The 134,702-nt window shown below is 43.4% G+C and overlaps 5 protein-coding genes and 1 long non-coding RNA gene across 10 annotated transcripts; 2 read left to right on the top strand and 4 right to left on the bottom strand.

Annotated features, from left to right (window-relative positions):
* The first annotated feature begins 14,919 nt into the window (after window positions 1-14,919).
* Window positions 14,920-19,245, top strand: CCR4 (C-C motif chemokine receptor 4). Of its 2 annotated transcripts, XM_081930956.1 has the most exons (3): window positions 14,920-15,058; window positions 16,561-16,657; window positions 17,466-19,245. In XM_081930956.1, the coding sequence occupies exons 2-3, from the start codon at window positions 16,636-16,638 to the stop codon at window positions 18,551-18,553; spliced, it is 1,110 nt and encodes a 369-aa protein (XP_081787082.1). In that variant the 5' UTR covers window positions 14,920-15,058; window positions 16,561-16,635; the 3' UTR covers window positions 18,554-19,245. The 2 variants fall into 2 exon arrangements, with proteins under 2 accessions (XP_081787082.1, XP_081787083.1); XM_081930957.1 differs by lacking the exon at window positions 16,561-16,657.
* A 10,828-nt stretch (window positions 19,246-30,073) lies between these two features.
* GLB1 (galactosidase beta 1) lies at window positions 30,074-65,478 on the bottom strand. Of its 2 annotated transcripts, XM_081931105.1 has the most exons (17): window positions 65,357-65,469; window positions 58,340-58,510; window positions 57,040-57,209; window positions 54,506-54,656; window positions 52,217-52,277; window positions 51,524-51,618; window positions 49,445-49,625; window positions 47,997-48,055; window positions 45,114-45,235; window positions 44,991-45,031; window positions 44,160-44,272; window positions 41,940-42,014; window positions 40,732-40,821; window positions 38,972-39,082; window positions 37,140-37,271; window positions 32,693-32,917; window positions 30,074-30,574 (listed from the first exon to the last, which is right to left on the bottom strand). In XM_081931105.1, the coding sequence occupies exons 3-17, from the start codon at window positions 57,069-57,071 to the stop codon at window positions 30,314-30,316; spliced, it is 1,749 nt and encodes a 582-aa protein (XP_081787231.1). In that variant the 5' UTR covers window positions 57,072-57,209; window positions 58,340-58,510; window positions 65,357-65,469; the 3' UTR covers window positions 30,074-30,313. The 2 variants fall into 2 exon arrangements, with proteins under 2 accessions (XP_081787231.1, XP_081787230.1); XM_081931104.1 differs by lacking the exon at window positions 58,340-58,510 and having other exon boundaries at window positions 65,357-65,478.
* Window positions 59,096-65,487, bottom strand: TMPPE (transmembrane protein with metallophosphoesterase domain). Its single transcript, XM_081931135.1, has 2 exons — window positions 65,357-65,487; window positions 59,096-61,070 (listed from the first exon to the last, which is right to left on the bottom strand). The coding sequence occupies exon 2, from the start codon at window positions 60,933-60,935 to the stop codon at window positions 59,607-59,609; it is 1,329 nt and encodes a 442-aa protein (XP_081787261.1). The 5' UTR covers window positions 60,936-61,070; window positions 65,357-65,487; the 3' UTR covers window positions 59,096-59,606.
* Window positions 65,488-68,014: 2,527 nt separating this feature from the next.
* On the top strand, window positions 68,015-87,516 carry CRTAP (cartilage associated protein). Its single transcript, XM_081931138.1, has 8 exons — window positions 68,015-68,678; window positions 70,365-70,514; window positions 72,431-72,602; window positions 74,989-75,117; window positions 75,631-75,776; window positions 77,149-77,232; window positions 82,584-84,587; window positions 85,772-87,516. The coding sequence occupies exons 1-7, from the start codon at window positions 68,154-68,156 to the stop codon at window positions 82,638-82,640; spliced, it is 1,263 nt and encodes a 420-aa protein (XP_081787264.1). The 5' UTR covers window positions 68,015-68,153; the 3' UTR covers window positions 82,641-84,587; window positions 85,772-87,516.
* Window positions 85,164-85,873, bottom strand: LOC309380967. Its single transcript, XR_014173237.1, has 2 exons — window positions 85,744-85,873; window positions 85,164-85,378 (listed from the first exon to the last, which is right to left on the bottom strand). It is a non-coding gene; the product is annotated as an uncharacterized lncRNA (long non-coding RNA).
* Window positions 87,517-94,601: 7,085 nt separating the features above from the next.
* SUSD5 (sushi domain containing 5) lies at window positions 94,602-122,593 on the bottom strand. 3 transcript variants are annotated; one of them, XM_081931126.1, is made up of 6 exons: window positions 122,306-122,593; window positions 121,725-122,069; window positions 115,299-115,476; window positions 112,616-112,734; window positions 109,529-109,717; window positions 94,602-96,616 (listed from the first exon to the last, which is right to left on the bottom strand). In XM_081931126.1, the coding sequence occupies exons 2-6, from the start codon at window positions 121,822-121,824 to the stop codon at window positions 95,559-95,561; spliced, it is 1,644 nt and encodes a 547-aa protein (XP_081787252.1). In that variant the 5' UTR covers window positions 121,825-122,069; window positions 122,306-122,593; the 3' UTR covers window positions 94,602-95,558. The 3 variants fall into 3 exon arrangements, with proteins under 3 accessions (XP_081787252.1, XP_081787251.1, XP_081787253.1); XM_081931125.1 differs by having other exon boundaries at window positions 121,725-122,593; XM_081931127.1 differs by lacking the exons at window positions 121,725-122,069; window positions 122,306-122,593 and adding an exon at window positions 120,963-121,130.
* Window positions 122,594-134,702: the final 12,109 nt, after the last annotated feature.

The raw sequence follows: 134,702 nt of genomic DNA, 5'->3' as shown, positions 1-134,702 counted from the left end.
TGGTACTTACTAGAAAGAACTGCAAAGATCTGGGAATCATGCCAGATTCGTTAATCAGCCCCCCGGAACCCCAAAGGAGACAGAGCAAAATCACACATTATTTTCTCCAAAAGGAGGAGAGTAAGAGGGAGCTGAATGAGTTAATTCTAGATGAGGGCATTCCTCCTCCTTCCACTGTTCTGGACTGGTCAACTCATCTTAAAGGGCTCCGGCAAGATTTCGGAAATATTAACTACCCAACAAGCCTGGCTCAAGAACTGGCCTTAGCTGAGAAATCCTATAAGGCAAAAATAACTGATATAATGACCCAGAGGCCACCTTCTGAGCTTGGAAAAAAAATTCAAAGTCAACAGGTTACTTCCAAATGTACTCAAACAGAGGAGAGAGACGGCTATCTTCAGAACCAGTTCCACTTGATATGCACGGACCTCTCCAGCATGAAAAAAATTTCTAACGATAACAAATGGGCTACTTCTGACTCTAGTGGAAAATTTTACACCTCAAGAAAGAGGCACAGAGCCAAATGACACTGACCAAATGAACAACTGACCCGAACCAGCACTGTGTCTCATTTCCAAAGGAAACACAACCCATGGGTAAGACACAGGCAGCCCTGGGATGTCACACAGCTGTAGAAATCAGGGTGCCATGTAACTATCTAGATCTATCTATCTATCTATCTACATACATACCTACCTACACACACGTGTGTGTGCGCGCACACACACACACACACACACACACGTAGTTGCTTTTATAAAATGAAAGAGGAAGACAAAGGCAGAAGTCCCATCCATGCCACAACCAAGGAAGTCAGCAAAAGGAGAAACAAAATAAACTTCTTAGGCAAGCATTGAGCCCCTACCATGTGCTTGAGGTTTTGGCAACTGCTGAACAAAGCGGGTAGACAAGACAAAAGGCAACCACTTCTGGTTTTGTCCCGTAGCAGACTAATAATGATCTTCCGCTTTGAAACCACTGCACGCAGGAACCTGGCTTCAGAAAACGAAGAAAGCATATGTTGTGTAAGGCCACGCAACCTCTCTTTCTCTCTCTTCATCTCTTTCCTCTTTTCTGGCCTCGCCAACAAACTGGGGTCAAGCTCTTGAAAGAGAAAATTATGCTGTAAATAAGGGATAGGCAACCTAAGGCCCAGGAGCTGGATGCGGCCCAATTACTTTCTAAATCTGGCCCGCGGACGGTCCAGGAATCAGTGTGTTTTTTACATGAGTAGAATGTGTGCTTTTCTTTAAAATGCATCTCTGGGTTATTTGTGGGGCATAGGAATTTGTTCATTATTTTTTTCAAAATATAGTCCGGCCCACCACATGGTCTGAGGGACGGTGGACCGGCCCATGGCTGAAAAAAGTTGCTGGCCCCTGCTGTAAAGGTATGCCTCAAGTTTCACTGTGGTGTGCTCAAAGCAAGCATTGTATTCATGACAGGGCACTTTGTAGCTTTCTTCCCCCTTTGAAAATGCATTTGTAGGGGCATGGATCTGAGGCAGAGGGGTTTGGCTTACTGGCAGACTGCTCCTTGTTTTTTGTATAAGAGTTCTCCCCAATTGAATTACCATGGGCTTGTACCAGACAGGGTGAGCTTCTACTCACAACCTTGGACCAGGCTGTTCAGCTGTTTCTGAAATTTCTGAGCCCAACTGCCTGGTACTCCTCTCTTTCACCCACCTCTACAGAAAGCAAACAAAGAAGCTTTGTACAGTACAGTGGTACCTCGGGTTAAGAACTTAATTCATTCTGGAGGTCCGTTCTTAACCTGAAACTGTTCTTAATCTGAAGCACCACTTTAGCTAACGGGGCCTCCTGCTGCCACTGCGCCGCCAGAGCACGATTTCTGTTCTCTTCCTAAAGCAAAGTTCTTAACCTGAGGTACTATTTATAGGTTAGCAGAGTCTGTAACCTGAAGCGTATGTAACCTGAAGCATATGTAACCCAAGGTACCACTGTACCCCCCACGCTACGCCACTGCCTTTGCAAGACCCTTTGAAACAACCTTAGGATGCAATGAGCAGCTTTTACTCTTAGCTGTGTGGTTTTAGCACATGGGGAAGATCTGAATGAGAAATTCCTTTTGAAACCAGTGAAGCCAAATGTCCAAATATAAATGGAAGCTTATTTGGAGAAATCAGAGGGAAATGAAGGGAAAGGGAAGTCAACACATACACACACACAAACACATACACACAAACTTAAAATGAAGCCTATTGTAGTAGTTAGTTGCCTGCTTGAGCATAGACTAGGATTTCAGGGCATTTGCAGAGTTCCTTGCAGAAGGGAGGTTCTGGAAGAGGGCATATTTAAACTACTGTTTTCCCAGACAAGAACCGAGGGTAATGCTCCCGGACAGAAACAAAACAAAAAGTGTACAGGTGCTTTAATGCAACCCCAGTCATTTCAATCGTGGTTGCTCATTCTAAGATGTGCTCATTGTTTCTTAGTATTCATCTTCTACCTGTATAATTCAATGCAACATGAAAGTATCATGTAAGAAAATTAGCACATCAAAGGGTTCTTGTTTCAAAGGCAACTGAAGGCAGGAAGTTGTGTCTGTGTGTAAATGGTTAGCACAATCCACAATTAAGCATTACAGTGGAACCTTGGTTCTCGAATGGCTTTGTTGACGAACAAATCGGATCCCAAATGCCAAAAACCCGGAAGTATGTGTTCCAATTTTTGAACTTTTTTGGAAGCCGAAGGTCGGATGTGGTTGTCAGCTATTGTTTCTGGGGCATCTGTGCCAATTGGAAGTAGCACCTTGGTTTTCAAACGTTTCAGGAGTTGAACGGACTTCTGGAATGGATTAGGTTCAAGAACCAAGGTTCCACTGTGCTGACAAGTGTGTTGGTAGGTCATTAACATTAACCAGAATTACAACACTACAACCACAGCATGTAGAGTCAATCATATGGACCAAGTGTCTAATAATAATAATAATGATAATAATAATAATTTTTTATTTATACCCCGCCCATCTGGCCCACTCTGGGCAGCTTCCAACAGAATATTAAAATACAATAATCTATTAAACATTAAAAGTTTCCCTAAACAGGGCTGCCGTCAGATGTCTTCTAAAAGTCTGGTAGTTGTTTTTCTCTTTGACATCTGGTGGGAGGGTGTTCCACAGGGCAGCTGCCACTACCGAGAAGGCCCTCTGCCTGGTCCCCTGTAACTTGGCTTCTCGCAGGGAGGGAACCGTCAGAAGACCCTCGGCACTAAACCTCAGTGTCCGGGCAGAACAATGGGGGTGGAGACGCTCCTTCAGGTATACTGGACCGAGGCCGTTTGGGGCTTTAAAGATCAGCACCAACACTTTGAATTGTGCTCGGAAACGTACTGGGAGCCAGTGTAGGTTTTTCAAGACCGGTGTTATGTGGTCTCGGCAGCCGCTCCCTGTCACCAGTCTAGTTGCTGCATTCTGGATTAGTTGTAGTTTCCAGGTCACCTTCAAAGGTAGCCCCACATAGAGCGCATTGCTGTAGTCCAAGCGAGAGATAACTAGAGCATGCACCACTCTGGCGAGACAGTCTGCAGGCAGGGAGGGTCTCAGCCTGCGTACAGATGGAGCTGATAAACAGCTGCCCTGGGCACAGAATTGACCTGCGCCTCCATGGACAGCTGTGAATCCAGAATGACTCCCAGGCTGTGCACCTGGTCCTTCAGGGGCACAGTTACCCCATTCAGGACCAGGGAGTCCTCCACACCTGCCTGCCTCCTGTCTCCCCAAAACAGTACTTCTGTCTTGTCAGGATTCAACCTCAATCTGTTAACCACCATCCATCCTCCAACCATCTCCTGACACTCACACAGGACCTTCACTGCCTTCACTGGTTCTGATTTAAAAGAGAGGTAGAGCTGGGTATCATCCGCATACTGATGAACACCCAGCCCAAACCCCCTGATGATCTCTCCCAGTGGCTGCATGTAGATGTTGAAAAGCATGGGGGAGAGGACAGAACCCTGAGGCACCCCACAAGAGAGAGCACAGGGGTCTGAACACTCATCTCCCACCACCACTTTCTGAACATGGCCCAGGAGGAAGGAGCGGAACCACTGTATAACAGTGCCCCCAGACCCTCTAGATGGTCCAGAAGGATGTTATAGTCAATGGTGTCAAAAGCCGCTGAGAGATCCAGCAGAACTAGGAAACAGCTTGCTGATACTTTCAGAAATGTTCTCCTTGTTTCTTCATGCAGATCTGTCAGCAGTCTTATAAGCAGAAGTGTCAACATCAAGATGCAGATATTGGCACTGCTTTCACACATACAACACCCAGTGCCACCAGCTCGTAGTTATTTATAAACCCAGCTTCAGCTTTGAGGTTTCCAATGAAGGCCCACCCAAGCAAGACTTGCTGAATGAGTTCTGCAAAGTGTGATGGCCAAAGACTTCTCATCAGCCATGGGTGTGGTGTGTGTGTTTTAACTTCTTTGTTGTGAATCCACTAACATTTCCAGAAAAAACAAAAAAAAAATTCTTCCAGTAGCACCTTAAAGACCAACTAAGTTAGTTCTTGGTATGAGCTTTCGTGTGCATGCACACTTCAGATATATCTTCAGATATATATATCAGGTATCTGAAGTGTGCATGCACACGAAAGCTCATACCAAGAACTAACTTAGTTGGTCTTTAAGGTGCTACTGGAAGAATTTTTTTTTGTTTTGACTATGGCAGACCAACACGGCTACCTGTCTGTAATTTCCAGAAAATGCAGCTTATTCAAGGGCTTCCACTTCCCCAGGCAGAAGGAAGTACCGAGGCTATTGAAGTCGACAAGCAGCAAGTGCAATTTTCATTCTTCTACATTCTGTTTATTTACAGGCATTTAAGCTGAGCACAAGGAAGGAGTGAGATCCAGACACTCTGTTTGCCTTGAAAACAGCATCAGTTGCACGCTCAAGCCACTGCCTGGTGCCTCACCCCTGCATACACAGTACAAGGTTCTTGAATCGAAACAGGCCACAACTTTATTGATTACAGGAGCATGAGGTTTGGCTCAGGCTTTGGGTGATTTCTCGCTCATTCAGCCCATCTGACAGGAGTGAGCCAGCAGTAAATCACACCCTGCAAGTTAACTCTTTATTAGCAAGAACATGATCTGCACAGACGTGGCCAAGTGTCAGGCCTAAGGAGCATAGCAGCCCATCCCACAGCAGGTCTTGCCCCATGGATCAGTTGCTGACCTAATTTCTTTTAACAAAAGAAAAAAATCTCTATGGAAAACCATACTTTAAAATTCCTGCTCTCTGGCACCATCTGGTGTTGCATGTTTATAGAGCATTCAAATTGCAGTTTCTTTACTAATGTAGCTGAGTCCTAAGTCCCCTCGTCTCCAGCATTTCCCCCAAGCAATCAGAGACTGTGCTTGCGTGAAGCTAACTTCTCCTCTGCTCTCTTCATACCTCTTCTGGTTCTGAGAGACCAGGGGGAAGGGAGCTGTTCTCAGCAGCAGGGGGGGACACCTGCGACTTTTCACCAGCCTGGCATATCTCTGCCTCTTGGTCTGTCTCCTCCCACTCTCCTGCTTCAACTTCTGCCTCTGATTCTGAACTTGTCTCTGTTTTCTCTCAGACCACTAAATGTCCATGACACCGGCTGCCGGCTGCTTCCCAGAGGGCTCACCATCGCTTCTAGTGTCGCCTTTGTATAATGCACTTAAAACGTTATATTCGCAGCGGCATTCTGGAGAAGTGAAAAGTTTGCTCGCTATTTTGTTTTTCCTAATCAAATGTATTGCTCAGCTTGGGCATCCTTTATGTTTCAAATACGTAATTTACTTGCAACAATCACTGGCAGATTGCATCTGATTAAAATTTCCAGTGACATTTCTGCAGCATTCCATATTATGTAATTAAAATGTACATTTAATATATTTTATGTACTTGAGCATTGATATATTTATCATGGCTATATTCACATTTCTGTTTACTCCAGCTCCTGTGCACTCCCACCTAGTGTTTGAAGCTGTGTACACATGACTTAGGGACGCGGGTGGCGCTGTGGGTAAAAGCCTCAGGGCCTAGGGCTTGCTGATCGAAAGGTCGGCGGTTCGAATCCCCGCGGCGGGGTGCGCTCCCGTTGTTCGGTACCAGCACCTGCCAACCTAGCAGTTCGAAAGCACCCCCGGGTGCAAGTAGATAAATAGGGACCGCTTACTAGCGGGAAGGTAAACGGTGTTTCCGTGTGCTGCTCTGGCTCGCCAGAGCAGCGATGTCACGCTGGCCACGTGACCCGGAAGTGTCTCCGGACAGCGCTGGCCCCTGGCCTCTTAAGTGAGATGGGCGCACAACCCCAGAGTCTGTCAAGACTGGCCCCTACGGGCAGGGGTACCTTTACCTTTACCTTTACACATGACTTTAGACCACAGTCTATATCTACTCTGTTAGTTTCTAGAGAAATACTGCTGTTACATGCATTCCCCCCCCCCCATCAGCTTCCATATGCTTTGAAAATGTAAACCACAATCACTTTGTGTCCTGTCTTGGATGTACACACCTCAACTGAGTTGCGTACATCTAAAACAGCCATTGCACATGTGCAGATGGCAGCTTCATTGATAGGAATAGAGGAGATCAGTGTTGCAGCAGGTATATGAACCGTCTGGAATTTGGCCATCAGAAATAGCATCCGGGCAGAAAATTGGTAAAAATGCCTGGGAAAACCTGTGCATATGGCAACCCATTTTGGAAGTGTTGGTTTTTGGGCGAATTTCCTAAAAAGTAGCTAAAAACTTAAAATTTTAGGAGATTTGGGGAGAGAGAGAGAGAGAGAGAGAGAGAGAGAGAGAGAGAGAGAGAGAGAGAGAGAGAGAGATTCCTTCTCTCTCTTTGGTGTGCATAAAGGTAAAGGGACCCCTGACCATTAGGTCCAGTCTTGGCCGACTCTGGGGTTGCGGCGCTCATCTCACTTTATTGGCCGAGGGAGCTGGCGTACAGCTTCCGGGTCATGTGGCCAGCATGACTAAGCCGCTTCTGACGAACCAGAGCGGCACACAGAAACGCCGTTTACCTTCCCGCCAGAGCGGTACCTATTTATCTACTTGCAGTTTGATGTGCTTTTGAACTGCTAGGTTGGCAGGAGCTGAGACCGAGCAACAGGAGCTCACCCCGTCGCGGGGATTTGAACCTCCGACCATGTGATTGGCAAGCCCTAGGCTCTGTGGTTTAACCCACAGCGCCACCCGCGTCCCTTGGTGTGCATAGCAATGTGCTAATGCAGCTTAAAACACAACAGGGGGGAATGAGCTCACTGTGTATTAAGCAACTAATATGTACATGGCCTAAATATAGAACTGTAATGGTTTGGAAGTAAATGAAAGAAAAGAACTGGGGGTAGCTTGAGCTTCAGGTGTGATGCAAGCCTCCCATCTAGTGGACACAGCTCAAAGAGCTGCATTTGCTGTGTTACGACTTTTGCTGCTAAGAGGAAGCCACAATAACAGGAAGGACACCATCCTGCTCTTCTGCTGCTTGAAAACACCTTGTGGTTTTGTGGGTCTTTTGTGGGCCTCAGGATTTGTACAGCTTTGCAGAATGGGGATCGTGTTTTTCACAAAGTTTCTCCAGCTAAGGGGGCAGAAGAAGGCATTCTGGAGCCTACGTATGAATTGGCAGATTAGATCAGTATTTCTCACTTTAAGCTCCTCAGAGGAAAGGTGGGGTTGTTGTAGCGACACTACAAATTGCGTGTTTCTCTCCTGTAAGCTGCCCTGAAATCTCTGGATGAAGGGCAATCTATAAATTTAGTTAATAAGTAATAATCATAATCATAAATAAAAATAACTCCAAAGCATTGTCAACTACTTTTCTCCAATGCAGATGAACACTATTTGATGGCACATTAGTATTTATTGGATTGCAAGTACATGCAAAGAGATAGGTTACAATTAACATCTATTTAGTGCTCAGCTATGGATGTTGTGTCCTAAAAGCCCAATTCTGGACAAACATACCCTCCAACATCCCACTGATCAAAATCGGGATGCTCGTTTTTCCTCTCTAGCTCTCATTGGAACCACGTGACTCGCATAAGAGCACGAGACAAAAAAAGGGGTGTCTTTTGGTCTAGCCAGTTGACTTGTGCCAGAGGGATGGATCAAAAAATGGGACATTCCAGGATCCAATCAGAAGCTGAGATGGCTTCTGTAATTCCAGGCTGTTTCACTCAATTTGGGATGGTTGAGGGGTATGGCTAATTAATAATAAAAATTACAACAACAAAAAATCCTGATCAAGCCTGAAAAAAGGAGTTCAAACTTACTGCACAGCACCTTGCCCTGCGACCACGCTTCATTTTTTTCCTATTAAAAAAAAATATTCTGAGGCAAAGTTGAAAGAAAAGCTAACCTCATCTTGCAAATTGTATTAAAAACATTCACATGAGTAGGAGATTTTTAACACAACAGAAACATGTCCTGTAAAAGAAATGTCATCATTAGGACAGAAAATGCCATCTAATTGTATAATGTACAAACAATGCACAGGTAGATCTCTTTAAGGAGGGAAAAAATGGACATCTTAATTACAGGAGAAATAATTATAGCTTCCTTTTTTTTCTTCTGCACTGGCAAACCACCAAAAAAAAAATTGGGATGTTACTAAGTTATCTGCAGCACCGCTTCTAATTTCTGTTCCGTTCTAGGGATGAGTGCACTTCCGCTGCTGTCGCTTTTTGATGCATGCTTTCCTCCAAAGCATTGAAACAGCAGAGAATGGAGCCAGCTATGGTCCATAGTGAGTCATTGCCTCCTCAATCAGCGGCGGAGCAAGCCATTTGGGCACGTGGGGCAGCTCCCGTGCCCTGCACCCAGGGGCGGAGCCAGCCACCTGCAAGGGCGGAGCCAGCCACCTGTGGGGTGGGGTGAGCCAGGACAGCACGCTCAGCAGGGCCTCCAAGGAGTCTGCCTGCCTTCTCCCTCTCAGCCGCCCTACACCTGAGGGGGAGGTGGCGGGTGGACCGTTTGGGGCAGTGCGGAGCCTGTGGGCGCCCTAGCCACCACGTCACTCCCAGGAGAGACACGTGGCTCGGGCGCACTGCAGGCCCCGCAGTGAGTGCTGCCCAGCATTTTGTCACCCCCCTCAGTGGTGACACCCAGGACAGACCACACCCACCGCACCCCCCTTCCTCCGCCCCGTCCTCAATGGCCCGCAGTGGCAATTGAATCATTTTTGTTGTGGTTCTCAAAAATGCAGTACAATTTATCCGAACATCAGAGGTGCACTGCTTGAACGCTTGAGCCATTGCTACCCAACCTCAGTTCATACCACACATTACCCAGCATAATCAAAGCAAGAGATGCTTACATTCTTGGCTTTTACACCTCTTGTGTTGAAGGAGGTACTCCAGGAATCCAACTCTGGTTCTCATCACTGCACAAATTTCCGGCCTGAATGGTAATGGTGCGCGTCAGGGAACTGCCATCGGAGCCAGAGGCGGAGGCAAGGCTCCAGAGCGATGCTGGAGAGGGGCCCAGCAGGCAGAGAGGCAGCCCATCTGCTGGGGAAGGAAATCAGCGTAACACCAGGGGTGAAGGGGGGCAGATGGGGGAATCGGCGAGGGGGCTCCAGGACTCTTCCCTGGAGACCAGTGGGGAGAGCACGGGTACTCCGCTGCCCACACCCTCCCTGCGCAGAAGACTTCCACGCAGGGAGAGTAGGAGGAGACTTGGCGTCAAAGAACTTCTTTGCTGGAAGAAGTTCAAGAAACGCCCACTGACGGATTCTGCCAGCGACTGAAACAGCCACGAAGTGAAGGGCTGTCCAGACAGAAAGGGTTCAACCAGGTAACCTAGCCAGGAGTGGCGGCAACTTACGCACGAGCAACCCCTATAACCATTACAGTGCGTGATGCCAAAGCCACTGCAGTTCTGGCCTCCTGGATCCTGCAAAGGGAGAGAACATTCAACCCTTTCTTCGACACATCACAATCTGCAAATATCTAGCAGCTCAGCTGGTAAAGCATGAGACACTGAATCTCAAGGTTGTGGGTTTGAGCCCCACGTTGAGCAAAAAGACCCTAGAAGACCCTCATGGTCCCTTCCAACTCAGCAGTTGTATGATTCCATGAGCTAATCCGGCATCACAGAGTTTTTTTATTTTTTATTTTTAAAATAAATTTTATTAGTACTTTCCACACAACAGCAACATGAAAAATATCGAAAAATACCAATATACAACACACAAAAACCAACATTCGAAAATGAAAGAAAGCAACAACAACTAAAAAAACAACAAAAACAAAACAAATCCATATCCATATCTTACAAGTTAATCCTATAAACACTAAAACAACAAGAAGAAGACATTGACTTCCACCAATCCCACAGCACCTCCTTTATCTCTCATTGTGTCTTCCTGTTTTCCTTATCATCTCTATCCTAACACCTAGATATGTTTGCTGATACCCTCAAAGTGTAGTGGTTAAGAGCGGTGGACTTGTAATCTGGGGAACCAGGTTCGCGTCTCAGCTCCTCCACATGCAGCTGCTGGGTGACCTTGGGCCAGTCACACTTCTCTGAAGTCTCTCAGCCCCACTCACCTCACAGAGTGTTTGTTGTGGGGGAGGAAGGGAAAGGAGAATGTTAGCCCCTTTGAGACTCCTTAAAAAGGTAAAGGTACCCCTGCCGTACGGGCCAGTCTTGACAGACTCTAGGGTTGTATGCCCATCTCACTCAAGAGGCTGGGGGCCAGCGCTGTCCGGAGACACTTCCGGGTCACGTGGCCAGCGTGACATCGCTGCTCTGGCGAGCCAGAGCCGCACACGGAAACGCCGTTTACCTTCCCGCTAGTAAGCGGTCCCTATTTATCTACTTGCACCCGGGGGTGCTTTCGAACTGCTAGGTTGGCAGGCGCTGGGATCGAACGACGGGAGCGCACCCCGCCGCGGGGATTCGAACCACCAACCTTTCGATCGGCAAGCCCTAGGTGCTGAGGCTTTTACCCACAGCGCTACCCGCGTCCCCTGAGACTCCTTAGGGTAGTGATAAAGTGGGATATCAAACCCAAACTACTACTACTACTACTACTACTCCTCCTCCTCCTCCTCCTCCTCCTCTTCTTCTTCTTCTTCTTCTTCTTCTTCTTCTTCTTCTTCTTCTCCTTTCACTTCACAAGGTTATTCCAAACTCAGCCAGATTTCTGTCCTCGAACCTTGACTTTTGAGGTATTCCTTTAGGCACTCCCATTCTTTTTTTACTTCACTTTTTGGTTTAGCCAAATTGACAGACATAATAAGACAAAAACCAAAAAGTGAGACATCGCAGAGTTTTTAAAAGAATCCATTCACATAGCATTTCAGTGTTCTATAGTTTTGTACGTGTGAATTTTCTTGTCTTCTAACAAAAATAACTCACCTCTCAGATCAGCCTCTATACCTGAGGAATGGAAAGCAGCCAATGTAACACCATTTTTAAAGAGGGGGGGTCAGGGGATCCTGGAAATAGCAGGCCAGTTGGTTGAACATCTGTCCCAAGAAAACTAGTGGAAAATATTCTTAACAAAGCAAGCCCAAGACGTTTTGGCACCTGAGGCAAAACACAGAAGTGTGTTTCCCTCCAGCAAAGAAGAGGAAAGTAAAGATCTCCATCATGGTGTGTTTGTGTGGAATAAAGACCAACAGGGGGTCTGATCTGGCTACCATGGAGCAGGAGCAGTAGTGGCCAGGGTGTTCGTTGGAGGCTGGATCTGCTGTCCCCATGCCTCCTGCTGCCTGAGGCAGTTGCCTCGTCTTGCCTCATGGGTATGCAGACCCTGGTTATTAAAGATAAAATAACTATGCATATTGAAGAACCACCTTTAATGAGGCAGGGGCAGCTTGGCTTCTGCAAGGGCTATTAGCGTTCTTTGAGGGTATCAGCAAACATACAGATACAAGAGATTGGTTTGGCACATAGTACTTGGTACCTCATCAAAGATTCCTGAGTAAGCTTAGCAACCGAGGAATAAGAGGAGAGGTCTTCTTGTGGATCAGGATTTGGTTAAGTTTCAGCAAGCAATGGGTAGCAATAAATGGACAGTTCTCCAAATGGAGAAGGCAGGAAGGGAATGTGTTGAAATTTCGAGCTCTTCTGTACCATTAAACTAAGTCCTTGGGGACAATCCATTGAAATTGATGAACCTATGAGAATCATAGAGTTGCAGAGTTGGAAGGGATCCTGAGAGTCATCTAGTCTCCTGCAATGCAGGAATCTCAACCGGATCATACATGATAGGTGGCCATCCAAGCTCTGTTTAAAAACCTCCAATGAAGGAGAGTCCCAAGAAAGTCCATTCCACTGTCAAACAGTTCTTACTGCCATCAAATTCTTCCTGATGGTTAGAATCTTCTTTTTTGTAACTTGAATTCATTGTTCAGGTCCTACCCTCCAGAGCAGGGGAAAACAAGCTTGCTCCATCTTCCATGTGACAGCCCTTCAGATATTTGAAGATGGCTATCATATGTCCTCTTGGTCTCCTCTTTTCCAGGCTAAACATACCCAGATCCTTCAACCATACCTCATAAGGCTTGGTTTCCAAACCCTAAATCACTTTGCTTGCCCTCCTCTACATACCGTATTTTTTGCCCTATAGGACGCACTTTTTCCCCTCCAAAAATGAAGGGGAAATGTGTGTGCATCCTATGGGGCGAATGCAGGCTTTCGCTGAAGCCTGGAGAGCGAGAGGGGTCGGTGCGCTTCAAGAGAGCCACAGTGCCAGCCCCACAAGGTCGGGGGACAGCGGGGAGGCGGAACACTGCCATCCCGCTGTCTCCTGATGTGGTTTGGAGGCTGACGGCAGGGAGACGCGTGCTTCTCCCCGCCGCCAGCCCTGCAAGCTCCAGGGACAGCGGGGAGGCGCAGCGCTTCTCCCCGCTGCCGCCCCACAAGCGCCTGGGGGGGAAATAATTTTTTTTCTTTATTTCCCCCCCAAAAAAACTTGGTGCGTCCTATGGGCCGGTGCGTCCTATGGGGCGAAAAATACGGTACATTCCAGCTTGCCAACATACTTCTTAAACTGTGGTGCCCAGAATTGGACACAGTATTCCAGGTGTGGTCTGACCAAGGCAGAACAGAGAGGAACTATATTTTTCCTTGATCGGGATGCCATACTTCTTGGCTATTAACGTCCAGTGACATAGCGTGTGTTGCCAGCTCCCGGGCTGCATAGAGAGCTGTGCATGAGGGACGGTATCGGACCGAGTACACATGCGTATTCAGCTGCTTAATGGTGTCCATGTCGCCCAGGAGATCGCAGCTACAGAAATAAGAAAAGAAGAGTCGTTCTGTTGCCTGGAAAGGTCACTTCCTGGTTCGTATGTTGAAATTGTTTTGAATGGAGCCCAGCAACGGAATCGCTCAGCTGTATTGAGGTAGCACCGGCTGTTGAAGTTTTGTGCCCCTAACAATTTCGCGCCCAGGACAACCTTACCTGTGGGTTCCCCCACACTACACCACTGTTGACATCAAAGGATCTACTCTGAGTAGAAGTAGCACTGAATACCACCCACTTATGTCAGAATACTTGTGGTGGGAGGAGAGATAATTTTGGAGGCTTCTGCTGAAATGAGAGGGTGGTTGTGCCTTGCTCAGGGCTTCTGTTGCTCTCTGATACTAGTTGCACAATTCCCTGCTTAGTTTGAAAGAGATTCTTTAACAACATCATCATCCAGTTACAGATAGGTAGCCGTGTTGGTCTGCCATAGTCAAAACAAAAAAAATTCCTTCCAGTAGCACCTTAAAGACCAACTAAGTCAGTTCTTGGTATGAGCTTTCGTGTGCATGTATCTGAAGAAGTGTGCATGCACACGAAAGCTCATACCAAGAACTGACTTAGTTGGTCTTTAAGGTGCTACTGGAAGGAATTTTTTTTGTTTTAACATCATCATCATCATTGTAGTGGTAGGGTTAGAATTGCAGCCTCTGTGTGTGTGTGTGTTTCTCAGTTCCCTGTTTACTCTGGAGATGTTTCACCAATATCATAATCAATAATCATTGTAGTACTGCGGTCTGTGTGCTTTTGTTGTTCCATCATTATCATCATCGGACAATAAAACACAGTGGTGTTGAATGAATGTTTTGTCATCCTCTTCATGGTTATTATTTTGATGATCACAGCACATAAAGGTGACCAATGGAAATTAACGGCTCTAACTAGTCATTCATTAGTCAAACAAACTAACAAACCAACCCTCAGAGAGAATTAAAGAATGAAATCATCAGTAAAAATTGTTTTTAAAAAAACACCCAATTTTAAAAAAAAATTCTTTGAAAGATAAACTCATCCATAAACTAAAAACAGATTGGTTGCATAATTAATTGGGGTCGTTAGAGGAAGCATTGATTTGAGCTCTGTGTCTGTTATGCGGTTTTTATTAGTTTTTACTAGTTTTATCAGCTTTTTATTAGCTTTTAACAGTTCTAGTATTTTATTGCTTGGTATCTTTTTCTTATAATCACAAGTTTAAGCTAAAAGTTTTAGAGAAAGCCCTGGAAAGTCTCAAAGAAAGCCTTAATTAGTTCCAGCTCGACTCAATCTACCAATTTTTAAAAAACCAATTCTTCGAAAGATAAAATCATCCATAAACAAAAAACGGATTGAAACATGCTACATGTCTGGATAGGATTGTCTAAACCAAAATGTTTTCAGTAGGCACCCAAAGGAGTACAGTGAAGGCTGTGAACTATAAGGCATTTTCATTTTTTCAATTCAACTATTTCTGAATATATGATAGAAGAAAATGTTAGGCAACAGGACTCATGGCATTGATCCCCTGTTTTCATTCCACCTCCTGCCAATTTCAGAAAAGCAGTGCCTCCTCAGTGCTAAAGGGCTTGAAGAAGAAAGCTCAGAGGTGGGCGATGGTGCTTGCTATGACGACTAATTTTAAAAGGTCAGATTATAATTTTATCTTCACAAGAACCAGAAGCAATTACGTGGATCATTCCATGCCACTATACTTCCTCATTCGCTGACTTCTGTTTATCTCACGAAGTACACCACTTCCTTAGAGGACAGAAGGTACATCACCCTCAGGCAAGACACTTCTCAGCATCTAAGAAAGGCAAAAAGGTATGTGTAAAATATGCCTCATATGTACTTTGACCATTGCTGTCATAAGATGATCGCACAATTTTTATGCTGCTGCATTACTTAATTACTTAAAAAAATGACACACACGAAATTGTACATAATAATGTGTGATGGAGCAAGGGAAGCTAGCAAATGCAAATATACTTACAGTAAGGGATATTTACGCTGTAATTGTATTAACTGAAATGTATGTAAATGGATCTTAGTTTTTTGTTTGTGGCCTGATCCTATGCATGTTCCTTTGGAAATATAAGGGTTTTCGGTGCCATCTAATGCATGTTGACTGAGAAATAAATCCTACTGAGATCAGTCAGACTTATTTCTCAAGGTAGGCATGTCAAGGTATACAGCTAGGGATAGCATATAAATTTGATTTGTGATGCGTTTAAAGTCAAATCTGCCAAATCTGCGCTTTCCAAGACAATATGCCAACTGAAAGAAGAGCTATCCCTCGAAAGTCACACTTATCCGAATTTTACAATGCAATTCTTGGAGCAAACAAGGTTTACAAAAATGGCTATATGTGGGGCAGGTATGTATAAAAATGTGTTAGATTAGCAAAAACGGCTTGCAAAAATGTGCACATGAGTCAAAACTGCATATAAAAATGTTTATTAGGAGAAATTCAAACCCATAAATGGGTGAATTTTCATGGCAATTTTTTTTTTAAAAAAATAAAAGCTACGGTAATTGATTTAAACTGTAGAGAAATGAAAAACTGAGAGTGGCAGATCTTTCTATCCCTAACTGCAGCCTTATTCATATGTAAGTCTGCACAAGGGTAAGGGGACAAAACCTGAGAATTCGGTAGATACACAGTTCAGCAAAGCAAAGCTCCTTTACAGAGCCACTTCCTCGAGGTTAACAACTGTGGCCACAGCATGAAGCACAAAAATCATACATCCACTGTTTCATTCAGAATATTTTTTTCCTGTTTTCCTCCTCTAAAAACTATGTGCATGTTATGGTCAGGTGCGTGTTATAGAGCGAAAAATACGGTAATTTCTATGTACATTGGTTCTCTTTGTTCATAAAATAAAAGTGTGCATGCAAGGAAAAAGACAGTTAAGTCTACTCACTTGATAAGTGGGTGATTTGTGAGTATCCACACAAAAAAAGCATGTGGAAAAATCTGCACATGGTAGCCGTAACCTCTGATGAACCATTTGTACTCACCTGGTCATGTGCATAAACTGTCATGCGTAGCAGTTGATTTTTAGCTTCTGAAAAAAACCAGCGTTTTCCAAACACCCACGAACCCTGCATTTGGCAGTGGGTGCACATGACATCCTTTTCACAAGGAGGGGATTATCAGGCACAGATTTCCCCCATGCAGCGAGTAGACAGCTTCTGCTTCTTGTTTCTACTGCACCTGTGGTAGCAGGTTGACATGCTTATAATATTAGTATGTGACAATATCGATTTCCGTGCCATTAAAAGTTTTGATCTGTAGAGTTCTGCATGTCAACCTTCTGCTACAGGATCTGGAGAAATCCTTTATCCGACCCGTTGACATCCTTACCATATGGTAATATGAAGAGGTCACTGCTGTGACCATGCCCTTACTGGTTTCATTGGGTATTTCCGTCTGTTTATTTCTTTATTTCATAGAATGGATATACTGCTGGGTGGTAAAAACTATGAGTACAGCAAGGTGAATTAATGACAGACATCAGACTGTTTCTCTGTCCAGCAGAACCCTTCAAAACAAAATTGCGAGCCCTGAAACGAGCTTGTTTGTAGGAGCAGTTGGAAGAAGTCTGTGTGGGTTAGCCATTGCATATGCTCTATCTCTCAGTAAGATTCAGCACTAGAAATAGTTATGCTCTAGATATTTATGAAAGAGGTGAAAAGTTCCTGAAAATAATTGCCAAACCTATAAAGCAACGAGAAGCATAAGATTAAGAAAGATAAGCCAAAAGTTTCTTAGCCTCTCGTTGGTCAAAAACTGGCCATTGCGAAAAAAGTCATTTATCTATTGCCAAGTTTCTATTGTTTTATTTAAAAGAAATGTTTTAAAAATCTAAATTCTTTTTTAGAAATCCTTAGGAATCCCTGGCAATCAGCTCTCTGTGGAGCTGTAGGCTTCTCACTCCTGCATTCTCATTCTGTTTTTTAAATCTTTGCTCAAAATAATCATTAATAGTGCAATCTTTAGAAGTTTATCCAGAAGTAAATTCCACTTTCCATGGGATTACCTCTTAGATAGGTGTGCACAGGATTGCAATTTATGGCTGTAGCCACAGCCCCATTTATCTAGCAGTAAGCCCCATTGCATTCAATAAGGTTATATTTCTGAACAGACAAGGATTGTGCTGTACGTTACCCTGGGTAGGGGGGTGGAGAGAAACCTTTCAATTTTGACTCACTTCATCCTTCTATTTAGGTTCCAAAAAGAAAATGACCTCTACTGACGAAGCATTGGCTGCCACAGGGTGGGACGCATCATCCACCTATTTTAGCTACGAGGATGATCCTGAACCATGCAGAAATGATGAAGTGAGGCATTTTGGGTCCTGGTTCCTTCCCACGTTTTTCTCACTCGTGTTCCTGCTTGGCTTGGCAGGGAACGCCCTCGTTGTCTTGGTCCTGTTCAAATACAAGAGGCTCAGGAGCATGACGGACATCTACCTGCTCAACCTGGCCATCTCTGACCTTCTTTTCGTCTTTGCTCTTCCCTTCTGGTCGTATTACATGGCCGACAAGTGGGTGTTTGGAGACGGCTTGTGTAAATTTGTCTCTTGGGTGTACAAGATTGGATTTTTCAGCGGGATCTTCTTCATCATGCTCATGAGCATTGACCGGTATCTCGCCGTTGTTCACGTCGTGTTTGCCTTGAAAGCAAGAACCGTCAGCTATGGCAGCCTTGCCAGTGTTGTTGTGTGGCTAGTGGCCGTCATGGCGTCTGTCCCAGAGCTGATATTTAGCAAGTCTGTTAGCTACTATAACTACACCATGTGCAGGGCAGAATATCCTAGGAATGACACAACTTGGAACCTTTTCACCTCCTTGGAGATCAACATTTTAGGCCTTCTGGTGCCATTCATTGTCATGTTATTTTGCTACACAAGGATAGTCATGACCTTGCTCCACTGCAGAAATGAAAAGAAGAAGAAAGCTGTCAAGATGATCTTTGCTGTTATGATTGTGTTTTTTGTGTTTTGGACCCCTTATAGCATTGTACAATTCCTACAATGTTTGGCTGAAGTGGGCATTTTGGAAGGATGCCTGACTAGCAAAAACTTGGACTACGCAGCTCAGGTGACTCAAACTCTAGCATTTTTCCATTGCTGTCTCAATCCTGTTATCTACTTCTTCATGGGACAGAAGTTCAAGAAGTACATCAGATTGTTCTTTAAGAAGTGTGTCTTCTCGAAAATATTTTGCAAATCTTGCGGACGCCCCGATACATTCACCTCCGAGTCATCAGGCTCAATCTACACTCAGTCCACAAGTGACGAAGAGCCCCTCTGAAAAGCCTGAGGTTGTCTTGTGTGAGATTAGGCCAAAATGTGATGCTATCTCAGGTATCAGAACAATTGTGAGTTTGTTTTGCTGGAAACCAGAGGCTGTGTGATGACAAATAAGCACAGCCTGATCGTAAAGCTTTGGACATGGAAAAGGAAAAGGAGGAAGCCATCTTGGGAACAAGAATTCTCATTTTACTCCATTTCAGTTCTGCAGACAACTTAAGCACCTGAGCATTAGGGATAGGCAAATTTCTCAATATCTGTTTATTGTTTTTCTATCTTAAGTCTACTTCTCCAGGTTTCCACAATGTTCTGATAAATGCCTTGGAAGAAAGTACTCATGAAAATTCATCAGGATTTTGGCATGAATTTCCCCCAGTGCCCAATTGTTGAATTCAATTTTTATACACATACTTAGCTGGGGAACCGTGTTGCAAAATTCAGAAAAGGGCAAATTTCAAGAGATGGTAGTGTTTCAGTTGACATATTGTTTCATAAAATTCAAATCCTTCAAACTCGCCTTTAAATGCAGACTGAATCAAATTTCTATGCCATCACTCTTCATAATCTTATAAGTTTCTTTTCAAGTCACCACATGAGATCTACTTCCCAAGTCCTTTTTGGGCTTCCACCCACCTCCTTTCAGTGAGAGGATCGCTTTAAACCACCTCATAGTTTATTCTTTTTCTAAAAGAAACACACATTGTACATCTCAGAATTGCCTTACAGCTTAACATGACTCTAACAGGTTGTGGTTTTTTATTATTACTATGTTATTAGCTATAATACTTCTAAATGTGATCTGAACTGCTCTGTATTTCAGGTCTGGCTGTGTAATCTAAAGTTATTTTATTTGCCCATGTTGGCTCTGTAAACTGTCAACTTATTCATACCTCTCAACTGCCCAAAATATGAACTGCATTCTTTTGCATAGGTATGTGATTAAATGCAAGTCCATGGGAACATAGGACTCACTAGGTATTCCAGGTTAGACTGTCTCCCTATTAATATAGGGCCATCTACATGATGTACTCCCCTGTTGTCCCTGAGCTGCCCCCCTTAGTGTGGGTGGGTGTGTTGGCCATTTTGGACTTTTATTGAAGTTATTTCGGTTAAAAGAAATAAAGTGCTACAGAGAAAAAAGAAGGAAAAATGAGAGGGAAAGCAACAACAACAACAAAGATACATATAAAAGTGAAAATGTGTGTGCGCTCTCTCTATGAGAGATATTCCCATACATTCTTGCATAAATTGGTATAGTGTTATTGTCCCAGTGCTTGTGTAAATGTTAAGAGCCTACTACATTTTGTATAAGCTCTTCCCAAATATCCATTCATGAATTGCAAGTGATGTCATATCGTCAGTTCATTGACTGAAGGGTATCATACCTTTATTTGTTTCCCAAATCCTCAGTATCAATCTCTTGGCCACCATTAGGGCATGGAAAATCCATTTCCGTTGTCCCATTGATAATTTCCACACTGCAGGCATATACTGTATTTTTCTGTGTATAAGATGCTCCCATGTATAAGACGCCCCCTTTTTGGGGGGACTCGCCAAAGCCAACAGCAGCCGGCAATTGCATGCCCAATTGACACAGCGGCAGCCAATCCAAGGCAGCCCTTGCCGCAGCAACCAATCACCCACCAAATCGCCACTGACGAGCTCCTGCTCATGGCTGCAACCAATCACCAGTCCCCCCTATGCACTATCCGTGTATAAGACGACCCCCTCTAAAACATTATTTTAGAGTAAAAAACCCTTGTCTTATACATGGAAAAGTATGGTAGTTCAATAAGATATTCTTCAATAAAATATTTAACTTTTTCTGCATAGTCATAGCTACACAGTCCAGGACTTTCTTCCAAAACTTGAAGAAGAAGAAGAAGAAGAAGAAGAAGAAGAAGAAGAAGAAGAAGAAGAAGAAGAAGAAGAAGAAGAAGAAGGAGGAGGAGGAGGAAGAAGAAGAAGAAGAAGAAGAAGAAGAAGAAGAAGAGGAGGAGGAGGAGGAGGAGGAGGAGGAGGAGGAGGAGTAGTAGTTTGGATTTGATATCCCCCTTTATCACTACCTGAAGGAGTCTCAAAGCGGCTAACATTCTCCTTTCCCTTCCTCCCCCACAACAAACACTCTGTGAGGTGAGTGGGGCTGAGAGACTTCAGAGAAGTGTGACTGGCCCAAGGTCACCCAGCAGCTGCATGTGGAGGAGCGGAGACGCGAACCCAGTTCCCCAGATTATGAGACTTCCGCTCTTAACCACTGCACCACACATAGAACACTGTGCGAACATATGTTTCAAAGAGGCATTGTCCTTGCCAAGGATTAGGAAACCCTCCATTTAAAGGGGACAAGGTCTGGGATAACACTGGAATGGGGGTGATGTCATGTGGACACCCCTATATTAATGAGGAGATAGGCCAGTGGAAATCCACATTTTGCTCTGGTGTGGACAAGTCCATAGAAATATCCTTAGAACTGGTACAAGATCCTCTCTCTATGGACGCAGTTTGGCTCTACACACAAAGACTTTCTTGCATGCATAGTTGATCTTTCTCTTCCTCCACCACCACCCAGATTGCCTTTTCAGAAACCGAAATAAGAAATGTTGATTGTTTGTGTTCACTTAAAAACAAATACTATTAATAAACAGCTAAGCATATTTAGTGATTTCCTCATAGCCAGCATTCCTGTCATTCAACAGAAATGTTTATTTTAACCTATGAACTAAATAAATATGAACTAAATAAAATGTTTATTTAACCTATTTTAACCTATGAACATAAGAAAAGTATAAGTTGAATGAACATCTGTTCACAAACGTTTGTGCTTCTGCCTACTTATATTGCCATCTTTCTTAAGTAAACGCCTTGAAAAAATTAGATTTATGGATGAATTTGTCCAGACTTGGTGCAAGAATAATGGGAAATGAATTACAAGCACCTTGAACTAAGTGACTGGCATAGTTTTTTGTTTCATGAGTGGAATGAGAGCAACTGGTGTTGATGAAAAGCTGAAGTTAAGGAGGTATGAGCCTAGCTGAACTCTTGTATAAGAAACCCCTGTGAACCCCATGTAGGATGTGTGGGGAACTTTTGGTCTTCCAGATGTTGTTGGACTCCCACCAACTCATGCTTGCTGGGGCAGATGGGAAGTGTAGTTTAGCAACATCTGGAGGGCCAACAGTTCCTAACATCTGGTGTAAAAATAAGCTACAAGTTTAAGCTTTTTAAAAAACAAAATTATAAATAACTGACTTGTACTAAAACTTTGAACTAAAATATACTGACTTTCAACTAACTTGTACAAAAAATAAAGAACACTGACTGCAACTTCTCTCTTTTTAAATTTTTTTATTCAAAATTAAAACAAAACATATTATCCAAAAACATATCATCCTTATTCCCCCCCCCATTTTTCCTCCCTCCCTCTGCCCACCCTCCCACACAAAACCCACCCACCCCCACCCCCTGGCTTCCCTCAGTTCCAGTTTTTGGTTTCTCTGAGAATGCTGTTTTCTGCATATTACAAAGTTGTATAGATCCTCAAACTATCTAGGTGATCATTATCAATAAAAGGTTTGTGAATGTTTATTCAAAGCCAGCCAAGGAGTCCAGTTCGCTTTGTTGCATCTTCAAACACTTTGTAAAGGGTTCCCATTCATGTTTAAAGTCACAGTTATCCTTGTCTCGTAGCTTTTATGTCAGTTTTTCCAGTTCTGCATAGTCCATCAATTTTTCTTGCCATGATTCTTTATGCAACTTCTCATACATAGACATCCTGAAGAAGTGTGCATGCACACAAAAGCTTATACCAAGAACAAACTTAGTTGGTCTTTAAGGTGCTACTGGACAATTTTATTTTATTTTGTATATTTCAACTGTGTCAGACCAACACAGCTACCTACCTGAATCTATAGGCATCCTATGTTTACCTTCTTTGCTTTCTCCAAACCCTAATGTTTGTAGCTTCTTGATGGGTATAACATTCAATACCCTTGGACGTGGGTGGCACTGTGGTATAAACCACTGAGCCTCTTGGGCTTGCCAATCAGAAGGTCGGTGGTTCGAATCCAGTCAAAGGCGACTATGGGATTGCGGTGCTCATCTTGCTTTTTAGGCCAAGGGAGCCAGGGTTTGTTCACACGACTTTCCAGGTCATGTGGCCAAGCATAACTAAACCACTTCTTGCACAATGGAGGACCATGATGGAAACCAGAGCGCATGGAAACACCTTTTACCTTCCTGCGGCAGCGGTACCTACTTGTACTGGCATGCTTTTGAACTGCTAGGTTGGCAGGAGCTAGGACAGAGCAATGGGAGCTCACTCCGTTGTGGGGATTCAAACCTCCGACCTTCTGATCAGCAAGCCCAAGAGGCTCGGTGGTTTAGACCACAGCGCCACCCGCATACTAGTTATATTAGTACCATGCGATGCAAAGGAAAATCAGTTAAGGAAATAAATATGAAGGGCTATAATAGTTGTGCTATCCCATGTATTAAATCTTTTAAGCAAGAGTATCTGTCGGGGACTGGGCAGAGGAGAAGGACACTGGCGAGGCGGGGTGTCAGGGACTGCACAGAGGAGGAGGAATGGTGAAGACCACTTCCCCATCCTGGAGGAAGAGGAAAACAGTGTAGATTTACAACAGGGGTTTGTGGGAAGTGACAGCTCAGAGACAGAGGGGGAAAGTTGAGAAATCATGGGAGATTGGGAGCAGCAGCTGGCACCTCATTCCAGACCCACCCGCTCCCAGAACCCAGCAAGCCTTAAAAGTAGGAAAGCAAAGAGCTTGAAGACAAAGGGCAGTTAGTGGCACCCGTAGAAGAAGTGATGAGAATGAGGAAGTGGGAGAGACAGCGGGTGGAAATCCACTCAGGACAACACTATTATCCAAGAGGCTGGCTTCTATAGTCTCTCTCTGTTAGTTTGAAATAAGAAAAAAAAAAAACAGTAAGGAACTTTTCCTTGTCTTTATACTTTCCTGGGCAACCAGCCGGGAACCGCCGACAGCATCCTGACAGTATCTCAACCGACATCGCTTGTGGTCTTACCCATGTAAGATAGATAGAACTAGACACACTAACATTATTCGAGAAACACATCAGCATAATTATACTAACAACCAGTGGCGTTTATTTGGTTTCTTCGAGAGCAGGCAACGCCTTGCTAGTGAAAGACGTGTTTTGAGTCAGAGAAGCAACAGCCACCAAACATTTACTGTAAAAGCGGGCTGGCTGAGTAATTCAGGTTACAATTTAGGAAGGAGTGGAGGTTGTCTGGTTTGTCTAGACTAGTGGAAGAGAGAAGGAATGACTTCTCTAGTGGGGCATCCTCTTTTGGGACAGCATTTCAATCTTGCTGGAATGTTGGGTTTATAATCTAAGCATTTTGTATGTTATACAATCTGGAGTTTATTTTCATCAGGCATAGGCAAACTCTGGCCCTCCAAATGTTTGGGACTACAATTCCCATCATCCCTGACCACTGGGCCTGTTAGCTAGGGATGGTGGAAATTGTATTCCCAAACATCTGGAGGGCTGGAGTTTGCCTATGCCTCATTTTCATTATTTGAAATTTGGATACAGATGGGCTAGAAAGCTAAATTAAAACTATGTACTTTCAGTTGCCATGAATCAACGTATACTTTTTCAGTAAAACTTCATTGTAATGTCTGTGTACTGGGGAAAGTCAATGAACGCTATTCAAAGCTTGTTTATTTAAAATAACACATAGGGCCAGTTTTGCTGTAGGATTTGCTGTATGCTCACATCATTAACAATGATAAACAGATATTGGCAACACTAAACCATTACAAGCAGCTTTCAGAGAAACCTTCCTGTTATCGAATTAACATATAGCTAGTTTGGGAGGAAGCAACATTTTGTACCTTACCAACAAATTATTTCCATGGTGGTGTCAGGAGTAGGATTCCTTGTACACGTCTCATGAACCTAGTGGAAACAAGTTTTTTAATGACTAGTTCTTGGGCAAAGTTCTTGAGTGCATGGTCATAGGTCAGCTCCAGTCTTTCTTGGATGAAACTGATTTTCTAGATCCATTTCACGCTTTAGGCTTGGCTTTGACATGGAAACTGCCTATATGATGACCTTCTTGAGAGAGACAGGAGATGTGTGTCCCTATTAATTTTCCTTGTTCTCCCAATAGCTTCCAATACTATTGACCATTGTAGGTAGGTGCTGACAGTACAGCTTAGCCATAGTTCCAGTCCAACTTGGATGATCGTCTTCAGAGGAACTGCGCCTGAGGAGTGTTATTCGGCCCTCAAGAGCCCTCAAAACCATTTCTCCATACTGAACAATAAATCTTTCCATCTTTGTCCACAGAATAGTCTCTCTGTCATGATCCTATGTCGAGACACTATTCCATAGTTCTTTTCTTGTTATGCATTCATTAATTTGCCCTAGTTCCGTATCTTCTGACCCCATTTCCTGTTGTATTTGCCATGGCTTTCCATCTTGATTTTGTGGGGGAAATCCCGACCATTTACACTTCTTCCATTCTTTTTTCTGAGAAAAGAGCCAGAGGTTTGATAACCTTCCCCTCTAAATTCACTCCAAATTGTACACAGAGTCCTTGCTCTCTCAACTCTATCTCTGCCAGCTCAGGATGCCACATCATCGCTCCATCAATGGCTTCATTCCACTCCATCACAAGTCCATTTCTCCAATACTCCACCCTGTCCAATTTACTTCCACACCTCCTCTCACCAACCAGCTCCTAACTCTCACTCTATTGCTCTCCAAAGGTCTCTCCCAGACAGTTAACTGACCAACTGATAGGAACTTCCAGCCTATCAGATTCAAATTTGCCAGATCCAAGCCCCGCCTATTAAATCTTAAAGCAGTCCTGCTCTCTCTTTCCCTTCCAGAACCTGCCACCTAAACAGACCTGTAACTGTTGTAACAATACAGGTAGATCTCATCTTATGCTAGGATAACGCTTGGAAAGGTCCCACGTGACCCCCACACACACACCTGTCCAAAGCTAGTGTTTAGCGGGCTTCCCCCCCTCCCCCATGCAAGGTGGAGAGCTTTTAAAGGCCCTTGCTTTGTTTGCCAGCCTCCGGGAATATCACACAAGGGTTTCTCACAAGATCTCAGACAGTCCTTCTTGTGGGTTTCCCCTGCCCCTTTTCATTTTTAAATTTTCCTGCGATCCACATAAAGCTGTGATCACGTGTATAAAACCCGCGTAAAATGAAATCTACCTGGGCTTTTTTCCCCAGTTGGAACTCGCTGGAACTCAGTTCTGGCACCTCTCAGGTGGGTGCCACTGGCATTACAGAACAAGGAAGGCGTTCACGGTGAGTTTTTCTAGAAAAATAGCACTGGTGAAGTTACCAATGTCCCTCTATCCCACTGATTTCTTTTCTTTTCTGCAGTTTCACAAAGAATGGTGCAACACAGAATGGTTGTACATAAAACTCTTTGTAGCCAGATTTTTATTATTATTATTTTTTAAAAGGTACCACATGGGAGTATTTCTGGCATGTACCGCTCCAATGCTGAGAACTACTCTAATGCTGACAAAGAGAATGGATTTCTGTAGCAAATTTGCCTTCAGACAAATAAGGTTATTCTAGGGTTATTGTGAACCCACCCAGCTTCACTGAAAATGGAACTTTTCCCTGTGCAGTATTCAAATACAGGGGTGGGGATGTACGCAGGAGTTGGCAGCCTCACAAGCTTGTCCACAGCTGCTACAATAACCGAGGAACCTGATTAGGACTTGCAATCCTATTCCGCACTTATCTAGGAGTAAACCACACTGAATTAAAAAGGATTTACTTCTGAGTAGAAAGGGTTAGGTTCACACTGTTATGTCTCTAGTTTAGCTTGGAAAGACCACGCAGGCAATATTCTGGCCAGTTGCTCGGTTCATTAAAAGTGATTCTGTCCATCAGGATTCTGGACACACAGTGAGAATCAAAGGCAGCAATGATACTCAGTTTTCCTTCCATTGTATATCCAGGGAAGGAGGAGGGGAAAAAACGTCTGTAGTTGTTTCCTTTGTCAATTATAGCAGTTGTCTAGGGTTGATAACATTATCCTAGCTGTTGGGGAAGGTACATGTGCATTCTTAACTGATTTAAGCAACCACTTTTCTGGGACTTGGTATATCCATCTCTGTTATTGGAAAATAAGCATCGTAGGGAATAACAGAAATCACTTTAGGCTTCTTAAAAGTGCAGTGGGTCATTCCCTGTGTCCTCACTTTATGCAGCCTGGTTCTAAGATATATATATATATAACTCCACAACATTATTACTATGGGGTGGTTGGAAATCATTCTGTCAAAAGCCACCACATTTTATGTTGCCGTTTTGGATAAATTCAAACCAGAAGACTAGAAACTCTTACGAAAATATTTTATTGTCGCAGTGTTGATCTACTATTATTATGCAAAGACTCACCTTATAAAAGCCAGAAAAGCCAACAGCTGTTACAGTAATTTAAAAACACAACAGTACAAAAGATAGACAGTTTCCATGATTATGGACAATACAAATTCCTGCAGCAATGATGATTAGGCACTTTGATATTATCCGGACAGAAACAGAGGTTGTTTCCATACCAGAGCCCTTAGCACTGCAAAAATGGAGCCATCTTTACCGTCCAGCAAGGAGCTAAGCAAATGCATAGGCTGGCAAGAAAGGGAATGTCCCCCTCTCTCGGAAATCCTGGTATGAATTGGAAAAAGCATCTTCCAGGAATGTGCAGTTATCATAACAACCACTCAAGTTTCCCTATGAATCCACCTGGGTAGTTACACAAACAACAATATGTTGGCCATGCAATGCTTGTCTGCTAAGGGCCATGGTTCACATTATGACTTCAGCAGATTATGCTATGCCAAGTCCTCTAATGTCTAAAAAGAAAAGGAAAAAAAATATATTGTCTAAATGGTAAATGAGGCACACAATCAGCTTCAGAATAAGATCCAAGAACTGGACCCTATACTGGAGTTGGTTTCATGTGTACTTTTTTTGGGGGGGGGGGATTTGAACTTGAAAGGCCACAGAGGAGCACTGCTGTGTGGAACAGTAACTAATACCTCAGTTGCAGCACATGACAGATAGATAGATAACATACGGAGCGACATTCTGGAAACAGGGAAACAGGTGTCTAGATAAGGGTATTATTTCACAGTCAGGCAATAAGGCAGTCTGGAACCACCTAAAATAAACCCCAATTTACATATGACTGTATCCAATATGCTTACTGGATGCGCAGTCACATATACTACTCACTTAAATACTAATGAATACTAAACTTTCAAAACAAAGTTCAAAACTTCAAATTGGCACAGCATTGTACTCTGAAACTAGATGAGGGGCCATCAATCTTTTTGGATCAGTGCGCTCTGGGCGCCAGTCAAAAAATGGCTCCCACGCAACATGGCCACTGTGGGAGGCATGACATAATACAGCATAAGGCAATACAGTCATGGCAAAGTTTCCCCCATAATTCTACTTCCATATTGGAAAATGTGTAGCCTGGCTTTATTTATTTATTAAAGTTATACCCCTGAGGATCGCAGGGCGGTTTACAATGTAAAAACACAAAAATGCCTACCACTGTAACAAACAAAAACGACAACCCCCTCACAGTTCAAAAGGCTGTAGATTTAATTAGCCAAAGGCCTGGGAGAAGAGACATGCTTTTGCTAGCACTTAGAGACATGTAACGAAGGTGCCAGGCGAGCTTCCCTCTGTTTTCACCCAATGCCAACCCTAAACCAAATCGACACGAGATAATATCACCAAGGCAACTATCCGTAAACAAACAATAAACATCCATAAAAAATGGCGAAAGTAGTTTCTTTCCCTAATCAGTTTTCTCTTAAACAACAGCAAACACAGTAGACGGACTCTTTATTACTGTGTTTGCAATTGTTCATGATAAAATCTATTTCGGAAAGAGAAGAAATGAGCACTGAAGCACTGACATATTACAAGTGAACTCTTTATTTACAGCGATTGCTATTGTTTCAGATAAAACTGATTTGGGAAAGAAACCACTTTCACCATTTTTATGGACCTTTATTGTTTGTTTACAGATGCCTTGGTGATATTATATTGCATCGCTTGCCGTAGTCATTGTATCACCACCCTGTTCATTGCTTTATTGTTAAACCCTAAACCCATTAAATATTCAGCTACTTTTGCATAGGCATGGATACCACTGTAGTGTAAGTTAACTATACAGTGAATCCCTAAGGACTGCCTGCTCTTTAGCTCCTGCAGAGCAAGTGACACGAAAAGTCTTCACATTCACATTTTGGGGCGAGGGGGATCATTTAACATCCACCCACATTTATTCAGTGGTGATATTTGCAGAAAATAACTTCTAGGGACTGATCTCAGACAAATCCACCATAGGAATGATGCATCAGGAAAACAGGAGGGGAAATGGCAGAGATGCTAAGCACGAGAAAATAAAGACATAAGCAGGAAAAGTACATCAAAGCAGAGGAGGAAACAGCAGCTCTTTAGGACTCTGGAGATTCCTATAACCTGGTATCCAAACAACTCATTATCACAGCTCTGACTTCACTCAGTGGCAGTGAGGCAGGCTCATTTCACAGAAGGGGGACCATCACATTTTGCTTCATGAGTTTTGTTCTAGGAGGGCTACAGACTTATTTTTTATAAAAAAACCAAAAGCTTGAAGTCTGGGGTGCCAATGAAAGCTATTCCAAGTGCAATAGTTTCTAAGTTCTGCCCGGACACTGAGGTCCAGCGCTGAGGGCCTTCTGGCGGTTCCCTCACTGCGAGAAGCCAAGTTACAGGGAACCAGGCAGAGGGCCTTCTCGGCAGTGGCACCCAACCTGTGGAACGCCCTCCCACCAGATGTCAAAGAGAAAAATAACTACCAAACTTTCAGAAGACATCTGAAGGCAGCCCTGTTTAGGGAAGCTTTTAATGTTTAATAGGTTATTGTATTTTAGTGTTTTATTGGAAGCCGCCCAGAGTGGCTGGGGAAACCCAGCCAGATGGGCAGGGTATAAATAATAAATTATTATTATTATTATTATTATTATTATTATTATTATTATTATTATTATTATTATTATTATTACCATGTTGGCATTCCCCATTTTATAACTCTTTATAATATTTTCAGTTTTGGAACTGGGGCCCAAACTTTGTGGCAGGATTAAAAAAAAAAAGATGCTGAAATTTGGGTGATTAAAACCAGCTTCTGCCCAAATGTTGAAGGCTCACCACCCATAGCCCGACTCCTATGAAATGCCAAGTGTTTCTTATGCATATTCTTTCAAATGTGGAAAAACTGGTAAAAAATATTAATTGTAACCCTAAACAAAATGGTGGTCAAATGAGCCCTTTAAATATTTTGTTCACTTTCATGTAGTAAAAGTCGTTCAGCCTTTCACAACTTCCATCAAGTTATGAATCTAAGCATTAGTGGTCTGACTGCAAAGGCAATAGGTAAAATTGCAGCACCCCAAAATTCATAAGGAAAAAAGATCTGATTCTGATACTGTTCAACAATTTATTAAACAAACTGATCGCCTGTTTGTTTGTTGAAAACCTCTGGCATGCATAGGAATGATTTTTTTTGGTTGCAGATAAAAAAGGCATCATTTTCACTTTCAAAATAATGAATTAAATTTGACACTTTCCACTGATTTTAAAAACACTGATTTCCACCCCCCACAACCAACAGCATTGGAAATGAAGGATCTATAGAATAAACTAAGTAAAGAGGCATTCTAATACAATCATATATGGTTTGGCCATAAATCTTTAGTGAACAGTTTCTCGGTACTGCTTTCATAGTGAAGAGTTGCATTGAGAATGGGTTTGTCTACAAACTCTACAAAACACTTCTGAGCGCCACATGGAGACTTCTCCAACTCCAGAACTGTAATGTTGTTTAGAAAGGATGAAACAAGGATGTTGCTTGGAACAAACAGTGTAAGTTGAGGTCCACGGGTTGGCCAATAGCGTCCTAAGTTAAAGCCATTGATCCAGATTTGTCCCTGCAAAGAAACAAACCATTAGAAGAAACTGACTCCAGAAATCTGGCAAACCTGACATCCTTAACTGAGAATTCAGTGCTCTCTTTAAAAATTCATTTTGCACTGCACTGACACAAGTGTGGCATTAAAAGGGCTCTGCTATAATGAATGCTAGCAGAATAGCTTTGTCCATTCCATCTTTAGGCATCAGTATTCAAGCCTGCAGCATAACCGCCTCAAGCCAAAAATCAGGTAAAATGAGAAGTGGGGAGGAAATATGGAGTCATGCTTGGCATGGTCTAAAAATGTATCCCACTGATGAACTTATGCTACACATCTACCTCTGCAAAATGCACTCACTTTTATTTTCCAAAACCACTCTGCCCAAACATTTAATTTGTACATTTTAAGAGCCGAGTTGTTAGGTGTGTAGCTCTGGGCTGAGATAATTATCAGTTACTTTCCACAAGGTGTGAATGGGTTTTAGCCTCAGAAACATCCTTATCAAAAGCATCTCTGGCTGTGGTTTGCTTTGCCAAGGCTTAAAATGAACCACTCTCTCTTCTGCAGGAAGAGGTTTTCTGAGGAAAATATTTAGCAGCGCCAGTTTTTTATTTCTGTATTCAAGGCTAAAGTATGCTGCATTCTGTGCTATGCATTCAGCACACAAAGCTACCGAAAAAGCAAAAATAAAAACCACAGCTACACAAGTCATAAGAATAGCCAGTCTGTCTGTAAAAGAAAAACAACACAGCCATTTAAAAGCCAATCTACCTGCAGGAGAAAAATTATTTAAAGCTCAAGTTTTTTACCAGTAATGGCAGTAACGGAAGCTGCCATCCCTTGTCAGGACTGCACTTTATAGCGTTGGTACAGCATTTTACACGGCGGACCCAAAATTTTGTGGCCCTCACCTCTGTATGGAAAAGCGGCAGCCCAGGACCTCTCCCACAAATCTAAGGGGCCCTGGGAGGTACATTGAGGAGGAGGACATCTCTAATAAGAATTTGTTCTCGTTTATAGGAATTAATAAGTTAAGCCCTGTGAACCTTTTGTAAATTGTTGGTTTCAGATAATTACACTGGCAGGGATCAATTGCGGGAATGAGATTACAGGGAACCAAGCAAAGGGTCTTCTCAGTAGAAACATTCTCCCATCAGATGTCAAGGAAATAAACAACTCTCTGAGTTTTAAAAGACATCTGAAAGCAGCCCTGTACAGGGAAGTTTTTTATGTTTGATGTCTTATGGTGCTTTAATTTGTTGGAAGCTGCCCTGAGTGGCTGGGGCAACCCAGCCAGATGTCCAGCATATGAATAAAGTTGTTGTTGTTGTTAAAAAACAAGTTTTCCCAACTGGAGGAAAAGGCCTCTTGCCTTAGATGTTCATTTTGTGTTGCTTTTATATCTAGCTGCAGGGAGTGGGGGGGTGAAGGTTGGCACTGCTTTTAATAATGACAATGCCTAAAATTAGGGGGCAGGGAGTGTGGAATTTCAATACAGTGGCACCTTGGTTCTCAAACTTAATTCATTCCAGTTCGACTCCTGAGACATCGAAAACCAAGGTGTGGCTTCCGATTGGCTGCAGGAGCTTCCTGAACTAAAGCAGAAGCCGCGTCAGATGTCCAGCTTCTGAAAAGCATTTGAAAACCAGAACACTTACTTCCAGGTTTTCAGCGTTTGGGAGCTGATTTCTTCATCAACTAAGCCATTCCCAAACCAAGGTATGACTGTAACTTTAAATAATCCCCTTTGCCCAATTTTAGGCATCATTAGCTGCGGCCAACTACAACCACGGCACAGGCACTTCTGCAGATATCCCACCCTGAATGTCTGGTTTTGGGGACCCCCTTGGCAAGGGGGGAGGAGGTGGGGAGTCTCACTTCAAGGCAGATAGGAAGAAGGGCCAAAGAAAGCCAGACAAGGCAATTGGAGAGCCGGGAGGGATGCCCCTTTGCCACACCTGAAGCAGTCACTCCAGTTTGCCCAATGGAAGGTCTGACCCCGATCAACTCTGTCAACAAACTCTGACTCAAAGCCTCTCGCTGTATCTTTTAAGAACTTTTCGTTAAGTAACAGGGCCTTGAAGTTAGCAACCATATCTACTGAACTTTTCGTGAAAGAAAGGGAGGGGAAAGTACCTTTGTCCACCCAGGAAATGCAATATACGTATCCTGAGGTAAGTCAGGGATTCCACTAGGAATAGAAAAACTGCCGGTATAAAAAGAAGGTTCTTCATTGCTTGATCCGTTTCCACCAGACCTCTCGTTCTTAAGACCCTGGCTCACGGCTGTGTCTATGTCCAGGGGGTATATCTCCCAGTCGGCAAGTGTCTCATTGCCCAGAGTTAAATTCGAAACCAAGCCCTGCAAACAGATTGGTCATAAATACAATCAGAGAGAGGAAAGCAGAAATGAGCCTTTAAAAAGATTCTCACTGTTGTTAGTGTTGGCTATAAAATAACATTTAAAAAAGGAGAAATCACTTCATTCAATAAAAGGTTGTCTTGTTTTAATTGGCCTTACGTTGTGCTGTTTCTGTGTTGTTGTTGTTTTGTACTTCATGAGGGGTTTCTAAACTGGGAACTCAAATTATACACTAAAAAGCAGAAACAATCATCCTAGGGAACCTTTAGAACAAACTACAAGTTACTTCAATTTTGCAGTGTGCTTACAAAGTTATTTTCCAGCTAATTATTGCTATTCTTCAGAACTTTACAGGTCTGAATGCTGTCATCAGCTAAAAGCACTATGCAACCAGTGAAAGTCTATACATGTTTACTGAAAAGCTAGTCCCAGCAATGAATTCCTGGGTTTGCTCCAGGAAAAAGATGTAGAATCTAAGAAGTAACACTGTCTATCCAAAAGCTGTGTCAGACCAAACACTCTCTTGCTGGACCCAAAGGATCTAGGAGTCTTGGTTGACCACAAACTTGACATGAGCCAACAGTGTGACGCGGCGGCTAAAAAAGCCAATGCAATTCTGGGTTGCCTCAATAGGAGTATAGCATCTAGATCAAGGGAAGTAATAGTGCCTCTGCTCTGGTCAGACCTCACCTGGAGTACTGTGTCCAGTTCTGGGCACCACAGTTCAAGAAGGACACTGACAAACTGGAACGTGTCCAGAGGAGGGCAAACAAAATGGTCAAAGGCCTGGAAACGATGCCTTATGAGGAACGGCTAAGGGAGCTGGGCATGTTTAGCCTGGAGAAGAGGAAGTTAAGGGGTGATATGATAGCCATGTTCAAATATATAAAAGGATGTCATATAGAGGAGGGAGAAAGGTTGTTTTCTGCTGCGCCAGAGAAGCGGACACGGAGCAATGGATCCAAACTACAAGAAAGAAGATTCCACCTAAACATTAGGAAGAACTTCCTGACCGTAAGAGCTGTTCGACAGTGGAATTTGCTGCCAAGGAGTGTGGTGGAGTCTCCTTCTTTGGAGGTCTTTAAGCAGAGGCTTGACAACCATATGTCAGGAGTGCTCTGATGGTGTTTCCTGCTTGGCAGGGGGTTGGACTCGATGGCCCTTGTGGTCTCTTCCAACTCTATGATTCTATGAAATGGCATGCTAATACATGTTTGTCACATAAGCAGATCTTCCTCTTTTTTGCTATTCAACAAGAATTGCAACAAAACACCTCTTTTTGCCATTCAACAAAACACCAGGGCTATATTTCATCAACCTTTCTCAAATTTGTGGCAACCTCATTTCACTTTTAAGAGCAAATTAAACCAGAAGTCAGTATCACAAACTCGGAAGCTGCTTTATTTGAATAGCAAATACAGGTGTCAAGATGAACGTTCAAAAGTGACCTGCTCAAAGATCTACCAAGAGAAGAACCAAGTTCTAAAGCTCTCAGCTCTGCACCTGAGAGCTTCCTTTCTAAAGCTCCATTTTTAGAGATGTTTTGCAAGATAAAATTTATCTAGGATTTGATCTCACCTTTAAACATGATGATACATAATTCTTCACATGCACAAGTTTCCACATCCTGTATGCAAGTTTTAGACACTAAAGTACTTCTATTTAAACCTCTTTAAAAAACTATAATAGATTGAAAAGGTTTTTTCCACTGCAACACACTGTAACATCATAGGGGGGTTTCTCAAATGAAACACCACAGGTAACTTCAAGATGCAAAAGAATTCACCTTTGATGGGACGTAGAAGAGGGAATGTATCAGGCGCAGGAAACCTGTCCGTTTTTGCATTTGACTGCCCCACTTCCCTTCATTGAACTAAAGACCAGTTCAGATCTTTTGATTTTCTGCATCAGACCCCTCTGGCATATGGGTTATTAAAGAGAAACCACAGTGCGAGACAGGCTTTACACAAGGCTGTGGTCTAAACCACTGAGCCTCTTGCACTTGCCGGTCAGAAGGTTGGCGGTTCGAAACCCCACGATGGGGTGAGCTCCTGTTGCTCTGTCTCAGCTCCTGCCAACCTAGCAGTTCGAAAGCACACCAGTGCAAGTAGTTAAAGAGGTATCGCTGTGGCGGGAAGGTAAACAGTGTTTCTGTGTGCTCTGGTTTCCGTCACGGTGTCCCATTGCACCAGAAGCGGTTTAGTCATGCTGGCCACATGACCCGGAAAGCTGTCTGTGGACAAACACCGGCTCCCTTGGCCTGAAAGAAGAGATGAGCACCGCAATCCCATAGTCGCCTTTGGCTGGACTTGACCGTTCAGGGGTCCTCTACCTTTTTACCTTCCACAAGGGAAGTGGAATCTGTGGTGGCTTCAAATGACCATCGGTAATGCTGGCTGGGGATGTTCGACTGCAACATCACCTGGAGGGCCACAGGTTCCCATCCCTGCTTTACACCAGGGTTTCCCAAACTTGGGTCTCCAGCTGTTTTTGGACTGCAACTCCCATCATTCCTAGCTAGCAGCACCAGTGGTTGGGGAGGATGGGAATTTTGGTCCAAAAGCAGCTGGAGACCCAAATTTGGGAAACCCTGCTCTATAGAATTAAACTGGTGATGATGTTGTTGTTGTTGTTTAGTCGTTTAGTTGTGTCCAACTCTTCGTGACCCCATGGACCAGAGCACGCCAGGCCCTCCTGTCTTCCACTGCCTTCTGCAGTTTGGTCAAACTCATGCTGGTAGCTTCGAGAACACTGTCCCACCATCTCGTCCTCTGTCGTCCCCTTCTCCTTGTGCCCTCCACCTTTCCCAATATCAGGGTCTTTTCCAGGGAATCTTCTCTTCTCATGAGGTGGCCAAAGTATTGGTGCCTCAGCTTCAGGATCTGTCCTTCCAGTGAGCACTCAGGGCTGATTTCCTTAAGAATGGAGAGGTTTGATCGTCTTGCAGTCCATGGGACTCTCAAGAGTCTCCTCCAGCACCATAATTCAAAAGCATCAATTCTTCAGCGATCAGCCTTCTTTATGGTCCAGCTCTCATTTCCATACATCACTACTGGGAAAACCATAGCTTTAACTACATAGGCCTTTGTTGGCAAGGTGATGTCTCTGCTTTTTAAGATGCTGTCTAGGTTTGTCATTGCTTTTTTGGGAGAAATGCTGCCACAATTACAGATTGGGCTAATGGCCACTGCAGGCTACATACATGTACAGTCAATCCACACAGAGGTTTTGTGGTTTCATGTTTTGATTATAATGTAACCTGGGTTTTTTATTGTGGTATTTTTCTAACCTGCCCTGGAACCGTTGGATAAAGGGTGGACTATAGGTGTAAGTAATAAACCACAAAACAAACAAAGGCAGCCTTCACACACATTTACAGCTCTCACATGTCTCAATAACCCATAAACTGTTCCTCAGCATGAATGAGCAGCACTTCTTCTGTGCTCCCATTGCTGAGCTGGAAGCAGCACACTATGAACCCTGGGCTTAATGTGGCAAGCCAACCAGCATTTGTGCTTCCTTTCTTCCAAATAAGCCATGATTTACCAATCAGACCTTGGCTCAAAGAAGGGATGAACAAAATGAGGACCATTCAGCAGTATGCACCAGCAGGCTACTTGCTCGTGGCAAAGCAGACAATGTCACATATGCGAGAGATCGCGTGTGGAAAATAAGCACGTGTGAGCTGACACTAAGAAGAATCCTTGAGGCAGCTCGCTCTTAGGCGGTCTTCAAATCAACATGGGTTCATAATGTTCCCTAAAGAGTGGCATTAAGGAGCCCAGAGGTAGAAAATTATTCTGCAGCGAGTCAGTAACAACAGTGGGAAGAGCAGAACCTCCCATTTTACAATCATTAGAGTGGGGAGGAAGGGCAAAGGTCCATACTGTGCCTTGTGGCTGATCTCAATATATATAAGTGTGTATTTCTACAGGAAGCTTTTTGAACCACGCCAGGAAGTCCACAGAGAAGCCCAAACTACCCAAGCAGCACTCCCACTTTCTAAAGGGAGGCCCTTTTCAAAAGGATCTTTCCTTTCAATACCCCCGAGACCTGTGGGTATAGGACAGTATATAAATTGTATTAATTAATTAATTGATTATAATACACTGCATGTAAAGGTTTTGCTTGCATTAGCACAAAGTCACCTATTCTGCCCTCGAAAAGCGATTAATGGGCTATGTTACATTTTGCTGTATAATTAAGGAACACGGAGATGTACCTTGAAGTCATTGTTGTATCTTCCAAAATTTACTCGGCCCATGTTTTCCACCAGCAAATCCAAATGCGCTCCAGCGCTCCCAGTTATATTTAGCTCTACGATACGGCTTCTTTCAAGAACTCCCTGAGGAACCTGCACAAATAATACCAATACTTAAAATCTAAACCTGAAACAGGGTATGGAAAACACAAACAACTTTAATGCATTTTACAAAGTCCCTATTTTTAGATTTTTTTCTGTATTTTTGCAGGAGGATTTAGTAAGAATTCAATTTCCCCCAACTGTGCTAGCTCATAATTTGAATCAGCTGAACTTCACAATTCTCATTCAAAGTGATTCAAGACATTTCAGGGTTTTTTCCTCCCTGATGACAGAACAACCAGTTCCCGTGAAGTTTAAAATTTCCCCACCCTCTGTGGTCAGGAAGTCTAAATGGCTGATTTAAAGCTTGTAAGATTTGTAATGTAGTCAAGTAAGTGTTGAAACAATTCATTGTTTTCTTGTTGGTGTTTTTTCCCCGTCTGCAAAAAAAGTTAAACACGCAGGTGAAATGTAGCATGAGAGTCAACCCCTTAGATGGAATCACGTCAAAATGAATCACAAGCTAGAGAGTTGTTTCACCCAGCCCTTTTAGATACTATCCCTAGTGTACATCATACAATTATCTGCTTAAATTCCCCCAATATCTTCTCCCACTCCACTACTGTACATGGTCTTCCAAGGCCCAGTGCAGACATAACTTTTTCAACCATTCTTAGAATATGTGGAGGAGGAGCACTTCCCAGGCTTCCATGTGCCTTCCTCTCCCTTCCGTCTGAACTTCATTTCCATTTTCAGAGCCAACCATGGTGCCACACTAAATTGGCAGTGATGCCAACGTTATCGATGGCTAGGCTCAACTAGCTTGAAAACTCACTTCTAGCTATGACGGCAAACCACAGATTATCTGCTTTGTGTGCCTTTGATGTGCAAGGCTACAACTTTGCCATCAGCTCAATTCGCAGGTGACAATAAACCATGGTTTGTACTGAATGTACAGCTTCATGCTGTTCTGTTCTGTTCTTCCCCAAAGGAAGCAAAGCACGATCCCTGTCCTTCTGCTACGTCAAATGCAGGAATTGTGCTTTGTTCCACGCAAGCAAATCACAACTGGTAAGCAAAGAACAAACCTTGGCTAACCATTGTGGTTTTTCTGGAGTCAACCAAAACATGGATTCTGGTTTCAGACGCAATTATAAGCCAGTGATTGTGTGCCCCCCAACCACCCACATTTCAGGAGGAGAAGCAAAGCAGGAAAGTCGTGACGTTAGAACATTGCCACTGAAGAGCACGGCTTTACCCCATGGCAGTGAAGAAACAACCTCTGATAAAATATTCTTTAAATGCACCCCTCCAAGCTTTGAGGAGCAGGTGCAAAATTTATCTGTTCATGAGGGTATCTGCTTACAACAGAAGTCAGGCATGTGTCTCTGCCAGGGTCCTACTTGAGTGTAGGCCAAGCTCCTGACAGAGACATAGGCTTGTTCTTTCGGCATATCCTGCTCATCAAGATGGGCTGGTGTGGGATACTCACAGTGGGAAACAAACTCCCGATCATACAAACAAAACAAAACAAAACTCAAGCCGAAGAAACAACTACAGCAGTTTCCCAAACTTGGGTCTCCAGCTGTTTTTGGACTACAAATCCCATCATCTCTGGCTAGCAGGACCAGTGATCAAGGATGATGGGAATCGTAGTCCAAAAACAGATGGCGACCCAAGTTTGGGAGACCCTGAGCCACAGTATCTAGCATCGCTGAGGTAAACAAGAAAGCTGGAAGTTCTTCGCTTACCCCGTCCACAACGACATAAGCACGATCATGAATTCCATTAAGTATTGAATACAGCGGTTCTTCAGTACAGTTTCTTGGTAGCTTAGTTCTGTATAATACATACCCAACGTACTTGAAGAAGAAAGTGGGGAGAAAGCCGTGAGAAGAAAGTGTTACTTCTGAAAGGTCAGAATCAGATTATAAATACCTCTAACTTAAACATCTCTATGTATTTCATGCAAGGGCTTCAAGAATTCAAGCTTAAAAATAAAAAAACGATACATTAGCTACTGAAAGTTCAATTATTTTGGTTAAGATTAGGTGAGTCATACTCGCTTTCGAAGTTTGTATTAGTGCTTACCTAGCTGTTAAAAGGTCTTAATTTCAAAGATTCATCCAGTGAAATGAAAAGATGACACCTACAGAGAAAAGACTCCATGGCCCAACATGGATGACCAACTTCTGGTTCAATGATTTTCTTTGTTCCTGCTTCACTGCTCCCTTCATGCAAGCAAAGAAACAAGCCAGTTAACCATAGCTTCTTGCTATACCTGATCAGGGAATTATGGAATTATGGTTAATGGCTTCCAAACCAGCCACGGTTCAAACAGGCTTCCAAATCTGGTTTGTTTGGAAGCCATTAACCATAGTTTCCAGTTCATATATATGTCGGAAGCCATGGTTAACTGTGTCTTCTAGGTTTATTTCCCCCTCCCACCACACAAGCGGGCAAAGGGGCTGCTTGACACTCAGGCATTTCTTGGCTTAATAAACCAGATTTTCATGATTCAGCTGCAACCTATCTTCCTATGCCCCAAACCTCCTGCTGACTAATATTTCTATACATCAAGTTGCCAAACACTTTCTTAGGGACCATCCTGTTTATTGACCATTCGTTCTTATTTGCTTGCAGGGGGGTTACATCTCTTCCCATTAGTCGTTTGTGCATTCCACGCTTTTCAGTGCATTGCTGTGTCATTTTCCAAATCGCAAAAGATCAGATTCCTTTTGAAAGGTGGACTAGCACTAGGGTGATAGAGCCCTTTAACCCACGTTAACTGTGCAAGTCTAAAGCTCCAGTATATGTTTGAATCTCCTCTGTAAAATAGTGACAGTCTGAGGCACCTTCATCCATCCACTAAACAATCGTCCTCCGTGACACATCCTCTTGTTCCCTTCACTAAAGTTCTTCTGACAGATGCTGAGCTATGTTAAATAATAATAATAATTGTTGTTGTTGTTTATACCCTGCCCATGTGACTGGGTTTTCCCAGCCACTCTGAGCACTCCCAACAGAGGACTAAAATAAATAATAAGACTTCAGACACTAAAATTTTCCCTAAACAGGGGTGCCTTCAGATGTCTTCTAAAAGTCAGATAGATTTGTCCTTTTGCCTCTCTTTCAACTATACATTTAACTGATGAGATATTTCTATACTGATCTGCCAGTTCCTCGTATCTGTTCTTCCCTCTCTCTGGTGCAATTATTCTCTGCATCCTCATTTCTATTCATCTAGCTGCTCGGACCTCACACTTGTGCCCCAGGCACCCGCCTTAATCGCCAAAGCCTTCTGAAACAATTCACAGTTTTCTCCCCAGCTAGAACTGCTCAGTTCAGCCCGCCTGAAAGCTACAATCCTTGGAGGTTCTACTTCATGGTTCAAACTATGGAAAGCAGAGCGTATACAAATGGAACGGTTCTTCTCAAACATCACTGAAAGAGCTACAGCAGGACAATGTGCGAAATCCTGACTCAAAACTCTTTCACGACCAACTTTTACCTGCTTCACTTGAACAAATGTCAAAGGGTAGGTGCTTTTAATTGGTCCCGATGGTGAAAGGTCCTTCAGAAGATCCCTTATGGTCCCCACCTATAATAATAATAATAATAATAATAATAATAATAATAATAATAATAATAAATTTTTATTTATATCCTGCCTTCCCCAGCCAAAGCTGGGCTCAGAGAGGCAATACAGGAAAATACATAACATTGTGGGGTTGGTTTTTATTTTAAAAAAAAATTGTCAAAAATAGAACTATTAACACTGCCATCTATTAACACTGCGTGGGAGAGGTGAAAGAAGAGAAAGTTAAGCCATTTCTTTATTGCTGCTGTCCTCATTTTGTTCTCACGCAGATTCAACGCAACTGCCTATCACCAGCCAGTTCCATCCCCCATTAATATAGCAACTATGCGTATGGTGAGAAAGTCTGCTTATCATAAAAGCACCCCAAATTTTACGATCAACTTAATAGCCACCCTCATAGCATAGGTGTACTTTCTTACGGTTCTACGATCTTGATGACATGCTTCCTTCCAAGAACCGGATTTCCCAGAAATTGCTACACCTAATGGAACATTCAGCAGTATTCCTCAACTATACGTTGCAAATTTCACCGTAAGGAACAGCTTAAATGAATTCCCTTAGCTTCAGTCACAAAGCTACAAATATCCGTTTCCGAGCTCAAAATCAAACCCCCAACTTAGAGGTGTGCTTTCCCCACCCCAAACCCCCATCACATTTACAAAATTGCTGAGGAAGTTTTTAATGTTTGATGTTTTTCTGTGTTTGGCGTTTTAATTTGTTGGAAGCCACCCAGTCAGATGGGTGACATACAAATACTAAGTTACAGATAGGTAGCCGTGTTGGTCTGCCATAGTCAAAACAAAAAAAATTCCTTCCAGTAGCACCTTAAAGACCAACTAAGTTAGTTCTTGGTATGAGCTTTCGTGTGCATGCACACTTCTTCAGATACACTGAAGAAGTGTGCATGCACACGAAAGCTCATACCAAGAACTAACTTAGTTGGTCTTTAAGGTGCTACTGGAAGGAATTTTTTTTGTTTTATACAAATACTAATTTATTATTATTATATTACAAATGGGTATTTTAGCCTTTTGCAAAAATTGTCCTTAATAAACACAAGGCAGAAGCGCCCGCCCTAGGCATATTAATATACTATACAATATACAATATCCACCTACCTTTTTCAGCGGAACTTCTCCATAGGCAAACTTGGGGGTTGATGGAGGAATAGGGCCCTGTGGTATTGTCTTGTACTAAAACAGGAACAAGCAATTAAAATTTAAAAAAGGAAGCTTTGTGATTTAAAGAACCAACTGCCTCATTCCACAGGCACATGCATCATGTCATTGAAGAGACACAGCTTTGAAGCCACTGCACAAATGCTCCTGGGGCTTGTTTGGTTTGTGGTGTTGGCGATTTGAATTTCTCACCACTTTCTGCTTCTGGCACAGTTAAATGGTTGGGGCGCAATCCTTTGGAAAGTCTGCTCACCTTCCCTGAGGGGGGGTGTTGCGGCCGGGCACCCGGGTCCTCACAGTGTTCTGGCTAGTAGGGGGTGGAGTGGTGATCCCCCCTCGCACCGACCCCCAGCTGCGTCATGCCCCCCATTGGCCAATCAGTACCGGCAGGGGGCGTGACTGCGGGAGATTTAAACTGCGGCGCAGCTGAGGGGCTTCCCTCTTTCGCCTCCTCGCCGGATCTTTTTGCCTGTTCGCTTTGCGGTTTTCCTCTGCTTCGCTTGGTTTCTAGTTTTCTTTAGGTCTCAGAAGGATTTGCTTTTGTTCGCTGAGGCCAATCTGCCCTGCTCAGCGTCGTGGGAAAAGTCAAGCAGCATTCCCTCAGCTGAGAAGCAGTGGTCGCCCATGTGCAGTTTTTCAGAAGCACAACTGGCTACAGTTGTGCTGCACAACTCTGTGGCGTTCATACAGAGCCCCCGGTCGTCTCACGGACTATTGACCCGTACACCACTAATCCGCTGCCACCAGCCAGGTCCTCTCTGATAAATCATTTAGTCTCAGCCAGGTTCTTAACAAATAAGAGTGCAGCTTATTGCAAACACAAATAAACTTTAACTGCATTCAAAACGTTGTTACTCTTTACCCTCTTAGTCTTGCTTTATTCTGTCTCTAACTCTTCTACCTCCCCTCACACAAGAACCAACTGCACTAACTGTCTCTCTAATTCCAACTGTCTGCCAACTGCTTTCCCAACTGCCTTTTCCCAACCAACCAACCAAAACCAACCTCGTGTTAAGCCTTCTTATAAACAGGTAGGCTCCGCCTCTGGCTTTTCTATTGGTCTACCTATTAACCCTTTCTCTCCCCCGTACAGACATTTTCAAAACAATGGGCAAACGCCACTGAAAGAAATGGGAGCACTGCAAAAGAACTCTCCAGTAGACTGCATTTATTGCCTGTACGAGCCTCAGGCAGTGACATTTGCTCTACATGGCATTAAAAACTATATGGATTAGGTAACATATGACTTCTCAGTACGGTCCTCTTGCACACTAAGCCACAAAGGAGTAGGTAAAGTTATAGGCTGTGGGCTGTATTGAGTTTGGCAAGGGTATTCAACCCAGTCCACACAAAATCCCATACAAAAGGGGGATGTTGGCCGTTAGACTATGTTCCATCTATACCTCTCCCTGATCTTATGGGCTGGTTGTTAAGACACCACCTGTGGGAATGCATGCTGAGCAAGATGGTTCTCCTTGGAAACCCAACCCCAAAACTATAAAACCAACAACAAATGACAATAGTTGTGAAGAGATACATGGGCTGTACAGTAATGAAGATCTGGGCAGCTAAGAATCAAACGGAAAACAATTACAGAGGGGGGATTATTAGGTGTTTATATGGACAGATGGAGGGAACTGAAAGTTTTATTTCAGAAATAAATATTAATGAACTACTGTGGATTAAAAAATGGAGGCGTAATCCTCACTTGATAATATTGGAAATGTTAACTAAGGTACGAGCAGGAATTAACAAACAGATAGCTGATGGATAAGGACAAAAGAAAAAAAAGGAATGTGAAGTAAAGATAACTATGAAATATAAGCAGCAATAAGGGTTAATTATGCGCACATCTAAGAAGGGGTGGGGAGTTGTTTTTTGAAAAAGTTGCATTAAATTTGCTCAATTTGTCATGGATTTGCGGAAAATTTGGAAAACCAATAAAAATTAATTGGTAAAATTAGACTATGTTCCAAGGGCTCTACTTTGCTTAACTCTCAGATGCGTAATCAAATTTGGGAATTCCTGCTCCACTGAATCTGGACGCCACAGAGTTCAAAAACATCAAGCAGCAGCCATCATTTTCAGTCCTTGTGACACAATGGAAGCCAAGGCTAATGCAGGAAAAGATACTTTGGTGATGCTTTAGGAGAAACTCACCATGGCAATGACTTCCCTAATAGCAAAGTACTTCTCCGTGAGATCTCCGGCTTCACTCAGCGGGGCGTCGTAATCATAGCTAGTAGGCTGAGCTGCATAAGGCATGTTGGCTCCTGCAGGGAGGAAAATGAACACAGGAGAAAGTATAATAATAATGTTATTATTATCTATATGCTGCCCATCTGATTGGGTTGCCCCAGCCACTCTGGGCGACTCCCAACAATACATTTGCTCTTCTCAAAACTACCCCAAAGCAGGCTTGTTTTTCTCAAGCCCAAACATCTGCATTGCCTAATAAAAAAGATGTGCGGATTTAGGGACATCAGCTACATTCCTACATTTCCAAGGTGGTGCATATGCACCGCTTTCTTGTCTTCCAACAGTGGACGCTGCTGGCTTTTCCAGTATGGAAAGGCTAAACTATGACCCAAGTATTCAGAGGCTGAATGTAAATCTGAAGGACCTCTTTCTCCCAAGCCACTATCATAAATTAAGCTGGCAATAAATACAGCCGTCTAACTTGTCTGGCTATCCCTCTGTTTTTTCTGACCCATATTGTATTACTGAAAGTAGGCCGTGAGGCTATGATGACCCACTATATGGTAAGACCTCCTTCTACCACTTTAGCATATAATGTTTCCTTGCTCCCTGTTTCAAGGAAGGGAGAAAAGTAGGTCCCGTTTTGCCTTCTTCGAATCCTTTTTCCTTTATTTCAAAGATTAAAAAATAATCCAGTACTTGAGATAACCCAAAACAGCTTAATAAAATAAAAACCAGCTATTGTTATTATAAAAAAAAAGTGCTCACACACACGCAACACACACTTCTTACCATTCCAATAACCAAAATTAGTTCCTCCTATAAACATATACCTGAAAAGAGAGGCAAATAGGCAGTCAAAGATGCTGTACTAAAAACCCAAGCTCTCATTTAAATAGATGCTGATGAACTTACATGTTAACATTCGCTCCATGTGCCAGAATTTCACTAAGAGTCTTAGCTACAAGTGATGATGATATAACGGAATGGTGGTGGCCCCAATGATCCAACCAGCCAGTGTAGAACTCAGAATTGACCTGAAAGAAGAAATAAAACGATGGAAGAAGTTTAGTATTTAAGGGAAATTATATAGCTCATGCAATAAAAAGCAGCTAACAAAATCTATCCGGCTCTTATTTAATTTTTTAAAAATTTCATTGCATTGTAGAATGAGAAAAAAGAATTTTTTAAAATTAAAAAGACATCTAAGCAGCAGTGTGTCGGTGATAAAAGCTATTTTCTTACATTGTTGGCTGCCATGCACACTGAGGTGCCCACCGCCGGCACAATGTGCCATGTTACCACTAGTTGTAATCAGCAAAGAAAACTTGCTAATATTAAAGATCTGACCAATGACCATATGAAGAGGATGTGTTTGTGCTTGAGGCATAGCCTATGGTTTGGCTCATATTTATCACCACTATTTATCAGTCGTTTCCTGCCCTTCTTACAAGACCAAAGGGGAAAGGAAAGGGCAGTGAGATGTAAGCAGATCAGGATCAACTGGTCTGCGACAGGATGATTGGCAGTAAATTGACATGGGATTCTAGTGCCCAATGGTTTAAAATAGCAATAGCAAAATAGTGCTCCATCCCCTCTATATTAAGCTGTTAGACTCTCTGACCTGTATTTCTTCAGATGTATATTTCTACTAGCAAATGCAGGCAACGCTAACTTATTATTATTATTATTATTATTATTATTATTATTATTATTATTATTATTATTATTTATATACAGTACTGCCCTATACCCGGAGGTCTCAGGGCAGTTCACAGAAAAGATCAACATAAAAACCACAATATATATAATCAAAATAAACAACCCAATAACACCCCCAAAAAGAGCCACATTATAAAAGTGCATAGGATGTCAATCAGATCAACTAAACGCCTGGTTAAAAAGTAACATTTTTGCCTGGCGCCTAAAGATGTATAATGATGGCACCAGGCGAACGTCCCTGGGATGGGGAGCCACTGCAGAGAAGGCCCGTTCTCGTGTTGCCACCCTCAGGACCTCTAGAAGAGGAGGCACACAAAGAAGGGCCTCAGAAGATGATCTCAGGGTCCAGGTAGGTTCATATGGAAGAGGTGATGCTTGAACTTTATGTCTCATAGGGTGTCGCATGTAACTGACGGTCTCTGCCCCACCCCACTCAAGTCACCATTCTGCATCAGCACCAACCTCCTGACCATTACTTTGCATTTCACTTGAGATTGTGAACCTTGGTGCTACAGTAAACGAGAAAGTAGATTCCCGAAGTCCACACCTATATATTGCTTTATCCAAAGCAGGGTTTCCCAAACTTGGGTCTCCAGCTGTTTTTGGACTACAGTTCCCATCATCCCTGACCACTGGTCCTGCTAGCTAGGGATGATGGGAGTTGCAGTCCCAAAACAGCTGGAGATCGAAGTTTGGGAAACCCTGACCCAAACAATAGCAGCCTAAGCACAGAACTGTGTTTGACTTAGTGTCACCTAGTGATCTTCATGGCTGAGCAAGCATTTGAACCTGGTTTCCCCTGGTCCAAGTCACATACTACATTGGCTCTAGATGGCCACCTGAAGCAGTCATCCCTGTTGATCCCAAACTCTGACAACGGCCACCCCATTCCACCCTGAATATGTCTGCAGTATCGCACTGGACCGTGCAGAATCTGAATATTAGTCGGCTCTTTCTTGTGACAACGAGTTGGACTTTGATGTCGTGAGATGAAGGAAATCAACTTCTGATCACTGCTTGCCGCTTCATCCGTTTCCATAGGTGATTCCCCTGGTTTCTCAGACTACAGTGGTATCTCGGGTTAAGTACTTTATTCATTCCGGAGGTCCGTTCTTAACCTGAAACTGTTCTTAACCTGAAGCGCCACTTTAGCTATTGGGCCTCCTGCTGCCACCGTACCTCTGGAGCACGATTTCTGTTCTCATCCTGAAGCAAAGTTCTTAACCCGAGGTACTGTTTCTGGGTTAGCGGAGTCTGTAACCTGAAGCGTATGTAACCTGAAGCGTATGTAACCCGAAGTACCACTGTACTTAAACCTGTTACCCAACTGCCCAACATCTGGACAAAAGGGACCCAAGATTACGTCAAGCTGAAGATACAAAAGAATCCCATGCATTAAGCTTTGTGTTTGTTTGTTTGTTTGTTTGTTTGTTTGTTTGAAGTGCAGTTCTTCCTCATCCACCATAAACTTTCCCCATCTACATATGTTGAACTCCCTCAGTTAACTATCCCTGCTGCCTTGTATTTTGTCCGTAAGAAGTTCTTTGGGGGCATTTAAAAGAATAACGAAACACATAAATATGCCTATGTATCTGGTATACCCTACAGTACTTCAGTTCAACCCATTACTAATAACAACTTACTACAACTGCCTTTAGGGACGCAGGTGGCGCTAAACCACAGAGCCTAGGACTTGCCGATCAGAAGGTCGGTGGTTCGAATCCCCTAGACGGGGTGAGCTCCTGTTGTTCGGTCCCAGCTCCTGCCAACCTAGCAGTTTGAAAGCACGTCAAAGTGCAAGTAGATAAATAGGTACCGCTCCGGCAGGAAGGTAAACGGTGTTTCCGCGCGCTGCTCTGGTTTGCCAGAAGCGGCTTAGTCATGCTGGCCACATGACCCGGAAGCTGTACGCCGGCTCCCTTGGCCAATAAAGCAAGATGAGCGCCGCAACCCCAGAGTTGGCCACAACTGGACCTAATGGTCAGGGGTCCCTTTACCTTTACAACCACCTTTGTATTGTTATGCACTCATATCAGCAGTATTGTATGAACATAAGGGGAAGGGGCGAAATCATACCAAGGGGCCATTAGGTTCAGCGTGTCTCTGATTTAAGAATGACGCTGTGACATTAGCACCTGCAAAGAAATGAAGAAAAAAAGAGTGTCAAAACTGATTCCTATGCTGCCGTTTCTCTGCTACTACATCTGTAATACACCCTGCAGCTGGCCCTGTTTAAATGGAAAAGTGTGCCTTTCTTAATGCAGAACCAGTGCTATTTTTCTTGAAAAAGAGGTGCCAGAACTCACCATTAATGTCTGCCTTGTTCTCTTACAATAGCAATGGCGCCCACTTGAGAAGTGCCAGAACTCAGTTCTGGCAAGTTCCGGCTGGGGAAAAAGCCCTGCGCACAACATATCTACATAAAGTCACATGTGCTGTCAATAAAAAAACATTTTGCATTCCACACTCACTGGAGAATTGCAAAAGGGAAACTAGAGTCCATCAATTATGACAGGAAACTTTCTAAAGAAAACTATGGACAGAATCTAGGTGCAAGAAGAATGAGAGGGGAGCCTGGCTATAACTACATAAAGCAAATTAAAGAAGAAGAGAAGGCTGGGAATATGTTAACCTAAAAAAAAACTTGCACAATTGAACACAACAGACATATTTGAGGTGACTTGTTGAACAGAACACAAAAAGCACACTCATTCATAACTGGGGAGTTCATTTGGGTATCTAGCCATAGGTTTATCAAACATGGGACCTAAACAACCCTCACAAGGTTAAGCTCAATGCAAAGAAATCCAACCCAGAATGACATCATAGGATTATACTGGTGAAAGGTGTACTATAATAATTTAACTCTACATACTACGCTTTTCAAAATTCCCCAGTGTCAGCCCCTGTCTCTAGAGAAAACCCAAACAGCAGGACCAGCACATCTTGCCAAAGTTGATAAACTGAATAAATAAAAGGGGGCAGGGGGCAGAGATATAAAAAATGTTTAGGAAAAGCAATCCTAAAATGGAGGATCCATGATGGAGAAACCACCATACCTGCTGGATTTAATAATAATAATAATAATAATAATAATAATAATAATAATAATAATAGCAACAACAATAATAATAATAATAATATGCACTGATTCAAATGTGTGCAGGTGTGGACTACTTTGGTCGATATTTCAATGAAGGAAAAGTAGACAAACATCTAAATGGTGCTCAAATGTGCTTTCCCCCAATATTTTCCTGATAGAAATACCACTCTTTGGGAGAAGTAGGTTTGTTGTGTACGAGTTCCCCATCGACTATAACTGCACGATCTAAATTTTCAGCACACCAGTAACTGAATCCCACTAGCCTCAGTAACTTCTTATGTTTCTATAATAATGAAAAAATATATATTTGCCCAAATCTTTGCATCTTTACTTGGGAATAAATTCCACCATACAGTACTTGCAAGTAAATTTCCCACAAGCTTGCTTCCAGTTAGTTGTGCTGCCCAAGACAGCAACCAACCTGGTCCAAAATCCACAGTCGAATAAAGGCCTTGAAGAGTCCCACATCTCAATAAAAACTTGCTTGCGCCATCTGTGGTGAACAGCACCACTTCATCCCCCAGGTGCTGACGGAAAAGGCTCTGCAGGTAACGAAGGTAATCAAAATCGCAGGCGAAGTAGCTCCCGTATTCATTTTCAACCTAAACCAAACATACACATAAAATTAGTAAGGAAAAGCAGCTGACAACCGTCAACTAGCATGGAAGTTAACCGATAAATAGAAATATTATAATGTGTAGAAAAACGAGAAGTTCAAATAATCATACAAAAAAACAAACAAACAAAAAACAACTAAAATAAGATCATATTTCCACAATTAAAAACCTCTCCCGCAGATCTTTTTGGGATTTCTGGGGGAACATTTTTCCAAAGTAGCAGTCTTTATTATGATGTTCCCAAGACATGCTAACTGCTTTAAATACCCTCTTTTCATAGGAAACAAAAAATCTTGACTTAAATCCATGCGAGCAGCTTAAAATACTATTCAATAACATTGCTTTTTAATACTAATTTATAGTGATCTCCTTATCAGACTTCTGCCTTGCAAGCAGTTTGTGCCACTCACATAATAGCAGTGGCGTAGCGTGGGGGGTGCAGGGGGGGGCCGGCCGCACCGGGCACAACATCTGGGGGTTAGGGTTAGGGGGCGCAAATCCATGGGTTAAGGGGCGCAAATCCACGGGTTAGGGGGCACAAATTACTTGCCTTGCCCCGGGTGCTGACAACCCACGCTACGCCACTGCATAATAGTGGACCCAGGAAGATGTCTAGCAGTAGCAATTATATCTGGAGTAATTTTCAGTATGATCTATTTTCTTAAAGTCCTGTATTGAATTATCAGAGCTGCTGCCGTATTTGACTGTGATACATAATACTGCATTGCATTAACGTGGAGCCATTTTAGAAGAAAAGTAAAAAGCTTATTCGCTACTAGTAAATGAAGTTTGCATTTTGTAAGAAGGCTCCAAGCTACCTCTGGGTGTGTTCTTTAAACCCTCTCTGCAAACCTATGCATGCCAATGATATTTACTTTCGAGAAAATGCGTATATAGGATTGTAGCCTTGGTCGGCCTGAAGTGTGTGAAAAACCAATGGAGTCTCATAACCAAACACTCCACGTTCTGCTAGGCTCAATATGTGCTGGAGTGATGGTGAAGAAAACTTCGTGTCTCAAGTTTTGACTATTAGATGCAAAAATGCTCCATTTTTAAGGCTTTCCTAGTAAGGCTGCTGTTAGAGCAAGTTTCAACTTCCTGGGTAGCCTGGAAGCAGCTTAACCACATTCTGAGGCCTCCATTTTGAGGTTGAGAGGAGAGGTAGAAATAGTCCCTCTTCTGTCTTCTTTACTCACCAGAGTCTTAGATTAGGTGTATGTTAATTTAGGGCTCAAACACACTGCGAAGGATCCTAACCATCTAGATGCCACTATGTGCAAGTGAGCCATTTGTTCAATGAGATCTAAACATATATGAATGAAATAAATTGTAGGAATGAGGCAGTGTGGCCCACATTCTCAAGAGGACTGTTTCTTGCTTGTTTTTTTAAATTTTAAAGTAGCATATATTTCTCATAATCTTAAAAACCATAAAATAACACATCGTGTGGTCCAATCTCATTAAAAGGAAGGAGCACATTTAATCTGAAAGGTTAAAACATATGCTTCATGTATTCCAAACTGTGTTACCCACCCCAAACACTACTCCCCTATGGGCTCCACTACCTGTGTGTTCAATAAAATCGCCCCATACTGTATAGAAGTTATCGTTTTTCTTTGGGCCTCTTGCTATCTGCAGTTTCCATGTTAGCTTTTCCAACAAAGCTGTCTGCCAGACTGCTTCAAACCACTTATCCATGGTCAACAGTTGCAATGTTTTCCATGTACTGGCTATGGTCGTTCTCGCCATGTTCAATAAATAAGATCTTTATTCCTAATTCTTGGCACTAACAGCATTCAGGTTTTCGTGGGGTTTTCTTTTTTATTTTCATGTATATTATAGGAAATTCCATGCATGTATTTATTTCAATTTCATAATTTTACCTGCACCATAATAATTGGGCCTCCGTTCTGGTAAAGATGAACCTTCATCTTTGGTAGTAAGACCCCCATCCATCTTTCTACAGCTGCCAAGTAATCTGGAGAAATATAAAAGAGAGATTGCATACATTGAAAGTTATTAATTGTTTTATGCAAAAGTTGTTTATTTCCCTGTTGCTTAGTTCTTGAATGTCTATAAAATAATTAAACGTACGCAAATCATTCAAATTCCTGGCATTGCTAACATGAAGGCCGCCATGTTTCTCTTTACTTCAGCTCTCTGCCAAACCAAAAACCTCAATGTTTTGCTTAAAGTGTGGGCCAGAACTGAGTTACAGTCATGGTTTAGATGCTCAAAAATGGGAGTAGCCCTTGCTTGACTCTTAAACTCTTCCATCACTGCTCCCCCAAAATGTGTAAAGAGCATTTTATGGGCTGATTCACACATTCAAGGTGTGTCTTCCATTTGCCCCCCTTCATGCCATCATTTCCAACTATCCCTGGATATAGGCTAGAGAACTATAAAGTTACCTTTCTCTACTTAATCACATACCTGAGGTAAGCCATGAGATCACATGGGCACATGGGGGAGGGAGGATAGCAAGTGGCTCACAGGTATGAACTTCACATTTGACTTCTAGCAATGTCGTCTTAAGTAATCATATTCAACACTGCACATTTTCTTGAACTCGTTACCTGCATCAGAAGACCTAAGGACGATGGTTTCTTTTTCTAATAGCCAGGCAGGTAGACCTCCCTAGAAAGGAAAAAAGAAAACTATAAAATATACTTGGAAAGCAAAACCATATAAAGATACTTGCCTCAGAAAATAGATGGATTTCCACCCACTGGAAGCATCTACTATAACAGCCAGCCAGCAGGAATAGTATTATTTGTTCATTTAAGGCATTTTTATACTCCTTAATTATTCACATTTCTAAGTGGTGTACATTTTTTGTCATCAGAGTTCATTTTATATTTATTTATATATGTGTGTGTGTGTGTGTATATATAATTTATGATTTTCAGGTTTATACATTTCAATAATTTTACAGTCATTTTAACATTTCCAAACTTGACTTCCCCCTCTTTCTGCGGTTCCTTAAATTTATTCTTAATATTTTCTGCATATCCAAATTAACTCTAAGTGGTGCACATTAAGACAATCCACAGAAAGCGGGACAATAACGCAATTTTTTTATTATTATCATCAAAACAAACATTATTTTAAAATGCCTGCAGGAAGAAAGAAGTCTTAGTCATGCATGTGAAGTGCAGGAAGGAAGGAACGTTTCTAATCTCAGTTGGGAGGGGTTCCACAATCTTGGGGCTACTATGCTGAATTCACAGTCCTCATCTACTACCTAACAATGCAGGTCTACGAGCTGCGTGGCCTGACCTAGTGCTCAGAGCTTGGTAAAAGAACCCTAAAATCAACATGAAGCCATGGCTCTGCCCCCAGCAGAGGAGTTGTGTTGCACCACCTTCATCAAAATGGACAGTGGCCTCTCCAAAGGATTTTGAGGGCCATCCAAATGGCTCCATACCCTCAGAGGTGGCACAGCACGACACTTTGAGGGGGGTGGTATCAGGACTGGCACACACATGAAACATGCTGAGGCTGCCACCTTAGGCAGCGGAAGCCTAAGAGGCACCTCCGCCACCGGCGAAGTGGCGCCAGCTTTCACCAATATGTCGCCCAAATCTCGCAAGGTCTCGTGAGATCTTGCAGGGAACCCGCTGCTGCCACTTTGTGAGCACTGCCATGCAACCGATGTAAGGAAGGCTTTGGTCAAACAGCCCCTTCTATGTTTGGTACTAAGTGGGTCTTAAAAATCTATCAGGGGCAAGTGGAGCAGAACGGCCTGCCTCTGCTCCCTTTGACATTATCAAGATCACATCCTTTAAAATCTGCCAAATAGGGCTGGGTGAGATATTTTAATTTATCTTCCAAAACTGGTCTGAATATAATATCATATATAATACCATATAATATCATTATATCCGTTTCATAGTTTTTGACTTGGCAATATATCACAAATCATGATGGGTGTTAGAGCTGGGTGATATATTAATTTATCTTCCAAAACTGGTTTGAAGTCCATATCGTTATATTGGTTTCATAATTTTTGACCTGGCAATATACTGTGTGCGTGTGTGTGCGCACGCTATGCAAAAATCACAATGTGGGGAAAACCGTGAAGCCAGCCAATGCCTCTACATAGCTCCATCCTTATTTCAGGCATTGTGATATATACTGGAATATTCTGATGTTTAGCTGGTTGAAAACCAGATATCGCCCAGCCCTACTGCTCAATACCATGATTGATGATAGCATCACATTATGCAGGAAAATCCTAGCACCCAAACTCATATAAGCAACCATATAAGCACCGATTCCAATATTGACTTAAAACCACCATATTTTAAAATGGCTTTTCTTGATTCTCTTCTTTTTGTTGGACTCCAGCATGGCCAAGGAACTGAACCAAGACTATAGTTGAAGGAGCAGGTGGGGTTGGACCAGTTTTGGAATGGAAATGAGCAGACAAGCTGCATTTAGGGCATCACGGTATTCGATGTCCGGTATCTTGTGAATGTCAGTCAAACGTGAAAACCAAGAGCGTTTCCAGACTGTCACTATTCTTGGGTTTAGGGAAGCTTTTAATGTTTAATAGACTATTGTATTTTAATATTCTGTTGGAAGCTGCCCAGAGTGGCTGGGGAAACCCAGCCAGATGGGCGGGGTATAAATAATAAATTATTATTATTATTATTATTATTATTATTATTATTGGGATTCTATCCCACCCTGGCAAATTCAGGCTGTGCAGTTATAGCCGATTGGGAAAGCTTGCGCAGCAAACCTGCAACACAACTGCTTCTGCAAAAGTTCAGACTTTTTCCAATACACTGGAAAGCATGGGATAACACGTCCTCTCGTGCAATGCCCTCTGGCCTCAACAAATGAGGATAAATATTTACCATGTCCCATTCTGCACATATATACGGCCCAGCTCTCAGGATGACCAGCAAGCCAATCTCATCGGCAAGCCGCAGGAAACTCTCAAGGTCTCGATCACCAGCAAAGTTGTAAACTCCTGGCTCAACTTCGTGAAAGTTCCACGGGATATACCTGCAAATACCACATACGCCTCTTACGTTAGAATTACAAAAATGACACAAGCAGCAATATAATTGCACCTGAAGGAATTACAGCTAACAGCCAGGTGGGATATGAAGTGCAGATGTTCCTTTTCTGAATACATGAACAGGCCTTCGCACCAGGGGGTTCAGAGTTGGCTGGGAATTCATGCAAAGACTCTCCTTCATGTGAAAAGCATGCCTCTCCCTCTTAATTGTGTGCCAATCTGGTGTGTTTTGATTTGCGCTTACGTGCACAGAACTGCACACCGTACTTTTTCCTCTGCTTGCGGCTGTTTGGATCCAAGCTAAAGGATTTGTTTTTCCGTAGATTTTTAACACAACTCGGGGGAAAGTTCTCTAACATGAGCAAAGCTTTTGTACGGTTGCCATTCACTTTGACAAGGCTCGCGCAGGAGAACCTTTCAGTACAGACCAGGGATAGGCAACCTAAGGCCCGGGGGCCGGATGCGGCCCAATCGCCTTCTCAATCTGGCTGGCGGATGGTCCGGTAATCAGAGTGTGTCCTTTTATTTAAAATGCATCTCTGGGTTATGTGTGGGGCCTGCCTGGTGTTTTTACATGAGCAGAATGTGTGCTTTTATTTAAAATGCATCTCTGGGTTATTTGTGGGGCATAGGAAATCGTTCATTCCCCCCCCCAAAAAAAAAATATAGTCCGGCCCCCACATGGTCTCGGAGATGGTGGACCGGCCCGCGACTGAAAAAGGTTGCTGGCCCCGGTATAGACTGTGCTTTTCTCATGCATGATGAAGCGATTGTGCTGCTGGCTACTTCTGACAAGCTTTTCAGCATGTCAGAGCACATGAATCTAGCTCTCTCTGGTGGCTCTATCTTAGAATCACACTTTGGGAGGGCTAGGTTGATAGGGATATTGCAGTTTTAGAGATGCAAAAGCAGCAAAGCTTTCACAAAAGCATAACACTGAAAAAGGTTTGTCATTATATCTGCTCTAAATAAGAATGCCATTACTGAGGAGCAGGTCATGGAGAAGGTAGAAAAACAAAATCTGTCACCAAGGAAGGGTGATGGGACATAGAATTCAGTGTCACACGAGCACCAGTATTGTTTCTTTTTGATGCAGCAAGGTTCTAGTTGCTGACCCTGCAAAAATAGTCTGGAGAACAAATGGGCAAAGCTTGGTAAAATCTTGATAAGATGGCATAGACTTTCCCCATGACTAGAAGAAGTAAAATAATAATAAGAAGAAGAAGGATGATCAAGTGCATCCAACTTTTCTTAATTTGCAGTTTATGCAAATTGCAGAAAGCAACTTTTACCCCGGAGAAGCATTTTGACATACTTTAAAGCACAGCATACTGCTCTGCTTTTTTTCCCCCTGAAGAAGCAAGCAGGCAGAAATGACTGTGCCAATACCTGTTGAATTGCCGCAGCACAAGGGAGGCAGAAGCAAGAAGCTGGATGCACATACCGTATTTTAAACCCTATAGGACGCATTTTCCCCCCTCCAAAAATGAAGGGGAAATGTGTGTGTGTCCTATGGGGCGAATGCAGGCTTTCGCTGAAGCCTGGAGAGCGAGAGGGGTTGGTGCGCACCGACCCCTCTCACTCTCCAGGATTCAGGAAGCTATCCGCAAGCCTTGGGAGCTCCGGGGGAGTTCCCGTCGGGCTCCCAAGGCTTGTGGATAGCAGCCTCCAAACCTGACCTGGTTTGGAGGCTGGCGGTGGGGAAAGCAGCGCTTCTCCCCACCAGCAGCCCCACAAGCTCGGGGGACAGCGGGCAGGCGGAGCATGCCTTCCAGCTGTTCCCCAACCTGGTTTGGAGGCTGGCGGTGGGAGCTGCCTGCATCCCAAAGCCTGGGGCGCGCTGAGCCACGGGAAGATATCCGCAATCCTGGGGAGACCGGCGCGACTTCCTGCCGGGCTCCCTAGGCTTGCGGATAGCAGCCTATTCTGGGGGCTGGGGAAGCTCGGGCTTCCCCTGCCCCAGCCCTGCACCTGGGGGGGAATATTTTTTTTCCTTTATTTCCCCCACCCCCCAAAAAAACTAGGTGTGCCCTATGGGCCAGTGCACCCTATGGGGCGAAAAATACGGTATATATCTGCTCATTTTAGGTAGCAGTACCTTGCTCTGAAATAAACGGAAGTCAAGAGTAAACAACTGTATTACACCGCTTTTAGAATGTGTTCCTGGCTACCTTTTAGTTGGGAAACGGGCAACAGATCTCGTGAACTGGACTCTAGCCCATTTTTCTCCTACAATTGTAATGAGTTTCCTGTATTGCTACACCTTCCGGCTCTTTGCCAATAAAGTCAATACATAACTCGGGCCGTATCTTCAGAGGATGCCTCGCCCCTTTTAATGGTTGCCTGACAACCACTCTTGCTACCTACGTTTGGATGGCATCAAGACCTGCCATCTTCATCTTCAAGAGGCGGTCTTTCCAGTAGTACCGGGGAACGCGGGAGTAATGGAAGCTGCCCGAGATGTAACGGAATGGTTTACCATCCTTGAGGAAGCAGTTGTGGGCATAATCGATCCCAAAGGTTCTCTGGGATGTGACCTGTGAAGATATGTTAGGTGGACAGGAGCTTTAGCTTTCGGGAAAGAACAGAAGTTTTTATTTTATATTTTCAATTTTTTTATGGAATTTCCAAATTTTTAACAAATACAACATAACATAAAAAACAAAACATATAGAAAACAGACAAACATAGACAATTTCTTCCAATCAAAACCCAAGCTAATTTCCATTGTTAAGTGACTTCCTCAAATCCTTCCTAACTGATTTTCATTAAATCTCATTTAGCAATTTTCCAATACTCATTTTCTAATACAATTAACTAATTCAAATTACTAACTTCCTTCCTTTTCATCATAATCTCAATCCATAGTATTCTATTTTATTTTTTAACACAAGCAGAGACATGGCCCTTCCAAGCTAGGAAAGGGAGGCACACTTTCCTCTAACCAACATTTTCCCACCTCCGGTCTAGAATTTATTCGTTTAAGGCAAACAGTAACAGAACTGACCACCACACATACAAGACCCAAAACGCACCGCTGTGCTGATCAAACGTTACCAAAATTACAATTTTAACCTTTACAGCAGAAGTAGGAAGTTCTTAACCTGAGGTACTATTTCTGGGTTAGCAGAGTCTGTAACATGAAGCGTCTGTAACCTGAAGCATCTGTAACCTGAGGTACCACTGTACACTGCTACCTTCCGCTTTTTCTTTCAACCCTCTTATTTTAATATTTTTCGTTCGTAACCCTATTCTATAGGCGCATGCCTTTAGGTCTATATTAGCCGTCCTCTCTCTCCCAACCCTGATCTTCTTCTGTCTTGGATCTCTTGCTCTTCACATCCCACCAACCTTAAAAGCTCTGCCCTCGCTGCCCAGTTTAGCTTGAACCCATTTGTAGGAACACCTGCCTGGTACCACCTCTCACGGTTTAAAAGCCAATTGTTCTATGAAATCTTTGGAACAATACCCTAGTTCCCATGCGCTACAGGTAGCTAAGCATAACTGAAATAATCACAGATTGCTTCCCCATTTCCCCGACTGCTTTCTTTGTTGTTCCCTGTACTGATTTTTAGACTGTAAACTCAAGTCATGGACCTGTCCTCTTCTTGCATTCCATCCACCACCATGCACACGGACAGTGCTATATAATGAAATATCTACTTACTAATCACTCTACCGTACTTCTCTATTTCAGGCAGAAGTTGCAAGTTCTTTCCTTGGGTCGTGTACTAAAATAAGATTTTAATTCCACCAAAACAGTCTCATTTAAGTTCTTCCACAGCATGACTTAGTTCTTCCACAGCATGACAAGATAGCAATCCTACCGCAAGGTCCACTTGGGATGAGCAGGGACACTCTCACCAACAGTACAGAATAAATAAAATATTAAAAAATTGTCCAGTAGCAGCTTAGAGACCATCTAAGTTTGTTATAGGTATAAGCTTTCGTGTGCATGCATACTTCTTCAGATATACTGAAAGAGAAGTCACCAGACCCTTATATATAGTGGGAGGGTGAGAAGGGGTTTTTCTCAGAAGGGTAGTAGGAGATGTGTGATGGGACTCAATGGGTATGGTAAACTGTTGGACTGTTGGACTGTTAACAACTGCACTTAGTCCTGAGGGAAAAAGCAAGGGATAGTAAGCAGGCGACCAAAAATAGCTTTAACATATGTAACGAGACAAGAATCCAATATCTCTATTCAGACCAGTTCTCTCCATAGTTTTCAGTTTAGTAATAAGTTCGATGTATGTCGCTGGGGAAGAGACTCCTACTTGTAGTCAGGGCTAGATTTGAGTCTTCTTTTAATTTGTATACCACTTTCCACAAAAGGAGATTGTGTTCAGAGTAGGTCACAATACACAAAGCAGAAGCAGCAATACACAACACGCCAAAAGCCACAACAATGAGTATGTTTTAATTTAATTTAATATTTTTAATGCATTTCAACAACAATTTCAACAGCAATTCACAGGTCAAAACATAACATTCCAATACAAAAATCAATGCAAGAACTCTGGATAAATACGAAAGTGCCACCATACAAAAGCAGAAAACAATAGGAATTTTCAAAAACGCAACATTCTGCTTTGACAACTTGTCTCACAACCTTGTTGTTTCACAGTTTCTTACCTGGGGCAATGTTACACACCCCAAAGGTAGGCTATTCTCAGAGTTTTCATTAAAGTTTCAGGGGAGTTTCAAAGGTAGCATCCCAAAAAGCTATTAAATTTTGTACTTCATCTTATTCACTATAATTATTCTTTATTAATTTATATACCACTTTAATTTCAAAACAGGGCTTGGTAACAGAAGTAATAGAAGATTCCATGACGTGCAGGTCTAAGCACCTGCTCAGCAGTATTCCAGAGAAATTGTAGCATTTTATGAACAAGAAGCTGCACTGCACAAGCCAAATGAAATAAATTATTTTATAGTGATGACTGAGAACGCAGAATTATCTCAGTTATTTCTGCTCTACTTCCCAATCTCATTGGCATTCCATAATAAAACGTCCCTGGGCTAACATACACAAAAGTGTTTTGTCCGACCTTGTACAAGCCAACAAAGAATGGATTCAAGAAATAGGCAGCAATATTCAGAGGAAATATCTGCCCTCCGTGAGTATGCCCAGACAAGATCAAATTTATATCTGGCCGAGCTTGGAGAGCCCATTTAGCAGCAAGTGGCTGGTGGGCAAGAAGAATGATGGCATGATCTGTGCCACAGTCTCCAAGAGCCTTATTTAAATCCATCCCATGGCCAGGGTAATGCATTGCAGTAGCCTCGATATCGTCTACCCCTGCCAGACAAAACCAATCGGTGCTCCTACCCTTGGGGGACCTAATCTTGATGTTCTCATTATGCAGAGGGCGGATGTTTAGTGATCTCAGCACTTCAAACCAACTGTTGACATCAGAGGTATAGTACTCATGATTGCCTGTAACAAAATAAGTTCCCAGTGGGGAGTTAAGCATGCCAAGAGGTTTCACAGCATGCCCAAGGCCTTTCACGTCAGAATCAGTAAGGTCACCCACAATCACCGTGATATCCGGTTTCAAGGCCCTAACCATTTTTACAACCATTTCCAGTTTGGTCTTGCCAATGGTTGGCCCCAGGTGAATATCTGAAAGCAAGACCACCTTCAATTGGTCCATAGACAGTGGCAGTTTGTGAAGAGGAATCGCTACTGACTTCACTGCAGGAGGTTGAGAAGCATTGAGGAGTCCCAGAACGGTCAACACAACTGTCAAAACAACCGCTAGAGCTGGCTTTATTGCCAGTTTGGCATTTTTACTGGCACTGCCCATCTTTGCCTGTCTTTGGAGCAAGAGATTATAAACTTGCTCCAAGGAGCCTAGGACAAAGAGGCAGAATATAAGGAGGATGTACCCTCCAAGGCAGGTATGAGCTGCTAAAGAAAATAAATATGGTTCCTCTGCAACAAGCAGTAGAACTGTAAAAAAGCTGGAGTGTGCCAAAATCAGGAACATTAACACAGTTGTTTTCCATAAGGTGAAACAGGACAACATGGGAGTTGGTGATCTGTAGAACACGGTCACAAGGCTTCTCCATATGTGAAGCGATCCTATGAACATCAGGGCGTTAGCAAATAGTAACATCTGCAGTCTGACCAGCCACCTCAAACGCTTCTCCTCAATCCTGTCAGCCAAAAATGTCCGAGATGCTATCATGGAGAAGAAGACAATTCCAGCAACTGCTGCGGCCTTAGTTTTAAGGGACAACTGTTGGAAGATCATCTTTATTCTTAAATGGTCCCAGATTCTTCCTTGTTCTTCTACAATATTTTCCAGCAGGCAACAACGTAGCTCTGGAGGGATTTCTTGGTCTGAAACCCAGTAATACCATCAGCTCTGGATAATAAAGAACATTCCCTAGTGTAGAAACCAGGAAAAAGGAACCAATGATACACAGCAATTGCGACACTACATTTTATGATTAAAAAAAACTATTGCTGTCTCAAAAATATTTTCAAAACACAATGAATTAGAAGTTCAGTGGAACCTCGGTTTTTGAACATCTTGGAAGCCGAACGAATCGGAACACGAATGCCGAAAACCCAGAAGTGAATGCGTCCATTTTTGAACGCGCCTTGGAAGTCGAACAACTTCTGAGGCACATTTCTCCATTTTCTCAATGGAATTTGCCGACCGCTCATTGCGCCTCAGTTGTCGAACATTTTGGAAGTCAAACAGTTTTCTGGAATGGATTACGTTTGACAACCGAGGTACCACTGCATATGCAGCAGCAGAATTTTGAGCTTCAGAAAGTGTAACCGTCCAATTCAAAAACCTCCACATTTATTGTGCCGTTTGAGAAGCTCACCGGCCAGAACTGGGAGATCTGGGCCAGAAGAGCAAGGGGGTGGTTTTTGGCCACAGGGCTCTGGAATATTCCCTCCCCTGGAGGCCTCTCCTCAGAAGCCGGCTGCTACGCGTGAGTACTTCTGAGCCCCAAAGGAGGACCGTGGGAGGAGATGGCTGAACTCTACATCCTGGAGTTCAGCCATCTCCTCCCTGGGTCCTCCCTTGGGGCTCAGAAGTACTCACGCGTACCAGCCAGCTTCCAAGAAGAGGCCTCCAGCGACTCTTTGCAGCACATTTATGTCCACAATGTATTCTTACATTGTAAATTTTAGGCATCAGGTGTATAACCAGTTTCCACAAGAATCAGAAACGATCCTTCTCTGAACCAATTCAACTACAGCTAGCAGTTCATAAGTAGTGTTCCCACCCTCAAAGTTTACTCAGCTTTCAGAAATATTGTCTCATTTTGTGGGTTCAGCACCACAAACTGATACAGATACAATGGATGCTCTAGGAATGCATCTTATATCGTTCAGATGGTCCTGGTTAGCAGTGGCACCAAAATGACACATCACAGCTAGGTGAGGCGAGAAAGGAAAGGGCTGATTGCTACACAGGGTGAGTCGATTCCTGTTCCTGCATGATGTTTTTGTCCCACAGCAGCTGCAGCATCAGCAAACACAAGCCCAACTGGCACAAACTCAGAAAACTTTAAAAAAAAAAAATCACGAACACATCAGTCACACAAACACAAATGTTATGTTATCCACCCTGGCCAGTATAATCTTGACAAAATCTTGTAATTGTGAACTTTTTTGTGGTCTCGTTTGTGGCACATGACCAGGGGTTGTCTAAGACCTGTCAATGCCTGAGGCGGAACTTCCCTGCCGCCCCCATGATGGAAGGGGGCATGAGGCTCTGCAAGCCCCTCTCCATCTCCTCAAGCCTTGCCTTCCCAACAGGCTGTGCCAGGAAGGGGTGGGGAACTTCAGAAAGTGCTGCTCTTTAAGGAGAAGTACTTTCCTAAGTTCCTTTCCAGGAGAACACAGTGCCCTTCTGCCACTGCTGAAGCCTCCCTTACCTGGGTTACTTCTGCAGTGGCGGTGGGGCAATGTGCTCATGTGAGCGCCGCCTCTTCCATTTCTGCCGCCTGAGGCGGCTGCCTCATCTAGTGTCGTGGATGGGCCGGCTCTGAACAAGAAGACTGCTCCTTACAATTAGGCAATATAGCAGACAAGAGTATGCTTGTAATTCACAAGTTCAGATTTTTGACATGGTTGTAGCCATTGTGATTCCACTCTTCTCAACAAGGATGCTCTGTTTAAGCTATTGTTTCCCATGCGTAGTGCTTTGGGGACCTTAACATTTTTTGTTAGTTACTGTTTTGCCCAAACATGCCAATGGTTTTTTTGGATTGTCCAAAATTATACTTTCCATAGTAGCAAAGCTCATGAAAGCAAGATAATGTAACATTCACTTGTACTAACAAAGCAGTAATTCCTGTTCCTAAAATTAATGTAGGAAAAAATTATGCTGTGGTTGCATCCATATAAACTGGCTAGAAATAACAATGTGCAACATCGAATACTATTAAGAGTCAAAGTTGGTTGCTATTAAAAACCAGAACACTGCCTGCTTGCTTATTTTAATCACTGACAGCAACACCTAATAGCCTCTAGCAAAAGGTTACATAATACTGGATTAAAATATGCATACTGTATGTAAAGTAGCAGCTGAACAGATATTTCATTTCCTTTTATGGTACTGCTAATGAGCTGCATTAGACGCGGGTGGTGCTGTGGTCTAAACCACAGAGCCCAGGGCTTGCCATTCAGAAGGTCAGTGGTTCGAATCCCCGTGACGGGATGAGCTCCTGTTGCTCGGTCTCAGCTCCTGCCAACCTAGCAGTTTGAATGCACATCAAAAGTGCAAGTAGATAAATAGGTACCGCTCCGGTAGGAAGGTAAATGGCGTTTCCATGCGCTGTTCTGGTTTGCCAGAAGCGGCTTAGTCATGCTGGCCACACGACCCAGAAGCTGTACGCCAGCTCCCTCGGCCTATAGAGCGAGATGAGCATTGCAACCCCAGAGTCGTCCACAACTGAACCTAATGGTCAGGGGTCCCTTTACCTAATGAGCTGTATTATTATTTAAATATTTCAACACAGTAGAAAGATAAAGACCTTTGTAGATAAATCCAATAAATAATAAAATTAATTGCACCAAAGAATCAGGGGGGACCACACAAATACAGAAGAATAAAACAAAATTCAATATTTTAAAAAGTGGAAGCTACGGATTTTAACCAACAGTTAAACATATAAAAACATCACAGAATCTATCGCAGACATGCAATTCTAGAAAGGAAAAGCCATGTGACAATTTAGGTAGAACGTATTTTCAAAGTTTCCTAATTTACCTCAAATTTTTAAAAGTATGTGACATCACAAAAAGTACAGAATGTGCAAAGGGCCATAAAATCATTTTACAGGTGAAGAACTAAGAAGGTTGTACAGGTTGTACAGGTTGTCCAAAAGGAAGGTAGTTTCTCAATCAGCCATAGTTCCAATAGAGGAAGCTTGGGGGGGGGGGGAGAGCAGCTTCAAGAAGGGGTACAGTACTTCCTAGCAAGGTTTTTGGAATTACATTGGTCAGTCTGTTGAGATTACCTAGCTAGACCTCTGGATTAGTAAAGCACATGGGGAATTGACAACCCCTGCGTGGTTTTGCTGATCCATCAGTTCTGCTGCAAAACGTGACATTTGCCAGGAAAAAAACCACCCAGCCACTTGTAAATCCTGAGATTACATGAAGCTCAAGGGTCCCAGAACTTCTCTCCCAGACTACCATACAATACGATAAGGTAAAAGGTAAAGGGGCCCCTGACCATTAGGTCCAGTCGTGACCGACTCTGGGGTTGCAGCGCTCATCTCGCTTTACTGGCCGAGGGAGCCGGCGTACAGCTTCCAGGTCATGTGGCCAGCGTGACTAAGCCGCTTCTGGCGAACCAGAGCAGTGCATGGAAACGCCGTTTACCTTCCCGCCGGAGTGGTACCTATTTACCTACTTGCACTTTGACGTGCTTTTGAACTGCTAGGTTGGCAGGAGCTGGGACTGAGCAACGGGAGCTCACCCTGTCGCAGGGATTTGAACCGCCGACCTTCTGATCGGCAAGTCCTAGGCTCTGTGGTTTAACCCACAGTGCCACCCCGTCCCTTATACAATGTGATACTGGCTAGCATTGATTTATTTCACTTAAAATGCAACAGGAAGTCTTTCAACCTGTCACCTGCTTTCCAAAGTCCACTCGCGGCTCACTCATTTACAGGGGAGTAAATTCGTTTTATAGAGCACTCTGGGAGTTCAGCAACAGAGGAAAAGCAGTAGGAGCAATTCGTGTTATAACGCTGTTTGGGAGCTCACTGCCTCAATCTTGTGTGGATCTCTGGGCTAGGCGATGATATGGATGTTTTCATGTACACAGAGCAAAGCAGCCGAAGCGAAACACACCCTTTTGCAACTCTGGCTATTTTCTGTGCGCTTCCTCAATCAGAATTCTGCTCCAAACCCTATGCAGTCCTCGCAGATCCCTCTGCTAAGGCTCGGTTCCCTCCTGTTCTTCACACACCCGACCCAGCCCTCATCGTACAGGAGACCCACCTGCATTCAGAAATGGCGGTGCGTGGAATTGAATTGCACTGCGCTCACCATAACGCAGCAGACCCACAACGCTCCGCTGCTCCGGGGAGCCCACTGCGGAAATGCAAAAGAGTGCCTTTCTCCTGCGCAAGAAATCACCAAGGCTACGATCGGGGAAATGGGGAGGGGGATATACCAGCAGCAATTTCAACTTACAGGCGATCCAAATCCCGCATGCAGAAGCTGCAGTAAGAGGAGAGCAAACATTGCGGCAACCCAAAAACACCCAGATGATGGGAAAAGGAAGGTCGTTCCAGCTTCAGACCGCCTGACTTCGGAGTCAGCTGACTGGAGCTTCCGCCTCGGCTTCCCCCAACCAGCCAATTGCAATGCGGGGAAAAAAAGGAAAGAAGACATGGGGAGGGGAGAGGGAGGAAAAGGAATTCAGAAAAATGTGACGCCGGTTTTTAAACCCTTTGCCAGCTTCATTATTTTTCTTCATCGCGTCTGTTCATGGTCGATGCTGCCCTTGAAGGACGTAAATCACCCAAAAGGCATTTGCAATAAAATACCATTGCAATGAAGGGGAAAAAACCACATTTTTATTCTGCAATTGAAAGCAATAAAATTCCTGCATTGCTCTGTGTGTGTGTTTGTGTGTGGGTGTGGGTGTAAAATTGTAAAACATCAGACGTTGAAAATTTCCTGATAAAGGGCTGCCTTCAGATATCTTCTAAAATAAGGTTACCATGTTTTTTTCAAAAAATCTGGGGGTACTTTTTTTTTAAAGAAAAAGTTTTTTTAAAAAAAAAAAGATTGAGAAGTAATATCTTCTCTTCTGTGGTCTCCTCTGTTGTGTGGCCTTCCTCTGGGTCCCAGCTTGCTCTCTTGGAGCGCTAGGTGCCGTGGAGTAGGCTCAGACCAGGCCTGGGCTCAGCCATGTGTCCTTGCCCTGGCGCTCTCCTACCTCTCCTCAGTAGCAGTAGCTGCAGTGCAGCAAGGTCAGGGCTCCCCTCTTTTTTCTCCTTCCTCTTTCTCTCTCTTCCTTCTCCTCCTCTCCTCCTTCTCCCTGCATTGGCTCCAGGGTTTTCCTGGCCCTCCCGGAGCACCACTGGGCAGTTGGCCGGGTGGCCAGGTGCTCTCACTCCTGGCTCGATTTGAGTTGCGAGGTGGTGTCAGCGGTTCCCCAGTTGATGTGCCAGGCATCCCCGGTTCCCCCTCAACAGTGGTAGTCTCAGCAGCCCGGAGCCAGCCTGGTAGCGCAGTTGGCTCTGGCTGGCTTTAGGAGCTGCTTGCTGCCGTTGCGCCCGCCATTTTGCTTCGCCGGAATTCCTCAAATGATGTGTCTCGTGCTGTTGAACCAATTACACAACATTCATTCCCTACTACTAAATCTACAACACTTAAAATATAAGTCTGGGGGCATTGAATGAAATCCGGGGACGGATTTTGTCCAGGGACAGATTTGTAAATCTGGGGACTGTCCCCGGGAAACAAGGAAATCTGGTAACCATATTCTAAAAGTCTGATGGGAGGGTGTTCTACAGGGAGGGTGCCACCGCTGAGAAGGCAGGCATGTCCAAAGTCCATGTTGGGTGCCTAATCCGGCCCGCCGGTTGGTTTAATCCGGTCCCTGTAGCAGTTTATTTCCTGGGGTAAAATCCTAAAAAAAAAACCTCAACAACTTCAATCCTAAAAAAGGTTAACATCTTTGGTTGGCCTTCACGGCCCTTCACTTAATCAAATCTGGCCCTCTTTGGAAAATGTTTGGACACCACTGCCTGTAACCTCACTTCTCACAGTGAGGGAACCATCAGAAGTCCTTTGGAGCTGGACCTCAGTGTCCAGACTGAACAATGGGTGGAGACGTTCCTTCAGGTATACTGGTCTGAGGCCATTTAGGGCTTTCAAGGTCAGCACCAACACTTTGAATTGTGCTTGGAAATGCACTGGGAGGCAATGAAGATCCTCTAGGACCGGTGTTATATGGTCCTGGCAGCCACGTCTGGTCACCAGTCTAGAAACTCAGCTATAGTGTATTCTTGATTTGATTCAAAGGCTTCCAAATTGGGAAGTAACTGAACAGTCCTTGATTACCAAACATACCCTCTGCACACCAGGATGAACACTTCACAGGGCCTTCTGCAGAAATCCACAGAGGTGCTCTCCCAGGCTACATGTCTCTTAGACAGCTAAACATTAGTACACTGAAACCTAAGCATTATTAATGTCCGCATTCAAAATGTCCAGTGAGTTGGGAACGTCAGTTCAGCCCGAAGTGGCTGCGCTTTAACAGCACTTCCCAGAGATGGAAGGAAGAGAAAGTCCCAACCGGAGAAGAATGGCAGATTAACTTGATGGATTATGCCAAAATGGCAAAAATGACCTGGAAGAATCAGAAATCAGGAAGACCAAAAATTTAATAAGGAACATAGCTGTCAACTTTTCCCTTTTCTTGCAAGGAATCCAATTTGGAATAAGGGAATTTCCCTTAAAAAAAGGAAAACGTTGACAGCTATGATAAGGAATGGGGGAGAATTTATCATTTATCTTAAACACAATCATAAACAGCAAAAACCATTAGTAGGATTGGAATAACCCTTGTCGTTTAATGGTGAATTTTGGATATATAACGGAGATGTAAAAGATCCGGAGCGTTATAAAAGACGCAGGAGGAAATGATGCGCAATGAGACCCACGAAGGGGAGGAGGGAAGTCCAGGAGATTCTTTGGAATCTTGCTTTTAATGCTGTATGTTGGTTGGATATGTGATTGTGAAACTTTAATCTGAAAAGCCAAATAAATATATATTGCCCTTCCCTGAGGAAGCGGCTTCCCTTCGCCCCTCGTCGCCGCCCCTCAGCCGGGCAGGAGGAGGAGGAGGAGACCTCTCTCTCCCCGCCTGGTCCCTCCGAATTGGTGGGAGAGAGGCGTCGCCATCTCCTCCTCCTCCTCTTCGCCAATTTCCCCCCTTCTTTTTGCGACGTGGTGTCGGGCGCCTTCAAGGAGGGAGATGTGGCGCCTCGTTTGCGCGCGGCGGCCGCCGCTTCGGCTTCTGGCGGCGCCGGCGCTGCTGCTGCTGCTGCTGCTTTGCTTGCGCGCCCCGGGCTGCCGGGCGCAGTTCGAGCGCTACAGCTTCCGCAGCTTCCCCCGCGACGAGCTGATGCCCTTGGAGTCCGCCTACCGCTACGGCCTGGACCAGTACGGCGCCGAGAAGTGGCCCGAGAGCGTCAGCTACCTCGAGGTCAGCCTGAGGCTGCACCGCTTGCTGAGGGACAGCGAGGCCTTCTGCCACGTCAACTGCAGCTCGGCCCGAGCCCGGGACTATGAGGCCGGCGGCGGCGGCGGCGGCGAGCCCGGGCGCTTCGAGGGCTTCGCGGAGCTGCGCTTCTTCGGCGACCTGCTGCGCCGCGCGCAGTGCCTCAAGCGCTGCAAGCAGGGCCTGCCGGCCTTCCGCCAGTCGCAGCCCAGCCGGGAGGTGCTGGCCGAGTTCCAGCAGCGGGAGCCCTACAAGTTCCTGCAGTTCGCCTACTTCAAGGTAGCGCCTCCTCGGAGCGCTGGGAACCAGGGTGGATTCTTTTTTTTTGAAAAAGTTTTTATTAAATTTTTACTTTACAAATTAATCCACATAACCATGTTCTCAAATTTCCAGTTTTTGTACTTCCACCAGCTCCTCCACCAGTCATCCATTTTTCCTATCTTGGAACCAGGGTGGATTCGATTGAAATCAAACCGATTTAAATCACGATTTTAAATCACTAGCCGGCAAGACTTGATTTAACAGAAAGTCGCATTCCTGCTGGTATAATCTTAATATTTGCAACAACCAGAGGAAAGTTTTCATTTTTGGAATGATAAATTTTCAGAGTCGTTTTTACAGTCACGTCAAAAATTACTGATTTGGTTATACAGTGGTACCTCAGGTTACATACGCTTCAGGTTACAGACTCCGTTAACCCAGAAATAGTACCTCGGGTTAAGAACTTTGCTTCAGGATGAGAACAGAAATCATGTAGCGGCGGCAGCAGGAGGCCCCATTAGCTAAAGTGGTGCTTCAGGTTAAGAACAGTTTCAGGTTAAGAACAGACCTCCGGAACGAATTAAGTACTTAACCCGAGGTCCCACTGTACTAGTTAGAAATACATAGACAGGTAATTATGAAATTATGGTGAGATTTCATAAGTTAACAGTTTATATTTGGGCAACTTTTCTGCTGCACTTTATCAGAAGGAGAAAAATAATCATTTCCTTAATAACAATTTAAATGATTTATTTAACTAAAGCAATAACATTATAGCGTATGCATCCATGTTTGTTAACTCATGTGGTTAAACTTTTTTTAAAAAAAACTAACAACCTTAGACTGAGTTTTAGCACACATGAAAAATATAAAACAAATCCTTCTTTCCTGATGAATAGCTTTTGGACTATAATGTAACTTAAATAGAAAACTATATTTAGAAAGGTTTTTCCTCCAAAAGTATTTTAATTTAAAAATCTGATTTAAATTTTAAAAAATCAGATTTATTTTTTTTAAAAAGTTTGATTTTTGAGGGCCCCCCCAATTGGATCCCATAGGTTCAGGTCAGGGGGTCACAAGGGAGAGACTTCAGTCAGGAGATAGAAGCAAAACAGTGGTCAGTAGGCCTGATCATTATTGTTGCAACAAGACTTCCCACTGCCACAAAGATGAAACCCTGAACAATGGTCACACCAGTATTTTAAAACTTCCCGAAGTTTCCCATAAAGTTTCCCATAGTATGTTTTCAGAAGCATCATCAAGACATCATAGATATGTCGATAATAATTTTTATTAGTTTTCAATTACTTCTTCTCTTTGGCCATTATTTGTAGCCAAGTAAGATTGTCTTCCATAAACAAGGTTTTATCAGTGGGCCCGTAAGTGACTGTGGAGGCCAATTCTGGATCCACACATCCCTCCACAGTAGGGACATAGGTTTCCGGGTGGGAGTTAATCACCCAAGCGTGCCTTCCCTCTAGGCACGTTTCTCCCTTTCATCCTGAGTTCAAGTGTCTTCAAAGCCCATGACACCTTTTAATTTATTGAAAACTGAAGGGTCATTGACCCTTAGGAGTTGGCACCTAGGCTGGTGACATCGGTCTTCTTGAGAACAACGCTATGAAATCAAAGCTGTAGGAGAAAAGTTTATAAAATGTAAGTGATGGTTTCAAAAGTCTCTCTTTCTTGATCCTTTTTGGCTAGGCAAACAACTTCCCAAAAGCCATTGCAGCAGCACACACATTTCTCCTGAAACATCCTGAGGATGAGATGATGAAAAGGAATATGGCATACTACAAAAGCATGCCTGATGCTGAGGACCATATTAAAGATTTGGAAATGAAATCATATGAGGTATGTTCCCCATCCTATTTATGCTCCTGAAGAGCTCTGTAAAAAACAACAGCCCAGAAGCTAAGGTCTGCTTGTTCTCCTAATTTTACTTTGCCTATAGATTTCCGTTCTACTTGCTGTGCCTCTTTGAGCTGTCTTAACTATGCTTAAATCTGAAAGAATTTAGTGCTCAGCACTGTACCAATGTAAGGAGTGGGCTAGATTCTGTCATTGTTTATAGGATCCCAATCATATTAGCCATTCCTCTGTTCCTTCTGCACAATATTCCTTTCTCTGCCCAATTTTTCAGTAGAACATCACTTCTTATCCGCTGTTGCAATGTTGTGCTAATGCAAGAGGACATAGGCATTGCTCCTATCCCACCGGACAGTACGACTTTCAGATTGGATTGCACCCCTCCTTAATAAAGTATAGACAGCCTGTTTTCAAATGTGCCACTTTTTGAGCTATCTCACAAAGACAAATGCTTTAGATACTATATTTGCACATGGAACTCTTTGCCTTTATTCTGCATGACTACATATGAGCAGACCGAGGAAGCTCCAATATTTAATGTTTTATTTGTGGGGGTATTGTATTCATGGGAAAATAACTTAGAATCATGTACCTGTTTGGCAAAAGTAATAGTTTTGAACTGAAGTATCGAAAGCGCTTTTAAAATCTTGGGAGGAGTTGCAAGAGAGTCTGTTGGAAAGTGACAGCTGAAAAAAGTTGTGGCAGAGTGAATAGGGAGATTGAAGAAAATGAGGGTTTGGGTTATTATATAGACGAGGGGCTGTCACCCCTACCTGCATTGCTCAAAAATCCTCTAAGCCTCACCCCCAATCCCCTTATAGCTCCTTCAAACCCCACATCTTGCCTATCCAGTTCTGCCACCCCATTGCCAATCCCCATCCTCACACAGCTTGCCCATATTGCCTCATCCCTTCACAACTCATGCCAGTTCTAAGATCCTGCTGCCACTCACAGAGAAGAGGAGAATAAATAGGAGAGTAGAAGAGAGTCTTTCCTCCCTTTGCTCTGCACCACAACACACAGCCGGTGTGCTCTGTACCCTGGTCCTGCTGCTGACACGCCATTCAGGGCTAAACCATGGTTTGGCTTAGCATTGCTCCAAACCGAAACTCATGGTTTGTTTCCCCCAGACAAAGCGTGAATGGTAAACCAAGAAGAAACTGTGGCTACAGCTCGCGGTTTGTCTGGAGTGAGGCAAACCATGAGTCTGGGTTCAGACATAACATCAAGCCAAACCATAGCTTAGCCCCACAGAGTGTTTCAGCACCAGAAGAGGAGCGCACCAGCCCCAGTCTTCTCTCTGGGAACCTGCAGCTTTGCTTGTTCACGCTAATCCATGGTTGGCTTAGCATTATGTGTGAACTGGGTCACAGTGAATTGGAGAATGTATCTTCGAGGATGCAGCTAAAAAAGGACTCTGACTGGGTGGTGGCAATGAAACTAGGAAGAGGTGGCGCTGTGGTCTAAACCACAGAGCCTCTTGGGCTTGCTGATTGGAAAGTTGACAGTTCAAATCGGCAAGACGGGGTGAGCTCCCGTTGCTCTGTCCCAGCTCCTGCCAACCTAGCAGTTCAAAAGCACGCCAGTGCAAGTAGATAAAATAGATACCGCTGTGGTGGGAAGGTAAATGGCGTTTCCGTGCGCTCTGGCACTCGCCACAGTGTCCCGTTGCGCCAGAAGCAGTTTAGTCATGCTGGCCACATGACCCGGAAAGTTGTCTGTGGACAAACGCTGGCTCCCTCAGCCTGAAAGCGAAATGAGCACCACAACCCTATAGTTGCCTTCAACTGGACTTAACCATCCAGGACTGCTGTCCATTTTGACACAACAATGCAGCCTTGAATCAAGTCAAATCAAACCTATGCTACTTCCTTACAGTTTTTCCCCCCTGGTCTCCTCAGAATCTCTTTATCAGGGCAGTAAAGGCCTACAATGGAGAAAATTGGAGGACTTCCATCACAGACATGGAGCTGGCAATTCCTGATTTCTACAAAGCCTATGATGATTGCATAGCTGCCTGTGAAGGCTCCCGGGAGATCACGGATTTTAAAGAGTTCTATCTGTCCATAGCAGGTAGGTGTTGAGCTGGGTGCCAGCATTTGGTAAGGGGTTCTTGAAGGATACCTTGGTCTCCTAAAATAATTTTACTTGACATTTGCTGTTTGTGGATTTCCTTTCTGATAATGCTAGCTGTCAGAGGTGTGTGTTTAAACAGTAGGAGATGGCTGTGGAAGGAGGGAGCGAGAGAGAGAGAATTCATAACATAGCAGGTGGTGTCAAATCTACACGTTCGTTTTCCAGATTATCATATAGATGGGTAACTATGGGAAAATGGATAGAATGTGTGTTTCAGAATTAGAGTTATATTAAATCACCTTTCTGCATAATACATCATAATAAATATTCAATGCATCGTCATGTTTTGTTTTCTTTGATAGGTGTTCCCCTAACACATCCATATCTTGTTGCTCTGTGTCTGATTTGCTTCATCCTGACGATTCTGTAGATAAACAGATTTTGTGATGTCATGCAAGACTAGCAGATGACCACACAGCAAGTGGTTTAATGTCTATAAATCTGAATTTAGGAAGTTTTTTCACCCAGGGAATTAATCTGGGAAATCAGTCCTTGACTGAAGTTAGTAGCAAACCTTTCATTGTTTTCTGACCAATAATAATTGAAATTATGCATTGTAATATATAATTATCTACATCAAACTGAGAAACACAATGACATTAAAGCAAGAAAGCCTTGTTACACAGCCCCTAGAGCTAACCTCTGACCCATGGGGCAATTTTTGCCCATCCAGGGTCTGATTTGGACCCTGAGGCCATTTTCCCCAAACCACCCCACCCACCCACAAGCTGACATCCCAGGTTGACATCCTTTTGGGAACAGGATCATGCAGCCTAGGCAGAAAAATTTAATCCCTCTGTTCAACAGTAGATGAACAAAGTTAAAGCCATTTGTCTTCTCCTTTTAGTGGGGGGAGGCGGGGGGGGGACTGCCACATTTCTATTGCCACTTGCCCACTTAAAGGAGAAGTGCAGCAAAAGTGCTATTTGAAGCAGCCACCCATTCTACTTTAAACATCAGAGTGATGGGGGAGACTCCCACCCTCACTGCTGTCTGCCAGATAGCTTTAAAGGAGGGGTAGGGAAGCTGCTTCAAAAGGTGATTTTGCAAAGCACTCTAAGACAGTCTCCAGATTCCCCTTGGGAGTGTGGGTACTATCTTAAAGCTGCGAGGTGCTCTTTGAAGCCACCTACCCCATCCTTTAAATATTGCTCCATCCTGCCACTGCCTGCCTTCTCAGTCCCGTGTTTAAATGGAAGAGGGATACATCCACCTGTCAGATTTGGCACCTGAGGCTGATCTAGACTGTGGAGCTCAAAATTTCCCAGCCCCGTTGTGGCATGTGCAAATGCAGATAAGTTTGGTTTGTTTTTAAAGAAAGGCAGCTGCAGAGAGGATGGAAGATTGGAAGAGAAAGTGGTGGTGGATTTAATCCTTCCCACAAGATTTTCTGCCCCCATGGCTTTTCCCTTACAGTTCAATACATAGCCTAACCTTTGTGAAGAAGAGCCATATGAGGGTTCATACAGATGGTCAATCAGTGGACTGAGAAAGGCTTAAGCAGCCCCTGCCTACTTTGCCTGGAGATGACTTTCCTATTTTAAAAAACAGAAGCAGCAACCCTGCATTGGCACTTTAGATAACATGTAGCTGCTTTTTAGGGACGCGAGTGGCGCTGTGGGTTAAACCACAGAGCCTAGGGCTTGCCGATCAGAAGGTTGGGGCTCGAATTCCCGCTATGGGGTGAGCTCCCGTTGCTTGGTCCCAGCTCCTGCCAACATAGCAGTTCGAAAGCACGTCAAAGTGCAAGTAGATAAATAGGTACCACTCCGGCGGGAAGGTAAACAGCATTTCCGTGCGCTGCTCTGGTACGCCAGTAGCGGCTTAGTCATGCTGGCCACATGACCCGGAAGCTGTTCCCTCGGCCAATAAAGCGAGATGAGCGCTGCAACCCCAGAGTTGGCCACAACTGGACCTAATGGTCAGGGGTCTCTTTACCTTTACCTAGCTGCTTGTTAGAATACTCTCTGTGGCTAAACAGAATGATAGCCTATTTTATCCTCCCACCCTAATTAGTAAACAAAGCCATGGAACGCCAAGATGTTAATATCAGGATTTAGCAATAAATTAGCAATTACTGTAGGTGGCACTACAATCAAGTGAATTTTTTACTGGGAACAGTATGCAACTTTTTATTATAAAATTGTTCTTTGTTAAGGGTTTCTTCCTGCATGCTGAAAAAGTACGCATTGATCTTGAAGCTAAAGTAGCAGAACACTTTTGAAATTCAGCGCACAGATTTCTACAGCAGCACTGCCGGCTGCTAAACTGAATTAAAGAAACAACTGTGTAATGCTCAGAACGTGTGTGCATTCTTCTTCAGATCACTACATTGAAGTTCTGGAGTGCAAACTGAAGTGCGAAATTGATCTCACGCCAGTCGTAGGAGGCTATGTTGTGGAGAAATTTGTAGCAACTATGTATCACTACTTGCAGTTTGCCTATTATAAACGTAAGTAAGAGGTTTTGCGCTCTCCTGAAATTGGGCTTGGTTCTATCTTTTAAAAAACATATATGCCCATTTCACTTATTTAAAAGGTTTCTCTTCACTGGAGAAGAAAAACTGTGCTAGCAAAGCTGCTTCTTAGCCTCATTATAATATAATTAAAATAGGTTTCGAGCATCTGCACAGGACCTTGAAAGTCCTCACCAATTCCTGGCTTTGCTAATTATTTTTAGATTTGCAAAACTGGAAGCAGAAAGGCTCTTTTTCCCCATTTCTGGCACACATAATACACAAAGAATGGGAATTAACGCTTTCTGAGAAAATAGTTTACCACTATCTCTATCTGCATACTCAAGAAAGAAGGGAAAGGAAGACAAATCCTTGCATTCTGATTTTGAGGCTCGCCAAGCGTATAGATTTTATGAATTAAGAAATATTGCTTGCTCAGATTGCAAGAAGCAACAGCTGTTTCCTAACGGTCTCCTGAGAAGCTGACTCTTTTGTTTAATCTTCATTCAGTGAACGATCTGAGAAATGCCGCCTCCTGCGTTGTTAGCTACCTGCTCTTTGACCAGACGGACGGAGTGATGAAACAGAATCTAGTCTATTATCAGTACCATAAAGACAAATGGGGACTGACAGATGAAGACTTCCAGCCTAGACCTGTAAGTTGAATAGTTGAACCGGTCGCAGTCGGTGCATTCAGCCTTGCAGCCTTTTCGATAGATATGCTTCAACATGTTCAGTCTTTACGCTTGCCGTGGGAGCTGTGCCATTGCCTTTACGAGGAGCAACCAACCTTCCTTCCGACTTTGAAGCTGTGCCCGGGTGGGTGAGGTCTGTCCCAATAGTTGCGTCAGAATGCCTTCCAGCTTCATGGTTGATCAAATCGCTTCTGGAGCTGCTCAAGAGGCAAGGGTGCCCAACATGCTCCCTGCCAGCTTTCTTAGAGAAGGGGCTGGTGAGGAGCTTCCTTGACTGCTTGAAATTGAGGTGCCTTGGAGTATCCAAGCCACCAAGTTCCCTGCTGGCTTTTCCTGTAGAAAAGGCCAGCAAAACGCTGTCTTGCTGACAAGGGGTACAGTCATACCTCAGGTTACAGACACTTCTGGTTGCGCGTTTTCGGGTTGCGCACAGTGGTACCTCGGGTTACAAACACTTCAGGTTACAGACGCTTCCGGTTACAGACTCCGCTAACCAGTGGCGTAGCGTGGGTTGTCAGCACCCGGGGCAAGGCAAGTAATTTGCGCCCCCTAACCCGTGGATTTGCGCCCCTTAACCCTAACCCCCAGATGTTGCGCCCGGTGCGGGCGGCCCCCCCTGCACCCCCACGCTACGCCACTGCCGCTAACCCAGAAATAGTACCTCGGGTTAAGAACTTTGCTTCAGGATGAGAATAGAAATCACGCAGCGGTGGCGCGGCAGCAGTGGGAGGCCCCATTAGCTAAAGTGGTACCTCAGGTTAAGAATAGTTTCAGGTTAAGAACGGACCTCCGGAACAAATTAAGTTCTTAACCCGAGGTACCACTGTACCGGAACGGGTTACCTCTGGGTTTCGGCGCTCACACATGTGAAGAAGCACTAAATCGCGACCCACACTTGTGCTAATGCAGCGCTGCGGGTTGCGAACGCTGCGGGTTGTGAACATGCCTCCCGCACGGATCACGTTTGCAGCCCGAGCGTCCACTGTAAAGGCTTCTTCGGGGAGAGGGGAAACCAGGCTAGCCCCAAAATTGTAGAGCCTTCTCTGGGATAGTTATCGAGGGTACTATATGTGCTGGGAAAAGATAGCTCAGTTGGTAGAGCATGAAATTCTTATTCCCAGAGTCGTGGGTTCAAGCCCCATGTTGGGCAAAAAGATTCCTGCATTGCAGGGGGTTAGACTAGATGACCCTGGTGGTCCTTTCCAACTCTTACGGTTCTATGACTCTGTAAGAAACGTTTCTTCCATGCAATGCATGAGGCTGTGCTAAAAAGGAGCTTTTAGGCACTGTTCTGCTGTTAATGTGACATGGAATTTCTCCCTTCTTTTTCTAGGAAGCTGTTCGGTATTACAACATAACAACACTTCAGAGGGAAATGTATGAATTTGCTAAAGAGCACGTGATGGATGATGATGAAGTAAGTCGAGTAGCGCAATACCATTTTCTTAAGTAAAAGTTAATGGCGGCTTAAGGATATTTCAGGCCAGTTGTAATGTGATAGTAGGGTTGTCTTTTTTTTTAGTTTGTTTTGCTTTCAAATAACAACAACAACAACAATTTTTATTAATACCCCACCCTCCCCGGCCAGAGCCGGGCTCAGGGCGGCTAACACCAGTAAAATTACAGTAAAAACATAATGGGGTGGACCAATTTAAAATACAAGTTAAAATGCAATTTAAAATGCAGTCTCATTTTAAAAGTAGCCCATAGATCAAGACCATAAGGGGAGGGAAACATAAGGGTCAGACTGAGTCCAAACCAAAGGCCAGGCGGAACAGCTCTGTCTTGCAGGCCCTGTGGAAAGATGTCAAGTCCCGCAGGGCCCTTGTCTCTTGTGACAGAGTGTTCCACCAAGTCGGGGCCAGTACTGAAAAGGTCCTGGCCCTAGTTGAGACCAATCTAACCACCTTGCAACCTGGGACCTGACAAAAGCAGCCTGACATGCAGAAATTAAGCGTGTGACGCTTTTGTCATATCTCCAAACAAGGAAAAATTCCCCTGTGCCTGGCTGGCTTATGAACAACTGATTATAAGCTTGGCAGGCTCCCCTCCCCACCTGAGTTATCCAGACATCCTAGCAGAGGAGGAAATGTCTCTGTTGCCGTGGCAATGGAACCAGACTCCCTGTCATCTAATTCTCCCTCTCCATTAGCCTCCTCAGTGGCTCTGCTGATGAGATGAATCAGCAAGGACGGTTTCGGTCTATGGGGCCATGTTTGCAGCATCTCATGGCATGCCAGGGGGCCCTACCGTAACTGGTTCTCAGCGTTCCTATAAGGGATCCCTGTGCGACACGTACTTTCATCTTTGTTTCAGTAGCACTCGCTTCACTAAAAAGCTAGCACAGTTGTCATTTAGCTAAAATTGCGCATTCGTCCTGATTTGCATAGTATTTTTGGCATTTTGGGGAGTAGGTGGAAGCAATCAGAGTTTCAGGTTTGGTGGAAGAAAAGCAATTTCCACATGCACTCAGGTTGACAACGGAGTGTGGGGTTTTTCACCAGCTTGGTAGCAATGCCTGTGAGAAGAGGAACTGAGGCATAGTCTAGGCCAGGGGATAGCAAACTTTTCCAGCAGGGGGCCGGTCCACCGTTCCTCAAATCTTGTGGGGGCCCGGACTATATTTTGAAAAAATAATAAAGAATATACTCCTGTGCCCCATAAATAACCCAGAGATGCATTTTAAATAAAAGGATACATTCTACTCATGTGAAAACATGCTGATTCCCGGATCATCCGCAGGCCGGATTTAAAAGGCAATTGGGCCAGATCTGGCCCCCGAGCCTCAGTTTGCCTACCCATGATCTAGGCTCATAAATACCACTCACCTGGTTGTGTTTGAACAATTCTAACCCACCCCAGGGCCAGCCTGGAGTGGCATAGCTGCTACTGCAGTTGAAGCCCTGCTGCCCAGGTAGAAGATGCGGTGGTGCTGGGGGGGGGCGTAGATGGCTGGCCCATTTCTGCTCCCAGAATTTGTCAATACACCAACTACCACCAGCAAGAGAATTACTATCAGCAGACACTCTCTTCACCATCACCACACACATCAGTGATGTGCATCCACTCTCAGTGAATAGGGACCTGCACATCATCCTGGGCTACTGTGTCGTCGTCCCCCCCCCCCATCAGCCATCTACATTGGGAACAGGCCTAGTATTTTTTGCTCCAGGGTACTTTCTGTTCCTGTAATGGCACACTTAAGAGTGTCCAGAACCAATGCTGTCCACCACCCCATGCCGAAGGTTAACTGACCAGTGTGCTTTTGGTTTGTAGTGTGTGTTCTTCCCTTTGTGTTCCTGCACTGTTACCTGCACAGTGTAGCATTGCGGCTACTCTGAGTGGGGTGAAACCACTTTGTGATTGATATAAATGGCTGGCCAATCGGCACCAAGCAAATTTGGCTTTGCTGTTTTTCTGCAGTCGATACTTGTGAAGTATTTGCTGGCTCGTTGCAAATTACTTACTCGGTTTCCATTCTGCATTCCCAAGAGAGGGGTGGTGTTGCGTCATCATGAAAGTGCTAATGGGAAAATGATGGCAAATTCTTATCCTTTAATGAGGGAGTGGGATTGATTCTACTACCATATCAATGAATCAAAAGTAGCATTTTCATCTAGATACTATCTGTGGTCCAGAATTTACAGGGTGAGTCGTTTAAAAGAGGCCCCGTGGAACATGTGTACAGTGGTACCTCAGGTTACATACGCTTCAGGTTACAGACTCTGCTAACCCAGAAATAGTACCTCGGGTTAAGAACTTTGCTTCAGGATGAGAACAGAAATCGTGCTCCGGCGGTGCAGCAGCAGCAGGAGGCCCCATTAGCTAAAGTGGTGCTTCAGGTTAAGAACAGTTTCAGGTTAAGAACGGACCTCCGGAACAAATTAAGTACTTAACCTGAGGTACCACTGTACTCTGTATCCACAGGGCCTCTTTTAAAGTACTCACGCTATATATCTATGAAAATATATGGAGCAGAGAAACTGTTTTACAAAGCAACAGATCCCAACTAAATACAGTATTTTTGTTGGAAAACTTTTAATTTCTGAAGGCAGGACTAGACCTTACGCTTGACACAGGCCTGCCCTTGAATTCAGGACCTCCTCTCCGTAAAGTTTTGGCAGAATTGCCTATGTTTTTACATTGTCACATAATGTGTTTCCCTGCTTCGGTATATTAATAGCTGCTGCAGTCAAGAAAATATGAGGAAATGACACAGGTAACTGTACTTAAACGGTACAGGGAAAAGAGGAAAAACAGGGTTTTCTAGCAGTGCTTGCATTTGCTGGAGAACAGACTCAAAGGAGGATTCTTTCGAAAGGCTTTAATGTTCAGATTGCTATGAAAGATATGCAAATCATATGCACTGCAGGCAATACACATACTCATTCCAAGTACAACTACAGCAAAGGCAGGTGATCAAACTCCCAGTGCTTTAGACATGGATCCAACTGACACACACCCTTGTTATTCTATATATAGTAAAGGGGTAGCCTCAACTTTCTGCAGTCTCTTACTACGCCTAGCAGGCAGAACCTTCTGTTCTTCTTTGGCACTTCCTGGGTTTAGCTGACAAGGGCCAGAAGCTGGCAGGGCCAGAGAGGCAGAGCTACAGTGGTGCCTCGCAAGACGAAAAGAATCCGTTCCGCGAGTCTCTTCGTCTTGTGGTTTTTTCGTCTTGCGAAGCAAGCCCATTAGCGGCTTAGCGGATTAGCGCTATTAGCGGCTTAGTGGGCTTAGCGGATCAGCTGATAAGTGGCTTAGCGGATCAGCTGTTAAGCGGCTTAGCGGATCAGCTGATAAGCGGCTTAGCAGCTTGGGAAAAAGGGGGGGAGGAAAAAAACCCCGCAGGAACTCGCAAGACATTTTCGTCTTGCAAAGCAAGCCCATAGGGAAATTCGTTTTGCGAAGCACCTCCAAAACGGAAAACCCTTTCGTCTAGCGGGTTTTCCGTCTTGCGAGGCATTCGTCTTGCGGGGCACCACTGTATTCCCAATGTCTGATGACGCCAGGTTAGGTGGCAGAGCTAGGGAGTGGGAGGCAGGGCTTGTGGCTCTCGTTGCAGATACAGGTGAGGCAAAAGAGGTCCCCCCACGCAGAACCCTCACTATCAAGTTGCCCCACATTTCAGCAAACCCTCCTATCTGTATCATCCTGATTTGTCCAGCTCACAACAAGTGATATCCCAGGGTCAATGGGTTATTCTGCTCTGATTTTTTACATTAGTGCTTACATTGCTAAGAATATAGCGACCCAGTTATTGGTTCGACTGGAACACTGGTTCCCCTGATCAGTCGCAGCAGGAAAAACTGCATTACAGGTACAGAATTGCAAGAGCATCTTATGAGAAATTCCTGTAGAATTCCTAAAGTCGTGCAAAAAAACAAGCGATTGCTTTTACCTTTGCACATGCTTCCATGCTGGGAGGAAAAACAAATCAAAGTTGCCGAATGAGAACGTGAGTGCTTATTTTCACTAGTTTGAAAAAAGCTTCATTATTTTCACAATAATCTCTCTTTCCACAAATATTTATGCGTGCCAGCAGCGTTTGGAAGGCCGCTTCTGTTACGGCAAACGGCTTAGTTTTGGTAAATAATATTTGGCGATGAGAATATTTATTGACCTAACTTCTTAAAAGGTTTCAAGTTAGCTGAACGCAAAGCAAACAGTTGTCCTCCCAGAAGCTGTTGAAACCACTTTGCACTTTTACCGAAGGAAGGGCCAACGAGCTTGTGGTGAAAGGAGAAATAGCAGCATGTCATCCCACCCATCTTATTGTGATATGGATCATACGTACCGTACTTTTCGCTCTATAAGACGCACCAGACCACAAGACGCACCTAGTTTTTGGAGGAGGAAAACAAGAAAAAAAATATTCTGAAACTCAGAAGCCAGAACAGCAAGAGGGATCGCTGCGCAGTGAAATCAGCAATCCCTCTTTCTGTTCTGGCTTCTGGGATAGCTGCGCAGCCTGCATTCGCTCCATAAGACGCACACACATTTCCCCTTACTTTTTAGGAGGGAAAAAGTGAGTCTTATAGAGCAAAAAATACGGTATTTCATTCAGCCATGTGATTGTATGGTTTTTACTTTATAAGCTGCTTAGAGATCTTTTTATATGAAGTGACCTATAAATTGAATGAATGAATGAACATTTTATTTATTAGACTGTTAGCTGCCCTTTACCAGGGTGGGTTACAACTATTCAATTATAAAACAACAACAAAAAGCTACAACCATAAAACAAAAAAAGTGTTAAACAGTTCCAGATATGCAACAATTAAAAGCAATTGCAGGTATAAAATAAACCAAAATGTGAAAACTTATATCTATGTATCTGTCCTTAATACAGATGCAAATATTGCCCTTTTTGCTCTCTCTTGGCATTCCAGTGATTCCAATGGGAAGCCGGGATAATCCTGTGTTTTGTGTCTGCGGCTTCCAGGAATTAGCTGCAATTCTGTTTTCAGCAGTAGGCTATTGTAAAAGGGCATATCCATCGCAAAGACCAGCTGTCAGTCACACCATCTTGAAAGTTATTTTATTAATTTTATTTATTCATTCATTCCTAAAGGTTGGGAAAATATTACCCACTCAGGTCCATCATCAGAAGCAAGTGAGCTATTCAATAGGAGAAACTTCTATCCTGTTGAACTAGGCTTAGCTGGCTACATTTTCAACTCTACCTGATACTTGTAAAAAAAGGAATTATCTCTATAGGTTTGCATGGCACAGAATTAACCTTTCCTCTGTTGTAATCTCTTCTAGGGTGAAGTAGTAGAATACCTTGATGAACTCTTGGACGTGGATGGCGGAACACAGTGACTCTTAACAACTGAAAAGGCAAATGAGATTTAAGAAGTGAATGCTCACCCTTGTTCCTTCATATCTCCATGTGTCACCTTTACTCAGGAGTTTAAAAATACCTCAGATATTTCCTAAGCTTGCTCTTCTGCCACTTGCATCCTCCTTTGAGTTTTCCGTCATGTTGTGCACCTGCATCCCCTTTATCTTTAACATGATTTTTTTAAAAAAATATTGTTGCTATTTTTGAGCTATCACAAAGATCCCTTCTGTTCATTTAGCTCAGCAAATTCATCGCAGCTTGGATGAAGCACTAGCATTATTTTAATAGAATATAATTGAATAATACGAGAAAGGAGTAGCATTGAAAGGATGCTATGTTGTTTTACACGTAGCATTTTTATTTTTTTATTCTGACAAATTGACACAGTGGGCCACTCCATAACCTCAGTCAAACCATGGCTTTCCATAAACTAGGCACTCCTCAATCATCCCTCCACTGCTTCCATCACACAGTGGCTTATTATCCTGGTTTGTTGATCGACATTCAGCCTGAATTAGAACGTACAGTGGTACCTCGGTTTAAGAACAGTCTGGTTTAAGAACGATTTGGTTTATAAACCCTGCAAAACCGGAAATAGTGTCTTGGTTTGAGAACTTTACCTTGGTCTAAGAACGGAATCCGAACAGTGGAAGGGCACCAGCAGCGGGAGGCCACATCAAAGTTTAAGAACAGTTTCGGTTTAAGAGCGGACCTCCGGAACCGATTAAGTTCGTAAACCGAGGTACCACTTTAATATGGAATCCTGGTTTAATACAATTCAGGTCTTTGTTCTGAAGTCAGCATGCAACAAAAGGAGCGGGGAGCTAGGGAGGGAGAAGAACATTGCCTGATACACACTCCCAGCTTCATAAACCATGGTTTGTGATAAACCATGAGAGCACCGCGGCTAGAGATTGAGATTAACCATGGTTTATGAAGTCTCAAATCGCCCTTCAGCTGAAAGCGCGTACTTTGAAGTAGTTAAATCGACATAGCAAGATCCCTGGAGAAAACAAGATTGTGACCGTACTGTGTTTAAACCAGGAGTGGCTAACCTTGTTTATCCTGAGCAGTGAGTGGGACTAGAATGACAGAAAGCGTAGACATACTTGCCATATGTATACATCTCTCTCTCACACCCCTCACACGATGTATACTGCACCAAAACTCATTCTCCCCCCCGCTTGGGAACTAACAAACAAATCCCACGCTGGCCCTTCTTAGCTGCTGGAGATTAACATAGTTAGAACCAAGCTGTCTTTCATGGATCAAATGCACAGAAACACATCTGTCCTCATGGGTAAGAGTTGTTTGGACTCTATCGTGGCAGGAGCAACTTCCGTTAGTTTCTAGTCCTGCAAACAATTGTTCACTTGCACGACTGGTTCGCCTTAATTATACCTGTCCATTTATTTGAATGGTGATTCTTGTTGAATAAAGAATGAAAATCAGTTACATCGATAGGACCAAATTCAGTACTCGGGTACACCAGAGCAATTAACAGGTTTAGGAGTAATTATCCTAGTAGGTTTCCCTACAGAAACAATGCCATTTATCTAAGTCCCCTCCCTATTGATGCTTCAGTGTGGAACATGTTACAGACCTACGCTCGTAATTATGTTGGTGCAAACATTTATTTATTGTAATATTGTGTGTGGATTTACTTTATTTCTTTATGTAGGAAATTCACCCAGGGTTGCTAACTTAAAAAAAACCCTAGCCCCTATTTCTCTGCCTTTAACTCCAGCTTGATGTAGAGGCGTTTTTAGGTGATAATGTTTATCTCCAAACTCTGAAAACATCACCTACTGATTTCTGCAGATCAAACTGCTATAAAAGGCACAGCAACAGGCCAGTCTTCTTTTCTGGCTGGTTGGCAAACCTAACAGTGCCTCCTAGTGGAAGCCTGGGTACAGAGCTTTTTTGTATATCTAGGCCCATGTCCCCTCATTTTTCTAGTGCCAGTTGAACAACCATTATACAGTGGTACCTCGGGTTACCAACACTTCGGGTTACAAACTCCGCTAACCCAGAAGTAGTACCTCGGGTTAAGAACTTTACCTCAGGATGAGAACAGAAATCGTGCAGCAGTGGCAGTGGGAGGCCCCATTAGCTAAAGGGTTAAGAATGGTTTCAGGTTAAGAACGGACCTCTGTAACGAATTAAGTTCGTCACCAGAGGTACCACGGTAGCTGCTTAGATATTAACACTTTCATCAGAACCTCTCATGCCTAAGCAACATTTTGTTTTTTGTGCTTTGATATTTGAAATGCTTGTAGGGTGATCAGAAACAAAGGAGGACTGTGATTCTGCACCTTTAATATTTGTGTAGAAGAGGAATTTCAGCAAGTATATGTGGAATCCTTTCCCCAGGGTGGCTCGCCTGGCACCATCATTTAGCTGCCAGGCAAGACTTTTCCTTTATAACCAGGCCTTTGGCCTTCAACTATCTGTGGCCTTTTGGAAGCAAATGGGAGGTTTCTAATGCTATTTCTCCCCCACCCCACCCCCTTGGTTTTAATGTCACTATGGGGGGGGGGAGTTCATTGGTGGATTGGCCGTAAGTCACTTTGGGTTGCCTTGGGCAAGATAAAAGGACTAACAAATTTAATAATAATAAAAGTTAAAAGGTGTAGCTTATCATGCAAATATCACCTGCATAGATTTCCTCTCCTAATCTTGAGATAAATGGTATAGGAACTGTTCTCTATTGCGTCTGGCTATCCCAAATTTAGGGACACGGGTGGTGCTGTGGGTTAAACCACAGAGCCTAGGACTAGCCAATCAGAAGGTTGGCGGTTCGAATCCCCGCGACAGGGTGAGCTCCCGTTGCTCCGTCCCTTCTCCTGCCAACCTAGCAGTTCGAAAGCACGTCAAAGTGCAAGTAGATAAATAGGTACCACTCTGGCGGGAAGGTAATCGGCATTTCCGTGCGCTGCTCTGGTTCGCCAGAAGCGGCTTAGTCATGCTGGTCACATGACCCGGAAGCTGTACGCCGGCTCCCTTGGCCAATAAAGTGAGATGAGCGCCGCAACCCCAGAGTTGTTCATGACTGGACCTAATGGTCAGGGGTCCCTTTACCTTTTTATCCCAAATTTATGTGCTAAAGAGGAAATGGAAAAGAAAAAGAAACCAAAAACCCAGCAAACAAGTTGCATTAGAGTACAACAATTTAACATATTTTTAATTGCAGCCGGTGAAATTATCACTTCGCTGTGCTTTATGGAATTCTCTGGTTAAGGAAATGCCAACTGTGCTTTTGGAAGAGTCTGTTTCTTAATTACTTGTTAAAATAAATCATTCCAAACAGAGGTTACCAAGGTGATGTAAGGCATAATAACATAAGACAATCCACTAAAACAAATTTCCGTAGGCATTTAGAGTATAAAATGCCTGCCATATCAAAGGCCCAGGAAGGCCTGAATGAATGTTTTTACTTGCTGATGAAATATCAGTGCTGTTGGCACCTGTTCTGAAATACTACTCCACAAGATGAGTGCACCTAGAGCTGCAGATTGAGGGTGAAATGCAAGTGATACACAGGGTGAACCCATTGAAATTAACAGATTCATTTACACCTATTGATTTCAGTGGGTCTGCTGTAAGTAGAACTAATATTGACTATAGCTTTGAATGCAGGCTATCAGACATGTTGAGCTAGGCAGAAGTAATTCTCATTTCTCTGTGTGGCACTGTAGCATTAAGGGCTCAGCTCCCATTCCAGTAAAACATCATTTCTAGTTACTGCTCAAAGACACATTCATCTTGCTTAATCTGCAGAGGGCTCCCGCTAGAGTTTCCAACAGTTATTCTGGCCGAGGTTACTGCAGAATTCAACCAAAAAAATTCTTGATGTGTAAATACAACGATGGGGGGTAAGCTTCACCTGTTGAATATCTGCTCATTATATGCCAGTTAAAGATGAAAGATTTGCAGGGAGGAAACTGGTTTGTTAACTGCTAGCTTGCAGAAAGATGAAAGGGAAGAGCATGTAGTCTACATGATATACAGTGGTACCTCGGTTTACATAGAGCCAGTGTGGTGTAGTGGTTAAGAGCGATAGACTCGTAATCTGGGGAACTGGGTTCGCGTCTCCGCTCCTCCACATGCAGCTGCTGGGTGACCTTGGGCCAGTCACACTTCTCTGAAGTCTCTCAGCCCCACTCACCTCACAGAGTGTTTGTTGTGGGGGAGGAAGGGAAAGGAGAATGTTAGCCGCTTTGAGACTCCTTCAGGTAGTGATAAAGCAGGATATCAAATCCAAACTCTTCTGCTTCAGGTTACAGACTCTGCTAACCCAGAAATAGTGCTTCAGGTTAAGAACTTTGCTTCAGGATAAGAACAGAAATCGTGCTCCAGCAGCATGGCGGCAGTGGGAGGCCCCATTAGCTAAAGTGTTGCTTCAGGTTAAGAACAGTTTCAGGTTAAGAACAGACCTCCGGAACGAATTAAGTACTTAACCAGGGGTACCACTGTAAATGAATTTAGTAATGAGGGGTGTTTAAGATCTTGTGACTCTGATCTCTAGCTGAAAAGTCAGTGAGATTCCTAAATATTTTTACACTCTTCTTAATTTCGGTTTACCTTTCAAAATATTCGGTGTGTGGCTTTTCAGAAGATACGGTACTATGCCTGTTATTTTTTTTCTTATTATTAACCGGCTTTCTCTCATCCTGCTCTTTCATTTCTTCTGCTATCTAGAGACTGTGAGTTGTTTAAAGTAGGAATGTTATTTCATTTCATTTTAGTTTTGGTCCCTGTTCATTGTGAGATTGGTGCTGTATTTTGTGCCCGATTTTGATTCGGGCAACCCAAGTGCCGCTTCCTGAAACAATAAAGTGCCTTAAAGAATTATTTTATCAGCCCTTTTTCTACAATGTATGAGTGACTAGGTGTGATTTATCTGATCATTTTGTATTCTGGGTGACTGTCGTTGGCATCCGTCTGTTTTGAGACACGGTGGAGAGCATCTCTGGGTGTGAAGTCAAACCGCGGGAGGATCACAGCGCCAGCTGTGGCTGCAGAAACGGGTAACTTGTAACTGCTCCTCCTGCATTGTTTTGCTGCATTAGAAGCACTGAAGTCACCTCTCTGAGGTGGAAGCCTGGGCATTGTGTATGGAGGCCGTGAGCTGCTGAAAAATGACCATCTAACAACGCAAACCAAGAAGCCAGGACTGCAGGCAAGTCCCTCTTTTAGACAGGCTGCACCTACAGTAGGGTGTTAGCATAGGATCTGCATACAGAAAGTTATGGGTTCAACTCCTGGAATCTCTAAAGTATTTCAGAGAGCAGGGCTGGGAAAGACTACCAACTGAACAAGGCCTCTCCCAGTTGTCAGTTCTGAGAGGAACCACATGCACAAGACGAATTTGCATCAGGGTGGTTTTGATTTAAATCAAATCAATTTAAATTACGATTTAAATCACTAGTCAGTAAGACTTGATTTAAATCATTAATTTTTTTACAGAAAGATTCATTCTTGCTGGTATAATCTTAACATTTACAACCAGATAAAGGCTTCATTTTTGGAATAATAAATTTTCCGAGTAGCTTTTACAGTTATATCAAAAATTACTGATTTGGTTATACTATTAGAAATACATTGACAGATAATTATGAAATTATTGTGAGGTTTAATAAGTGAACTATATTTGGACAACTTTTCTGCTGTACTTTATTGGAAGGAGAAAAAATAATCATTTCCTTAATACCAATTTAAACAAGTTATTTAACTAAAACAATAACATTATAGCATATGTATCCATGTTTGTTAACTGATGTGGTTAAACGATTTAAAAAACAAAACAAAACCATAGACTGAGTTTTAGCACACATGATAAACTTAAATCCTTATTTCCTGATTAATAGCCTTTGGACTTTCATGTAACTTAAATAGAAAACTATTTTTAGAAAGATTTTTTCTCCAAAAGCGTTATATTTTTAAAATCTGATTTTAAAAAATCATTGATTTTTATCCACCCTGCCTCTGTGCTTCTGTGCATACAGCTAGACTAGCCTTTCAATCAAGATTAAGATGATAGTACAAGATGTAAAGCAGACTGGGGTGGAATCTACACACATATAAAATCTTCTGAAAATGCTTTTCTTTTAAAGCGCCTTTTTTAAAAAATACATTGAATTTTGCATAAGACTCACCATCGCCATCTAGTGTCACATTGTATATTGCACTTAAAACACACTTAAAGTGTTTTATTTGCAGCTGTACAGCTGAGTCCTGGGTGTCACAGTGGTTGCCGAAGAAACTTAAAAACATGATGCTGGAAACTTGAACCCATTGCCACCCAAATCCTGCATTCTTACAGCAGTGTCTGTTTGTGGTGTTGTAGTGGACGGTGAATTCCTTCATATTATACACTGGGCTCCATCAGAGATTGGGGATGCTGGTAGGCTGTGTCATTTTAGGGGGTTAAACTTAATTTTTGCAGATTCCTTCAGTGAGGGCTCTTAAAAGATGTTTTTGGGTGTAGGGATGCGGGTGGTGCTGTGGTCTAAGCCACTGAGCCTCTTGAGCTTGCTGATTGGAAGGTTGGCGGTTCGAATCCACACGACGGGGTGAAGAATTCAAATCTGCTCTTAATTTTGTGATTGGACAACATTTAGCTTGGCCAGTCTACATTTGATGAAGAAGTGCATAAACCACTTTCAGAAAAACCAAAGAATTTAAATTTTACCTTCTGAAACTGCCGGGTAACGCTAAATCATAACAATATATAAATACTAATATATAATGTAATATAACCACAGGTATTTGGCAATGATTTTAAATTATTTCTGCGCAATTTTGCAAACGTTTTACTTACCAAGCAGACTAAATTATATTAATTTAAGCGAAATATATTCTGAGTTCCCAAGTCACGTTACAACTTTTTAGCACCCCTCATTTTTGGAAGTTGAAAAATTTGACACGCCCCTCATGCTTCAGGGATTCATCCCCACCATTTTGTGTACGTTACTACTTAAAGGAATAAAAATAAGAGACGAAACAGCTGAAGTGCAATGTATGATGGAAATGTATTTTAAGTTTTAATGTATGCTATAAGTAAAGTTGCGCTCTCTCTCTCTCTCTCTCTCTCTCTCTCTCTATATATATATCTCAATGCATAAACTGTAGGGAGAAGCAGATTGTGCCAGAGAAAACATTCTCATTTAATAATGTTTGAACATAGAGCTGTGATGCCATTTGTAGCAGGGCAGCGAGAAAAACCCACAACTAATCCTTCATAGCAACTGTCTGAACTCTTGGTTTCCTGCCATCCTTTAAACAGCAACTTCATTTTTCTGGTGGCTTGAGGGCTGAATGACCTAGTGTGGGGAATTTTAAGCTACATGCTAAAGAAAAGCCAAGTCAAGAAATCATCTAAGGAGTTTTGTAAATCACAGCTCACATCTCAGCAAACCGGCATTCTGTATCAACTGTCTTCAGTGCCTTCAGTCAAAGGATTAAAATAAATAAGCAGCTTTTAAGTAAGAAGGTGGGTTTTTTTTAATTTTAATTACCTTACCCCAACCTAGAGAGGTTTTAATACCTTTCACTTCTCTGTTCTGGAGTCAGTTCAAGTGTACAAAAACCAAATGTGTATTTTCTGACATTTAAGCATAAATCTATTTGTTAGATTAGGATGCATATATGATTATGTTTAAGCCTTAATTTACTTCCCTTGCCCCACAACTATACTCCCCACATTCACTTTGATGCAGCTTTTAGGTACACCAACACATCAAATGGTTAATACAGTGTATTTAGCACTACTTCTTTTTTACAGAGCAATGAAATTACAGTTGATATTTTAAAAATATGCATGTTTGAACACAGTATTTAATTTGCCTTTTAAACTTAGCCAGTTTCTTTCTTTGTGGCTTCCCATGGAAGAAGCACACATACTGATCATGACATTCCACAATGTAATAAATTTAATCATATACCACTATTAGTAAGTGCTCAAGAAAACCACAAATGATGGAAGATTGCATACCAGAAAATTTGGAGGAGCAGGCCACTGAAATACTGATGCAGCATAGCAGTCGTCATCAAAACTTAAAAAGTGAGAATAATATTATGGAACATGCAGTGACAATCACCTCTGGCCCTACAGAATGAGCGTGATTGGTACAAATCAACCAATTAACAGTATTAAAAACGGATGGCGATCCAGATGTCAGGAAACATTTTACAATTTCCACAAATAGCATTTTAAATTGCTGTTGTGCTTGTGGCGTGGAATTTGTGAAAGTATCAAGTACATGCGTTTTTGAAAACTCTTGAGAAATGGCACAATTTTCACTTCGACATCTCCTTTTTGTGAGCATTCTGTGGAAACCTTCAGTATACGTCTAAACAATGTACAGGGAACAGTTTCCAAGGAGAGGTGTATAGGGGGTTGCTGGATGTGATCTGACTTAGAATCATAGAATCATAGAGTTGGAAGAGACCACAAGGGCCATCGAGTCCAACCCCCTGCCAAGCAGGAAACACTATCAGAGCACTCCTGACATATGGTTGTCAAGCCTCTGCTTAAAGACCTCCAACGAAGGAGACTCCACCACACTCCTTGGCAGCAAATTCCACTGTCAAACAGTGGAATTTTCTTAGGCTTTTCAGTGAAGTTGGTTCATACATTCATGTAATAAGTATACAAATGCATGTCTGTGTGAATTAGACTTCCATGCCCAGGGTACATTGTAACATGTTCTTTTAGGTCAATTTATCCACGATAATTGACCTAGTTAACCCATAATGCTAAGCTGTAGTTTATTAAACCATGGTTTGTTTAACCACCCTCACCCTGCCCAGTATCTTAGCAATAGTTTGTTTATGACCAACAAACCACAGTCAAAGGCCATAATTTGTTGTTGGTTTATGGACCTTGGTTTCTTGTAACTATGGTTTGGCGTAGGGTACAAATCCAGCACCTTTCCTTAACCTTGGTTTGTTTGGCCACCCCACCTCAGATACTTGCTAGACCATAAAAGTACAAGGCAAGAGCAGCTGGAAAACAAAACAAGTTTGGGAAAAGAAAGCCATCAACGATAGTTTGATTGTCTGTGGCACAACTTGTAGCTTAACATTCATATGAACTATGCCATTGAATCGCTGAAGCTTCCAAGAAATCAAAGATTCCATGGAATACAATTTGAAAACCACTGCTGTAAGTAACTCCTCATTTCCTTCTGGTTTTTCCTAACCTGAGAGATATGTATTCCTTCTCTTACCCCTTACCTCAGCTTGGTAGAATCTGTTAAATGTCAAGGTAGCTGATGGGCTGAATGCAGTCATCTTACTAAAATTATTTTAAGTCATTTTTTACATGGCTATCTTTTTGTTAAAAGGTAAAGGTAAAGGTACCCCTGCCCGTGCGGGCCAGTCTTGACAGACTCTAGGGTTGTGCGCTCATCTCACTCTAGAGGCCGGAAGCCAGCGCTGTCCGCAGACACTTCCGGGTCACGTGGCCAGCGTGACGAAGCTGCTCTGGCGAACCGGCACCAGAGCAGCACACGGAAACGCCGTTTACCTTCCTGCCGGAGTGGTACCTATTTATCTACTTGCACTTAAGGGTGCTTTCGAACTGCTGGGTGGGCAGGAGCTGGGACCGAACGACGGGAGCTCACTCCGTCGTGGGGATTCGAACCGCCGACCATGCGATCGGCAAGTCCTAGGCGCTGAGGTTTTACCCACAGCGCCACCCGCATCCCTTTCTAATAAGTAATTACACAGATAAACAAACAACATTCTGGATACAAGATATAAACAGATACAAAAATATTATAAATGGAACCAGCTAATCCATCTAATCATAATAATGCTCCTTCATTTCTTTCTGAACAACAGATTTGAAGGAAAGATTGGTATTTCCACAAACATTTTGTTTTGGTTTTGTTGAAATAACACAGCATGTGCATATAAACATGACCATTTCCCTTTCTTGCTCATTTATTTACATTTTCTTCATAAGCTTCCTGTTAATGCATCTCTTTGGCCTTTTTGTGAGTAATACAAAGAATTTTGCCCAAGAATACTGTACAATTTGCACAAAATTTCTTTTCATTTATGTTTGACATTCTCATTGCGGGAGCATTATATTAAGGAGTTTTAGTGAGCATTATTTCATTTAAGAACATGATGCAGAGTTGGGTATCTGAATTTAAAGCCCAGAGCATTTCCTGTTAAATCACAGAACAAGTTTAAATCAATTTAAGCAGTATGATTTCATACCAGCTTCGTATGTTGACCACAATCAAAAGCCTTCTTCCCCAAGTATATGTCTTCCATTGTCATCTGTGTCATATGGAGTTCTCCAAGTATATGAGACTTAGGTTCTAACATACGCACTTTCCTTTAACTCAGTGGGTTTTACTTCCGAGTTGACCTATTTAAGGCTGCAGTGTTTTTTTCATTCTGCAGACTGCAGCCTGGAAATCTCCCAAGATTGTAGCAAGCATATACATTTTAGAGGTCTTGATGTTAATTGCATGGCATTGCTTCAGAAATACTTGGAACAATATTGAAATTGAATGGCAGGCCAAGAACTAAAGTGAGAGACTCTCCCCAACACTTCCTCACTTTGGAACATTCTTCACAGTCAGTCACAATATTTCATCCATCTAATTACCGTAAATAAAAATTTGCAATAGGCTCAGGTTTGTAGCATTCCTTCACAGCAAGGTGGAGTAAAACTGTTTAGATCAGTTACAAACAAAATGATTTTTTTTTTTGCGAAGCCAGTGCAGGACAATAGAATAATTTACAATGACAGACATTTAAGAAACATAAGAGTATATTAATATTTTTTATTTGAATATCATGCTGAAAACATTCCCAAATTAGTAGTAGAAACTCCCAGCCCCCCTGCCCCCCAAAATGTCTTCTGCTAGATTAAATGATAGAATGGGCCATTCAGTCACCATAGCAAAGATAGTTTTGTTCTTTATGTGCATTCACACATAACATGCATAGAACCATTTATGTGTTGCTGCATTTGCAACTGCGGGTAACTGCATATTAATAATGGGCACTAATATATGCTATCAGAAGGGGGTTCAGCTTCATTTTCTTGGGCATTTTGTTGGTGCCTTATAATAGGCATCAATATATTAGGGAAAATAATGACTTGCAACATGAGCCTAACCATGTCTACTCAGATGAAAGTCCTACTGAATTCAGCAGGACTTAAGGTAAAGTAAAGGGTAAAGGGACCCTTGACCATTAGGTCCAGTCGTGGCCGATTCTGGGGTTGCGGCGCTCATCTCGCTTTATTGGCTGAGGGAGCCGGCGTACATCTTCCGGGTCATGTGGCCAGCATGACTAAGTCGCCTCTGGCAAACCAGAGCAGCGCACGGAAACACCGTTTACCTTCCCACTGGAGCGGTACCTATTTATCTACTTGCACTTTGACGTGCTTTCGAACTGGTAGGTTGGCAGGAGCAGGGACCGAACAACGGGAGCTTACCCCGTCGCGGGGATTCGAACTGCCGACCTTCTGGTCGGCAAGCCCTAGGCTCTGTGGTTTAACCCACAGCGCCACCCGTCCCCGGTAAATGGAATTCGGATTGCTGCCTTCGCCATGGTGTAACTTTTGAACCCATCTTTAGTCTGTCATGGTAAGGCATCTTTAGCAACAGATATGTACGGTATGTTGTCTGCATCAGAACTTTGCCCACTCTAAACCAACCCAGATTGAACTAAAGAATGGAAGTTTTCACTTTCTATGGAATAAGAAGGCAAGTGCACTCCCAAAGACCATGCGCTGTTAGCGGCATAATTAATTTATTAATTAGACACCCAATTTCATTGCAAAAATAGCATTGCCCTAGGGGGGAAAGAAAACCCTAAATAGTCTTTGATAGTTTGCAGGCAAAGTGGTGTGAGATCTTCTGTCTACTTCTTAAGAGAGCGCTTTTATAGAGTCCAAGAGGCCTGGGTGGAATATTGACAATGTTGGTTTATTTTTAAACATTAATGATGTCTAGTTGTATATCATTGATTAAAGTCCATTCAAACATGTTCCTATCTCTGTCTACACTCTCCTACAGATAGAAAAAGGACTCTTTTTCTCCTAGATATTAAAACAACTAATAAAATCCAAACAGCTCAATAATGCCATGTTTCTATCTAACAGTCCATTGTGATCAGCCCCCTACACAGACTTAATCCATTGAAGGGTAGAGCTGCTATAGTACAAATCCACTGAAATAAACTGGAGCAGCGGTCGAACAATGCAGATAGAAAAATTCTATCTGTAAATCCATAGAACATGACAAGTAACAACTGTCTATGTGTTAATTTATCCTTACCTTAAAAATGGCAAATAGTTAAAAAAAAAAATCCACTCCACGTTGCACACAGATTGTCTCCCTGTTCTATAGAGCTTCTTTCAAATGTGTCATTGGGCTGTGTGACCCGTTTTGACACAGCAGAGAGAATAATTGCATTGACATTTTTAATGCAAGAAGCAGGTACTGTAAATCCATCCTGCCATCTTAAGGGGTTTGATGTGTCAGTTGTCAGATGATGGTCTTGCCATTTGACTAGCTTGCATCTAGGATAGGGACTACACACCCATAAGAAAACTGTGTCCATCATGTCTGTCACAGACTACCGATTTCAGAAAACCAAGTCACTGCCTTATATGTACAGTCATCAAGAGATAAAATATGCTTCTGTGAATCAGCCCTGGCAATCCTCAAGGTGGTTAAAAACTATAGATATCCAAATTAATCCCGATATCACAATAAGTTGTGATTTCAGTTAGTGCAGGTCCTGCTGTTCCATACACAGGTCTTCTTTCTGAACTAGTGGACATTAGTATCCATTTGTTTGGTCAGTTTCCATGTCTCTCCTCCATGCATTTCTTTCCAATAATAATGTATACAGCTATTTTAGACTTTCTGCATTTCAATCTGTTGCAGCTGCTGCCTAGCATGATCTTTCCCATTCAACTTATAAACAGAGGTCTTCTGTTGCCGTTTCTTGAAGCACCACACTGCCAAGATCAACGCAAGCACAATTAGGCACACAACAGTCACCCCAACGGCTATCATGGGATCTTTATCAGAACTGGAACAACTTGCTCCCGCACATGGTTCAAAAGTGCTCAAAGGTTTCCCACCAAGTCCATAGGTCAAAGCTCCTCCCTCAACAACATCTGGTGTATCAGTAAAGCTATTTTGAGAAGGTGTAGTAGTAAGTACTTGCATGGAGGAAGTCATCAAGTCTACTTCCTCTGGCAAGGGAATGGGGTCAATGAGATGGAAAACTGTAGAAGTCTCCAGTGTGGCCAAATTCAAGCTTGTGGCTGTGGTTACGGATGACAACTCTTGTGTGATGAGTCCCATAGGTGTCATTGAGACATACCTGGTGTTGTCATCTTTGCTTACACTGACGTTCTCTGGAACAGTGGTTGGTGTTAGAGTCCCTAGTATTCTTTTGCTCCCACCAGAGTGTGTCAATGACTGGACTGTCCCAGCCTGCACAAAATCCTTTTCTGGGCTGCTGCCTGTCTTCCTGACATCAGCATGGTTCAGTTGGTCAGTGGTAATGTCATATTCCATTCCCATAGATCCATCAATTTTATCCCCTCCCTCCTCGTCGACTTCTTCTACAGCTTCTTGAGTAACTGGGTAACCATCTAGCCAGGACTCATCTGTATGAGAATCTGTACTTTTTGTTGCTTTTGTATCATTGTTCACAATGGCAGGTCCAATGGGGAAGTCCTCACCTTCATATATCATTTTGGTGCCTTTCTTGTTATATGCAGTTTTCACGCCAATGTGGTTGTCGTCGTCGGCAAACTGGGTCTTCTTCTCATCATGAGTGGCTTTCTCTTGCTCATTTCCCTTCTCCTCTGCCTCTTTGGCATTGTGTTCATGTTCTTCGGTAGAAATAGATCGGTCATCGGGGAAATTGTCTTCATAATCGATATGTCCCTCAGTTTCATCTGAAAAGATAAAATAACAATTTAAGGGGATGGGGTTTCTGGCACCAGATTATCACAAAGCTCTTTCACCAGCTCACATCATAACAGAATAAATTTATTTTTGAAGGCTTATGAAGGCTGTGGGTAGAAAATGATGTGAAGTGTCCTTTCTACAGGTCTCACATATGCCTACTGATGTGTCTGTTTCAACTGCTGCTCTTGGAAGGTTCCATAGGGAACAATGCCCCAGCCCCCCTCCCCCAGCATGTGTGCTACCTAGCAACCCAGTGTTATGAAATGTGGTCCTGAATAGACAGGCAATAGCTTATATGGCACAGGAGGTGAAACAAGAAGTAGGACTGAATCACAACTGAGGTGCTTCTGTTTCAGAGACTAGGACCCAAACCAACGGATCCAAGTTACAAGAAAGGAGACTAAACATCAGGAAGAACTTTCTGACAGTCAGAGCTATTCAACAGTTCAACGGACTCCCTCAGAAGGTGGTGGACTTTCCTTCCTCAGAGGTTTTTAAGCTGAGGTTGGATGGCTATATGTCATGTATGATCTTGTTGAGATTCTTGCATCGCAGGGGATTGGATAATAATAATAATAATAATAATAATAATAATAATAATAATAATAATAATTTATTATTTATACCCCGCCCATCTGGCTGGACATCCCCAGCCACTCTGGGCGGCTTCAAAAAAAAATACTAAAATACTGTAATACATCAAACATTAAAAGCTCGAAGACCCTTGGGGTCCCTTTCACCTCCACAATTCTATGATTCTGGGTCTGCATTAGTGAGTATGGTAGGATGCTTGAATAGTCACTTTTAGATAAGCGAAAGAAGCTTATGGTAATGTAATGCAGTTTCTGGTGTTCATAAAACACCCAGGGCCAGGTAGTGCTAGTTGGCTTAGGCCCGAGACAATGGGACATCTCCTCACATGTACAACTGGACTGTTCGCATCTCCTGACTTTTCCTGATGATGGAAAAGCTGTGGGGGCAGATGAATGCTCTGGGAGGAGGATAGCGGAAAGTGTCCATTCCCTGCTGCTATTTCCAGGTTGTCCTTTGTCTCCAAATCCTACTTTCTAAATGTTATTCCAAGTGCCAAATTATCCCCAGAACCCAACTGTACAATCAGGTCTCCGAACTAAAATGAACAAGCACCAAACCAAAAGCCTGTAGGAGTTATGTAACTTATTTAGGAAGCAGGAATGGCATGCTTTCAATCCCTCCTTTTCCCCACAAGTGTTTTCTTATCTAATCTGTTTCCCTCCTAATTAATATTACAACTCGTCTTAATAATTACCATATAACTTCTAACTTATTCTTTTTCATCTCGCTTGTTCTTTTTTCATCTATTGATCCGGATTTGTCGATAAAGGTCAAACAGAAAACATGTGCAGAGAGTATTAAACATCTTTGCTTACAGTTTTCCAGCTGGCATTTATGTGCTCCTGCCCAGAGGGTCCTCCTCTTCACCATCCCAGAGAGATGACAGGAGAGGAAGGGGAATTAGTATCCTTTTATGCTAGGGATGTGAGGGATGCGGGTGGCACTGTGGTCTAAACCACTGAGCCGAGGGCTTGCCGATCAGAAGGTTGGCAGTTCAAATCCCCGCAATGGGGTGAGCTCCCATTGCTCTGTCCCAGCTCCTGCCAACCTAGCAGTTCAAAAGCATGTCAAAGTGCAAGTAGATAAATAGATACCGCTCCTGCGGGAAGGTAAACGATGTTTCCATGTGCTGCTCTGGTTTCGCCAGAAGCAGCTTAGTCATGCTGGCCACGTGACCCGGAAAAACTGTCTGCGGACAAACGTTGGCTCCCTTGGCTAGTAAAGTGAGATGAGCGCCGCAACCCCAGAGTTGTTCACGACTGGACTTAACTGTCAGGGGTCCTTTACCTTTACCTTTTTATGCTAGGGATATACCACTCTGGCAGTGTGGGGGTTTTTTGGCTCCTGCCTTGTCTTACAAGGAAAAAATGTGGGTAGGATTTGTACTAGGATGGTTACACTTCATTTACTCCAGACATTTTTGCATTTAGTAATAAATCAGTGAAATACTGAGTGTGATGCTCTTTGCTTGTAAATTGTTGTGGATAAAGTGATGTGCATCCCAGAGACATCTAGATGAGACCTCCAGTCTGAATTGGCAATAACCAGTGCTTTTTTTCTTTAAAAAAATGTTTAGGGGTACTCTCATTTTGACTCAAGGAAATCACCATTTTATACAGTGGTGCCTCGCAAGACGAAAAGAATCCGTTCCGCGAGTCTCTTCGTCTTGCGGTGTTTTCGTCTTGCGAAGCAAGCCCATTAGCGGCTTGGCGCTATTAGCGGCTTAGCGGATCAGCTGATAAGCGGCTTAGCGGATCAGCTGATAAACGGCTTAGCGGATCAGCTGTTAAGCGGCTTAGCGGATCAGCTGTTAAGCAGCTTAGCGGATCAGCTGATAAACAGCTTAGCGGCTTAGGAAAAGGGGGGGGGAGGGAAAAAACCCCGCAGGAACTCGCAGTACATTTTCGTCTTGTGAAGCAAGCCCATAGGAAATTCGTTTTGCGAAGCACCTCCAAAACGGAAAACCCTTTCGTCTAGCGGGTTTTCCGTCTTGCGAGGCATTCGTCTTGCAGGGCACCACTGTAGTTCAAATCGGGTGAAATAAATACAGTAAATGGATGAAAGTACAAGGAACATGCATTACCTCATGGTGATGAAAAATAGTTAGTAATTTTCCTACTCATATTGAAATACTGCCCCTCAATGAGGCCAAGCTGTCATCAGTAAAGCACCACACATCCACATTCCACACTGCTTCACACATTAAACACTCGCTTCTGTCTGAGACTCAGGAAACACTGGGAAAGGAAATAAGGCTGCCATCGGTGGTAGCAACAGAACTGACGAGTCACTGTGCCAGAGAAGAAACTAAAAATTTTAAGTTTCTTCTCCCATTAGATTCACAAAATATTTAGGGGTATGTGTACCCCTGCGTACCCCCCAGAAAAAAGCACCAGCAATAACTCTCCCATTTCATTGCAGTTCACAAAACAGCAAGTTTTGCATATATCTAGATGAATGCTCAATAAACAGGTCAGCTGGAGGAGGTCCCTTATTCATATTACATCTCTGGTCTGCCATGATCTTTCATAGAGGCTCTACCATTTTGTGATCACAGAAATGATCACAGAATTTGACGGCTGTGAGAGGAAGAGCTAGTGTCTGAAAGAAACCTAGCCTGGGTGATAGAAACCAGGCCGGCTAATACTCAGTAACTGCTTCATGATCAAAATATCTGAAGTAATAAGTAATTGTTTCTGTGTCCTTGTAACCAGACCCTGAGCTGTCCTTTATTTTCATCCCACAACACCATTTCCCCAATCTTTCTAGGACGAGTTCTTATTTGCCAGACGTTTGAAAAACAAAACCCACAATTGTACAGTGCTTTTGGCATGGTATAGTCCAAAAAACAAACATCATACAATGGAAACCTTAAAGCAAAAACACAACCTAAAACCAGAATAGCAATATAAAAGTACATAGATGTGAATAAAACATAAATTCAGAGGATTTAATGTTAGTCCTAGTAGACCCACAGAAAATAACAGACATGACTAATTTAGTCCATTAATTTCAATGGCTCTACTTTGAATATAACTTAATTGGATACAACCAATAGTTTGGTTGCTGAATTTCATATCTGGGGAGTAGAATTCATACAGAACAGAATTAATAATGAGCTTTGCAGTTGTGGTTTAACCCTGGAATAACCAAAAATAGGATTTTTATTGTGGTCCCTCTCTCTTTTTTTCCTGTTAACCTGAAACATTCTAGTCCAATAAACTCTCCAAGCGTCTTCTATCCTGAAGCAACCATTCTACTTTCATTCCTTTCCAAACTGTAAGGCTTGTTCTGTTTTACTTGTCTTGGTTGTATCATGGCTACCATAATTTTTCCCCCTGAAGAAGACAGAAAGTTCTGCCAGAAATAACTTTTTAGAGGTCTGATACTTTAGAAAAAAAAATACTGTGATGTTGACAAGGAAATTCTAAAATATACTCTTTCAATCCTAGACTTTAGCGATTGAACAGCATTGTGCACTGTAACAGAAATAGAGAGGAAAGCAAAGGAACTCTTATGAAAGTTATTGTTTCTGCAAGTCTAGTCACTGTACCATTTGGATTAAGTTATTTTTATGTTTCTTAGAAATAAATGCTGGTATCAGGATGTGGCTTTATAAGGTCATTTCTTAGCTGGCATATGTTGATTTGGCTCTGCTGAGGCCAAAACCTACACTGATTTGGCCTACTATTTTTGAAGCCACAGACTTTCAGAGCAAAAGACAGGAAACAGGACTAAAAATTGCTTTCATAATTACATAAATCTAATTTAAAAGCCTATTAGACCGCTAAGTGGAATGACTAACTCAGCCCTTCTTAACAAGTATTGCCTGCTTTGAGGTGCTAGGGAGAATGTCAGAGTTCAGAGACAGTTCTGAATAACCTCCACATATTCACCCCTATTAAAATCTCACTGAGGTATTATATAAAAGCAATGTGAAAGGATGCCAGCCAGATTTCACTCCAGGCTGTAACTCAAGTAGTTGCCAGGGACTCATCCTTTCTTTACTCTGAATGTAACAAATACTTTACTTAATATTGGAAATGTTGGGGATGGCAGCAACAGGTGGAAATTGTTGTTGTTGTGATGTTGATTCTGATTCTGATTTAGCCATTGGTTACCTCAGAAGGTATCGGCGCAATTTGCATTTAAAAAATTACCACAAAGGAAAAAGATTAGCCATATAAAACATGAATGTTTTTATAATTCAGAGCAATACTCCCACCCCAACAGGAAGCTTTGTCAGTACACTAACAATAAAACATAATCAACTCAGTCCATCAAGGGTAAGGTACCGTATTTTTCGCTCCATAAGATGCACTTTTTTCCTCCTAAAAGGTAAGGGAAAATGTCTGTGCGTCTTATGGAGTGAATGTGTGGTCCCTGGAGCCAAATTGCCCAGGGGCAAAAAGCAGATTGTGTGTTTTTTTTAGAAAGAGGGAGCTCTAGAATCTGACAGCTAACCAGTTGGGTACTACCAAACGGCGACCGCTATTGCTGAAAGCAGGTAACCAGCAGGAAACACTTCAGTTCAGCCTTTGCACTGTTGACTGAACACCCCCTGCTGTGCAGATAATGGAGAAAGCTCATAAATTGTATCCCTTCTTTCGTCCTGGCCAACTCTATTATGCTGGTGTAAACCCTGGTGCACCAGGAACCCAGAATAGCAGCAAATAAAATCCGCTCATACGTCAGTGACTGATAAGACTGTTGGGGATAAGCAGTGTCCAGTGCACAGCGGAATGATGAGAAGTATGTGCCAACATGCTCTATACTACTTTATTTACAGTTCAAAGCTGGTAAGTTACAGAAAAACATTTTCCCTCTGCCGGAGCAGAGAAAGCGTCATCTCTCCTCTAAGGCACGGAGAGAATCTCAAACAGAAACTGCAAAGAGCAGTGAAAAACAGGAAACCAGTGTACGTCACATCCAGTCTCCCGTTCCCGTGAGAAACCCAACAGTACATCCTGTGGAATGTAAACATTGTCTTGTGACAAGCCCTTCCGCTGCTCAGTGAGGGAAGCAGAAACCAACATCCTCCCCCTTTCTGTGAACATCACTGGGCAGCGTGTTCGTACAATATCAGTACAAACCCAACTTCTGCACATAGGTACAGTGTTGATCCCTTGATACAACCTTGGACAATACATCAGCAGGAATTTCATTACCTGGCATATAGGACACCGTTACGAGTCCCTTCTGAATACATTCCCTAGCATGTTGCAACTTCAATTGCAAGTGCTTCGTGCTTTGCTTACAACCTTCAGAATTCAGCAAAGCCAAACATGCTTTGTTGTCCTGGTAAACCTGGATTGGACATTTGACAGGAATTTTCATGTCTTTGCACAATTGTAACAACCATTCACAATCCTTAAGTGAATAAGACAGTGCATTCAGTTCAGCTTCACAAGTACTTAAGCTAACTGTTGTTTGCTTCTTGCATGACCAATCAAATAGACCCTGATTGTACTTATAGCAAACTCCAGACGTACTTTTCCTGTCTGTAGTGTCACTTCCAAAACTTGCATCTGCAAATATCTCAAGACCACCAGACTTCTGATTGTTAAATCTCAGTCTGTAATGCATAGTGCCTTTCAAATACCGCGCTATGCGTTTCAGAGCTTTCCAATCCTTAACAGTAGGATTGTTGACTTGTCTGCTTAGCAAATTACAGCTAACAGCAATGTCTGGTCTTGAACATCTGGCAATGAAGTTTAGCTTGCCTAGCACACTTCTGTACAGTGTAGTGTCAGAAAATGCTTCTTCAGTGTCATCTACCTGATAACCTGTTATCATCGGTGTGTCCACAGGGTTAGCATCCATCAGGTTTAGTTTGCTTAACACATCAGCAATTTTCTGTGACTGGTGTACTAGAATGTTACCATCTTGATCTTTCTCTATTTCCAGAGATAGGTAGTTGTTTACCTCACCAAGATCTTTCATGTCAAAGTGCTCTTTCAGTTGAGCTAGGGCGTTATTGTACATTGTGACATCTTTCCAAAAGAATAAAAGATCATCAACATAAAACAAACAATACAGTTTCTTTTGCCCCTCCTCTTTGACAAATACACATGGATCAGCTTTCCCTTGCTGAAAACCTAGAGAAAATAATACTTCAGTGAGTTTTGTGTGCCAACACCGTGCACTTTGTTTGAGACCATAAAGGGACTTTTTCAGAGCACAAACAAATCCCTGTTTTACCTGTACGCCATCAGGTGGAAGCATATAAAGTGATTCATTTATAGATCCGTACAGAAAAGCTGTATTTACATCATGGTGACTAATGTGTAGATTCTCCTCTGCAGCTAGCTTGAGCATAAGCCTAATGCTCTCATACCTCACTGTGGGTGAGTAGGTCTCGTGATAATCTTCACCTGGTACCTGTGCAAATCCTCTGGCTACCAATCTGGCTTTGTGTCTGACTATCTTGCCATTTTGATCAGTCTTCGCTTTGAAGACCCATTTGCTTCCAAGCAATTTCATTCCTGGAACTACTGGAACAAGTTCCCATGTTTTGTTCCTTTCCAAGGAATCAAGCTCAGCCTTCATGGCATTTAACCATGGCTCAGCTTCCTTTGAATCCAAATCCTGGATTTCTTGGAAACTTGAAGGTTCAAAAACCTTCTTGGAGCTTTTAACAGCTGTCACTGCTATCTTAGCAAACTCATCAGCATATCTCTTTGGAGGTCTGCCTTTTGTGGCTCTCTGTGACCTACGAATTAGCCTTAAGTCTTCAACACTTTCCTCTTCCTTTTTAGGAGAAAAGTGACCTATTGTGAACAATGGTTCCTCCAATTCTTGATCAGAGCTTTCAGAGGGTCGCATAGAGGCTTTCGCACTCTTGAAATCCTCTGAATCACCCGATTCAGTTTCAGACTCAGAATCAGAACCTTCATCAGTGGGTGTGGGTTGTTGCGGTTGCTTTTGACTATCCTCAGTCTCATCACTGTCATCAGGATAACATTGGAAAATTCCCACATTCTCCCCCCACTTGGCATTGTACTCAACACTTCTTGTGAGCTTAATCTCCTTAGAGTCAGTCATCATTATTCTGTAAGACCCTTTCTGATAACCTAGAAAGATACCATGCAATCCACGCTTGTCTAACTTGGAGTTTTGTGGTGAGTGAACCCACATGTCCGAACCAAAAATTTTCATGTGTTTGATGTATGGCTTCTTGCCAAACATCTTCTCATAGGGGGTACAACCAATCGCTGAAGATAACCTGCGATTATAACTGTAAGTGAAACATGAGAGAGCTTCGGCCCAATAACTCTCTGGAAGATTTGCATCATGCAGCAAGGTTTTTAATCCTTGAAGCAATGTCTGATTTGCTCGTTCCGCAAGTCCATTCTGCCATGGCGAGCGAGGACTAGACAAATCGTGTTGAATTCCTTTCTCAGCCAGAAAAGCTTCAAACTGCTGAGAAGTGAATTCTCCCCCCCGGTCAGTGAAAAGAATCTTTATCTTCTTACCATGCACATTTCCCAACCAAGCACAGAATTCCTTGAACCTAGGGAAAGCCTCTGATTTCTGCTTGAGATTGTACACAAAAATATACCTGGAAAATGCATCAAGGAGAACCATGAAGTACCTATTTCCACCCAAAGAGGGCGCTAGTGGTCCAACCAAATCAGCATGAATAATTTGGTATGGTTCTGTAGCTTGCCTACTAGACACCTTACCTTTCGCAGCCATTTTTACCTTGTTTGCTGCGCATGCCTTGCACTTCATGTGGTACCTGCAGGGTTTAATAGTCATACCTTCAACCAAGGCAGGCATTTTAGATACTGCCTCAAAATGCAAATGTCCAAATTTTCGATGAAAATCATGAATACATTCTGCATGCAAACTTTTGTTAGAACCTGCAATGCAACAATTGTCATCCTGCACAACATCATCATAATACAAAACAAACAAACGACCAACAAATTCAGCATACAATTGATAATCATTTTTCTTGGTTATGATGCATCTATTGTTCTTAAAGGAAACGTCAATCTTCTTCTCAATCAGCTGTCCAACGCTGAGCAGATTATGTTTCGCATCCGGCACATAAAGAACATCCTGTATCGATAAGTCCAAACTGTGAAGAACAACAGTTCCGTAGCCTTTACTGGGGATTGTGTGGTCATCCGCCTGGTGAATCGCACCTTCCTGCGGTGTAAAAGACACGAACAGTCGCTTATCATTGCACATGTGATGCGTTGCAGCCGAATCAACAACGAAGAAAGATCTAGACGTCTTCTGGACCTCTGCAACCTCTGCAACCTTTGTAACCTTTGGAGCGTAGCGTGAGACCATTGCCTTGTGCTGCGTTGTCCTGGACACCGGACCTTTGCCTTTGCTCTGGCCTTTTCCACGCGATGAGCTTTCGCTGCGCTGCTCTGTCTTGGCCCTGGGATATTTGCATTCCCTCTTCATATGGCCTAGACGTCCACACGAGTAGCATTTCACTGCCTTCAAAGCTTTGGCGCCATCTGGTGGTTCCACTGCACTATGGGATGACGTCTGTGAAGTCTCCCCATTTCCCATGCAGCTATCACCCCGCCGATCTGCTTCATTCTGAATCATGGCAGTATCACAAGCTACTGTGAGTTGAGCATTTGGCTGATCAGTGGTATCAAATTCCCCACTTGCCTCATCCAGCCTTCTGCAGCTAGCCATCATGACTCTGGCATTTGCCTCCTGCGTCATCTATGGTGCTTTAAATCAGGCTGCTTTATACATGCTGCGTCTGTTTACAGCTGCTTCAATCCAAAAGCAAAATCAAAACAGCCTCTGCTTGTGAGCATGTGCCGCTCTTCTGTTTAACTGCTTTGTTTATCTGCAGCTGCTTCAAACTGCATTCCAAAAGCAAGTTCAAAAGCGAAAGTCCCCAAGTGCTTTCTCTATGCTGCGCTAAATTCACGCTGCGTCACATCTGCAGCTGCTGTACTCCAACAGCATTTGTAAAAGTTACTTTCGATTTCCCCCAGCATAGGAAATCTTGCCCTTTTAGCCTTTTGCCTGTGCCACGGCAAAAACCGGCTATTAAAAGTTCAAAGTCCAGCCATAAAGCCATTAATTAGAAGCTGGCAGGCTGCCCGGAGCAGTAGCACATACCTTCATCAATCATTTTGACGCGCAGAGCAGATACCGTGCGTTCCGTCCCTCTGCTGCTGTTCCGATACTTTGCCGGCACTTCGTCTCTTTGCTCCTTTGTTCCTTTGCCAGGAGCCCGACTTCTGGAGTCCATTCTCAAAACACTGCGTTTGTCTGGGCCCATAACCAAATGTTGGGGATAAGCAGTGTCCAGTGCACAGCGGAATGATGAGAAGTATGTGCCAACATGCTCTATACTACTTTATTTACAGTTCAAAGCTGGTAAGTTACAGAAAAACATTTTCCCTCTGCCGGAGCAGAGAAAGCGTCATCTCTCCTCTAAGGCACGGAGAGAATCTCAAACAGAAACTGCAAAGAGCAGTGAAAAACAGGAAACCAGTGTACGTCACATCCAGTCTCCCGTTCCCGTGAGAAACCCAACAGTACATCCTGTGGAATGTAAACATTGTCTTGTGACAAGCCCTTCCGCTGCTCAGTGAGGGAAGCAGAAACCAACAAAGACTTGTCAAGCTGTTATTCCAAAGTCTGCCTAGATTGTAAAGCTTCAAAATACAGGCCAAAAGAGAGCAGGTCTGGAAAGAGCGAGCCATACAATGGGCACCACCAGTGAAAAGGCCCTGCTCCATGTAGCTCCTGCCTTGTCATTTGATAGGGTGCCACTTGCCCTCCTTCTTGACATGTAATGCTCTCTATTGGAGTCTCCAGGTCCAATATAAAGGCCATAAGAAGGGAGAGCAGGGACCTTGAAGTTCCCAACAGCTGTTAGTCAAGCAAGCAAGCACACAGGTCACCTTTGTCACAGGTGTGTCACGCCTATGTCCTGGCCAGGCCTGCACCCAATTTTGTTTCTATACACTCTTGTTTGTTCTCAGTAACCAAAAACATATTATCAACATATACAAGGAGAAAAGTTGTTTTCCTTCATTGGCAAGGAATTGTACAAAACAAAGTGGCACTAATAAAGAAAAGTTCCAGGGTGGCAACAGAAAGCAAACTAAAAATGCATTTGCAGTTTATCAGAACTATCCAGCAATATCAAGTTATAGGAAAACTGGTGCTATTAACAGTAACCCTAGTTTGTTAATTGATTTGGCAACTTCTATGCACGTGACACCTGATGCTAATTCCCCCTAAAGAGTTAAATGAGATTCAGGTGAGGGGCATATCCCTTGTCAATCCCAGCAGGTATATAACAGGAAGTCCCGGCCTGCCCAGGCTGATGGCCTACCCAGGCCATGAAGGAGGAGCTATTTTGGCAGCAGAATCCTCAGCAGAAATCTCAGCGTCTCGCTGGCTCAGTCATCCCCAAACTCACAGCACAGAGCCACCCACAGCAGAAGAGTGTGCTCCAACCGATGGGCGGACTCTTCCCCAGACTCAACTCTCGGGCCCCAGACTCTCGGCCTGGTGCCCCTGAGAGCCTGGCGCCTGGGTGCTCCGCACCCCTAGCACCTATGGGTAAGTTGGCCCTGCATCCTGACACCTATATGAGGACAACATGGCAGATCCAAAACAATATCTTGCCCCTTATTCATTCATGCCTTGTCCTCAAATTTTTCCCTTGTGCACTATATATTTTATATTCAGGATCAATTATACAATCTCTTCTCTGAACTTTTTCTGCTCCCTTTTTGATTTCCTCCTTCCCAGAGCCGTGTTCCTCTGCTACCTAATATAGAAATGTTCTGGATACCCTCTAACTGTCGTTTGTCAAGGAAACTGCTCCAAGAACCTGTATTCGTGCTTCGCAACTTGTGACGCATGAGGCATTTGGCTTGAGCCTAGGGACTGCGTTCCGGAAATAACACACTGCCCAACCAGTTAGAGAGGCTTCACTACACAGCAGTGTGTCAGTGAGTTAAGTACCCGGGACATCACTGATCCCTGAAAACATCAGATACCATCTCTCAAGAGACAGGATACCTTCTCCACACTAGGGCTTTCAGCTGCTTAAGGATGGGCCAGCTCAGCTGTGTTTTGCATGATCATGCTTTTGAGCACACAGTGAAGAGCATATCTAATGCCAAGATCTGTTATTTCACTTGCAAGTGTGATTGTTTCTCACAAATGCTAACAGGAACTCACTTTTCTGCGTGAGACAACATACTAGAGTCCTCTTCGCGTTGCCCCTTTTCAGTTACTTGGATGCTACGTGATTATACTCTCCTAAAGATCGCCCGTTAAAAGAGAAAGCTTGAGCCATGGTGTAAATAAGTACTGAGACTAGCTGACCATCACAACACAGGGGAAGCCATCTGTCTAGTATAGGCTGTCTCCTTCCCCCAGCATATGGTTTCTAACATGGGTTGCAGCCTTGAACACTAGGTTTCTGGATCATTTGCCCAGCCTTTAGAGAGGACAGAGGACAGGACCCCCCAGCATGTATAGCAGGGATGTAGAAACATGCAACCCTCTAGATGTTGTTGGACTTAGAATCCCATCAGCCCCAGCCAGGGTGACCAATGGTCAGGTACAATGGGCATTTGTAGTTTAACAACATCAGGAGACATTATGTCTATTGTATATACAATTTTAGTCTCTACCTTCCATGTACAGTGGTACCTCGGTTTTCGAGCGTCTCCACTGATGAACATTTCAATTTTCAAATACCGTAAATGCTTTGGTTTTCGAACATGCCTCAAAAGTCAAACATGCCATGCAGCTTCCACTGAGTGCAAGATCCTGAGGCCTAGCTGTTGGTTACTGAGTTTTCGGTTTTCGAATGTTTCAGAACTTGAATGGTCTTCCGGAACAGATTAAGTTCAAAAACAAAAGTACCACTGTATTCACATACCTGTGGTTTATCTGTTTTAGTTTTATTTCATGTCATTACCGTATTTCTTCAACAGTGATTGCCCTCCCTGTGGAATGCCCTCCCTTCAGATGTCAAGGAGATAAAGAATTGCACAACTTTTAGAAGACATTGAAGGCAGCCCAGTATTGGGAGGTTTTTAATGCTTGATGTTTTTATTATGTTTTTTAAGCTGCCCAGAGTTCCTGGGGAAACCCAGCCAGATGGACGGGGGGTATAATAATAATAATAATTAATAATAATAATAATTTGTATACGGACAATGTACATTGTCATCAGATCCCGTTTGAAAACACTGCATGTGGAGATCCACTGCAAGTTTGCATTAGGACACTGAAGGACAATCCAAAAAAATTAAGATGTGATATCCTGAGTCGATAGAACTCACCTTTGACACAAGCTTGGACTTGACCAAACCATTCGCCACAGGTGTGACAGAGTAGAGTGAAAGCAGCATCTTTGTTACTCATGACATATCCCTGAGCACAGACATAGTGCAGCTCGTCACCCATTTCAAACCCGGTGTGGCCGTGGAGAACTGTGTGAGGAAAGGAAGGGGGGTCTCCACATGGTTTGCCTGAGGAGATAAACAAGCAGGAAGCAAACACATTTAAGTATCTGGTTAGCTGAAGGGCTTGGGGAATGTAAAAGGGGGGCGGGAGAATGTCTAAAATGCCTGACTCAGGGGACTCGGTGCTGCAATCTTTTGTTTCAGGTCCCATTTGTATACTCTACAGTACATTTTCATCTTATTTTTTTTAAATAGGAAATGAAACATGGGAGAAGTGGGGTTTCACAGATTTTTGTAGGTGATAACATCTTGGGAGATAAACTCCAAAGTGCAAGTAAATAAAGCTCATCTTATACTGATGACAAAATCAATCTAGGGCTAGCTGGAATAACTTAATTTATTACTTTACTTGATGTCACTAGATAATTGGAAATTTGCTGTCCGCTAAACTCAATGCTCAAAATGGGCGGGAGAAAATAAAAACTGCAGAAACGAAAGCTGTCAAGGGAAAGCCTTATGAACAGTCTAGCACTGTACAGAACAAACTCGGTTCTGTTTGCTATTTTAGCCTAAATTCATGTGGTATATGTTTGTATTTAAAAGCCCCTGGTGATTCTCCCCCTGGCTCTTTTGTTGCTAAGAGAAGGCCAGGTTACATAATCCGTCATTTTTTGATGTGGAATTTGTGCCAGACGTTCACTGGCAAAATCCGAATTTCCATTCCTGGGCTAAACCACTGCATTTTCTGCAATGGTAACAAGTTGCAGTCAACTTGTGGAATAGAGACTTGTTTGTCTTGCAGCCAAATGAATCACTCAAACATGGAGGGAATAGGGAAAGTTCAGGTGATCGGTGCAACAAGTCTTTCCAAAGTTTCTTTCTAAGAACAATAACAGAGGGGAAAAGCAGGGGACAATGTATCTTCAGTCTAAATGCCCACTCCTGGCTTTCTCCTTCGGTGCTAGCAGACCTACAGCAAGTTCTGAAAGGGGAGAGACAACCACTTTTAAGATTTATAGATGGAGTCTGGATTTAGTTTGTTCTGCGAAACAGCAGACTCTGATGGCTTGGAGGTTCTAGTCAGGGAAGAAGGGCAGTTAACTGTCAGTTAGACAATTAGACGTTAGGAAGTTAGATGTTGAGACTTAGCTGTCCTGTGAGAGAGAGTTTTGGGATAATCAGCTATTCTTGGGACTTCATTAACTGTCATCAAGCACATTTAAGACCCAAATGTAAATGTTAGTACAGTAGTACCTTGGGTTAAGTACTTAATTCGTTCCGGAGGTCCGTTCTTAACCTGAAACTGTTCTTAACCTGAAGCACCACTTTAGCTAATGGGGCCTCCTGCTGCTGCTGCGCCGCTGGAGCACAATTTCTGTTCTCATCCTGAAGCAAAGTTCTTAACCTGAGGTACTATTTATGGGTTAGCGGAGTCTGCAACCTGAAGCGTATGTAACCTGAAGCGTATGTAACCCGAGGTACCACTGTACAGTCATACCTCAGGTTAAAGACGCTTTGGGTTAAATCTTTTCAGGTTGCGTCCCATGGCGACCCAGAAGTAACAAAACAGGTTACTTCTGGGTTTTGCCGCTCACGCATGCGCAGACGCTCAAAATGACATCACGTGCATGCGCAGAAGCAGCAAATCACGACCTGCACATGCATTCCTCTCAGACTGCGAACGGGACTCCGGAACACTGTTTCCTTTTGTACATAATATCCCTATAATAATCAATATTAGTTCAACCTTTCTTCTGTGCTGGTGTCCATCTCATGACTAAGCCTATTGTACCAAGAAGTTACAGGAAGTCTTTAAAGGTGTTCTAAGGGAATAGTAGTAATGGGGAAAAGTTTGTATTGATGAGCTCACAGAGCTTTTAGAGTTTGCTGGATTGATTTTATTGGTTTTAGAGTTTCTGTGCTTTATTCTGTTTTTACCCTGTACACCATTTCTATGGCTTTATGCTGTGAAGTGGTTTATAAACTTGTTGAACAGAATAAAATGAATCAAGAAACTCAGAGATATTGTGGCAGGGAGTTCCATATCCCAGAAACATAAAACTTAAATAAGCACATAGGCGTACCCTGTATTTATGCAAAGTGAGGCTGAGAGAACAATTTCACTATGCCTGTCTAGTCACCCAAATGTATGTTACTGATTGGTGATATTTACAGAAATTAGGCTTCCAAAAGCTCCAATGAAAGTAGGACTTTAGCAAAATCTGTAGATTGTCTTCAACCAGTCATGCAATTTACCTGTGAAATTGCCTCCAGGCAACCAGAAAAGGAGCATATGCAAGCCACTGAAATGGCTGTAATGAACACAGGATTCAGGTTAGACAAAATATCACCTTTCATGTTAAAAGTTTCTGTTTCTTGCTGCTTAAAGATATGCAGGCAATCCCTGATGGAAGTTCAAAAGTTGGGAAAGGGGCATCTGAGTTGGATTTGCAAGCGTCTGGGGTTCAGATTCAATACCCTGTGTATTTCTTTGCTTAATCAATTATGCAAAATGAATAGATTTGCATGATGTGCGATTCTCACTCTGCATGATGTGCAATTCATGTTATTCTGGAGCATTGTTTTGTTTTGTTTTTTTAGTAGATGCAAATACAAAATCAGGGGTTTTTGTTCTATAAATCCTTTGCTACAACACACTTGTTCTCTGCTTAGTGCCACAATGTGATCTGGAACACAGGCTGGCCTGTGAGTGACTGCTGGGTTGTAGGGCTGGAGACTCCTCTCTGCTTCTAGATTATATTTCCTTTTCTTTTTTTATGAACACAACAAATATTCTAGCAAGAGCCTGCACTCAGCTGAGAAGAGGCAATTTGTTTCCATGCTATTTCATGCCCGTGGCAAATGATTCCTTCCTAATTGTTAATGGACATTTCAGAAAGAACAAGAAAAAATATTTGATTTGGCTTGCCGTAGTAATTATTTCTGTGGTCCACCAATGCTGACCTTCAACTTTCACACAAAGAGCATCGTATCTGCCACTCGGAGAAGGATCCATTTCAATCTGGACATCAATAATCTTCACGCTCTGTGGCTTGCTGCCTGTCCTGTTGCACACAGTTGTCCTAAAACAGAGGAAGGAGACAAAAAGATGTTCAGCAGCTAGGCTAGTAAGGCTCTGAATTGTGTCCAGTTCTCCATAGACCACACCTGACAGGTGGGCAGACGATTGCCATGAATTTAAACTGGGATGACTCTGGTCTGACGGCCATCACATATCATACTGAGCTACCAATAGCCAAGGCGTGGCTGGCTCATGTGAAAAGTGCCGCTGATGTAACATGCAAGTCTCTACTAAATCTTTTCTTATGTTGAATTGTTCAGAATTGTTCATAGGCAAAGCATCAGTGGGGCTCTCTGAATTCTCTCCTGAGATAGCATCTAGGAAGAATTATTGAGTATGTTAGCACCTGTCTGATTGAAAAGTCCTCAGGCTTAAGCAACGTACTCTACACCTTTTTTAAAAAAAGAAATATATTCTGCAGCAAGGTAACCTAAATTCTGTACTAAAAGTTCTAAGATCTGTATAAATGATGCAAATAAACCAATATGCATGATTTTTTAAAAACAAATGCACAATTTGTTCTAGCCATGAGGAAGGCCAAGGAGCTCTGGTGGGGCACTAAAGCCCTCAGATGCAGCCGATGCAAGCATTATTCAGTGATCCCTCCGGCTTCTGATTCTTCAGTTCCCATTGTCTGCATACTTTCAAGTGTTAGATTGGAGCTATTATAATTTTTTATTATTTATTAATTTGTATACCACCCTATACCTGTAGATCTCAGGGCAGGTCACAACACTGAGCTAGAAGCTAAGTATGCTTTGACTTTTTAAAAACAAATAAAAGCTGAGATTCGCAAGCAGCTGGCCTTTGTGCATAACACCACATACTGTGGGGTTTTCTGTGCTCCTTCTGAATTGCAAGAAACACATACCATCATGCTTCAGGCTGTCTTTCTCTCTACATCTGAGCAGGAGACATTATTAGGATGACCAGATGCAAAAATGGAAAGGACTCCCACACTTTTAACAATGGCAACTATTAAAGGTGCTTATGCCCTCTTACGCTTTTTATCCGGACATCCAGGGAAACACCCATTTAAAAGTCATTCTCTCTCTCTCTCTCTCTCTCTCTCGTGTGCTGAATCTCCCATGATTTGGTCAGCCTTTACGAAACTTCCCTAAGACTGCAGGTTCATCAACACATGGCGGTATCGAAGCACAATTTAATGTGGTAGATAATGAAATCATTATTTTTCCCAGTTCCTTTATTGGGAGTCTTATCCTGCGTCATACCGCTTAGCTCCATCTTTGCCCTGGTTATTAAATTTCAAGCACGGTCGAATTTTGCCAGAGAGGTGACACTTTGGACATAACAGCAAAAAATAAATGCATCTGCAAGGACTCTGTTGGAATGTGTAAGTGGAAATATATCATTCAGTGAAGGGTGTGGTAGCCTAAAGTGTTTTGCTTTTTCAGTGCGGTAGGGGAGATATGTCAAGCAAGTGAAAACTCTCAGGGTACTGTTGGAAAGATTTCCCCCCATTTGAAGCAACGTACCTTCTTTTGAAGTACAGTTGCACTTCAAACACCTTTCGTTTTTAACATCTGACAGTCAAATTCATAAAGCACCTGGCTAATGGAAGCAAATAGGGCTTATAGGCCGTATTAAACATAATTTGCAAGGTTGAACATTCAGACAAATCTGGGGTGGAGGAGGGCAGCAGCAGCAGGTACCTAGAGTGGCAAAATGCTCTCTTGAAAATCAGTGTTTCTTAGTTCTACTATTACAAAATCAGAGGCGGATTTAGGGCTGTGTGACTGTGCTGGGTGCCAACCCTACAACTATGATGTAGTGAATTCAGCTGAACGAAAGGTGAGAGACAGCCGGAGGTGGGGGCATGTCGAATTCTGGCCTCACACAGGGCACCACTGAAATTTGAAAGGCCAAAGTCTGCCCCTGACAAAGTAGCTCAACCATTTTATTTGGAGATAAGTTATGTGTGTTGGTTAGAGGAAATTTCACCATTTCACCACCTCTCCTGGTGTGCCCCGCAGAGGACCTTAAGGTCCAAGACTAATAATAGTTTAGAGGTCCCGGGCCCTAAGGAAGTCAGATTATCCTCCACCAGGGCCAGGGCCTTCTCAGTGATGGCTCCGACCTGGTGGAATGCTCTGTCCCATGAGACCAGGGCCCTGCAGGATTTAACTTCCTTCTGCCGGTCCTGTAAGAAAGAGCTATTCCACCTGGCTTTCAATTTGAACTTAGCCTGATCTTTTATTCCCCTTCCTTCCTTCCTTCCCCCTCCTCTTTTTACGAAGATTACCCGCTCTGGGATCCCACAGCTAATTCTCCCCTGGTCTCCTCGCTGAACCAAATAGGACTAACTTAGCCATCTAGCCCTGGTTATCATCTAATGTTTATTGGATGGATTTCCCCCCTAAATTGATTTTTGAATTTTGAATTTATTGTTATTCATGTTTTACACTGTATTTTATGCTGTTTTTTGTTGCATCAATTAAGTGTTTTAAATTTGTTGTTAGCTGCCCTGAGCCCAGTTTTCTGAACCAGGAAGGGTGGGGTATAAATAAAAAAATATTTATTATTATTTATTTTAATGCTTCTTACCCGACCGTGCCATCCGCCAGCCAGCCCCTGGTACACACAGCAAAGGAACAATCTCTTATGGCTCTCCTTAGTTCTTCTCTGCTGGCTAATCGAGCTCCTACTGCAGCGCATGATTCGTGAGCCATTGCTAAGTCCAGACTCTGGGAGCTGTTCCTGGGACCAAGGGCAAACAATTTTCCTGAAATTCAAAAGACACAGCGCAGCATGTGATGTCATGAGATGACTTGGTCTAACTGAATTTTCTGCTTCTGTGTGTGTGTGGAGAATGGCTGCCGAGAGAGACTTCTCAGGATACCGCTGAAAACAGTGTGGGTTTGCATGATCTGCTGAAGTGAAACAGACAGAGGAGATCCCTGAACATTAATAGAGAGAAACTTGCGCACGAGATTGCAAATATGTTCTTCCAAGTTATATGTTTATGAAAGGAAAGTTGTTGTTTTTCAAAATATAAAGAGTCTGGACAGTGCATATCCTCAGAATGTATTTTGATACATACACACCACAAGCAAGTAGTAGATAAATTATGTTTTTTAAAAAATAAGAGAGTCCATGGAGCTGGTCTGGGTAGGTGCATTGAAATGTAATGTTAAAAGGTGAGGGTGAGGCCCCAAACAACTCCAGATTACTCCTTTTCAGAGGATCTGGCCAGCGCCAATAGGCTAGGGTTACCAGACGTTCCTGTTTCCCGGGGATTTGTGTATAAGTCCCCGGACAAATTCCATCCCCGGAATGTCCCCTGATTTCATCTAATGTCCCCGGGAAACGCAGCAGCGGCAGTCTCAGCAGCCCAGAGCAGTTGGCTCTGGCTGGCTTCAGGAGCTGCTCGGAAGTCCCCATATGATGGTGGTGCAGGGGCTCTAAGAAGCAGCTTCCGGGCGCCTCCACCTTCCCTGACCCCAGCAACTAAGCTGTGAAGGGAGGCTTCATACTGCCTATCGGAGCAGAAGAAGAGGAGTTTGGATTTGATACCCCGCCTTTCACCCCCTTTAAGGAGTCTCAAAATGGCTAACATTCTCCTTTCCCTTCCTCCCCCACAACAAACACTCTGTGAGGTGAGTGGGGCTGAGAGACTTCAGAGAAGTGTGACTGGCCCAAGGTCACCCAGCAGCTGCATGTGGAGGAGCGGAGACGCGAACCTGGTTCCCCAGATTACGAGACTACCGCTCTTAACCACTACACCACACTGGAGCCTCCCAACTCCTACTTGCGTGCAGGCAGGAGGGGTCAGGGATCTCTCAGTTAGGCAACGGGAAGCCTCCCTTCCCAGCTGAGGGATCCCTGCACAAAAGTAGGAATGGGATTAGGGCTGCTCTGATGGGAAGGGAGGCATTGCGCTGCCCAAGGCTTGCCGCTGCCGCTCTCGGCCGCCCTCCTCCGCCTTCCATGCCTGACCCATGGCACACCACTTCCCCACCACCACCGCTGAACAACCAACAACTCAGGGGCTGGCTAGGGTCATGGAGAATCATAGAATCATAGAGTTGGAAGAGACCACAAGGGCCATTGAGTCCAACCCCCTGCCAAGCAGGAAACACCATCAGAGCACTCCTGACATATGGTTGTCAAGCCTCTGCTTAAAGACCTCCAAAGAAGGAGACTCCACCACACTCCTTGGCAGCAAATTCCACTGTCAAACAGCTCTTACTGTCAGGAAGTTCTTTCTAATGTTTAGGTGGAATCTTCTTTCTTGTAGTTTGGATCCATTGCTCCGTGTCCGCTTCTCTGGAGCAGCAGAAAACAACCTTTCTCCCTCCTCTATGTGACATCCTTTTATATATTTGAACATGGCTATCATATCACCCCTTAACCTCCTCTTCTCCAGGCTAAACATGCCCAGCTCCCTTAGCCGTTCCTCATAAGGCATCGTTTCCAGGCCTTTGACCATTTTGGTTGCCCTCCTCTGGACACGTTCCAGTTTGTCAGTGTCCTTCTTGAACTGTGGTTCCCAGAACTGGACACAGTACTCCAGGTGAGGTCTGACCAGAGCAGAATACAGTGGCACTATTACTTCCCTTGATCTAGATGCTATACTCCTATTGATGCAGCCCAGAATTGCATTGGCTTTTTTAGCTGCCGCGTCACACTGTTGGCAGGAGAAAGGAGATAGAAGCCTCGGAAGAAGGGGAAACGCGTTGGTTGAGGTCAAGGTGGCAGCCGCCCCTCTGCCACCACCATCACTGCAGCATCAATGTCCTGAACGAGTACTAACTAACTAACTAACTAACTAACTGTGTCCCTGGATCCATTGAAAAAAATCTGGTAACGTTACAATAGGCTACAGCTGGGGAAGGCGGTTGCCCAAGATGACTGATGGTCTGAAGTATTGTAGCACTTACTACTACTACTACTAATAATAATAATAATATAAAATTTTATTTATACCCTGCCCTCTCCAGCCAAGACCGGGCTCAGGGCGGCTGACACCAGGTATAAAAACAATTGACTGAAATACAACTTAAAAACAAGATTAAAATACGACATGAAAACATTAAAATGCAACCTCATTTCACCAGGGATTACTGCTTCAACCACCCAACCACGCTGAGGTGTTGGAAGGGAGCTGAAAGGAGACTGGAGAAAACAAGAAGCCACAACCTTTTTTCTACTCAGGTGCCTAAAACTGCAATGTGGTTGCTGGATCTCTAGTGGCATGCCTTTTCTAGACTTAGGATGTGGCTGGCAACGGGGCAAGACCAGTGAGAGATGTCTTCACACACACTCATGGATTGTCAGGGTCAATGTGTGTTTGTGCACAGTGATATGCATGAACTGATATGCATGTTTTTCTCTCTGGTATTGGCACAGTTACAACAACCACCTACTACACCTAGATTCTCAAAGTCAGGTTCTATTTCCATTTGTTTCATTATTCCAGTTGCCCCAGCAGAACAGTATATGCAATTTATATGACTCAGAACAATTATGACTGTCATGACATAATTGGAATAACTTTTTATGACCTTCAAAAGACTTAACATGCGTTTATTGTCTTGGCTACATAAGCAAATCCCCCTGCACAGAAGTAAGACTATGAAGCCCATTCATAAAAATTCAAAAGTCTGGCATTTCACTATAAATGTCCTAAGAGAACAGAATTTACAGTCTTACAATTTTATTTCACACACTTTTTTAAAAAAAAATACCCCAACAACTCTGTAGTAACCTCCCGCGAGTCAGCCAAAGCTTACCATAAAACTTTATAGCACGATAAGTGAAAGAAGAAATATGTCTTTAGAGAAGTCATCTGTCTCATCCTTGTACAGATACCATTAACAACCTCACATTATGCTTATAAAAACCTTTCAGTTTAGAGGATGTCCTTGGTTTCTTGCATACAGCCTTATAGATTGCAGTTGTAACAGAAGAATTCGTGCTTTGACTTCATCAGAAAAGGACATATTAAAACGAAAAGTTTTATGAATTTAGAAATGTACTTTCACCTTTTCCATTCACGCTTTGTCATTCTTTGCATATTAAATAAATCTGCACCCTAAAGGACATATATTCGAACTAGATAGAAGCTTTTATTTAGTGCTTGTATAACAGATAACCCCTAAGTGTGTTTCATTGCATACAATGAAAATTACTCCCTGGTAAATGCGATAAGGACAGCAGCCAGAAGTCGCAATCCAAAACATGCTTACACGCGAGAAAGCCCCACTGAAATCGATAGATTGCAACTGGTCCTGTTTCTTAGCATATTTATTTGGCAGATTCTATGGGAATTTACTCCCGTGTATTGGGCATAGCATGCAGAACACGTATTAAACATCAGAAATGCAAATTACTAAGCAATCAGAAAGGGCAAGAGATATAGCGGCTTGTAGCAATTTGCACTCCTGTTTGCATCTAAGGCCAAACCAGACAGGATGAGGAAGAGCCATTAAGAAAATAACCTACCATTTATTTATTTTTATGTTAGCAAAAGCTGTGGGGAATCCCAGTTTATACTGGGAGGAGGGATGAACACTCAGACCATGCTATTTTCCTGTTTATAATGGCCCCCCTCAAAACTTATAGTTGCCCCATCCGACAAGAGTTCTGTAAAACTTGGACGACGGCATACTCGGACATCAAACTCAGAGTCTTTCCCACACAATTTATAGTTGCTGTTTGATCTGACATTTTTAAGAGTGAATTTGTCATGGAGTGTCTGCACCTAATGTTCCCATTATTAGAGAGTGACTCATAGAATTGTAGAGTTGGGAGGGAACCCAGGGTCATCTAGTCCAACCCCCTTTCTGCACCAATGGTGGTCTGTGCCCAAACTGAGAAAAGGCTGTAGTGACACTCCTAATGTACCCTCATGCTCCCTCAGCTAATATTTTGGAGTTATGAGCATGCGCACAAGCATAGTCCTTTCGTGACTTCTTAAATTAATTACTGCCTAGTGCTCCACATGGGACGCAGGTGGCGCTGTGGGTCAAACCACAGAGCCTAGGACTTGCCGATCAGAAGGTCGGCAGTTTGAATCCCCGCAACAGGGTGAGCTCCCATTGCTCAGTCCCAGCTCCTGCCAACCTAGCAGTTCGAAAGCACGTCAAAGTGCAAGTAGATAAATAGGTACTGTTCCAGCGGGAAGGTAAACAGTGTTTCCGTGTGCTGCTCTGGTTCACCAGAAGTGGCTTAGTCATGCTGGCCACATGACCCGGAAGCTGTACGCCAGCTCCCTCGGCCAATAAAGCGAGATGAGCGCCGCAACCCCAGAGTCGGTCACGACTGGACCTAATGGTCAGGGGTCCCTTTACCTTTAGTGCTCCACATTATTGAATTTGTGGAGATACAGGAGATTAGAAGAGGAACTAGATGTCTGCCTGAGCTATGGCAAGCCTGGTCATTGTGATGACATTTTGTCTGCAAGAGGAGTACTGTATCTATCTGTCATATGTCTCCTCTGAACTGGGCTCATAAACTGACACCTCGCTGACTGACAGTGGCATGAATCAGTTGTCTCTCAAACCACCCTGCAACCGCCACTCAAAGGAGGAGGATGCTTGTACACAAAGGAGAATTCTGAGGATCCATTCTAGATCGTTCACAAAAGTCAGATTTCCGCAGTAGACTAAAAAAGTTTTTGAGCACATCACCCTGGAATACTAGCTGAATTATGCTGCCTTTGTATGGCAACATGCCCCAAAATTCAAGGAAAAATGGGAAATATTCTGCTATAAATGGTAAGTTTGGAAAGGCCTTAAGTCAGTTGGGGCTAATCAGTAGCTATCAGTATCTACTAAACAACTGAAAACAAGCATTTTTAGATCATTAATTTGATTCAGCATTGGTCAGTTGTTCCATATTTTATAATTTGATGATTTTAATCTATACCACCATGATATTTTTTTTCTAATTACTTAGTTATATCTATATCTATATATTCACACCCACACCCACAAATAAATAATAGATAGAAACAGATTTTAAAATAGATTTTAAAAATTGGTAAAAGGTTGAGTTCGGGGGGAAAGACCTGATGACTTTGGCATCAAAAGTTCAGACCCCACACTCAGTTTTGAGTGGCAGAATGAAATTCCCAAACGTGAAGATGCCTTGCCACTGATTCTAATTTCCCCGTGCAGTTCCGTCAAATTAAAAGGAGAATTGAGGAAAAGGAATTTGCATTTCTGTCTGAGGGACTCAGCCTAAGCAAACCTCAAATTCACACACCTTCCCAGTGAAATACTCTGGCCAAAAAACCCTGTGGGATCCTCCCCTCCCTTCACATCACACAGCAACCGGTAAATAAATCCGTTAGGCAGTTTGAATATGAATATATATATATATATGCCTAGACCGTTAATAGGGGGTGGGGAGTGAGAGAGAGGGAAAATTATGCCGGTCCATCAGAATGGCTCCAACACCATCATATTTGTGGGTCCTTCCATTCAGTCTTATCACAAACTGGCAGGGAAAGCCTAAAGAGGAATAGCTGCTAATATTTGGACTTTGTTGTTGTTGTTTTTTTAAAACTTTCATACATGCATCTCAATATCCAGTAAATGCTTTTCTATGCGGCCCCTTCTTTTTATTCCAAAAAGCAATGCGAGTAAACAGTACCACACACTGGTTTGTGTCTGCACCCCCTTTCCCTGCAATAACCCCCCCTCAAAAAAGAAAAGAAAACCAGCATCCTAAATGCTTTTTGCAAATCGATGTGCAAAAGCCAAAGCTGTAGGGAAACATTTCCAAATCTAGCATCAACCCTGCTGCAGAATTGCATTATAAAGTTTTGATTGACTTTTCCCACAGGGCATTAAAAAAAAACCTCTTCTGCATGATCTTAGCCTTTGAAAGACTTTTGCTTTTGGCGACGTGCAACGTTGACTGCGAGATATTTGAATCTCGCAGATCCTTTCTCCCGATTCCCCCCCCTTCCCCCCGGCAGCGATCCACAAACCCTTAAGTACTCTAGGGCTAAGCAGGACTCACCATCCGCTTCGACAGAGGCGTCTTGGAGGAGGAGGAAGAGGAGCGCGGATCCCACAGCCTGGGCAAAAGTGGCAGGCGATCTGGTAGGAGCTGGAGCCATGGCAGGGAAGGAGGGAAGGTCGCCCGCAAGGAAGTCCCTCTGAGCTTGAAGGATCCGGAGGTGGAGGGATTCAAACTGCCAGATCCTGGCGCCTTGGGGATGGAGCGACAGAAGGAGGAGATCTCCCTAAGGCTGCCCCGGGCAAGAAAGGGGGAGCGCGCGGGTTGCTTTGCCAGCTGAGGATTTTTTTTGGAGAGAGCTTTTTTTCCAGCCCATGGAGAACCGGTGTGAAAAGTCACGTTGCCCTGTCAGTAAATGTTGCATACATCAGAGGGGAATTATTATTTTTTAAAAAAATAATTTAAAAAATAAATAATAAAACGCATTTAAGGGAAAAGAGAGGGAGGGTGAAAAGGGGTGACGAAGGGAGCAGCTGGAGAAAAATCCCAGCCTTAATCCGAAAAGAGCCGTTCACACGTGTGAATTGAAATATTCGTATCAAAGGGGGGCAAATTTACTTTACATGGGGACCCCAGCTGACCTTTCCATCGTTGCAGCTGCTGGAAAAAACGTCCAGCCATGGTCACAGCCTCTTTCTGTGTTACAACATACCCCAACCTACTTATTTATTTACAGTGGTACCTCAGGTTAAGTGCTTAATTCGTTCTGGAGGTCCGTTCTTAACCTGAAACTGTTCTTAACCTGAAGCACCACTTTAGCTGATGGGGCCTCCTGCTGCCGCCGCGCCGCCAGAACACGATTTCTGTTCTCATCCTGAAGCAAAGTTCTTAACCTGAAGCACTATTTCTGGGTTAGCGGAGTCTGTAACCTGAAGCATATGTAACCTGAAGCGTATGTAACCCTAACCCTAACCCTAACCCTAAAGTATGGAGTGCACTAGGGTACATAATGCACATGTGAAAAGTACAGAAGTAAGTAATCACCACTGAACCTATGAATAACCATAGGTACATATATACAGCCTTAAAGTAAAGGTAAAGGTACCCCTGCCCGTACGGGCCAGTCTTGCCAGACTCTAGGGTTGTGCGCTCATCTCACTCTATAGGCCGGGAGCCAGCGCTGTCCGCAGACACTTCCGGGTCACGTGGCCAGCGTGACAAGCTGCATCTGGCGAGCCAGCGCAGCACACGGAAACCCCGTTTACCTTCCCACTGGTAAGCGGTCCCTATTTATCTACTTGCACCCGGGGGTGCTTTCAAACTGCTAGGTTGGCAGGCGCTGGGACTGAACGACAGGAGCGCACCCCGCTGCGGGGATTCGAACCGCCGACCATGCAATCGGCAAGTCCTAGGCGCTGAGGTTTTACCCACAGCGCCACCCGCGTCCCATATACAGCCTTATTCATTCATTCATTCATTCATTCATTCATTCATTCATTCATTTCTTACCTTTAAATACCACCTTTTTCTTGAGTGGAGATTTGAACCCTGGTCTCCCAGCTCCTAGTCTAACACTCTAACCATTATGCCACAATGGCTCTCACACCTGGCCACGGGAAGGGGTTTTGTTGAGGTGGGGGCACACATTTGCCCACAGGCCAGACTTGGTGTGTGAGGAGGAGAAGCAATTGCTAGTTCTGGTAGCTTCTTTTCTAGATCTTCATTCTCCGAGATTTCTCTTTTTTGCTTCCCTGCGCTGTCTGCCTTTTGCCCAAAGGAAAACCCCCCTCATGAAAAGGAAACCTATCCTGACTTCTGCCAGAATCCTTTTGGTTAAAACACGCGGACAAAATAAATGGCTGTTTCTGTTGGAACTCGGCAGAACTCGGAAATAATGTTTTTCATATTCCCCTCCGTCCTTGCCACGGCTTCTTTCGAGTTTTCTTCCCCCTCTGAGAAATGTGAGGTTGGCAAGGAATGCGTGAGCCTTCGAGAAAATCCGAGAGGGCAAGGAAAGGAATAACAACCAAAAGCAGGAGCTGACTTCATATAGAGAGCGCCTCCTCCCAAATCCCAGACTATTCAAATGTTGATTCTTTTGATAGACACCCAAATATGGAGAAAGTTCAGCATCCTTGGCTTTAAGGCTGTGTACACAGTCCCATTTATTCTGCATATAGCGCTCTTCCGCAGCTGGTTAGCCAACGTCTGTATTGTTGTGAGTTTTGGGGGTTGTGGGTTAGGCCGTATGCCTTCTAATTCTTGGATCCAGCAAGGATTCAATTGTTGGAATAGCTTCTTGGTGAATTAATGGCCCCTAAGTATGGGCTGTTAAGGTAACAAAGGAAGTGGCTCTGTGCCAGATGGCAACTCCCCCCCACCCAACTAGCTAGTAGTTAGAAGGACAACAGCTAGAGCAGAGTTGTGTGAGAGAGCGGAGCCAGAAGCAGGCTGAAGGCAGAAGCCTGAGAGGGAGAGAGATGCTTGAGAGTGTTGGAGATACGTGCAAATGTGTATGTGAACCCGGTCTTTGGGTGTTTGATTTTCGTTGTTGTGTATACTGTGTATATACGGACAATGACAATAAATTTATCTTGATCTTGATCTTGATCTTGATTTCTGCTTCAATCCAAGGATATATATAGCTAAGGGAGAAAGAAGACCTTCTTGGGATGTTAGTGCTGTGAGCCCCTCCAACATCAGGTATGATATATGTGCAAATAAGCCATATATCGTAAAGACACCACAGTCATTGCTGTCCCTCATTCTGAGGAATCTAAACCATAGAACCTCTGAAATCTTGCACGTCTCGGACATCAGGGTGGTGCACAAGAGTATTTAACCTGTAGTTTCCTAGACAATACTATATATTGATGGGTTTCCCCACAGACCAGCTTCAACAAACCATTGTTTTTTTCTGTTTTGTCCAACCCCAGCAAACTATGGTTTGTACAAACCAGAGTTTGCTCTCTAATGGTGATCACAAACCTATTTTTTCAGCATCTTGGGAGGTTCACCTCTTTGGGTTGCATCCCCCCCCCCCAGTGATGTTATATCTGAAACCAAAATGATCTCCTAAGGGAAACGCAGCCCCAAAGAAAATATTAGTTTTCAGCGTTTCACAGAGGAATGTCTCTTGATGGATCTCCTTGGAAAAAGCATTCAGTAATGTAGGTCCTGGCATAGAAATGGATTGTTTCAGGTCCCCATTGATCTCACATCAGTAAATGATCATATATTATAGGATAGATGTGAAGTAAGGTTAGATAAAGGTACTTCTGAGCATGTACAGACTGTTGTTCCTTTAGTGCTGAACTTTAGTGCCTGCTCCAAGTGGCTTAGAATTAAGAACAGGTGGATTTCAGCGTCCTTACTATGTATAATATACATATTGGACACATACTGATTGCAAATCGAGACACTTGTGCATAGTTTCTGACTGATCATTTCAGAACCCTTGATTAACAGTTTACACTGACAGCATCCCCACATTGCTCAGCCAACATGCACCAAACACAACTTGAAATGAAATACTTTGCCAAATATTTTGGGGGGGTTGTGCATAGAAGTATCAAGCAAAATATGTGTAGTTGACCACAATACACAACTGCACTGTAATTATTACATTTTAGTGGTGTTTCCCTGATCCGGTGTTCAGGAAAAAAATGATATCTAGATCCACTTTCACAGAAGTCGGCTACTGGTCTAGGTGGGCAAGTGGTTGTATTTCTGATCAGTAAATCTAATGTAAATGGAATTGCAATAGCCAAAGACAGTGAAACATTTACCTAGAGCCCTGCAACAACTTGGGGCGCGGGTGGCGCTGTGGTCTAAACCACAGAGCCTAGGGCTTGCTGATCAGAAGGTTGGCGGTTCAAATCCCTGTGATGGGATGAGCTCCTTTTGTTCGGTCTCAGCTCCTGCCCACCTAGCAGTTCGAAAGCACATCAAAGTGCAAGTAGATAAATAGGTGCCGCTCCGGCGGGAAGGTAAATGGCGTTTCCGTGTGCTGCTCTGGTTCGCCAGAAGCAGCTTAGTCATGCTGGCCACATGACCTGGAAGCTGTCTGCGGACAAACGCCAGCTCCCTCGGCCAGTAAGGTGAGATGAGTGCCGCAACCCCAGAGTCGTCCGGGATTGGACCTAATGGTCAGGGGTACCTATACCTTTACTGCAACAACTTGCTGGCTTTCCTGCTGTTTTCTGGGAAATTTGCACAGATTACAACCTTGACTTGCTCTATCAAGGCACTTCTTCAGTTCTTAAGCAACAATGCACGCTCTGGATTCTCTGACAAATTTTAGTTATGTCTTAACTTTTAAGAAGTGTTAAGTATGCTCTCTTGCTTTACTAATTTAAAATACATCAAGGGTTCAAGGAGGGTGGGTGGAAAGAGACCACTTAAGAGTGAAGTCACCTTACCCCTGTCCTCAGGAATATGGAGCCCAGGTGAAAACTCTCCTAACATTTATTGTACGAATTTATTATGCACCTACCGTACACTGGGATATGAAATTGTTTGCAGTTCTACCAAAGCTTCTAATCTTCCCCTCCACATCCCCCCTGCCTCTGAAGTTAGAGGACAGAGTTGGGGGGTGGGTGGGAATGAAAGGTGTCTTTGTTTATCGGATCTGAATTATGAACCTATAGCAAGGAGATGCAGGCAAGCTTTTTTAAAACGTCTGGCAGTCAGAACAGTCTGGTAGCTGCAGGGAACTTTTTATTTTATTTATGCAGTGTTTTCACCCAATTAAATGAAAAGCCATAACATGCAGAGCTACCAGAAAATCTGGGGAACTGGCTTTTTTTTTTAAAAGGCATAATAAAAAAGGGCATATGTGCTGTTTGTGGGTGGCATGGCAAACATTGGTGGTTGTGTTGTGGTCCTATCGATGCCGGGGCAGGATGGCGTTCTGATAACTGTTATGTAAAGTCAAGCGCATCATGGGACAGATCATGACCTCATATAAATCACAGCAATGCAATGTCATCAGTAAAAAGTCACACTTCAATGAAGGACCACTGGCTAGCCCCAAGAAAATAAAGCGAAGACTGTCTGGAATGCCTCACCAAAAGCTAGACATATTTAAAATGTTTTTTTTAAAAAAAGAAAATGTAAAGTGTGTGTGAGCTTTGAAGAATACTTTTCAATATTGCCAACACCAAAGACTTTTAATTTACTATGAAACCAGCTCCTTGACGTTTATTTTCTTTTATATGCTGTAAAAAATACCTGTATATCCTAATAAAAGATTACATTTTGGAACTGTTTCATCCTAGTATGAAACTTTTTCTGCCGTGAAACTAATGAACTATGTCTACCCACAAATATGTTCCATTGAGTTCAATAGGATTTGCCCCATGTACAGGATTGCAGCCAATGGGATAATATGAACATTAGTTTTCATATTTAAACAAGTTTCTAATTGCTCCTATATATCGTCCGCCACTTCCATTTTGTTTGTCCTGTGTACCACAGCATGTTATCAGAAAGCTCACTCCCTGATTATTTCAATTATGCATATAAAATGTTGTATTTGTTCTAACTTTTGTCTTATCGCATGTACTTCGGATTTGTAAAGCTCAAACGCAAACCCGTTTAGAACAAGTCCCAACCAGATGTGAAATAGAGGAAATGATGGCATAGCAACGTGGACATTAACAGCACAATTGTTCTTACTCCGAGACTGCAGACTTGCATCTCAATCCTATGTAGTTTTCATTGGAAGTAATCCCAGTTGTATTTGGTGGCTCTCACTCCCAGGTATATTGACACAGGATGGTGTAGTTGAGCACTTAATAGCTCAGCCATTAGCCTGTAAAGTGGCTGGTCTTGAAACTGACAGTTCTGGTCCAATAACACAGTGATGTGAAGCAGTTGTGTTCATAATCTTCTGTTCAGGGTGTTCCTGCAGCGTTTCTTAGAGACAAAGGTCCTACAGTGGTACCTCGGGTTACAGATGCTTCAGGTTACATACACTTCAGGTTATAGACTCCGCTAATCCAGAAATATTACCTCGGGTTAAGAACTTTGTTTCAGGATGAGAACAGAAATCGCACGCCGGTGGCGCAGCGGCAGCAGGAGGCCCCATTAGCTAAAGTGGTGCTTCAGGTTAAGAACAGTAGCAGGTTAAGAACGGAGCTCCAGAACGAATTAAGTACTTAACCCGAGGTACCACTGTACTTGTGTATACTGAGAGTAATGCAAAGGGCAGTGTGAACTGGTCTTTCTCTGGACCTGTATCTGAGACTGGGAACCGTGGATCAAGTCTGAAACACAACAAGTGCTGGACTATCAGATCTGCTACCAAAGGATTACATTTCCAGCTGCGGGGGGAGTTTTATTGATTTATAAAATTTATACACTGCTTAATGTAAGAATAAACATCCAGGTCTGAGACAGAACACAACTGCTCACTTTGAGGTGTGGAAAGATCTTTGGAAACATTTTTTTATTAGGCTGATACCAAAAGCCACTGATTGCTGTATCTGTCAATTCAGGCAGGTAAAAGATGGTCTTGGTTTTGGCCATACTGGGACAATTTGGGACCACCAGCAAACTATGGCTGGCATCTCAGGGAGGTTTTTCTTTCTCTGAAGACAGGGCTCTTTTGTAGAATGGCAGATCTTCATTACATAACACCTCGTGAGAGATTTTTTATAAATGATCTACAGTATTTCATTCATTCAAAATAAATATTGGCCCACTTGCTGGATCTCATTCCCTGCCCCTATTATTATTCAAAGCTATTGAGTTTAGCCAACATTCAGACTTAGCTTGAATTATAAATAGCATAATACACCGAGTACTTTCTGTTAAGGGCAAAACTAAGCCGCGGTTAATCTGACTTTTGGAATACATTAAAATGTATATTAAAATTCCTGCGAATTTTCACAACAAGCCAACACCAACATAGTTGTTACTTCTGTGTCTAGAATTTGCACACTAGGAGTATGATGTCAGGGTAAAAGAATTGAAAATGAATTTTATCTGATTGGCAAGAGAGTTTCAAGAACTAAAATGCTAAATAAATATTTGACAGCTGCATTCCCTAGTATAATTTATTTCACATATGCACTTTTAAAAGGAGAATAGTTATGTAAAATTGAGCAATTTCTAGACAAACCATTCAGCGGAATGGAGTGGCAGTTGTTATTGCATCACAGTGAAAAACTGTCCATTGAATTATTATGGGACTACTGAATTTTTTTTATCAAGAAGTTGAGGTTTTGACATTAATATTGCAATTAATGAAGGAATAAATTACACAACATGTATTCTGATGAAAAATAATCCTTTGTACAAGGAAGGTAGAGTTTTTAAAAATACAGTTCTGGTTTCATAGCTTGTTCTTTTGTTATTATAATAATTTTTGGACATGTTGAAGTCTTTGCAGCTTCTCTCACACACGGCAGTAATAGGTACAGCAGTTGTTTCTGTCTGGTTTTACCCATGTGACTTACTGGTTGTTTCTCTCTGTGTTATTGCAGCTGACAGAAAGGCAGGAGTAAAATATTAAATAAAAATCTAGTTTATTTCACTTTTTGAATATTTCTTTCTCCTTTTTCCTAGTAGCCAAAAAAAGACAGACTTCTAGGAAACAGCAACTATGTGTAAATGAAGGAGAACTAATTTCCCCTTTTGAACTAACAACCAGACATTTATATCAACATAAAAATGCAGGTTTCCACTCATTATAACAAAAATAGTCAATTGAGGGAAATTGGGCAAATGGAGGACAGAGGAAAGAAATACAGAATTTGAATTTATAGCACAGTGGGGGAAGGTTTCAAGAGGTTGCAAGGGGGGGAGTGTAATTTTTCCTTTCCCCTCTTCTGAAACTTTCCCCCTCTTGTAAGTTCTAGATTCCTTTTTCAGGTTGGCTGGAAACCATGAATAGGAACACTTCTGTTAGGGCTGAAAATACACTGTGACATAATATTGTGGATCCTACATAACAGCTAGCTTTACAGTTCTATGCTTGTAAGTAGGAAAGTGAAGCAGGAGAAATCACAGCCAGGTAATGGTTTCTTGCTAGTGTGCTAAAAAGCATTCCTTTGTAAAATATAGAAAAAGATAAAGTGGTGGGGCCCCAACATCAGAATACAGTTATTTCCCCAAGGGAGATCCTGCCAGTGGCATAGCGTGGGTTGTCAGCACCCGGGGCAAGGCAAGTAATTTGTGCCCCCTAACCCGTGGATTTGTGCCCCCTAACCCCCAGATGTTGCGCCTGGTACGGCCGGCCCCCCTGCACCCCCCACGCTACGCCACTGGATCCTGCTAATATCTATATTGTTGTCCTTTCAATTCCAGGCAAAGATTCATCTATTTCCTGAGACATTTTTAGCAACAATCACAATCCTGGTGATTGTTTTTTCCTGGATTTTAAATTCTTGCTACCTTTCAGTTCCTGTCTTTCAGTTTTTGTGTTTTGATTATTGTTTAGATTTGCTGCACAGGTGACTCTCAACTGACATTCTGGGAATAGCTCATAAAGCAAAATTGCGTATAGTCAAAACTAGGCTTGCCATATGTCAGGAAAATTCCTGACATCTCCTGGTTTCTGGGTGTAAAAATGGTGTTGGGGGTATTTTGCCGAAATGGCAAAATGTCAGAGAAAACCCAGAGGTATGGCAATGTGATGGAAAAATTATCTGAGTAAAGGGTGAATCTGGATTAAGTGGAAAGAAAATTAGGGCTGATATTTTGATGCTAACAACTGTTGTGTGGATGCTGTAAAAACACATACATGAGGGGAACTAGGCCCACAATAAACAGTTATCTGCTAAATGCAGTTGCTTGTCAAAACTTCAGTAAAATTAAGCATAATCATAAGCTATGCATGCAGTTTAAATTTTGAAAGTAGAATTTTGCCAGTATGTCGTCATTTGCAGAGGGAACCATCTAGTGGTTGCTATGTGCAATGCTTTTATATGTCTGTTGTTTTTGTCCATGGAGTTTCCTTGGCAGGGATACTGGAGTGGCTTGTCAGTTCCTGCTCCAGGTGGATCACATTTGGTCAAAACTCTCCACTATGACCTGTCCGTCTCGGGTGGCCCTGCACAGCATAGCTCATAGCTTCTCTGAGTTATTCAAGCCCCTTCGCCACGACAAGGCAGTGATCCATGAAGGGAAAGAAATGGAGGCAGTGAGAGATTTTACTTTCTTGGGCTCCATGATCACTGCAGATGATGACAGCAGTCACAAAATTAAAAGACGCCTGCTTCTTGGGAGAAAAGCAATGACAAACCTAGACAGCATCTTAAAAAGCAGAGACATCACCTTGCTGACAAAGGTCCGTATAGTTAAAGCTATGGTTTTCCCAGTAGTGATGTATGGAAGTGAGAGCTGGACCATAAAGAAGGCTGATCGCCGAAGAATTGATGCTTTTAAATTATGGTGCTGGAGGAGACTCTTGAGAGTCCCATGGACTGCAAGAAGATCAAACCTATCCATTCTGAAGGAAATCAGCCCTGAGTGCTCACTGGAAAGACAAATCCTGAAGCTGAGGCTGCAATACTTTGGCCACCTCATGAGAAGAGAAGACTCTCTGGAAAAGACCCTGATGTTGGGAAAGATGCACAAGGAGAAGGGGACGACAGAGTACAAGAGTACAAGATGGTTGGACAGTGTTCTCGAAGCTACCAGCATGAGTTTGACCAAACTGAAGGAGGCAGTGGAAGACAGGAGGGCCTGGCGTGCTCTGGTCCATGAATTCAAGAAGAGTTGGATACATCTAAACCAGTGTTTCCCAACCTTTTTTGGGCAAAGGCACACTTGTTTCATGAAAAAAATCTCGAGGCACACCACCATTAGAAAATGTTTAAAAAATTAACTCTGTGCCTATATTGACTATATATAAAGTAACTCTCTTTAATAGGAATCAAATAAACACAAAGAAAGTATTTTATAATTACTTTATTATGAAATAGTAAGTAAACAGAAATATGAAAAATTATAAAATACTTTATTCAGTGCGCCTTTTGTCCCTCTCCTCGAAATGCTCCAACTCAATGTTCCTCCGCGGGCTGGCCATTGGAGAGCCGTGTCGCCCACACCGCAGCCCAATACAATATGAACCCTCCCCTCGCAAGCGGCAACCCCTCCACACTCCCCACCTTAAGCCTCCACACGCGCCCTGCCCAAAGAGATGCCCGCCCGCGCGCGAGGGGATCCTTTACCTCAGCATCCCGCCAAAAAAAAAAGGGGGCGGGAGACTGCGGTCCCTGAGAGGCTGGGCGTTAGGAAGAAGCAGCCGCCTTCATCCAAGCAGGAGCAGCAGCAGCTGTAGCTGTAGTAGCGCCAAGCTGTGCCGGGGACTCCGTGCCCATGAGGAGAGGGAGGGGAGAGAGAGGAGAGGCAGCAGGTCGCCCTCTTAAGTCACGCGCGCGCAGGCACCACCACGCATCCCTTGCGCCCTCTCGCAGAGCCCCTGCTCAGCACCTCCCGCCTCGGGGACGCCCGTCATGAGCCGCTGAGAGGCCGCCAAGCCTCCAGGCTGCTCCCATTCAGCCTTAGACGCGCCCGCCTCGGGAAAAGCGGTGCTGGGAGGCGGAGAGAGAGAGAGAGAGAGGACGCCGCTGAGAGGCCGCCAAGCCTCCAGGCTGCTCCCATTCAGCCTTAGGCGCGCCCGCCTCGGGAAAAGCGGTGCTGGGAGGCGGAGAGAGAGAGAGAGAGAGGACGCCGCTGAGAGGCCGCCAAGCCTCCAGGCTGCTCCCATTCAGCCTTAGGCGCGCGCCCGCCTCGGGGAAAGCGGTGCTGGGAGGCGGAGAGAGAGAGAGAGAGAGAGAGAGAGAGAGAGAGAGAGAGAGGACGCCGCTGGCCGCGTCCCACCCTCAGTCAGTCGGCTCGGAGCTACTGAGGAGAGGGAGGTGGGGACGACGGCGCGTCTGTTCCGCTCGGGGCCAGCGCGCCCCCGCCCCCCTCTCCAGAATCCCCAACTAAATACGATGCGCTAAGGGAGGGGGCAGAACCCACCCACAAAGAGGACGCCTTTCTGCAGGGCGCCTAAGGCCTCTCGCCGCCTGACTCGCCCGCCTCCCTCCCACAGCACACCAGGCAACGTGCCTGGTGCCGCGGAACACCGGTTGGGAAACACTGAACTAAACAACTAAACAACAACAACAACAACAACAAATGTACAATGCTTATTCCTTTAGTTGTGGAATATGACAGTACTCTACAGTGATGAAACCAGGGATTGCCATATTTTGGAGAACGTGAGTGCATTTGGAAACCTGAGAAATTGTTGTGTTGACCACCTGTCCTGCAACCACACACCCATCCCTGCAACCGCACAAACACCCCACAACCAAAGGTACAGAGATGAATATGCTCCATGCACACACACACACACAATAAAACCACACCTCTTGCAACTGTGCACATGCATGCAGACACCCATACATATGCATGAACCACTGAGAGAGGGGAGGGTGCCCTCTGTTACTTACCTTTATTCTGGCTCAACACAAAGGGGGGTTCTGTGTGGCATTATTGTTAAGAATGAATGACATGACCATTAAAATTTCTTGTTCTGGATTTGGAACTGCAACACGATGAAGTACGGGCAGAGGCGTGGGGGGTGGGATAATTCATTACCATGTTGAGATTTGCACCAGCAGGCATGCTGCAAAACATCTGGAGTTGTTTTGGAACTTGAGGACTCAGTAGGAATAAAACAGGCTGCATCAGTGGCGTAGCGTGGGGGGTGCAGGGGGGCCGGCTGCACCGGGCGCAACATCTGGGGGGTAGGGTTAGGGGCGCAAATCCACGGGTTACGGGGCGCAAATCCACGGGTTAGGGGGCGCAAATTACTTGCCTTGCCCCGGGTGCTGACAACCCATGCTATGCCACTGGGCTACATGGTTTGATGCTGCAGTTAAAAAGAAGCAGCAACAATTGTAAAGGCTGGGCACCCTCCTCAGACATGTCTTTGCTTCAAATGGCACTCTCTAAACACCGCTTTGAGACAGAAAAGATATGTCCTTTTAGCGCAGGGGTAGGCAACCTAAGGCTCATGGGCCACAAGCAGCCCATGGGGGTTGTTTAACTGGCCCACAAGCCGCCCCCGAACCAAGCCATCTGCTCAGGAAGTCCCCATGAGCTGCGCTAAACCAGTGCAGTGCAGCGCGGGGACTCGCTTCCACGGCGCCAAAAATCGTCTGCAAATGTGCATATGCCGAAAAATGCGTCTGCACAGACGCAGGTGCCGGAAATTGCATCTGCGCAGATGCCGGCAATTGCGCGCATGTACTATCTGGCCCATGGAGGGATCTCCGCTAGAGTGAACCGGCCTAGGCAAGGTAAACCTTGCTGACCCCTGATCCCCTGTGAGGATCTCCTTGTGCATCTCCTCATGGAAAACCTTCCAGATCTACAACGGGAATAACCAGGTAAGTCTGGCTTGGGCTGATTCACATTCTATAGCTATTTAAACGTGTGTTGATGGGTGAGAGTGATAGGTTTTGCATGGTCTTCTCGTTTTGCATGATTCTGTTGTGAAGTGTCCTGAGATGAAAGACGGTATACAAATATAAATAATTATAATAATAAAAAAGAATGATAGTAATAATCATAGTGATGATGGTAATAATAAATAAAGGCTAATGATGATAATAATGATAATAATAATAAACAAGAATTGTGATGATGCTAATGCTAATAATACTGTAATAAGTTACAGATAGGTAGCCGTGTTGGTCTGCCATAGTCAAAACAAAAATTTTTCCCCTTCCAGTAGCACCTTAAAGACCAACTAAGTTAGTTCTTGGTATGAGCTTTCGTGTGAGCTTAAGTGTGCATGCACATGAAAGCTCATACCAAGAACTAACTTAGTTGGTCTTTAAGGTGCTACTGGAAGGAAATTTTTTTTTTGTTAATACTGTACTGTAATAATAATGGGTGAACGGTCTACATAAAGAACAAGAGGCGGCCTGACTGGGGCGGAGCTGTTGGGGCGACGACAGATCCAGCCACCAAGGAGCGCCCTGCAGCTGCTCCTTCAGAAGCGGCCAAGGCATTCCTTGGGGGCCGGAC

Source organism: Podarcis melisellensis, assembly GCF_964234715.1.
Source record: "Podarcis melisellensis genome assembly, chromosome: 12".
NCBI lineage: Eukaryota > Metazoa > Chordata > Lepidosauria > Squamata > Lacertidae > Podarcis > Podarcis melisellensis.
Note: the sequence above shows the minus strand (reverse complement) of the source record. Positions and strands in the feature narration are given on the sequence as shown.

Bases quoted from the DNA above. Each gene is read 5' to 3' on its own strand.
- CRTAP (XM_081931138.1), top strand. From the start codon at position 68,154: ATGTGGCGCCTCGTTTGCGCGCGGCGGCCGCCGCTTCGGCTTCTGGCG. The intron at 72,603-74,988 runs GTAGGTGTTGAG...ATTCTTCTTCAG, and splicing joins GTTCTATCTGTCCATAGCAG to ATCACTACATTGAAGTTCTG. The intron at 77,233-82,583 runs GTAAGTCGAGTA...AATCTCTTCTAG, and splicing joins ACGTGATGGATGATGATGAA to GGTGAAGTAGTAGAATACCT.
- SUSD5 (XM_081931125.1), bottom strand. From the start codon at position 121,824: ATGGCTCCAGCTCCTACCAGATCGCCTGCCACTTTTGCCCAGGCTGTG. The intron at 109,718-112,615 runs GTCAGCATTGGT...TTATCTCCTCAG, and splicing joins TCTTTGTGTGAAAGTTGAAG to GCAAACCATGTGGAGACCCC. The intron at 96,617-109,528 runs GTGAGTTCTATC...TTATCTTTTCAG, and splicing joins AGTCCAAGCTTGTGTCAAAG to ATGAAACTGAGGGACATATC.
- CCR4 (XM_081930956.1), top strand. From the start codon at position 16,636: ATGCCCTTACTGGTTTCATTGG. The intron at 16,658-17,465 runs GTATTTCCGTCT...CCTTCTATTTAG, and splicing joins GCCCTTACTGGTTTCATTGG to GTTCCAAAAAGAAAATGACC.
- TMPPE (XM_081931135.1), bottom strand. From the start codon at position 60,935: ATGATCTTCCAACAGTTGTCCCTTAAAACTAAGGCCGCAGCAGTTGCT.
- GLB1 (XM_081931104.1), bottom strand. From the start codon at position 65,407: ATGTTTGCTCTCCTCTTACTGCAGCTTCTGCATGCGGGATTTGGATCG. The intron at 45,236-47,996 runs GTATGATTTCGC...TTCTTCTTTCAG, and splicing joins CTGAACCTAATGGCCCCTTG to GTCAATTCTGAGTTCTACAC. The intron at 42,015-44,159 runs GTGAGTTTCTCC...TTCCTGTTTTAG, and splicing joins TTAGGGAAGTCATTGCCATG to TACAAGACAATACCACAGGG.